This window comes from Semicossyphus pulcher, unplaced genomic scaffold, assembly GCF_022749685.1.
Source record: "Semicossyphus pulcher isolate SPU_LCO1_2020_fin unplaced genomic scaffold, fSemPul1.0.p SCAF_14, whole genome shotgun sequence".
NCBI classification, from domain to species: domain Eukaryota; kingdom Metazoa; phylum Chordata; class Actinopteri; order Labriformes; family Labridae; genus Semicossyphus; species Semicossyphus pulcher.
Genome location: NW_027211648.1, coordinates 7,322,430 through 7,444,325, shown reverse-complemented (window position 1 = coordinate 7,444,325; position 121,896 = coordinate 7,322,430). Strand labels below are relative to the sequence as shown.

Here is a 121,896-nt window from a genome sequence, read left to right as displayed (position 1 = left end):
ACATTTTTCCTAGAATGTTGCCTGACCCAAGGTTTGCTGTTGTACGCATACGTTTTGGAATACACAACATATAGCCTAGCTTAACACAACATTAGCTAAAACAATTAAAGTATTAAGAGGAACATACTATAGGAACATAGTTTGATGTTCTGGGAAGTACACTTATCTGCCTTAATCTCGAGATTTAGAGGAGAAGATTGATACCACTTTCGTGTCTGTCAGATAAACAAAGCTAAAGCAAGCAGCCAGTTAGCTTAGCTAGCATAAAAAACTGGAAACAAAGGAGAATAGCTAGTCTGGCTCTGTCCAAAGGTTAGTAAAACCTCTACCAACAACTCCATCATCACTAATTAACACATAATATCTTGTTTAACCTCTTCAAAAATCAAAGTGTTCAAATTACACATAGGGGTTTACGTTGCATTTTATCTTGGACTGTTTCTTGGCCAGGAGCAGTGACTTCCTGAAATATACAATGTTTAGCTAGCAACTGCTTCCAGCCATAAGATAGTGCAGCTTTTACCCCTGGACAGAGACTAGCTTAGTGTTTCCCGTTGCTTCCTGCCTTCATGCTAAACTAAGCTAACTGGCTGTGGCTTCATAGATGTGGGGCTGGTATCAATCTATTAGTATTTCACTTATGTCAAAATATCCTTTTTTGTCCTTTATCTCTTACTGTACTCTGGAAACTCAAAGGGATCTCTTACCTATCCTTTAGCCTATAAGCCTTTAAATATAATTATATTTAAAGGCTGATTTCTTATGCCTAATATATTAAATATATAAAAGGCAATTTAATTTTATCTCCTGACAGTGTGAAGGATGTGTTGACACAATATTTTCGAATAATTGTACTGTATAAATAAAGAATGGATCAAAAATTCATTAGATTTGAAAACTGGACTTTCAGGTATTTGGCCTGAATCTTCTGAGGGGTGGGGTTGGGTAACCTGCCAAAAACCTGGCTGTGGCCCTGCACACAGTGAACATAGATTTTGGGGCCCTTGGTTTAAATAAAAGACCATTATTCATCCTTAAAAGCCACGCTTAATGACCATAGGACTAAAATATATCTCCCATAGATGTAATGAATCCCATTCCTGATCAGATCCAATTAATTATTTAATCTGGATCATTAATTAATAGATGCAGCTTATAAATCTTGCTCACTTAAAACACAGACGACTAACCAAAATGTTTCTTTCTTGCTGATGAAATTTCATTCTGATCATCATCCTCATCATCACGATGAAGGATCCTGTTATAACGTGACAGGATCCAGCTGAAGCCAAAGCGAGCAGCAGAGCATCAGTGAACTTATGATCAGGCTGTGATGCACACGGGTGACGCCGCGCTCCTGTAGTCGCATAACCAAAGACTGGCGTGGGATCGGTCCCTGCTGCGCCTCATCTGGAGCAACGTCGGGAAAATCCACAAATTTCATTAGCGGGTGTTTTTTTAAGGGAGGCGAGCAGTGTTGAAAATAATCCCTTTTGGGCAAAAACGTTTCCATCGGAAGGCGGTTTTCTGTACTTTGCAGAAGCCACAGCAGATTTATTCCGATAGAGAATCACCAAATATAGGCTGTAATAAGGTAAGAAGTGATTGCCTGCACATGTACATGTCATGTGTTGTGTGTCATTTTCAGATTTTAGATGCGGTGAATGCTTTATATGAACGTGTCACGCATTATTTTTCACATTTTCCTTCTGTTTAAATGAATGGGCTCGAGCAGAGGGGCTGGCACACGAGCACCTGCGCATCCCTTAAAATAAAGCCACTGCGTTTTGCCTGGAAACAACCAGAAAACAGAAAAGAGGACAGTAAGGGATCATTTGACGATTAAACAAAATGTCACGAAGAATGGCGCAATTAATTGGCTTTATGCGCCTCTAACGTGTCTCTGCGGTGGCACGGATGGGAGCTGCCTTGCGTTTTAAAAATAGGTCTGGTTTGGTTATGAAATTTTGACATGTTTCTCGCCCCAGTGCGCATGCAAAGATGTCATTAGCAGCAGGATGGTGGGATCTAATCTGAAAATGCTCTCACTGCGTCGTTTCCATCGGAATGCAGCAGCGTCTCCCTCACTGCTCTGCACAGGAGGCGGTTAGCTTTAATAGCATTAACTCAGATGTCATTGCCCAAAGCGTGAAATAAAACAGCATCTGGTGGCCTCTGTTTGGACAGAAAGAGTCATTCATACTCGTGGCCTGTGTGGTATGAGGCGCATTTTTCTCTTTAAAAATCAAACGGCGCAATTGCACGACATCGAGCCGTTTTTTTTTAGCTCAACGCTCCGTCAAACAATTTCGTTTTGTCATCTTCCTGCAAAATATTTGTCCTCAAGGTCATTCACTGCAGCCTAGTTTAAAGATTAAACCCAACACCAGTTCCTGTAATTAACAATCAAGCTCGTGAGGACTGGTTATGTGACAAGCAGCGGGTGCATATTAAACGCTGTGGTTTGCACCGATTTTGGCTGCAGCGCATATTTCTGCTGTTTGTTGTGTGAAGGCCCGAGCCAATGCAGTGCTGTCTGTGGTGGAGCTGCTCAGCCTGCTGTCATGCTGCTGCTGCAGAGATGTGGACCATATGTTGGTCTCAAGTGGTGGAGGATCCCACAATGTGCCTTAAGACTATGCAAATATTATTCTGCTGTCTCATTTGTTTAATTATGTACCCAGAATTGACGCATTTTTTGGCCACTTTTAGTCATTTGCCACATCATGAGTCAATAATTAATGAATGTGGGACTTCTGAGAGGCTGCACAAGCTGCCATGATGGCTACTGAGGCCCTTCAGTGTGGGAAACAAAGTAATCCGGACTGATTAGTCTGCGGATCGCCCTCAACTGGCTTAAAAACTATCATATATAAAGACCAGAGAGTTATAAGCTATATTCATCTCTGATCCAGATTACAGCAGACTGTGTGCTCCTGCATGATGTCCTCACTCAGGTCTCCGGATTTACTGCAGCAGGGGCCTCTCTTACAACCAAGCACAGGCTTTGTTGTCATTGTCAGGTTATAGAACAGTGTTTGCAGTGGAAACTTGATAGCAACGATCGAACATTTGATGAACTGGATCTGCTCTGACAGTGACGATCCAGGTCAGTGCTACCCGGGCCAGAGACTGGCACAAGCAGGATGCGGGGACAGAAATAGAACAGGAGCACCAGGGAAATATTTGCAGCCTAACACTCCCTAAAAATCACACATTTGCTCTGCACTCGTGCTTGATGTGGACGTGAAAAAAAGGCAGTTTTCCATGCTGTGCTAGAGATTTTTACACTGCCATCGCTCAAGCATACATAAATGCATTATTCACGTGTTCTTGCACCACAGGAACCATGGGAAAGCAGAACAGCAAGCTGACTCCCGAGGTGATGGAGGATCTGGTGAAGAACACAGAGTTTAATGAACACGAGCTGAAGCAGTGGTACAAAGGCTTCCTGAAAGACTGCCCCACCGGAAGGCTGAATCTGGATGAATTCCAGCAGCTTTATGTCAAGGTTTGTGTCAAACCACTGCCTCTTTAGCTTCCGCGTCTTTTACATCTCTCAGATCAGTCGTCTTAATGATGCCATGGCTATTTTGAATCATAAAGCTGGTGCTTTTAACTGCTAAATATTGAATTATTTAACACATCTCTCCCACATTTGCAGTTCTTCCCTTATGGCGATGCATCCAAGTTTGCACAACACGCCTTCAGAACCTTTGACAAAAACGGAGACGGGACCATCGATTTCCGAGAGTTCATTTGCGCTCTGTCCATCACATCCCGTGGAAGCTTTGAGCAGAAACTCAACTGGGCCTTCAACATGTATGACCTGGACGGTGACGGCAAAATCACCAGAGTGGAGATGCTGGAGATAATCGAGGTGAGGGATTATCGAGTCATTAAGCCCTCGCTCATCAGGGGACTGGCTGTGGTGTTCTGTTGTTATCAGTCTCCTGCACACCTGCAGTGACCTGAGCACAGTTTTACAAGACAAAACTGCAGTGCTATTGAATTACATTGTGCCATTTCTGGAAACGTAATCAGTATAGTAAATCTGATATGTCACAGTGATATTGAAGCATATTGACAATTTCTGTAGTGATACATTTGGTGTGTGCATAATTGAAAGGTTTGTTTAAAAGGTGCTACCATTAGCATTTTAAGTACAATGATTAGTTTGCTTTGGTTAAGTTTTCATCCATCATAGTTGAACGAATGTTTGAAACAGATTAGCCTAATTTCAGCTCAATTTCAGCTATTCATTCTTTCTTTTAGCTAACAACTTCAACAGTATATTAGTTGCTTAAGCTAACAATTTCAAAAGTTTATGTATGACATAATGCTAACAGTTGTCATTGACAATTGTCTATTGTTTACTCTTAACGTTAACTTAACTGCAACTGCTGTTCATAAGGCTAATATTAGCAAACATTGTAAGCTATCTATTCCTTACTTTGAGCTAACAATTTCAACTGTTTATGTATGACACCGAGCTAACAGTTGTTATTGACAATATTGTTTAATTATTACTTTTAGCTAACAATTTCAACTCTTATTCATAAGGCTAATCTTAAACATTGTAAGCTATCTATTCATTGCTTTGAGCTAACAATTTCAACTGTTTATGTATGACACTAAGCTAACAGTTGTTATTGACAATATTGTTTAATTATTACTTTTAGCTAACAATTTCAACTCTTATTCATAAGGCTAATCTTAACAAACATTGTAAGCTATCTATTCATTGCTTTGAGCTTACAGATTCAACTGTTTATGTATTATTTAAACTAATTAGCTAACAAGTTTATCTGTATCCATTAGCATACATTTAGCAAACAATTTAGCTATCCCTGCATTTCTTTTAGCTAACAATTTAATGTTTATTCATTGCTTTAACTAACAATTTCAACCACTGTATGACTTTTAGCTAAGAAATTCAACTGTATTCTTCGCGTTTAGCTATCAATTACAGTAGTGTTTTCATTAGCCCACTTTTATCAAACGAGTTAAGCTATTCAGTCATAGCTTTTAGCTTAAATTTTAGCTCTTTATTTGTGACTTTTAGCCAGAAAGTCTAACAGGTCATTTTTTAATTACAACTTTTAATTTTAGGTTAGTATTTAAACTGTTAGTTTGAGCTAACAATTTCTGCCATTTATCCATTTTAAACCAGTCATCCACCTCTATTTTGACTTATTGCTCGCTTACTAACAAGTATTCATGAATTCTTAATTGCATCAGGTAGTATTCTTATGTGTTAAAACCAACTCAGGTTAATATTATTGCTATTAGTATCAATTTGTAGGCTATTTTCCCTTTACATAAATATATGTATTTTCTTTATAAAATAAAACAATCTGTATTTCTTGGTCAGGTGTAATGTAGTGGAATGAATTGGTTCAGCTTTCCTCATACTCTTTGGTATCAGCAGAAAGTACCCCTGAGGTTACAGATGCCCCTTGCTGTGAATCCCTGATCTACATCTTTATGAACAAATGAACAATTGTAGCCACACTTCACTGGATTACATAAGAAGCAGTCATGTGCTAATTTCTCACTGCAACTCACCCACAGGCAATCTACAAAATGGTGGGCACTGTGATCATGATGAAGATGAACGAGGATGGTTTGACACCAGAGCAGCGGGTGGACAAGATCTTCAGCAAAATGGATAAGAACAACGACGACCAGATCTCGTTGGAGGAGTTCAAAGAGGCGGCGAAGAGCGACCCGTCCATCGTGCTCCTGTTGCAGTGTGACATGCAGAAGTGAGCCCTCCCCGCTCGCTCCTCTTCCCCGTCTGTAATCCACACACTCTGGACAGCAGCACATGTTTTAATGTCTCATTAGGTTCTCTGCCATTTCCACAGGAAAAAAACAATGCTTGGACTATTTTTCAATGGACTCGCTTCTTGTGGTTGTATGCATGAGAATGTCAAATGCTGAATAATTTTGAATATAGCTATAAGATATCATACATTTCTATTTCAAAACATGCCAACGTGATTTGTGCACAGTAACCCTATACATTCTCATTCAACCCTAGCTTGTATATCAGTGGAGCACTGCATTCAATTATGTTCCTGCAGTATTTAGGATCCCCAGTGTTCACTGCTGCAACTACTGTACGCTTTACATAATAGTAACAAAACAATAATTCCTATGATAATTGTAACTGTCTCTACTATCCAGACTTGTTGAGCTCTTGGAGAATAGAGAGGCTCCTGTCTGTTCCAGGTGTTTTCACATGATGGAACCAAGAAGAGTAGGTTCTTTGCATGCATATATTATGTGTCAAAAAATATAATCTCTTACCTTTTTGCATCTTTAGGTGGTTATAAAAGAGAAACCCTCGGGAATTCATTTAGTATTGTTGCATGGGATGTACAGTATGTGACTCATCGGACTCTCATTGTTCACCTCCAGTAACGTGGGAGCATGCTTCCCTCCATTTGCAACACGTGTATGTGTGACACTTGAGTTTTTTTTGGAATATATTTGGGTTGCAGTTGTGGGCTAATCTCCGAGGAAGAGCTTTCACGTTAACGTTGTGTTATGTTTTGCTTCAGTGACTTCTGGGATGAGCAGAAATGCATAAAAAGGAGCAGCTTTTCTTTATGAATTTACCGTACTGCTGCCGCTTTAACTAGAGGAAATTACACTGTCATTAGGCACAGTACTCATTCATTACTCCCCACAAATGACACAAATTGGCTTCTTACACTGGCTGCTTCTTTGATTTAGACTTAAACGACTTAACTCAGTACATATCAACATGTTTACAGAAAGAAAGAGCACTGCAAAATGAGTACAGTCTCGGCTTTTGACCTTGTTGCTGGGTGCTCGCTCTCTTGGCCGGGGACCTCATGAGAGGAGCGCCACTTCCAATGCAGCAAAAAAGGGGTAAAAAGGCCTCATATATGTTTACTGGACACACTGCATTCCTACTTATAAAACTTTTTTGTAAAAGGAGAAACTTTTTATTGAAAGTCTCATCTTCTAATCTATTCCGTTTGCAACAATCATTAAAGACTCGGACCCTCAAGAGAGGTGGTTTGACGAAGCTTTTGAAAGAGGTTTTCAGTGTGAGAGAGCCGGATGATGATGTGGGTTTAAACTGGGTGCAGAAATTCTCTTTCAACAGTTTTGCTTCCCGATTTCTAGGCTATGCAAGCATGGACTGAGTGTCAGCTTGTAGTCCACTGACAGTAGTGGAGGTTGCAGAAGCTTTTCACCGTTCTGTCTATGACCAAACCAACCCGCACATTATTAACGTCTAGATTAATTTACACATTTCAGTCCAGTCACTAAGTCAGATTCTTTGTCTAGTAAATGTTTATATCAAATATGAAAAATCATAATACAAGTGACTGTATTCTTTTATACATGTGGCATGTGTTGCACCCAAAAATAATTCTGTAGTGATTAAAATGAATAAACCATCACCAGGCTTTTTCAAAAGACACAGTGGAGCAGGTGTAATTAATGGAAAAGACTGTTGATGTGGATGAATGGATGGAAGCGCATGAACTGATAGTCTTCTATGTGTGTGTGTGGGTGTGTAAATTATGATGGCTACAAACACTTAAGGTAATCTAATACCCCTTTCCCACCAAAATTAGCGCATTTACGCAGGTTTTTCAGGCCCGGGAGGACCCGCAATTAAATGCCAATTGTCTCCTTTGCCAGTGGAGTATCCTCCTATCGGTGTCTTTTTTGCTGCATCACAGTCCGACATCACAAACGCACCAGAAAAAGCGACGAACAAACTTCCCCTCGGATCAGAAGAAGCGCTCTCACCTCGCTGTCTTGCCGGTGTTGCTGCATCTTGCACGAATAAAAAGAACAAATTTGCCGTTGTATGTTCTTCTGTATTGACGTGACGGCGGCCGGAGCTTCAATGCGCGTCATAGCATCGCGCTGGAAAGGGGGCGGAGATAAGCACGTCGACCCGGTTTTGTGTTCCAATCGAAGGCGAGGCAATAATTACCCAGGTCTACTGCAGAGTCATTTGATCCGGGTCTGAATGCCGATTGTAACCTTTCCCATTAAGCAAAAAGACAGGTGTTTTTGACCAGTGGGAAAAGGGGCTTAAAATGTTTATTGTAACAGTGTTTATGAGTATTTACAGTGACGCCAGTTAAATATTGCTAAGGACGTTTTTAAAAAGGGAAGGAAAAAATCATAGAGCCTCAGCAGATCAGGTACTTTTAGGTCACTTTATTTGACAGAGAGGGACCTTTAGATAGAAGAAGGAAGAATCAGATAACAGCAGCTAAAGTTTTAGATTTTTCAAGTTGTTTTTCAAAGTTAGAAGGGCGCCATTTACCTACACATTGCTTTGTATCCATTCTGCCTGTGTGACACGTTGTTATCGAAGCGATCGATGAACCTCAGCGGGTCTCTCTTGGTTGGTTTCCTGTCTGTAGAGAGCGAGGGCCTCGGCGTACTCCCTAATGAGGACACAGGACAGAAAATGGCCTAGCCTAAATTATTCTTATTGCAGAATAAGGGCAGAAGATGATTTAGTGATGGCCAACGGGCAGATCGGATTGAAGGATCCAGTTGAAAAGGCTGTCAGTGGCAGGAGGAATCTCAGTGGAAAGAATCGTATTTTTGTCTGACTTTTAACAGCAAAAATTTTGTGACATGATGAGACAGAAACTAGACGGCTCTTACTCTGATTCTAACTACAAAAAATGTCGTTCAGTGAATCATTAATGAGTTAACTGATTAGCAAACTGAGAGTTCATGTTCAAGTCGATTCCACACTGTAAAAATTCTGCATTAGAGGTGAAAATCATGCACTCAAAATGTGACTTACAGGAACTTTTCCCCTCGATTTTGGCGCCCCCTGTGGACAAGCGGTAGGTCGTATTTCTTTACTGATCTCCTGCTGTGAATGTGTGTAGTAACAAAAACTCTCATCCTACACTCTTTTAACAACTAATGTACAACTCAGAATGTAAACAAAGGCTCTTTAGGCTACATGCTGACGGCCCCGGATGCTTTCACAGGTCCTAAAGAGACATAAGTACGGAATTTAAAATTCCTCAAACTGCCCCAAAGTTCATGTAAGTATTTATGTAGATTATTTGTTGACAGCAAAGTAACATCAAGTCCTAGATGTTTTAGCAAGATGTATTTCGGGGCGCTGGTTTAGCTTAGCGGTTAAAGAGTGTGCCCAGTGTCAAGTGGCACAGTCTGCGATGCAGCAGCGCCAGGTTCAACTCCCACCCTCTCTCGGTCTCGTCCTACATCTCCGTCTCTATCCACTGTCCTCTAAATAAAGGCAAAAAATTGCTCCTGCTTTCACACTTTGATTTCTTCTTCACCCGAGAGATTTCAGTGTCGATGCTCTTTGTGCTGCCGGTCACCTGCTGCCGCTCAGGACTGATCTCTGAGGCTTCGGCCACATATTCCTGTCATCACATGTGAGCTATGATGACACTGACAAATTTGAGTTCAGCTTGAGACGGCTACAGCTCTACTGAGGCTAAATCATCTCTTCTTTAGTTGCTTATCTGTATATAGCTTACGTGCCACCACTTGGCTTAATCTAATCTACTTCTAATATATAGACAAGTTAAATGAAATAAGCAGAGGGACACTGCTGAGCAAATTAAATACAGCTTTTGTTACCTGTAACTCTTCTTCTCTTTGTGCAAGCTCATGTTTATAGCTCAGGTGTCTTTGTGATCCTTCATCTTTTAAATCGCGTTGATGTTTTGCTCACTCAGCCTCGAGCTTCAGCTGCTCAGCCTTTGGGCCAAAAAACAACAATAATAATACATTTTACTATATATCCTCCAAAAGAATGATGATGTCTGTAGGAGCCATGTATTATCTGTTTTTATTGTTCCTCCGGGCACCAGGGGGCGTTAATTTGAGGCATGTCCTGCCAGCACAGCGGTGGCTAATGGGCAGAGGCGTATTGTTTTTTACTGTGTCTTGGTTTTGTTCGGGTTTTTCTACGTTGGCAAGATTATTTTGTTTGGTTTTGGAACATACGTTAACGTGCAATGTAATGGACAATAAACGTTACGTAAAGGAAAAGTTTTTGTTGAAATAAGAATCTCCTTCATACTGAGCCACACGTAAACTAAGTCGGAACCATTAGCAACCAGTAGCGGCTAAAGTGAGGGGCTTAGTCACTACAGTGTTGTAAAAATTAAAGAGCAATTACGATCAAATATTCCACAGTTCAAATTTTTTTTAAATCAATAATACACATACAATAATGCCATTCTGTACCTCTGATGGCTCAACTTTCCTCCATTCACTCTCTGACAGACTCCATGTCCTCTTATAGCCTCTTGCCCTACTCCACCTCTGCTTCATGAACAGTCTGCTCTCCTGCCTCGGTTCTCCGGGGAAACTTCTACCTGCAAGGAGCGTTTGAAGACATTAGTCTTACATAATCCTGTGTAAGATTTATGTCTGTTTTAAATGGTTACAGATGAAGAAGGACTGATCACCTAGGAGCTGATGTCATCAATTTGCTCCCCTCTGGCGCACTCCAGCTCAGTTATTGTTGCCTTGATTTGATTCAAGGAGGCCAGCATGGAAAACATATCAAATAAAACTGAGGGAATTTGCATTTTAACCTTCAAAAATCCAGATTGATCACACACTTTGCAGCAGTGACCTTCCTGAAGAAACAGCACAAAGAAGGGACACAAAAATGCAAAGAGTAAGACGAGAAGCATTGTTGTTAAAACAGATTCCGATGCACGTCCTGCAAGAGCGCGGTTCACTGACCAGAGTCCTCTTCAGGGTCACGATGCTGCAGTTCAGCTGGTTCCCCGAGCTCGAGATGTCGTCAGACGCGGAGGTCGAGTGGAGCTGAAACCTGGACAGCTGAGCCTGGTGATTCTCCAGCTCTGACTCCAACACACTGTGACAGGCAGGAGACATTTTTATCTCAAATCAAAACTCCACACGGTCGACAAAAAACAGTCGCATTGCAGCTTCTTTTGAAAACGTATAAACACTCGAATGTTTTGTATTTGACACTTTAGGTTTGAGCATTTCGCTCCAAATGGCCTTAAAGCAGCATTGAGGAGGGGAAATGGAATAAAGTGTGCATACTGAGGTAATGTCTGTTATGTAACAGCTAGTTTTAACCAAGTAATCTGATTGGACAAGAGGCATTTAATGAGTGCTGATATCACTGGGATTTTTCACTCTAAATACTCTTAATTATCATTACAGCAGACCGTGTAAGTCTACACTGAATCATACTGCAGACTCTTATTTCACTGGTGGATGACAAATTAAAACAAACAGTATGTACATGATAAATAACAGCTGATCTGTGGTAACCTGTAGAAACAGAGTGCAGGAGAATGTTTGTGTTGCCTGGCAACAACAGTCCAGTTTCAGTTCACTTGTGGAACTAGTTACATTGGTGGAGAAAAAAATAATCTGTTGTAGATTTTTTACGACAACAGTAACAGTTGTATAAAAGCGATATCTGGCTGTTATTATCTGTGACCGAATCACAGCCGTGATGATATTCAGTACAACATCACAACCTCGAGTGTGATATTGCTTATTTATACAGTATGACTCAGTGTTAAATTTAAGGGGAATGTTTTGTAAAATATGCTTCTTGGTGTTGAAACCTTTCTCGTGTCTGTTTGCTAAACTACAAGCTAGATCTAGCATCTGGTTAGCTTAGCATAGAATAAAGACTGTAAAATGTTGGAAACAGCTAGCATGGCTCAGGTTAGAGTTATAATCTCAAAAGACATCAGTTTCGTTCTCTTTGGCGGCACCTTTGCCGATAAACGGTAATTGCGGGAGCACACTTCCCAGATATCCAGACAGTGTCGCATGTGTGACGTCCACGGTTGGCTCCGGTTGTAACTCTTGATTTTCCTCTCTGACGGTCGCTTTCCTTTATAGACTGTTTGCTTCATCTGAGCGTCGAGTTTGTTTCTTTTTCTTTGGATTTTCTCTTATTTTTGAAGTTGTATCTGTAGTCATCCATCTTTTCTTTGCTTGTTCAGCCATAGTAGATTACTGTTTACTCGCAACATCTTCGACATTATCACTTTAATGATACATGTTAATCCGCGATCTTCAGAGGTGCATGTGACTCTATAAGTCTGAATCTGTATTACCTCCATTTGTAGCAACAATGAAACTTAAATTAATTAAATTAATTAGTGACATGAGACATTTAAAGGAGCAAAAAATTACAGAAACACATTTTGTAGATTAAGGGATCTTTAAGGACAACATCAGGAAGCTTAAAGATCAAATTACAAGTTCTGTTTATCAGTCGAGGACGTCTATTGTAAACATCGCAATGCACCATCGTTATGTGGCGTAAAGACGGTCAGTTTACATGTTGGTGAGGGCTTGAAGGACTCCAAGATGTATAAATAGACTTTTGTATATTTAACAGAACAGGGACACTTATGACTCACCTGACAGAGCTGAAGGTTGTTCTGATGTTCGTCTTTAGTCTCTTCCTTTTCAATGTCCTCCTTCAACTGCTGCACAGACTGTTCCTTCTCTCTGACCTGAACAGCCATGAAAAAAAAAGTGACCTTGATCATCTCCAAGAGGAAATAATGAGCCTGAAGCCAAATGTTATTCTTTGTATTATCTCACTTTTCTTTGGCTTAGTTTCTATAGATATACTGTGTGTTCAAATAGCACTAAAACTAAATACCACTCCCACTGTGTTTAACTAAAAATGAACACCATGCATCAAGTTAATATTTCCATTTTGAAGTCTGATAAATATTTCTTTGTTGACAACAGAAAGACTGTCAATAAAATACATCTGTAAATTACTGAACAGAACCACCTGATGTAATAACTCGTAATGGTAAGAGGTATAATGTATGTTGAGTGAGTCACTCCTCTTGCCTTTCAACCTGGGGTCCGTTTCAGAAAGGAGGTTCAATAAACCCTCAGTCTAACCCCGGACTGTGGTTAAAATTCGCTGGCTTTTTGGTTTCAGAACAGCTGATCAGAGTTAGTTAAATCGACTCTGAGTAGGTTCAGCCAGAGTTAAGTGCGTGCACGCTGACTATAAAAAGCCAGCATTAATGGAACCCCGATACCACGATTCACCATGGCAACGGTACACAAAAAGAGGTCCTCCTTCGTCACACCAGTGGAGCTCGAAATCCTCACACGGACGTTCAGCGAATACAGCGTCTTATTTGAGTGCTCTCGGCAGCGGTGGTGGAAAATCTAAAAATGATGACTTTGACACAGATTTGTCATTTGATTTGTTTATCATAATTATAAAAGACTTTTGCAAAGGGGTCAGAGCAGCACAGAGACGCAACGTTTTTTTTAAAATTTGTAACCGCTCAAACACACGCGTGAGACGGGCTGAATGAAAGGAAGTCGAATGAGGGTTTTATATGCTAGAGGGAGGAGACAGAGCGCAACTCTGAGTTTCCTGAAGAAAACCTGGTCCCGACCAGGTTAGGTTCACAGACACAGTTACCATAGTAACCAACTCAGAGTTTAAGTCACCTCTCTTTCTGAAACGGCAAACCCGAGGTTTCCCTCATTTCAGGGTTAACAAACCTGGGGTTTTCACTAAACCGGCTTTCTGAAACGGACCCCTGCTGTCATGTTTTAGTTTGCTTTATGTGGATGTAATCCCTCCTCATCTGTTCCAGCAGTTGTTTTTATGAAGAACAAGAGCAGAAAAATAGACCAAAAAAATTAATTTTAAAATATAATAACAGAAATATTTGATCAGCTTCTCTGCATACAGATGTAAATTTAAATGTTTGAAGCCATAAAAACATTGTACCTTATAGTTCAGACCATGTACTTCGATTGGACAAGAGGCATTCCATGAGTGCTGATACAGAGAACAACATCACTGGGACTTTTCACTCTGTGTATCACTCCGCCTCAGCCACATCTTCTGAATACTGTTAATTAACATCACAGCAGACCGTGTATGTCTGTCTACATTAATCAAGCCGGTGTCTCTGAATCACACAGCAGACTCTTATTTCACTGTTGATGATAAATTAAAAACGTACAAATAAATATACATCGTGCAAAGTAGCTGATCTGTGATAACTTTTAGACACAGAGTGCAGGAGAATGTTTGGGTTGCTTGGCAACAAAAGTCCAGTTGCAGTTAAGATGGGGAACTAGTTGAGTTGGTGGAGCAAAAACTAATCTTTATTATTATTACTTTTTACAACTATTTGCAGCTTGTTTAACTGCCATTCTAAGTTGAGAATGGACACTGAGTTATCCAGCTGGAACACACAAAACAAATCAGCCTCTAATGCTGCGTTCACATGGATTCAGACAGACGGTACACCTTTTGGAGAGCACAAGAAAAGCAAACAAACACTCCGACGGAATGGCAGGACGGCAAAACGAAACACGCATGACGAGATGTTGTTATGGTGATGTTGAATAAACAAACTGTAATAAAGTTATAATAGTTATAAATATAACATTTATAATGCATATATTGTTGTGTGAGGGAGGTACGCAACATCTGGGTGAAAAGTCAGTTGCGGAGGACGGCAAAAGTTAATTTCTCTTTACTTTGGACAACACATTTTGATATGATGATATCCGGTTTGCCGTCTACCGTCTGCCTGAATCCGTGTGAACGCAGCATAAGGCTTTCAGGTAGAGTTAAACTGCAGTAAAGAGGGTAAACTGGCAAAAATAAGAGCTATGTTTAGAAAATAAAGCATGTTAAAGCTGTCCAAGATGGCCGTCAGTTCCTCCTTTTTTTTTTTGAGATAAGTTTTCCTAAAACATGAGATATAAGACAACCTAATCATCTTTGGACAACCTATGTACGTTGTTTATCAAGGTTTTGTTATGCTGATGGAGATGAAAATATAAGTTGCCCACTCTCTTTACTTTACCTGAAAATAGAAGACAACTTACGTGTGAAGTATGATCACACGTTACACAACCATCACCGACCTATCACAGATCATGCTGCAAGTTAAACTCCTCCTCTTCCTCTTGTCCAGAGGCAAACTTTTTAAAGTGGGAAGAGCAGCTCAAGTTCCTTTTATTCACAGGATAACTCGGTGACATTAACACCTCATGAAAAAGCCCAAGTGTGAATGTAAATGTGTCTTATATTTACTTTTGCAGAGATAGTACAAAGCTGCACCAGCAAGTTTATAGAGGAACATTCCTGTCTAAGAGGAAAGTATGTACACAGCTCGGAGGGATAAGAGTCTGATAAAGAGCTTTGTCTTCACTACCAAGTGTGTCTGATATTTAGAGATGGTTTAATAAAACATGGACACATTTATAACTTCGCAGAGTCACCTGATTTGCTCTTCAGTCTGCAGGTCCGACATCCATCAGAGGAGATCTGATGCTCAGTGGAGATGCAGTCGCCTTTCCCCCTGAGGCCCGACGATCAGAGCAGCCAGGATTGCTTTTTTTCCACCTGAGGATAAAATTAGAAACAACAAAGACAAACAGATTAAATCACTGCATGGGCATTACACCACAGACACTACAGGCTCATATGTAGAACTAAAGATTGTATGCAAATTACTTCAAATCCCCCATTCACAGAAATAGAGCCGACAGGTCGGCTTTTAATGAATCATGAATCACCTCAGAGTTAAATGGCTTATTTCCCTAAATGTTAGGCTGCTTTAATGGCAGCTTTTATGGTGATTATAGCTACCTTCCCAAACCTACCTACAGTGACTATCTGCCTACCTTTCTATCTACAAATCTGTCTTTGTCTTTTTACCTACCTACCTAACTTCCTGTCTGTCTTGTTACATCTCTGTCTGATACCTATCTTACAGGTTATGTATCTACCTGTGTGTTTGTCTTTGTACCTGTCTATCCATCTGTGTGTATAAAAAAAAAAAGTGACGGCAGAACACCTGCAGGGTCATATTTGAAGATTCTGAGTAGCTTTAAACAAATAAAGTACAAAAACTACATAGCATTTTGTCTTCAAACCTGGAGGCCACAGCATGAAACCAACACAGCAGCAAAATACATCGTCTAACACGGCTCTGCACACAGTATACTCCCGTTTTTGTGTTTAAAATTTGTTCCCAAGTGGTTCATACTGATATTTAGATTTTTTTTTAGATTATAATAACCCAATTTAAAGACATTTTGTACAGTGTTATGGGCTTCATACAGCTCTATATCACTATTCTCAATCACATTTTGGGATATCTAGAAGGTTTTCAGATTCTCCGTGCAAGCTGTGTTTTTCATTTTGACTCACAGCCACCAGGCAACAACAGGTGAATTTGAAATACTTCCAACTTCCGGTACATTTCTCAAACAAATACGACAAGCCTTTTATAAATGTACCTTTGTGCGGTTGCCTGTGTGTGCAGCCTGCAAAAATTACATCGTCGTAGGGGGTGAAGAGGCACCGTCTTTAGATTTCCTTGGTCGGAGTGAACTTAGCTGAGCTGAGGTTGAGGGTGCCACTTTAACCGAACCGGAACCTTTAACGTGCCGCGTCATCAACCACCTGTGTGTTACGTCAACAATTAAAATCTAATGGGTTTTGAGTGAAAGGGGTCACGACGTGCTAAATCGTGCTGCATTTGGAGTTTTTCCACAAGTAAACAAATTTTAACTCTTAAAAAGTCTGCTGTATATGTTATTTTTGAGGTTTTTGTAGATCGCGAGGGGAATCTGCGTGAAACCAAAGCCTTTAAAAACCCACGTGAGTACGCCTCCACCTCTTGCCACTGAATCCTAATCATGATGAGTCGTCTGCACCCAGCACGGTGAGAAAACAACTCATAATGTAACAGCTTGCAATTTGCTTGAATAAGCTGCAAGTTAATCAGAGAAGTGGGCTTAAGATAAAGATGTAGGCCTTACACTCATTGAAAAGCAACGTGAAGCATATGTGTGGTGTTGAGGTTAAATAGTCGGATATTGTGTTTCGTTCATTAGAAGTGATGAAGAGCTGAACGTGTTATTTTATATAATGATTCACAGGAACAGACTTATCTGTTCTTATCGGGATAAGTAATTTCTGCCGTAAAATATGATTTGTAGAGACTGAATCACGTTGTCTTATTGAGTTAAGAGTGTTTAATGAGGCCTTAATTGGGTCAGTTTTCACAATAGAGTTTGGTTAGGCAACACTCTTAATGCAAAGTGCCAAAATCTCACTTTTTTAAAGGGTTCTATTGATTTAACCTGTATTTAAAGTGCACACACAAGAATACAGCCACCTCATATTAGCATTTTGTTTACTCCATATAATTATATGAATAATATTACTAAATCTGCAATCATTCTCCGTAGTTTAATATCATGATTTTAGTGAACAGAATTGCTTTTCACTTCACCAAAGAAATATGAGGCTGTATTTTCACTTATTGATTTCTGTCAAAATGTTGAAATGTAGTGTCTCTTATAGCAGTGCTGTGGTGTTATATGCTTTCCAGCATTTTTATTGTATTTTGGAGGATTACATATGGTAAACTTAGATAAGATAAGATAAGATAAACCTTTATTAATCCCGAAGGAAATTACAGTGCCAGGTAGCTCTTTCAGTTTGTGTTAATTTTGGCGCCCCCTGTTGACAAAGCCGTATCTCTTATCTCTTCGTTGATTTTGTCCTGTACATGCTTAAGTGGTGGTTTTAAACAAGAAATCTGCTTTCTTTTAACTGGCATATGTGTCACTCACTTTAAATTTTGCCCTGGAAAATGTAAACAAAGGCAGCATGCAGTTAATCCCCTCATCTGACACCTACCCTCCCACCAGCAGTTTCAGGCATTAGAAATAACTATATAGAAATAATCAATCTTCTTCTTTTTTAGATCATATAGAGTAATCAGTAATAATTTCAGTCCATTTTATAAATAGTGAACTCCTCACAGGAGCTTTAAGTATCAAGGTTTACTACCTTGTATCGCAAATTTAAACAATATCACACGAGAGGGAGTGATGTTGTGCTGAATATCATCACTGCTGTGATAAAGTTGTAGGCACGAGGTAGTAAAAAAGTATCAACAGATTATTTTTTGCTTCACCAATTTAATTAGTTCCCAACTTTAGTTGCCAAGCAACACAAACATTCTCCTGGACCCTGTGTCTACAGATTAGCAGCTACTTTGTATGATGTACATCTATACATTTTAATTCATCATCAACCAGTGAAATAAGAGTTTATGTGATTCTGAGGTACCAGCTTGGTCAATGTAGACACACAGTCTGCTGTAATGTTATTTAACAGTATTCTGACACCTGACTGAGGCGGAGTGATACACAAAGTGAGAAGTCCCAGTGATGTTGTACTCTTGTACTCTTTATCAGCACTCATGGAATGCCTCTTATCCAATCAGATTACTTGGTCGGAAGTAACTGTTGTATAAACTGTAATTTCTTGCTAAAAAATGCGGCTTACATTCCTAATTATTCATCAACCAAGTTAGGAAGAAAGTAAACAAGATTTCTTTTTACCTGTGTCTTTAGTTTCAATCTTTTTTGCATTAAATCATTGAAACACAATGTCCTCTGTATAGTTTGCATACACCATGCCAACTTGCATGTTTTGGTCAAACTGGCTTTCAACAAGTGCCCTTTAAAAGCTGCTTCCTCTGATATATACTGGCACTCAGGCGTCTGCACAATAGAGAGCCTCTTATAGTACAGACGCTAACCACTATTTGCATCACAGGTACCCACACAGGGACTCTCTCAAAGGGCAGTGAAAGTTTTTCTAGTCGGTGTTATTTTGTTGCTGTGGTAACAGTTTTACGACATTCATGACGTGGATAGAAAGCATTCTAAGGCCATACAGGATACAGGATACATATAAGTTCATCTGTAGGGACATTTTAAACACGATGTGGCAGCCATTTTGTAGCAGATAGCAGTAAGAGCACAACTGTGTGGAACATTCTTCAGATCGGACAGTAGCTTGATTATTTTCTGTTTTGCAGGCGTATTTGACCTCTGAGCTTCACCATGTGTTCAATTCCCGGGCTTCCAACACCGGGATCAGAAGTGCCTGTTCTCATCACGAGGGTAAACCTAACTCCGAATTGTGGTCTGGTGGAATTATGGGTCAACATGGGAGATGAGAGGAAGCATATTTATGAGCAGATGAGAGAAGAAATTCAGATTCCTCAAAGGAAATTTGATGGATCAGAGGGAAAACCAGCGGATCTCTGTCTTGTTTGCATCGGTGATACCTGGCACAGAGCTCGGATTGTATCGTGTCAAAATGAGACTTACAATGTCTTTCTGATCGACCGGGGACAGCCTCATATCACCACAAGCGAGGCTTTAGCATGGGGCCAGATTGACAGTTTTCTTCTTCCACCTGAAATTGAATCCTGCATCCTCGCAAATGTCCTCTCCCTTGAGAACGACTGGCCTGAAACGGCTGTAAAGTTTTTGAAATCTTTGCATGGGAAGAATTTTCAGGGACTGGTTCAACATGTGCTGCCAGACAGGATCATTCTCCTTGACATACCAACTGTTTCCAAACGCATGTATAAGATAGGGGTTGCAAAGAAGGTGCAAGTAGATGAGTTCAAATGCCTTGTGCTGGAGCGCCTTCATTTACCGAAAGGAGTGACCTCTGAGGTTCACCTCAAAACTCAGGAACAGAATCTGAATATTGGTGGCAAACTTGAGAAACATCACCAATACTTTTACCCAGAACTGTCAACTGAAACTTTTGAAAATGTTAACGTGACAGAGGTAAATAATCCAAACGTAATTTTTTGTAAAATCCACATTTTTTCTAAAGCAATGAAGATATTATCAGAACAGATTCACCAGCACTATGAAGAGAGCTCAGATTTTGGAGAGGCACAACCAAAGACCTGCGGTGATCCATGCGCTGCCAGATGCAAAAATGGCAGATGGCATCGCTCGTCACTTAAGCAAAACATGACAAGCGATGGCACTGTCGAAGTCTTGCACGTGGATGAAGGAAAAACTGAGTTCATCCCTGTTGGAGACATCAAACCGCTGCACGGAAAATTCCTCAGAATGCCTGTTTTCACATATCGCTGTTCTCTGGAAGGTGCAAAAGATAACGGGACTGGGTGGACGACGGAGCAGACGGAATTCTTGAAATCTCTGGTACTTAACCAGACATTTGTGGCAAGGATTAACCACCACAATAAACCTCTTGATGTCTATAATGTCACTCTCTTTGCAGCTAATTCTACATGCATAAACAATTGTTTTATGGAAAAAGCAGGACTCTTTACACCCTTTCAGACTGAAGAAGATTTAAATGTCCAGAATGAACCCGTTCCCTCATCATTTCTCAGTTTCCTTGGAGGGGAACAATGCGAGGATTTCAGCAAAGTCATCATAAATGTTGATGGTTTACAAGAAGAAGCTTTGCAAAGAACCCGGGACCTAGCACTCAACGGCAGGGAAGATGGTGTAGATACTTCTGGTGCTGATGATGTTGACATCAAAATGCATCTTCCAACAGCCTTCAACTTTGTGGTTCAAAATGGTCATGACGATGACGTGTTTACTGTCGGACGTAGCATCAATGTAAAAGTATCTTGCATTGAAAGTCTACAGAAGTTCTGGTGTCGAGCAACAGAAAATAGTGACTCTCTTCGATTCCTTATGCAAGACCTGCAAAACCACTACGCATCCATCCACCCTCAGCCCCTTGTTGAGTCTATCTGTGTCGCCCGTAATCCAGATAACAACATGTGGTACAGAGCAAGGATCATGGCAAGTCACCACTCCCCTGTAGTAGATGTGAGGTTTATAGACTATGGTCAAACTCGAAAGGTTCCACTCCGAGATGTGCGCCCAATTGATCCAGCTTTCTTGCGGCTGAATGCGCAAGCCTTTCAGTGTTGCCTATTCAATCTGAAGAATACCTCGAATCCCATGACCGTCACTGGAAGTGATGCTGCATTAGCAGAGTTTGAGAAGTTTGTGGACTTAGGCGCCTCATCAAACACTGGGTTGAAATGCATTGTTAAGACGGTTACATCTGATGAAGAAGGTCTGCCGCTTAATGTTGTGGATATTGAAACGGCATCAAACAGTGCATGCGAGCTGCTGACTCAGAAATGTGCAAATGCTGAATCTCAAGTGCCAATTCCTCCAGAAGTCCAATCAGATGCGTACAATTACTCCACGCACAATATTGAGGTTGGTAGAAAAGAGAAAATGTTTGTAACCTCTTCAGAGAATGTCAATCACTTCTACTGTCACCTGGAAAGGAATTGTCATTTGTATGACAAAGTGATGAAAAATGTTAAGCAATTAATTGGCAAACCACAGTGCAAAAATCTCCCACTTGTACTTAACAGCATTTGCTTTGCTAGGTACACTGATGATCAGTGGTACAGAGGTCAAGTGGTCGAGATGTCTCCCAGACTTAAAGTGCACTTTGTGGACCATGGTGATACGCTTGCAGTGAAAGAATCAGACGTTTGCCCCTTTCCCACTGAAGCAAGTACTGCAAGGTCTGCTCCTGTGCAGGCTGTTCCACTTGGACTGTACGGTGTCCCTGCAGAAGTGCCGCAGGAAGTGAACCAGTGGTTTGCAGATCACGCTGTTGGCTCTGGTTTCACCATTTCAATAGTGGCAAAAGAAGCAAAAGGGAAGCTAATTGTTGAGATGTTTCAAGGATCTCTGAATGTAAATGAGGAAGTTAGAAAGGAGATATCAAACATGAGTCAACAAAAGATGACTGGTCTCGTTCAGCAGACTGACCAGCAGCTCTCAAAACGCACTAGTGTGCCGATTGAGGACTTTTTAACGGAAGAGCTCAAGAATTTATCAGGATTACAAAAGGTGACAGATGAAAACAGCAGCAATGTAAAGTGTGATAGAGAGGAGCTAATGAGTTCACAATCCATAACTAATGTGTCTGCAACACAAGTTGAACATGAATCGATTTCGGATGAAGGAGGAAAACCAAATTTGGGGATCATTCTTGAGACCAAAGAATCAATATTCGCAGAAACATTCGTACAAGGTGGCGCAGAAACTACAAAACATTTCCTGCCTTCTTGCCCCGAGGGAAATGTGGATATCTACATGTACAAGAGGCCAAACATTTCTCTAAACAAGACAGAGGAGGTATATGCTACCTGCATTGTTGGACCAAATTACTTCTGGTGTCAGTACACCAACGCTGAAGACCTGGACATCGTGTCAAGCCTTGGGCAGGAGGTAGGAAAGGCACAACAGAACACAACATTCCCAAGGACTTTAAATCCTGGTAGTCCATGCCTTGCTCTGTATTCCAGTGACAACCAGTGGTATCGAGCTCAAGTAATCCAGAAAACTGACAGTTCACTCCATGTTCTGTTTATTGACTACGGAAATGAGTCTGACGTTCACATAGAGAATGTGAGACCACTGCCTCAGAGTCTGCTAGAGAAGGCTCCTCAGGCCTTTTTGTGCTCTTTGAATGGATTTGATGAGTCCAAGGGCTCCTGGGATGACGGTGTTTACGAGGACTTCAACAATATCTTGGTTGATAAACCTCTCAGAGTAACAGTGCTCAACATGGAAGACCATTCAGAGTTTACGGTTCCTCAATATGCAGTGCAAATAGAGTCTGAGAACGTGTTTTTAAATGAAGCACTGCAGAAATACTGGAAGACAGCTGTCACAGAACTTGTTGCTACAGAAAACCCTGAAATAGAAAACTCAATCCAGGACAGTCAGACCGATTCCAACACAACACATGTCTGTGTTTGCAAAGGAAATGTGAATATGTGCATGTATAAGAAGCCAAACATTTCCCAAGACAAAAAAGAGGATGTATATGCTTCTTGTATTGTGGAACCTCATTACTTCTGGTGTCAGTACGCCAACACGGAGGAGCTCGACAAAATATCGAGGCTTGTTCAGGAAGCAGGACGGGAACCACAGGACGTGATGTTTCCGGAGACTCTTGGTCCTGGCAGTCCATGCCTTGCTCTGTTTTCCAGTGATGAACAGTGGTATCGAGCTCAAGTCATTCACAGAGAAGACGATGCTTTTCATGTCATGTTTATTGACTATGGAAACGAGTCTGACATTGACATCAAGAATGTAAGACCACTGCCTCAGAGTCTGCTGGATGAGGCTCCTCAGGCCTTTTTATGTTCGTTGAATGGATTCAATTCATCCAAGGGTTCCTGGAATGAAGAAGTTTGGGAAGATTTCCACAATCTTCTGGTTGATAAACCACTTAAACTAACTGTGTTCAACATGGACAAACATTCAGAGAATGCAGTTCCCCAATACAAAGTGGAAATTGAGTGTGAAGGAGTTTTGGTTAATACAGCCATGCAGAAATACTGGACAACAGTTCCCAAAGAAGGTCTTTCAATAAAAAGCCCTCAAACAGAAACTTTCCTCCAGGACAGTCAAACTGAGTCCAACATGACACACCTCAGTGTTTCCAAAGGACATTTGAATACTTGCATGTACAAAGAGCCAAACGTTTCCAAAAACAAGACTGAGATGGTATACGCTTCTTGTATTGTGGAGCCTCATTACTTCTGGTGTCAGTACACCAACACAGAAGACCTCAACAAAGTATCACAGCTTGCCCAGGAAGCAGGACAGGAACAACAGGACACGATGTTCTCCGAGACTCTTGGTCCTGGCAGTCCATGCCTCGCTCTGTTTTCCAGCGATGAACGGTGGTATCGAGCTCAAGTAATTTGCAGAAATGACGATGCTTTTCATGTCATGTTTATTGACTATGGAAACGAGTCTGACATTGACATCAAGAATGTAAGGCCACTGCCTCAGAGTCTGCTGGATGAGGCTCCTCAGGCTTTTTTGTGCTCTTTGACTGGATTTGATGAGTCCAATGGCTCTTGGGATGATGAAGTTTATAATGAATTTAACAATCTTCTGGTTGATAAACCACTCAAACTAACAGTGTTCAGCATGGACACACATTCAGAGAATGCAGTTCCCCAATACAAAGTGGAAATTGAACTCGATGGAGTGGTTGTAAATACACTGATGGAGAAATTCTGGAAAGGACTGGAAACAAACCATACCTTGGGAGAAGCTTTGCAATCAGGTAAGTGGACTATACTTGGTGTCACTTTTCTTTCTTATGCAATTTGGTGTTATTGGGTTTAAATGAATGTAAATATTCACTTGTTTTTTTAATGCTGTGTTATCTTTCATCTTTAGTAAACCAGGATGAAGAGGATTGTTGAAGTTTAAAGTCATCAAAAAGACGAATCGAATGACTGGTAGGACTGAAATCGTTTTCCTTATCCATATTGTCCTCTTCAAGGACAGTGGGAAATTTAACACACGTTATAAGGGCTTTCCTGTGATAGAAAGCTAGTTCACTAACACCTTTTTAATTACTGACTGACAACTTATTGGCATATGTTTACTTTTAAATTGAATATTTAAAGACGTTCTTTACTTTTTGTGTGTTTGTTTCAGCTCTGGACCCAAATAAATGCCCATGAGGGGGAACCCACTCGCAACAACGTTTGGGAAGCCTGTTTGCCTTGTCAAGACTTCAACCACCCGTGATTTTACTAACTAAATGAATTCAAGCTTGTAATGTGGTAAATAAAATCAATTAAACTTGCATGGATGAATAAGAGTGTTTTTTTTTTTTTATGACTGACTATGTTTGAACAGTCAATTTTGCAGGCTGTGTTAGCTATGCTAATTTTATTCAGACTAAGACCAGGATTTTTTGTAATATTTCTTGATAATAAAAAAAACGACATGGTTAATTTCTCAAAAGAATAGCTTTCCTATCTTTTAACAAGCTAAAATGAATGTTCACAGTCCCCTTTTAGCAACTTACATCAAACCACTGATCAAAAGTATAGGCCTGCTACTGTAATTTGTAGTTCAGAATCTTGCACATAAAGTTTTCTCATATTTCCTCTTGAGCTGTTCATTGTCTTCTGGATATTTTGATTCAGTGCAAAGTCAGCTAAATTTTATTTTACCTCGTCTTGGTTATGATTTGAGTTTGTTCCAATCGTTGTCATAAAGGAGTTTTGGCTAAGATTTTACATTGTATTATTATTAGTTCTTTAAGCATTTAGACATACATAATATTTGTTCATGTAGTTGTATTAACAAATGAAAGCTGGAAGTATTGGTGTGGACATTTCATATTAATTTAGGGGTTATGAGTCAACAGTTTTTCCTCCGCCATGTTGTCTGGATGACGTCAGGCTAGTGTTGGCCGAACGTTCACTTGAGGATGAGGATTTTAAGTAATTTCTTTCTCCGCCATGTTAAATTATGTTCTAAAAGCATACTTACTCTGGAAGCCCAGTCTCTTAAATGTGCCGTGTACTCAAAAGACCCTAGTTTAATCCCTTTTCGACAGCAGGTGGCAGCATTACCGTTCACAGGTTCAGGATAACGCTTGGCTCCATCTTGTGTTGATCGACTGTTGCTAGGAAACCACTGAAGCGAAATGACAGAGCTGCACCAGGCAGCGGCAGCAGGCGATTTCGATCAAGTCGAGGAAATTTTGAGGCAAAAATTATGCGATCCCAATCAGAGAGACATCGACTGGAACTTGAAGACACCTCTTCACTGGGCTGCAGCCAAAGGTACTTTAAGATATGGGGAAATTAACCTTTTTCCTATGAAAGCTGATACACCTGCAGGTCTTGTATCTTTAGTTTTACAGTCTCACGCCACAGAAATCGACTACTGCTTTGTTGAATCTAACAAATGGGTGTCCAAAATGCTTATAAAGAAGACTGTCTCGAATATTTTCTGATATTCCACCTTTGGGAACATTCCTTTTAAAAATAGTTTTTACTTTTTATTACATTTAAAACCCCAATTTGGCCTTTTTATCAGTGAGGGGAAATTATACATCATCATGAGAAGCTTAATGGTTTAGAAATGATACTTTTTGTGCTTATTTTACTTTGTTTTTTTAGAACTGTATTTTAAAGTCTGAATAAAACGTTTTGCTACAGTACATCATCACAAAAGATCAATAACTTAGAGTTAGTAGCCATTTAGGTCTACTAGTCTGTTAAAAGTAAAATTTTAAATGTAGTTCCACTTGGAAATTATAAATTACAATGAATTATGAAAAGGGTTATTATACAATCAATTATACAAGTATTATTTCTATTAATTAATCCATTAATGTCTGAAAGTCCTGTAAAAAAAAATCAACATAAGTTGAGGCAAACATGTCATCTTCAAATGTTTTGATTTTCCTTTCTAACAGGTAAAAACCCTACATATTTCAATTGCATCTGACATTAAAAACAATTATTTATGTCCAATACAAAAATAGATAAACATAACATAAATAGATTTCCTGATGAGACTCTATTACCCTTCTACTGAAATTTAGGTTACGGCCTTAAGCACCCCTTTTTGTTGCATTACTGCATTTATTGTGTCTTCTGTTACCTTGGAGTAGCCTTAATATGTCTTTTATCTACTATGTTTTTAAATGTGTTTAAGATCACTCTGTGATGCTCTTTCTATAGGACATACAGAAACAGTGAGGATCCTCATTGAGCATGGAGCCAGGCCATGTCTGAGGACGGAGCATGGGTGGACGGCTGCACACTGCGCAGCAGAGTCCGGCCGGCTGGCTGTGCTGCGGCTGCTGCACTCGCTCCATGCTCCTATAGACAAAGAGGACTGCTGTGGGGACAAACCGGTGCGAATAGCTGAAATATATGGACACCAGGACTGCATACAATTCCTTAAAAAGTATGAAATGAGGCCTAGTTTTTCAGTTGAATGCTTATTTTAATCATTGATTATCTTTAAAATACAAAGCTTTCACTTCAATACACACGCAAATAACCTTACACAATGACTTTATATATAATGATTACAAGTAAATATGTGTTTTTGTGCATTACAGAGCAGAAACTGAGTGTCAGGCCTACCGCAAGATGGCTGCCCAAAAAGGGATTTCAATGGATGACACAGATGAGGAGTGGGCAGAACAGGGCAAAGAAAATGATAACAACAGGATCTCTAAAAGCAACTTTCAGACGTAGGCTTACCTTCCCCTTACACAGCAAAGTGTGCAACATCGTTATAGCCTTTCCATTTACAGTGTTTCTGTGGCATTTCAGTGCTTTGGTACTAGTTAAAAAACACGACAGTATTGCTTTAGCCATATTTGACATTATTGTTGAGTTGAATTTAAAGTTACTATAAGATTACAGCTTGGAAATATTTCCTCGAAGAAATACAAATATCTACTAATAACATAATAGCATTGTTCAATGAACTATAATCACAACAATATACATGTTAATCAACTAAAAATGCAATAAATTTGTGCTTTAATGTGTGAAATGTAGATTTGTTTTCATTTGTGCACACGTCAAGGAGAAGGTTTTTAATCCTTCAGAGTTGATTCAGTGGTGCTGTTGTTAATCGATGCTGGAGCCTGGAGTGCAGAGGAGAGGGATTTGTAACATTATACAATAGTCATTGAGGTATTTTACATTTGAGTTAAACACAGTTTAATGCACTTACTCTGGGTTTCAGGCGGCGCAGCAGTTCTTCACGAGTCTGTCAAAATTGGATTAAAACATTCAATGATGTTACATTTCCTGTTTGTAGTCCATAACGTTTCTAATGACAGTTACCCTATCACAAACAGTTTGTCTTATGAAAAGGCTAGTGTTTAACAGTGTGTTAGATACTGTACACTGTTGTGGAGGGACCCAGATGTCCGAAAAATGTCTTTCCATTTTTTTTGTCGACATTTAAATACTAATACAATAAATAACAAATACAATTTAAAAAAGTCTTTGTTCAAATGCAAGAATCGTTTACATTTTTTGCATCCTGCCACAAAATCATGGAGTAAATGTGTCTTCAAATTAATAGTTTATCGTCTTGGAAACTGCATTTTTGTTTGTTTTTTGTTTGTGTTTTTTCGATATGAAGCTGAAGCTAGCAGACAAATTAGCTTAGCTTAGCATTAAGATTGGAAAAAGAGGGAAACATAATGTATAAAATGTGGTGCAGGAAAAAAGACAAAATTAAGACTATTGAGAGGCCGGCTACTGGCTAGGCTGGTCATCAGCTTCCGAGGCTGGCGACTAGCCGCGGAAAGCTAGCAACCCACTGGATCGGCTACTGGCTAGGCTGGTCATTAGCTTCCGAGGCTGGCGACTAGCCGCGGAAAGCTAGCAACCCACTGGATCGGCTACTGGTTAGGCTGGTCATTAGCTTCCGAGGCTGGCGACAAGCACGCCAAAGCTAGCAACCCACTGGATCGGCTACTGGCTAGGCTGGTCATTAGCTTCCGAGGCTGGCGACTAGCACGCCGAAGCTAGCAACCCACTGGATCGGCTACTGGCTAGGCTGGTCATTAGCTTCCGAGGCTTCCGAGCTTCTGGTGACGAAGAAGAATAAATCCTACTTATTATATCTTTACGGGATGGTTTTTCCTATGTGAAGGCTTATAAATCTAGCTCCGCCCAACCATCAAGGTCTTCAAGAAGTTCAACTAGGTCCAGTTGCCTTTTGGATTCAGCTTCAAATGTATTAAGTGTTGTTGATATCATTTTAGAAAGAGGATTGAAAGTAAAAAGTTTCATTACTTCTTGATTCCTGACGCGTTAAATATTCTAAATATTTACAAGCAAATAACAAAAGTTTAAAAATTAATCTTTCAAGAAATAAAACTCTCTTACCATTTTGTCCCCCAGGCATGCGGTCAACAAAATGTAGAAACCCTGCAGGTGAAATGACAGAGGTTAATAAGCCATTCTTGTTCTGGTCCAGATGTTTATGTGAAGATTAGATTAACACATACCTGGAATCCGTTGAGCAGGGTGAAGGCGTAATTGGCAATGTAAGCTGTCACTCCATCTGCGAGGTCAAGAATAATCACAGCAAACCCCAAAAACCACGTCACACCGAAAATTGGTGTCAGAAGAACAACTGACCTCAAGACAATTATGGCAGCTTTTCTGTCTTTTTCATTCGTGGTTTCTTTGTTCTTGGGGAAATCCAAAAGCTTTAAAATGACCACCACCATGGAGAACACGTTGAAGAATACAATTATTCCAACTGGTAAGATAAATGTATGGATGGACCCTTTGAAAGGTGCCGTATAAACCAGCCAGCAAGTCTCTTTGGAGTAGTACCAGCCCTCATTAAACCCTTTGCTGTTGATAATTGTGATGGTTATGATCAGCAAAGGACATATGTAGCCAAGGAAAAACGCGAACCTCAGGTAGTTTTTCTTGCTCACATTATGGAACAGGAAGACAGTTTGGTGAAGAAGCATGCTGCTCAGACACAACATCCAAAAGAACATGGACAGGTAGCAGAAATGCTTCACGACCACAAACGTCTTGCACCAGATTGGCAAAAGATCATGCGGCTTAGAAGATGCTAAGAAACAGCAATCTGCCACTAACAAACACAGGCAGATGTTGATATGAGCAGTGTGGCGTAAATATAGAGTATTTGTCTTCACCACAGCCGTCCAGACGATTATTTCAATCACAAGGGTGATAATGAGCGATATGATCGATACAGACAATGCAACGTAGGTTATCTCATTTATAAAAGGCACTTTCAAGGGAGATTTCCCCATTAGAATTGCAAATGAGGACAAATGCTCGCAAACGCAGGTACCTTCAGAACCTGTCCGCCTCAGCCACTCGCATTTAAAGTTCGACCAGCCTCTGGTTTTGTTGTCCCACGAGACACAAATCATCTCAACGTTTGGAGGCCTCTGCGTGAGCAATTGGAAGCTGATTTTAACCTTAACTGAATCTGAGTGGTTTCTTTCAGTTGTTGTTGACACAACGATGCTGTTAGGATTGTAAGTTTTATTAAAGTTATTGGGCAAATACTTCTCCAATTCTTTAAACCCGGCTGTCTTTACACTGCCAGGGTCCTCATCCTCCAGATCGACAGTGTTATTGAACACCTTGTTGATACATTCTGACTTCTCTGAACAATTGCGTGCAGCCACCTCAACATTTTTCTTCCCATAGCCGCGTGTTATGTTTGTCGAGTGAATTAAATGCTCAACAGAACTCAGATATCTCTCAGCTAATGATATTTTGCTTTCATCTGCATTCGTTTCCCATGATTTGTTCAGAGACCTGTCCAACAAATTACTGGATGATCCCAGAAAGTCCTGAAAAGAAAAGAGCTTGTTTTAAATGTGGTTGATTCGAGTACAACATTCATGTTATTAAAGTTTCTTCTGGTTATGTTCTGATACCATTTATTCCTTCCTGATACCAATACCTTGACATGAGAATTGGCTGATGCTGAGTAACCCTACGATATTAGTGTTATTTTTTGAAAATGAATACATTTGCGGAAAAACTCAATTTTTAGTTAGGGTTGGATTGTTTTTTGCGTTGCATACTCACTGAACTCAACACCGCATTTTATGTCATGTCAGGGGCAAATACAGATACTGGGCATTGAAACAACTCTACCTGGTTGGTATTAATTATTAAAATGAATAACAGGGTTACATGAAAAATATGTCTATATGACAGTTTTAACACTATTTATTGGCATAAAATAATCATTATTGACATCTTAAAGTTATAATCCTTAAAGGTGGGGTATTATGCTAATTTCAAGTTTCATATTTTCACTCTGTGATACCTGTGGAGTAGCTTAGCATAATGCACAATTAAAAAAACTCATCATTTTTCTCACACTGGTGCTCTGTGCAGGCCCTCATACAGCCTGAAACAACTCAGTCAGCTCTGTCTCTTTAAGAAACCCCACCCCTACAAGCCCACTTTCTTCTGATTGGCCAATTCTCTGAAGCCTGCCGAGGGGCAGAACTCAGCGTTTGAGGCACGCCTTCTACCCTGTGGCTGTGTTACAGAGTTGTTGGCAAAAAGTAAACTTCACTTTTCTGATTTGAAATGAGCGTCTGCTGCTCTTGTCCTTTGGAAAAGTAAACACTGATGTCTTTCCTTCACAGCCAAACAAACTCTTTCTCCAAGACACCACCAGTCGAGCAGAGCCATCGAGCAGAGTGGTGGACTGAAAACATTTCCGAGGCAGACTGAGCTGCCGGGTGGGCGTGTCCTCGAACTGTGCGAGGGGCAGGAAGTTCTGCTGTGTCTCGGGCAGATGCCCAAACATAGAGTTCCTCCACTTTGTGACATCACAAAGTGAAGCGTCTGGAGAAGTCTGTCTGAAAGCAAGTGTTCACAGCAGCCTGCAGACTGACACTTTTTAGGGGATTACTCCAACATACTTTTACCTACAGATTTGAAACTTCACCCACGTTTAGTCCAGACATCCAACATTGTAACTATATATATGTCTTACAATGTGAAAGAGCATAATACCCCCTCTTTAAGATTTCAGTCCTGGTTGATTTAACACTCACGCATTAGGAATAACTTAATGCAGATTGACATGGTTTAAAGCTGTGTTTCTCAACTGGTGGGTCGTGGAGCTGTTTTCAGTGGATGGATGTGCTTGAAAAAAAATCTATGCTGTGCTTTTATTTTGAAGTACGTGGGTTTCCTATGATGTGTGTGCAGCAGTAGTGTAGTTTAACCACACTCCATGTATCCACTGATTGGGTAATTCAAGCTACAGTTACATTTACATTGATGAAACTCTAGTTGCATTTATGTTGCACTTCTTCAGAGGGAATATTTTCCTGTTATGCACTGCCACCTGCTGGTCGTTTTGGCTGGCTATAATTGCACTGTTTGGTGATGTTTCGTTCCGTCTCAGGTCCAAACTGCACCATTTTTCATTAAATATATTTGAGTATTTGAAAATTTTCAGAAATTTGGGTCGCGATTTGTCATTACGGTGGTGGTGGTGATGAGGCGAGACCAGCTGAGAAGCACTTGTCTGAAGCTAGTGAAAAGTTAACAGGACGCGGTTTTCATTATAATATAAAGGACAGGTCAGTCGTGCATTTTAAATCAGCACAGGGCAGGCGGAGTTGACGACTTAATTTGGGTTACATCAATAATGACTATAAATAGTATAAAAACCTGGTCTGATATATTGAAAATTTGAAGGGTTAAAAATGTAAGTAATTCCTTTTTATATTGAGTCCCATCAACAACATTCAACAAAGGCGATCACTACTTACATCCACGGCTTGATCGTGCTGCGGGGGGGGCTTCTGACTCAAAGTGAAGAGTACGTTAACGGATGTATTCAAATTAGCGAAAGTGTTGATCGTCTCTGTTTTGTTAGTGACATTCTGAAGGCGAGAGAAAACGCTGGCAACGTTTTCTGTTACTGAGCCGAGTCCGATGTCCACAATCTGTAACATAAGAGGTGAGAACTTTGGTTATGATAACGTGTGATAGAATAAAAATCTTTCGCTGTCGCTCAGGATACCCAAAAAGCTTTGGTTAACTAATAAATGCATTCAAACTAGATAATCCTTTCTGTAATAACACAACTTTAAAATTAAAGCTTCTATTTGTTGCTCTATATTCTGCTACTGTAAGATGGCTTGAGTTATGTTTTTTTAAATGATCAAGATGCATCACTTATAACCTTTATGGATGAAATCAGACTTACTTCTGCTTTATGCATGATATCAAACACGTCCTTGTTCACACACTCTGAGACCTCCGGTTCCCACTCTCCCGCCAACTTTCTTCTTAGACCGAAAAGATAAATCGTTATTTATTCAACTGAAAAACATGGACATTTTTCACAACTCTCTGACAATATACACAAAACAACTACTGGATGAATCTAAAAAAAGAATGATTATTTGCAAGTTAAGATATATATATTAGTTGAAGCTGTACCCATGTTTGCATTTCCTTTGTCGTTTACCGGCTTTGTTCTGGCATTTTAACTCCGCAGTGAATCCAACTTTGGTAACTTCCCAGTCACCTTCAGCTTCACAGAATGGATCGTTTCCTGTTTTGAAGAAGACAGTTAAAACTTGATTCATCATTTTATGCTCACTAAAACAATACACGAATGCACAGAGTTAATTTGAGGAGTGCAAGGGGTAAATCTGAAATTCTGTTGGATCATTGCTGCATAAAATATTTCATTTTCTATTCGCTTTGTGCAAAATCACTCCCTCATGCAGTCATTCAGTATTCGCTCCATCAGCGGCCGCCAGCATGAGGGTCCGGTCAATGCCCTGGCAGCATGTATGATAAATTGGGTTTGGAACCGCCCTGCGCAAGGATGACACGCTTTCAAGAGGTCACAGGGTCAGTGAATTCTTTAACTTAAAAATATTCGAAACTCAAGCTCTTACTGGGCTTTTTCTAAGTGGTTATAAATAACAACATATCAGTCAATAACAGTATTTTACATATAGATAGATATAGATATAGATATAGATATATACACACACACACACTAACCGGCCACTTTGTTAGGTACACCTGTTTAACTGCTCTTTAACACAAATATCTAATCGGCCAATCACATGGCAGCAACTCAGTGCATTTAGGCATTTAGACATGGTCAAGACGATCTGCTGGCGTTCAAACCGAGCATCAGAATGGGGAAGAAAGATGATTTAAGTGACTTTGAACGTGGCATGAAAAAGACCACACCGGGTGCCACTCCTGTCGGCTAAGAACAGGAAACTGAGGCTACAATTCACACGGGCTCGCCAAAATTGGACAATAGAAGATTGGAAAAACGTTGCTTGGTCTGATGAGTCTCGATTTCTGCTGCTGCTTTAACGGTGTAGGGGATATTTTCTTGGCACAATTTGAGCATTGTTTAAACGCCACAGCCTACCCGAGTACTGTTGCGGACCATGTCCATCCCTTTATGACCACAGTGTACTCATCTCTGATGGCAGCAGGATAACGCGCCATGTCACAAAGCTCAAATCATGTCAAACTGGTTTCTTGATCATGATCTTTGTGTATTTTCTGACAGGTTTTCCTGATGTGGGATTTTCAGCCTAAAATAGTGGTTATATGGACAATATATTGTAGAGATAGACCGATATGGTTTTTTCAGGGCCGATACCGATTATTAGTAGTCAAGGAGGCCGATAACCGATATTTGGAGCCGATATTCATTTGCAGTAAAAGTGAAAATATTGGCGTCAAAACTTTGAATAATACAAACTCCAACACTTAACTTTGTTTAGATGCCTTTAAGCATATGTTTATTAAACAAACAAAAAGCGCAGGGAGTTCCCAGGGTCAGCAGCATCTCTTATAAAGTTAACTGAAAATCTAAATAAATAAATAAATAACTTCCTGAAGTTTTATATAGTAAATAAAACAAAGTTAAATAAAATTTGCAAAGAAATGAACTCTTATTGGCCGTCGGATTAAAAAAAATAACAATAAATAAAGGCCGATGCCGATAAGCGTCAAAATGCCGAATATCAGCCCGGCCGATAATCGGTCTATCCCTTATATATTGTGCAAAAAATCACACTCGAATAAAACAGCAAATATATTGCCATTAAATATGGAGTGATGTTGCCAATCTTTTGTGACAGTATTTAAAAAAAACTTTTTTAAACGTACCACGTATGAAGTTGATATTAACTGAAGCACTTGTAGTTTGATTGCACCTGTTCGTAAAAGAGCAATTGAGCGGGTGGATTATGCTTCGGTTGCAGAAAACAAATGTCTCAACTGTAAAAACACCTTTTTCCTGGGAATAACCTGCAAGGATAACAAATGCATGTCATGTATTTTGATATAAAGTTTGCACGATGATTAATTTAAATGAAGGGGCCAGGACTGAAAACAAGGAAATGTACTTACTGGTGTCGTGGTCGTCGTTGAATATCACAGAATAATGTTTACTGCTTCTTTCTATCTCACATCTGACTTTCACTCTCAGTGAATCTGAATCTTCTGTGCAACGTGGAAAACTTGGATCTGCCCTTATGTCAATCATTGGCTTGAGGCACACATCCATCACAGAGCTGGCCTTGTGAAGGATGGTGTATGAGCTTTTTTCAGATTCTTCAGACTGCTTGTAGACACATGAGTACTCTCCTGTAGGAAGTCAGAGTAAGGAGGAACTTTTGATCATAGCATCTTAAAAACTATTACAAAAAGTCACTCAAAGGTTCAGATCATCTGATCTGACGGAGCTGCTTTTACAGACTTCATTATCTTTTTTTGTTTTGTAGCTGTGTAAAATAAAACAACACCACTTTGGTGCTGCAGAAATAAAGATATTGTCAATAAAAATATTGTAAAAACTCAACAAGTGACAGTTTGGTTTGAGATAAAGGTGTGTTATGCTAGTAGCGGCTAACGCAGCCTTGAATAACTACTGCGGTGAAGTTAGTTTTAAGTTGGATATTCGACAGACATGCCGTGGGGAACCACTTCCACTTCCCCCAGAGTTAGTAGAGAGAACGGTTAGCTGAGCCCTCGCACTTTACAGGCAGAGCTTGACTTAGGGATCATCAATAAATTACTATTAAATTGACACATAACTGATGTTTTTAAAAAACTTCCATGACTTGTCCATATAAAGATTAGGATTAAAAATACAATTGGGTACATGTTGGCCACTCATTTTAAATGCTATATAAGGGCTTTCTTTTGCCAATAGCTTCAAAGTCATGTGACCTAACTCTTTATGTTGGATTTTAGTGCTTTTTCTATAAATGTTTTTATGGGAAAATGTTTTTTTTCAACAGCTTTCATGTCATGTGACCTAGTGCCCTCAAATCAATGTGTCGCGTGGACAAATAAGACACCTCATTTTATTGGTTTTTATTGGTTTTTCTATTTTCTATAAATATTTTTATGGGGAAATTAATGTTGGTGTGGAGGCTTGTCGAATATCCAACTTGAAACTAACTTCACCTTGGTTGAAGGAGCAGCTTCGTGCTGAGCTTAACAGCACAATAAGCAGTATTGTTTGTCTGATATTTGCATGAAAAACCCCCAAAAAGCATCAATTACACAAACTCAGCCAGGAGGTTGAGTTGAGTGTTACGTTGCATAAAACGGAAATAGTTATGTAATGTACGTACAGTACTTGGGTAAATGTACTTGCTACTCGGCACACTCTATATGTAAAATTAACATACAGTAGTGGAGATAAACATACCTGCCCAGAGTGCTGATATGTTACTGAGTCTGATGTTGCTCAGTTTATTTGTCGTTGTCACAATTGCCTCTGTGCCAGAATTTATGTCATGTGTTTCATTATCTCTTTTCAGCTGCCATACTGGTTTGGTGCCCAGGTCCTGTTCTGCTGAGCAGTTGAGGTCGCGCTGGCTGTTGTAATGCACAGGATTAGGAGGCATGGTTAAACGGACAAAACCTGTAAAAATAAGAGTGAAAAATAAGCTTAGAAACCACAGATAAGCTACATCCAGAATGTATGATGTGTTTCTGTCTCTCTTCACTTTCTGAGGTAAAGAATGTAAAAATGGACTTCAACAAGATATATTTGCACCGTTCTTCTTTTTGGCGCTAAATGAAATGATCCCGATTTCATTTTTTTGTGGCTGAAGCTTCCAACCGATCATTATCAATCATTTTCTTCATCGAAAAATTATTTCACCAATAGCCCTTTAGTGTTATAATCTCAAAGAATTCAAGCCAAAGTAATAATCTCAAAGATTTTCATTTAAATAAATGTCTGTTAAGTCTCTATCTATCACCGAATGAGGTAACACAATGGTGATTGAGCCTATGGCCCACTGATGAAAGCCTTTGCATTTGCAGTATTACAGACTGGGTGTCAGTGGCGACTTTTGTGTAAAAAATCACAAGCGGCGCCCAGTTAGTGACGCGTTTTCCATCAGCCAGCAGTGGTTGGATTTTGTCAGAGAAGGTAGGCGGAGCTAAGCAGCTGCTTTTCCGGTCACTGCAAGCAGTGGCGGCTGGCCAATAGAGGGCGCTAGGGCGCCGCCCTCCCTAGTGGAGAGTGTGTTTTTATTTTTATTTTAAAAAACTAATATTGACAAAATTACTTATTTAAATCCATCCATCCATCCATTATCTATACCGCTTATCCTGTTCAGGGTCGCGGGGGGGCTGGAGCCTATCCCAGCTGCCATTGGGCGAAGGGCGGGGTACACCCTGGACTGGTCGCCAGTCACTTATTTAAATATGTAATATATATATGTATATATACCAAAAAATATATACATAAATTAATGTTCATTGGAAATGTGGGAGACAAGTGCTTTGTCTCTGCTTTAGGGGCGCTGGAAAAAGCGCCCATAAAGCAGAGACGAGTAGCCAATCAGGGACTGTTGCTGGGGCCAGATACGCGCATATCAACATGAATTTGGCCAATCAGCGTCGTAGAAAATAATCCCAGAAGGGCGCTTCTGAAATGTACGTGGCGGGTATTTTGATTTTATAGTTTGACACATGTCCCATCTGTTAACATGAAGGGGGCGGGCTTTATGACCTATACTGCAGCCAGTCAGGGGGCGGTCGTAATTTTCTGGCTTTACTTTTAGGGAGCTGTCATGTCGTCCATCTTTTTATACAGTCTATGCTTCAGATACAACTTCAAAATAAGTGAAAATCCAAAGCAAAAGAAACAAATTCGACGCTCAGATGAAGGCCAACAGTCTGAAAAGGAAAGCGACCGTCAGCGAGGAAAATCAAGAGTTACAACCGGAGCCAACCCTGGACGTCACACATGCAGCACTGTCTGGATATCTGGGAAGTGTGCTCCCGCAATCACCGTTTATCGCCATAGGTGCCGCCAGAGAGAGAAACTGAGATCTTCGAGATTACCACTTTAAATAAAAGTATTTTCTGACTCTTTGAGGAACACTCTTTCTATACTGAAGGTGAGTGTCCAGTAATAAGTCAGTTCAGTAAAGTTAGAGGTCACAAAACTAAAAGACTCAAAAGATGCTAAAAAGCTGCGAAAAAACTGAAGAGTTGTGTTAAAAATGTAAATATAAAGAGTTTTTACACTTTTCACCACATATTTCACATTCAAAACTGTCATATAAAAATATCAGCCTACAAACATGCTAGCATGCCTGTTAGCCCTACACTGAGGCACAGCTGTGCCTTGAGCTACTTGCTAACATTAGCATGCTAACCTGCTCACAACAAGACTTCTAAATAACATGCTGATGTTGGGCGTGTAATGTGCACTGTGTTCATTGTCTTAGTTGTTAGACAATTAAAAATGTGGCCTGAAGGTGGCACTTGAGGAAAAGTCAAGAACCAAGATAAGTTCTTAGAACCTGTGCAGAGCATGAATGTTTGTACCACATTTAGCATTAGTCCATCAAGTATATATAGAGATATGTTAGTTACTATACTGTGACTATACATTCTCAACTACTCAATATTGCACGGATCACTAAGGAGGACTAAAAAGAGATTTTATGGTTTACAGTGATTCATTTAAGTTATTGTGAAAGGGCCAGTTGGCCACTTTTCAACCTCAGTCCTATCATGCTATTATGGGGTCGCTAAATGCCATTATGGTAGAAAAGAATTTCACTTTGTGCCTCTGGAGGACGCTATCCGCTTCTCCAACGGGCCCATGCACCGCTCTGAGCCGTTGCCTGCAGCGAAAACGGTAGTATTTCACTCCAGCGTCTCTCACTGGGCCGTTCCTTTCAGAGGGAGGGGCGCAATGCACTCTGGGTGTTGTAGGAATGTAGAACGGGCGAAACCAAAAGCTGTTTGTACAACTTTCTCCACAGCTATGGCGCCAGTTTCAAATATTATTGCTACTATCGATTACAGAGAACACCAGCTTTGACTGACAGTGACTTTTTCCAGGTGTCCTAACAGGTGCATCGCTCCTCTTTTAGAAACAATTACCTTTGGTGTTCAAAATGAATGATGAACGAATTCCTTTACTCAAATTCTTTGTTTTTTGAATCAGATCTTCTGACCGAAATTTGTACGCGAAGAACATTTCAAAATCTGCGATGATGCTTCCAAACCTTCAGTGAAAAGAAATACAGATTTCAGTCACATTTTGGGAACAGAAAGAATATTTTTTTGTGTTACACAAAGCCAGTACCTGTATTTGCTTATAGTTAAGCTGTCAAATCCCCTCAAAGTGCTGTACACTTCTTGCATCTGAAAGGCAACAACTCTTGACATTTAATCATTGTTCATATAAGTGTGTAAGTGTCAAATCACAGATGCTAAATTAGATACTGTTTTCCTGCTTTTTATTGGCGGTTTGATCAGAATGATTATTTTTACCTCTCTTATCAGTTTGTTGTTACAATCCCGAAATAAACTTGATGTATTTATTTTCAGACAATCTCCATATTCTCCTTCCAAAGTGACGGATCCGCTGACAGTAACTGAGACAAAAAGAGCTGTTATTTTATTCATGCACTGAAATAAAAACATTCTGTATACGTGTGGGAAAAATGGTTTGAATGAATTACCTGCGTTGTCTGAAACACACTTTTGACTGGAACGTTTGAGGAAGGTGCAGTTTCTGTCACAGCAGTTTGACTGAGATTTACAGACCTGATCGCTCCATCTGTAGCCCGGCTGACAAGTACAGAAATACGATCCGTCCGAGACATTCTTACAGGCTGACGAGAGAAAAGTATACAGTTTTACTCTGGGATACTTTTTCCCCTCAGTTAAAATGAATTAGAATAAGGTATATTTGAAATATTGAAAAGAAAGTTTACTGGTTGTCATAGTAAGGTTTTCAACTTTCAGGCTGGAGAGGTTTACAATATCTTTCAGTAGGTCCGTTATGTTTGGGATTACACTTAAATCTATTGTCAGTTTGACGTAATGCATCTGTGTCGAGTTGTCTGAAACATGCAAAAACAGACGGAGAGCAGCTGAAATTCAATGCATTAGAAATGTCACGCACACTAAAAATTAAACGCTCATTTCAACGGCAAAATACAAATGATTTTACCTCGTCCAGTAGTCTGTGAAAATCAGAGGAAAACTAGTTTAATTTTATGCAATTCGATTTTTGATTATAAGATCTACTGTTAAATTTCAGACGTACCTGACCGATGTTTAGTCCCAGGATGTAAATCAATATAAAGGTCCACATCCTGACCCTGCAAGCAACCAATAACAAAAGACGTCTTTTACAGTTGACAATATACAGTAGTTTAAAGAGCAGGTATTTGCCGTTTCACATTTTAAGATATATTTACAATGTCACAATGTTGGATGTCCGGACTAAACGTGGGTGAAGTTTCAAATCTGAAGGTAAAAGTATGTTGGAGTAATCCCCTGCTAAAAAAGTCTCAGTCTGCAGGCTGCGGTGAACGCTTCATATTTCACCCTGTGATACCTGTGGAGTACCTTCACATAATTTACAGTTTCTCACACTGCTGCTCTGTGCAGGCCCTCTTACAGCCTCTGCCTGAAACGACTCAGTCAGCTCTGTCCCTTTTTAGAAACCCCACCCCTAAAAGTCCTCTTTCTTCTGATTGGTCAGCTCTCCAAAGCCTGCCGAGTGGCAGAACTCAGCGTTTGAGGCACGCCTCCTACCCTGTGGCCGTGTTACAGAGTTGTCGGCAAAGAGTAAACTTCACTTTTCTGATTTGAAATGAACGTCTGCTGCTCTTGTCCTTTGGAAAAGTAAACACTGATGTCTTTCCTTCACAGCCAAACAAACACTTTCTCCAAGACACTCTTAACCAACAGTCAAGCAGAGCCGAGTGGTGGAGTGAAAACATTTCCGAGGCAGATTAAGCTGCTGGATGGGTGTATCCTCGAACTGTGCCAGGGGCAGAAGCTCTGCTGTGTCTCCTCCACAAAGTGAGTTCCTCCACTTTGTGACATCACAAAGTGAAGCGTCTGGAGAAGTCTGTCTGAAAGCAAGTGTTCACAGCAGCCTGAACTGAGACTTTTTTAGCAGGGGATTACCCCAACATACTTTTACCTACAGATTTGAAACTTCACCCACGTTTAGTCCGGACATCCAACATTGTAATATCATATATATGCCGTAATGTGGAACAGCATGAGTCCCCCTCTTTAAGTAACATTTTGTGCATTAGTTCTTTATAACCAGTGGAACAGCACGTTTTGCACCACAAACAATTTGGTGCACAAAAACCTCAGTAACTGAATTTTTATGTTTCATAATGAACAACACACGTTCAGTTGAACAACTAAAGGATTCTGTAATACATTTTTCTAAACTGGATTTCCTAGTTTTTGAGCCGGATGATAGTTTTGTCCTGCTGACACTTGAACAGACTAAATAGTCTGTTAGATAATAATAATAATTTGAAAGCACTGAATTTTCACTGAAACAATGTCCTTCAGAAGAGTTCACTGTTTTGACAGAGAAACACAAATTAAAGGATGTGCTATTCTTTCAAACAGCCGAGACGTGAGAAATTTGTGCTATCAACCTTTTTTTCAGTGTTGTTTTTGTTTCCTTTTTACAGCTTGTATGTGAAAATGTGATATATTAATGAAAGATAGTCAATATAGAAAGATGAGCTCACCTGTTTTCGGCTGCAGCTCGCTGATGGAGCTGATGCTGCAGCTGCTTCCAAGGAAATGAAGAACAGGACACCAAATTTCCAGGAGAGCTCAGTTTGTCATATGAGCTGCAAAAGGTTATATGGCGGGAATATGCAAAGTAACACAGGCAGAGAGGTGGATCTAATTTGACTTTCAAAATAGACATGGCAGTTATTCTGGCTATGTCGGGTTAATTATTAAAGAACGACAGAGAGCGATGACTTGTCACCTCTTGGATGCCCTTATGGTAGGTAAAATATCATGTCATGTGCTTTTTGGTGGTCCGATGGAGAAAATGAACGCCTTTCCAAGTGGAGGAAACAAGATAATATGGTTTTCAAGGTCCACTTCAAATTAAGACAATGTTATAATAATATTGATGGGAACTTAGGCTAGTAATTGGGAGCCCTTTTAAATGGAGAAAACACAATAAAGGGCTGTAGTGTGGCTGCCCTGCATACTAGAAAACATTTGTCTGCTAATGTATGCCAAGCATGTTTACATTTTTCTCACCTTTGCTCCTCAGAAAGCCTGATTCCTGAAAAACGGAGGTCCTCATCGACGCCTCTGACAGAAGATGAAGAGTCTCGGTTCCCTTTCATCTTCCGTGAAATCAAATATCAGAAGTGTTGGAGTCAGTTTTGAACAGAAAATTATTTTTGAGGAACAAATTAAAACACTAACCTGTTCATGTTTCTTTCACTTAAAGATACAACCTCAAGAACTTCAGTTGTGAGCTTAAGCACCACCAACTGGCAATAATCAGTAATTAAAACAGCACACGTGTCAATTTAACCAGACGTCTATGGCTGGGTCCCTTTGTCACGGTTTTAACTCTTGACTTTTCCTCGCTGACAGACGCTTTCCTTTCTTTGTTTGCCTTCATCTGAGCGTCGAATTTGTTTCTTTTTCTTTGGATTTTCACTTATTTTTGAAGTTGTATCTGTAGTCATCCATCTTTTCTTTGTTTGTTCAGCCATAGTAGTTTCCTCACAACACTTGCAGAGACCGGAGAAGCAGCCGCTTAGCTCCGCCTACCCTCTCTGGCAGACCAACCACTGCTGGCTGATGGAAAACGTGTCACCAACGGGGTCGGCGCTTGTTATTTTTTCCGCGAACGTCGCCACAGACACCCACTCTGTAATAATACAATATACTGCAAATGCAAAGGCTTTCATCAGTGGGCCATAGGCTCGGTCACAATTGTGTTAATTCATTTGGCGATAGATGGTGACTTAGCAAGAAATTTATTTAAATGGAAAAGTTCAAGATTGTTACTTTAAGAAACACAGCTATATTGAAATCTGTTGTCTCTCATGGTCAGCTAGAGATGCTCAGTCATGCTTTTATTTCCTCCCGGCTTCATTACTACAATTCCCTTTTCACCTGCATCAGTAAGTCCTCCCTTGACCGTCTACAACTGACCCAAAACGCCCCCGCTGACTCGGACCAGCCAGACAACTCACATCACACCCATCCTTTTCTCTCTACACTGGCTCCCAATAAAATTCTGAATTCATTTTAAAACCTTTGTTTTTGTCCAGAAAGCCCTGCACAACCAAGCACCCAAATACACTGATCTGCTCCATCCGTATATCCCCAAAAGATCCCTCAGGTCCTCTGACCAGGGTCTACTTGTTGTTCCTCGTGTACGACTGAGCGCAAAAGGTGATTGTACCTTTGAGTCTCTTGAAACACTCTTCCAACTCATATACAGTTTTGTGGTTTTAACTGACGCTTTTAAAAGCAGTTAAATACATATGTTTTCAATTTGGCTTTTGATCATGTAACATAATTTTGTACAATTGCACTTTTCTATTCTGGGTTTTGTTCATTTTTTGATCGTTATTTTGTGAAGCACTTTGTGATCTTGCTCTGTAAACTTTACTTACTCACTCCTTACTTAATCCTTGTTTAAAAATTGTAGGTCATATTTAATGTCTAAGACTTTAGCAAGACCTGCAGAGCTTCATGAACAACTTTCATATCAGCCTCAGCTCCATTTGGTTTGGTTCTAAACTGCAAATATTAGCATGCTAACATGTTAACATACATGAACATCTTCAACATTATACCCAACAAACATCCGCATGTGTGCTTGTTTCATGTGCAAGCTGATGTTAACAGTTATAACAGTGACAAAAGCATCACTGTGCCCTTTCGGATTGTATTTCATGAAAGCGTCCAGTGGCGCCAATGAATGTCTAGGCACCGTGTATAGAAGCTTTGTGAAGCAGGACTTCCCCTTTTCTGACCCCATTTGGATAATCATGACACACACACACACACACACACACGCACACACGCACGCACGCACGCCCTCACGCACACACACACACACACAGAAACACACACACACACACACACACGCAGAAACACATAACGAAAAATATACTGTATATAATACATCATCTTGAGAATAAAATAGTAAATGCACACATACCAAACACACAGCTCCGGGAAAGAATTAAGAGACCACTCCGAATGTTGCTAACAGTGCCCTTTTCTCTATTCTGGCCGGCCCGATCCAGATCTGAACCCCATTGAAAACCTCCTGAATGTGATCAAGAAGAAGATGGAGGGTCACAAGCCATCAAACAAAGTTGAGCTGCACAAACAGTGGCCTAACGTCACCCAACAGCACTGTGACAGACTGGTGGAGAGCATGCCAAGGCGCATAAACACTGTAATTAAAAACCAGGTTATTCCACCAAATATTGATTTCTGAACTGAACATAAGTCTTCTTATTTTTAGACATGAACTTGTTTTCTTTGCATTATTCGAGGTCTGAACACATCTTTTTTTGCATCTTTTAGTTATCTTAACTGGTTGTTATTTCCTGCAAATAAAAGACTAAATGAGAATATTTTATTTTGAAGTAGTGAGAAATGTTGTTTATATGAAACTGAAGTTAATTTAACACAAAACAGAGAAGAACTTTTGAGAACTGCAGTGGTCTCTTCATTTTTTCCGGAGTTGTACGTTTCGAAAGAAAGTGAAAAAGTTTTACTTTTAATCAAGCATCCAAAATACATAGTTTAATCCTGCATTCAAAAGTGTAAAGGCAGTAACTATTGAGGCCAGATAGGCTTTATCAGTGTTACATTATTATTTATTATAGAACAATTTAATTTGTGTGGTTCTGTTTTTTGTTCTCAGGTTTTTAGCATCTGAAATGTCACCGAGAAGAAATACCTCAGAGTTGTACTGAATCAGTAAAGTACCCTTTCTATTGGATGGTAATTTTACTGAATAAAAATAAACATTACGGAAATTATCTTGTCAGCCCTGTGATTGACTGGCGACCAGTCCAGGGTGTACCCTGCCCTTCGCCCAATGACAGCTGGGATAGGCTCCAGCCCCCCGCGACCCTGAACAGGATAAGCGGTATAAATAATGGATGGATGAAATGATCTTTCAGTTAAAGCTGCTGTGACGAATTTTCAGTTTGTGTTGATTTTGGCGCCCCCTGTGGACAAAGCCGTACCTCTTATCTCTTTGCTGATTTTGTCCTCTACATGCTTAAGTGGTTTTAACAAAAAATCTCCTCCTGCTTTCTTTAAGTCACATGTATCACTCACTTTAAATTTTGCAATGGAAAATGTAAACAAAGGCAGCGTGCAGTTAATCGCTTCTTCTGACACCGACCTCTCGCCAGCAGTTTCAGGCATTAAAAATAACTATACAGAAATAATCAGTCTTGTCGCTGATGGTCTGGTTTGCTTTGGTAGCTCATATCGAGTAATCAGAATTAATTTCAGTCTGTTTCACAACCTGTGAAAAACTCCTCACAGGAGCTTTAAGGGAGATGAAATTAGAGGACAAAACAATGCAAAAAGTTTAAGTAAAAAATCTTTAATCCTCTTAGAAAAAGTGTTTTTCTTTTCAGCTGTTACACAGACAAATTCTGTTTCATATTCTTAAAAGTGAGGCACTTTAATCCCCTCATATCACAACCATTGGTACAGCTGCAGTAGTGACAAACAATAGTCAAGTATCGTTTTTATATGCCTAAGTATAAAGGCATATAAATGCACAAGTATATACAGGCGTTTTAATAACAGTGTAGTGCAGTTTGAATATGAGTCAGTCGTCATACACCGGTTGAGTGAAGCTATAACAGGCTCAGCTGCACTCAGGTCTGTTCTTGAGGACATCAATTTCAGTAGATTAAAAACAACATTCAGTTTTGATTGACCGTTTCAACTTTGACCTCGCTGCAGCATTTTACAGTGCAAACTTATGTTACATTATGTCTTCATCACAAAGCAAAGGCAACAACATAAGAAATAGAAATGCTTCTATAATCTGTGCTTTGTGTGAAGACCTTCAAACCGTTTTCCAGTCAGATAGGAAACTGTGATGTCACACACCTGTTTCAAACTCCACAAAAGGTGCGGGAGGAAGAAAAGTGTCTGCCTCTCCTTGTGATTGTTCGTCCTCCTGCTGGGAGACTAATCCGTTGCTTTCTTTGTGGTGTGGAGGCTGAATTTGTTGTGTTGAGACCTATGAGAAAAATAAAAAGATCACTCAAGGTTAAATAGGTAAGATAAAGTTACTTTTATATTTAACTACTCATAACCACATGTTTCTTCAAACTTAAACTTATGTTTTACAAATGGAACTTGATTTTACACATTGTGAGTGCTCTAACTTTTTAGGTTCGTCCGATGGTTATTCATTGCATGTATTTTATTTTAATCTTTTAATTTTAATGGTATTTTTAGTTTTAGTTTTCTACCTTATACCTGATTCTGATTGGCTAATTACGGCATTTCGAGGTCTGCTATTTCTCAGCAACAGACCGTTGCTATGAAGAACAGACCGTTGCTAGGGATGCGGCTCTAATCACACAATCCGGAGGACTAACTAATCATTTCAATCCGCTGAAAGAAGTCCCGTAAATTTGACATCAGTCTATTTACACAGGGAAAAAACAAAACAGACGAAAACAGTGGATAGAAAGCAATAACGGTTAAACGAAACAAAAACTGAAGCTACAACAGAGACGTCTACAAAACTGAAGACGGCACATGAAGTAAACATTAAACAGAACACAGTGCGGGATACGACGGTGGAAAATGTCAACAGACTCTGACAACCTCTATCAGGTGCTGTGCTGATTCCTGCGGTCCTGTTCACCGTATCTTACTTCACCATCAGAGGAAATGTTTTCATTTAACGTTAGTAAAAACAGGTTAGCTCATTTTAACCTGAGTAAAAACAGCTAGCTTAGCTCATTTTAACGTGAGTAAAAACAGCTAGCTTAGCTCATTTTAATGCGAGTAAAAACAGGTTAGCTCATTTTAATGTGAGCAAAAACAGCTAGCTTAGCTCATTTTAACGTGAGTAAAACAGCTAGCTTAGCTCATTTTAATGTGAGCAAAAACAGCTAGCTTAGCTCATTTTAACGTGAGTAAAACAGCTAGCTTAGCTCATTTTAAGGCGAGTAAAAACAGGTTAGCTAATTTTAATGTGAGTAAAAACAGCTAGCATAGCTCATTTTAAAGTGAGTAAAAACAGCTAGCTTAGTTCATTTTAACGCGAGTAAAAACAGCTAGCTTAGCTCATTTTAACACGAGTAAAAACAGTTAGCTTAGCTCATTTTAACGCGAGTAAAAACAGCTAGCTTAGCCCATTTTAACGTGAGTAAAACAGCTAGCTTAGCTCATTTTAATGTGAGCAAAAACAGCTAGCTTAGCTCATTTTAACGTGAGTAAAACAGCTAGCTTAGCTCATTTTAAGGCGAGTAAAAACAGCTAGCTTAGTTCATTTTAACGTGAGTAAAAAGCTTAGCTCATTTTAATATGAGTAATATTAGCTAGGTAACCGTATTTTAATATGAGTAAAAACAGCTAGGCTCGCTTATTTTCAGAATGCTTGAATTAACCGTTGCTATGGACGCAGCTCTCACTGTGAGTGTAACAAAGTATTTTTAAACGGAAATGTAATACATTTGAAGTTAGTAAAATAATTTCCAAATCAATATTTTGTGTCAAATAATTGATTTCGTAAGTAGATAGCCTTGTAATAAGCGGGATTATGTATAGTGAGCAGGTTGTTATTGCGGAGGAACTCCTTCAAGGTGAGACAAAACCTGATAAGGATGATAAGGAACTGATCTCAACTTCACTAATGTCTCTACCTTATTATCAGTCAATATTGTGTTTTCAAATATGTAGCTCATTCTGTAACAAGAGCTCATTTTACTTACCGTCTGTCCCAGAGGAGTCACACAGCAGAGCTTCTTTTTTAGGTGTTCAGGTAGAAAACAAAGCAGTTTCCCAAACAAGGGATAGATGGTACCTGGTGTCGCATCTTCTTCTCTCATAGGGCCTACATAGAAAAAGTATATAATCATTTTAGAGTTGATTGTTAAGAAAAGATGTGGATTATAGACAGCCTGTTTACATGTAAGAACTCTCCTACCTGTGATAAAGCTGATGATCAGGCCTGTCAGAATGACCGAGCAGCAGCTGAATGCACTGTACCACATGTAGGACAACGAATAAAACCTCTTCAGCCCTGACGGTCGGCTAAAGAGCAAACAGAGACGATTAAATTGTGAAATGATGGCAGTCAGAACCAAACACACAGTGCTGTCTGTGCCTGATACCTCAGAGTGACGTTGCTGAGTGCGCTCTGAATAGCAGCGGTCGTGTTGTCCGACAGCAGGACGGCTCTGCATGTTGGTGGCAGCGGTCTCGTGCCGGAGCTACGGGTCACGGTGCTCCCGATGCCGACCCAGAAAGACAAAGACAGACCCGCTCCAAGACCTGCCAACGCTCCCTGGTGACAACAGGAAAACAGACAAGATCTTAACTATCTAAGGGCATGATGACTACTTTTCTTGACCTGCAGGCTTTTTGTTTATAACTTTTATCTGTGAACAAACAGTAACACCAGTTTGTAACGATGGGAATAGGCTGCTGTGAACGCCAGGTTTCACACAGTTTTTCTACACGCTACACTTTGTGACATCGCAAAGTGCAGCCTCAGCAGGCTTTGGAGAGAGCTGGCCAATCAGAAGAAGGCTGGCTTGTCGGGGCGGGGTTTCTTAAAGAGACAGAGCTGACTGAGTCGTTTCAGGCAGAGGCTGTATGAGGGAGTTTTTTTAACTGTACATTAAGCTAAGCTACTCTACAGGTAGAACAGAGTGAAATATGAAGCTTGAAATTAGCATAAGACCCCTCCTTTAAAAACCTCTCATCTCGGTTGTTTTTTTTTTAAAGTTAAAGTACATGTATTATTTCATTTGTGGAGACAAATCATACGTAACAATATTCTGGGCACCATCCCATGTAGTTTGCTTGCTCGCTGCATGTTAGGAAGAGGTGTAAGATAAGATAAGATTTTATTACCTTTATTGCTGACTTAATTTGCTTGTTACAGCAGGTCAATAGTCAGAATAACAGGAAGGAGTAATCAAGTAAGGAGTTGTTTCTTATGTGGGATTCAAGATCCAAAACAAGGCTGAAAATAACTATAACAATTGTAAAACTGTTACAGTTACGATTACTTCAGCCTTTATCATTACTCTGCTTCTCTCGTTAATTTATTTATTTATTTATTTTGCTAATCTTCACCCTAGTCTACCAGTATTATTGGCATTGTAACCATAAGTATGTGTCTGTTTTTGTTCATGTAACAAGGACATATGTTGTTGTAACAAGAACATATGTTGTTGTTTCTCTCTTTGCCTGTCTCTATCCTGCATCTCCTTCTATCCCATGTTCGGCCCATCCAGTCGAGGCAGACGGCTGTTCGACATGAGTCTGGTTCTGCTCGAGGTGTTGTGTTAAAAGGAAGTTTTTCTGCCAATGTGCCGAATATTGCTAAGTGCAAAGTACTTTAAATAACAAAGAGTCGGTCTAGACCTGCTCTTTTTGTAAAGTGTCTCGAGATAACTCTGGGTATGATTTGGCGCTATACAAATACAATTTGATTGATTGATTGATTTGATAATTTCAGGGTTCACAAAATAATTCATCCCTCCTTTACAAAAACAAATATAAAGACTGGAGAAGACAGGATTTAGGTTAAATTTTAGCTGAATTTCCAAGAAAAATGAAATAAAAAAATGCAAATTCATGTTTTTCTGCATCAAGATTAATAATTAATCTGTTCTCTGGGGCCACAAGTAGACACTTCTCCCTCTTTCTCACTGCATTTTAAGACGTTAGCCAAAATGTTAGTAACAACTGCTGTAAAGACTTCAAGCTAAAACATTTAAAAAATGTTTACAGTGAGAAATGAAAGTTGACAAGTTGGTTTTATGTTCCTGAAATATTTGTGTTTTAATTCTAGTTTATGCTACAATTTTATTTCAAAAAGAGTTTAACAAATAAATATATCAAATGTTAAACTTACGGTGGAGTTGGCCCAGGGGAAGAACATGCCGAGACAAAACAGACCGAGAATGGGACCACCAACCATCCCGAAGATTTTCAAAGCCATCTGCAGCTCAAACAGTATAAACAGTCAGCGCAAACGTTGAGAGAAACGTTGGTTATTATTTAATCACACAATCTGCTGCTTACCTGCAGGACTGAGTCCCCCATCAGGTGAGTGAGATAGGCCATGGCCAGACACAGCAGCCCATAGGACATGGCTGATTAAGGAGACATGAGTTAAAGCTTTAGAACAAACAAACATTATTATTGTTTTAACATGTAGATGCTGGATTTTAAACTTCAGAGAGCTAACCTAGGACTTTGGACAGCAGGGTTGCTCTTGCTTCTGTCATGGCGGGAAAATGTGGTTTGATGAGGTCTTCCATCGTCACAGTGGCCAAAGAGTTAAAAGCAGAGGAGATGGTGCTGAAAGACATAAAATAAAATATCATTACTTCCATCTTTAAAATACAAGAAGTAACATTCAAATGTAAATAAATTGTTCGCCTTTGGAACTCGCAGCGTACAGGAAGGAAATAAAAGGGTTCTGAAAAGCTTCAAAATAAAAGCACGGCTCAGTTGGTTTAACAAGATAACCAGGACTGTTTAATTTTATGTATTGCAGTCAAGATTTATGGCAGGTTAAATCCTTAGATACCAGTTTATTAAGTTCACCTAGCTAACACTAATGTAGCCTAATACAACAGTGTTCACTTCAAAAGTGTATGATGCTCATTTCTTTGCCGAAACTGTTTAAAAGGTGGATTTTTAACGACTATTATTTTGGTGTATATAGTCTATGACGCTTGTATAAGACTGCGTTTGTGCCTAATCAATCTCTGAACCCATCAGCTATAGTCAAACAACGATATATACTCTGGGAGCAATGCCCCTCCAGATATTTCTGGATTTCTGTTATGTCTTGGTTCGGAGGAGCGCCCGTTCATCCGTTTCTGGTGAGTCTCAGTTTCACTGTAAATAGTAAGTTACATAGAGGCATCACTCTGGCTGACTATAGTGGTGCGAGGCTGAAAAAGAAACCGTTTTTCTTGTGATCTACTTTAATTAACGGGTCTGAAATTTCAACATCATGATGCAGATTAGTAAAAAGTCAAAATGCAAGCTTTGTCAGGTCTGTCCTCAAGAGGAGAAGAAAACTACTTTTAAAATGCTCGTTTGTCGAACGGAGGTCTGCTCAATCGTTTCTGATGCATTCGAGGAAGTCGGGAAATCTAAACACTGATCTGGTTTCGTGACACAGCATCAAGCAAATTTGTCTCACGGTGGATTTTTGATCTATAACGGATTGTTAGCTGAACTTGCTGCAGAAGCTAAATCGTTGTCAGATGGGAGCCGGGATGTCATTACGGCGCATTACGTTCCGTCTGCTTTTGCTCTCCACACGGACTGTTTTCCCTGCAAACTCCGCAGCCTGCTGATACGTGATTGGTCAATACTACTCGGACTACAAACGTGCTACAAACAAAAACACTTCCCGTACTAAACTCTGGTCGCATGCCCGTCTGAAAGTTGAACTGAATTGAATTAGAATTGTAAGTTCAGGGCTAAAAAATTATCATCACAGAACAAAAAAAGTGGTGAAAAGTACTTACTTGTACTATGCTTAGTGTAACTACCAGAAACAGCCTCATAACTAATAACATAACACTTAAGTCCTACAACAAATATTTACTCTGTGGTTTTAACCAGGTTTAGCCCTGTCACTGACATCTGTGACCACTAACAACATGCAAAGGGGATTAACTAAGCATGATGGTTTGGGTATTAATGTGTTGACTGATAAACGTGCTGAAACCAACTCCTCCGTACCTGAGAGCTGCACTGAACAAACACGCAACAAACAGTCCAGGAAGTCCAGGCAGACCCTGCAGCATGTCCATCACAAAGTATATCACCATCTGTGGAACAGGACACATTGTAAAATACATTTCCTGAAACCTTCAAATTAGTTTGCATACATCTATTTACCAACAGATGCAAAATACAAATCTGATGACGTGCAGCGTGGCAGAGGGACCTAAAATATGCAAATACTCCTGCAGCTCACTGTGCCCTGCAGGTTTATTTATATAACTCAGAATGAACTCAGCTTTTACCTTTATACTTCTCACTTGACATCAAAATGCATAAAAAATAGACAGAAAAAAATGATGCCCCCGTTTATAACATAGAGCAGGTGATTCAGCTGATAACAACATTAAAGGGGAGACTGAAACTCACAGCATCCTGTGAAGAGGCGGCCAGCTTGTCAGAGTGATCCTCTCCGCAGTAACGTGCAAACATGACCAGTCCCATCACACAGCTCAGAGCCAGAGCCAGCTGCAGGGAGGGAAACACCATGTAGCAGGACCTGCAGAGAGGGAGGAACACCGTAAACATTTCTGACGTCTTCTTTTTGGATAGTTTCCGGACTTTTTAGGCAACATCTCCTGTAAGGAGAATTTAAACTTTCAGTTTGTGTCGTTTTTAGCGCCCCCTGTGGACAAAGAAATATCTAATATCTCTTTGCCGTCTTGTCATCTACAGGTGTAGAAGTGTTTTCTGGTGAATAATGTCATCCTGCTTTCTTTTAACATTTAAACATATCACTCATAGAGGATCTTTGCTGTGGAAGAAGTCAACGAAGGCAGTTTCTCCCATGTGATGTTAATCTCCTGGTTGTCACTGTTGGTCTTGCTTGCTTTTGTAGGTCAGATAGATGCATCAGTATTAATTTCATAACTCACAGAAGCGTGAACAATCATTACTGGGGTGGTTTGCATTGAACTTCCTAGAGATCAAATTAATATTTGAAAGTAAAATAAGTTGAATGTTTTTTCCTAAATATCTATACATGTATGCTTATGCTAAAAATGTGACTTCACAGTGAAACAAGACCAGAACCCGATCAGACTGTCAGGTTGTAAAGTATGGAGCCAAATAAAGGTCAAAAAGATTTTGAGCTCGCAAAATAATGTTCACAAAAACACAGTCTGCAGATGTATTTCATGTGTCGTGTGCATTTGAAAAAAAAAAATTTCCACTTTGAGATTTCACAAAGTCTGAGCTACAGACGCACAAATTTCCTATGTGCATGTGTGAACCTGAAGTCACAACCTACGAGTTACGAGCACTAATTTTGACCCTTTCTTTACATTATCTTTGAACCACATAAACGATATGCTAGCAGCTCTTTGTGAGGTACGTAGACACAGCTGTACTTTGAACTAGGTGCTAACATTGCATGTTGTCACAAGGAAACCGCTAAAGTGCTAATGTTTAGCAAGGGGTCAGCCCTACAAATGGGTCTGTATGTGACTGAATGAGTGACGGTACTTTCACAGCCGTAGAGAGAGAGAGTCGCAACATCACAATGGCGGATCATGGAGCATATTTGACCTCCATTGACGCGACTCTCTGTCTATACGGCTCTGGATAATTTGTTTGGGGAGTAGGCGGGGCTGCCCGTCCACTATCCTCACCTACATCCGCAGCCGAACCTGCTTTCAAACACGTTATCATCAGCCTCACAAGGACAGTCCTTGTTACACATTGCCCACAAAAGCGCACATTGACATGATGCGGTCAGCCACATACAAGTGTTAGCATGCTAACTTTGCATATTAGTACAAAGTATCAACACAACGTTCTGATGAGGTTGTTGGGAATATGAGTCATAAGAAAAGTATTGAAGAAGTGAATATTTTGACCCTAATGGTGGCCAGATGAAAAACCAGGGGAGTTCAGTATGTGATCAGTCTGTGTACCTGACAGCCTCCTTCTCTGTGCGTGAGCTGAGATATCTTTGGACCTGAGCCTGGTTCACTCCGTACAGGGACAGCATGAGGAAGACCCCTCCAACCCCAAGAGTCCAGAAGGTGTGTCTCACTGTAGGATCTGGATTTAGGCTGACCACACGCAGGAAACAAACAGTAATGAGACAATACTTAAAAACGTACACTTACTTTAATCTAAGGAATATCTCCATGGCGTAAACTTTGAAGCATTTCTCTCCACATTCATCACTGATGCTGGTCGTTCTCCCACAAACTACAGTACGGACTCACTCGAGAGCAGCGATGCGGTTTCCTTCCGAGACTTTCCTCCAGACTTCAGACACTCCTCCGGTCTGCTGCACCCCCACCACGATGACAGCCAGCTGCCCTGCAAACATCACCACAGTCTGAAAGACGTCCGTCCAGATGACAGCCTTCAAACCTCCCTGTCAGGAACAGACGACACACGTGGGAAGAAGTCAGATGTAGATGTGTACATGCAGATATATTCTTAATTAAGATATGGTCCCATCTTTTATATTATCCCTTTATATTAATGCATGCTCTCCTTAAAATATGGACTTCTCAACAAATTGTAACTATATAGAACTTTGAAGTAACGTTAATTTAGGCTGTATGAAAATCATCTCTAAAACTCACTATTGTTGTGTATAATGTGCACACTAGTCCAGTGGCCAGCACTGCTCCCCATAGTTCAAATCCAGTAACTGAAAGAAAACACAAACACATTGAACCACAGACATCATCGATTCAAAATCACTGGATCAGAGAAAAAACACATGAACTTTTCGTACCTGCATTTAGTGCAAAGGCAGGAGTATAAACACAAACTCCCATATAGATAACCTGCAGAAAAGTAGAAGACAAATTAGAGACTTTCCACCTGATTCAATGTGAATACAATAAAGATCATGAGAGCAATAAATAGGCGCAGCTTTGGTATTTTTTAGGGGTTCTTATAAGGTATCCAATTCATAAGTAACATGGCTATAATTAGCTTATTAAAGATTATTTGCTTTCCTACTGAGAGTTAAATGTGGTTGACACCAATCTCATGTCTGTAGGCTGAATATGAAGCTATAGCCAGCAGCTGTTTAGCTTAGCTTAGCTTAGCATGACACAGGAAACAGCTATCCTGGCTCTATCTAAAGCTAATTGCCTGTCCTGCATAAATGCTGCAGTGAACAGTAAAAGATTTGTCATTTTACACTTTAGTTTTTGTGCAGAATAAACTAATAAGATATAATATAATTCTGCAAGTGTTTTTTAGGCGTGCTGGCATGTGGATCCAATGACTGTATATATAGATGGACGACGTGTCTCCATCTGCTCTCATTGTATGAAATTGAAGCCAAAATACCCCCCATGACAAACGCTGCCATCTTGCGATGGTGACGTCATATGGAGCCAGAGCTTCACAATAGAGATCGGCGGGTGGTCGCCCTTTCTCCTCCACTCTGCTAATCCAGAACAGAGCAGGAGCCGTATTTGTCAGCAGAGCTGTCAATCATCCTTTTTACAGCATCAAATAACTAATTAAAAATAAACTTGTCAGAAAAATGAACACTTGGACTTAAATCAGCATGATAAGAACTAACTATAATGGCAGAAACCATGTTGACATTTATTTGACGTGTATTTTGATTTTACAGTTTGACTCATGTCCCATCTGTTAACATTGAGGAGGCGGGCTTTATGAGCTATACTGCAGCCAGTCAGCAGGGGGCGATAGAGAGGGTTTGGCTTCACTTTTAGGGAGCTGTCATGTCGTCCATCTTTTTATACAGTCTGTGGGTGGATCTAGTCCGTTTTGACCCGTTTGAAGTCTCAGTTCTAAGCTAAGGTAACTGCTGGCTGGCTTTGGCTTAAATCGCGTAAAAGCATGAGTGGTATCATTATTTTCATCCAACTGTCATAAATAAAAATATTATGTCAGGCAAAGAGTCCCAACAATCCTTTTTGTTCTGATTTTATATCTGGGAATAAGACAGCACTCGTATCAGATCAGTATTCTGTATCAGCAGATACTCGGAGCTTAGATAGTGGAATTAGTTATTGAGAGAGAACAGACAGATAGGTGCGTTAGTATGTGAAGTCTAAGTGTTGCACCCACCGTCTGAAAGATGAAGGTCAAAGTTCCACAGATACGCACTGCTTTGCTGAAGCGCAGTTCAAGATACTGTGAAACAAAACAACATGAAAACTGTCATGAAGGAAACTCACCATAGATTTGAAACTTATCCAATTCAAATGTAAAAGATAGTAAAAACATCCATCATACCTGGTAGGCGCTAGAGAGCCGCAGTCTGTACAACACTGGAATGAAAACATGAGCAGGAATGAGGAGGCCCAGAATGTAGGCACAGCCGATGAACCAGTACTGAGTACCGTGAGTGTAGATTTCCGCTGGTACGCCTATAATCGCCACAGCGGACTGGAATGAGGCGATGAGCGACAGGGAGACAGGAAGACAGCTCATGCTCCTGTCGGCCATCAAGAACTCCTGTGTGGTGCGCTGACGTCCACCTGAGAGGGCGTGGTACAGCCCGATGCATATTGAGGCAGCGAGCAACACCGCGAATATCACATAGTCTATAACCGTGAAGTGCTTCTGGTCGGACGGGTCCATGATGATTGTCTTTGAGTCTCGGCTGCAGGTGCAGAGGGTTTAGTTCTCCTGCAGACACACATTCAGACGGATGGGAAGCGTCTTTGTCCACACCCATCAGTCAGGAGAGTCCAGCAGCCTTGAAGGAAGTACAAGAAATTGAAAACATTGATTAAAGTATTTCTCTGTGTGTAAGAGAGTGCACCTCTCTGAAAAGCTGTTGCCTCCTGCAAAATGCTTTGTCCAATCCATTTAAATCATAAAGAAATTGGTTTGCCTGAGGAGCGCATAAATAAAAGATACACCCCCATACCCTTCCCTCATGCCCTGGTGTCCCGGAGCTGTTTTTAATATTTCTGTATGTTTCTCAGTGTGTGTGGAAACTAATCAAGGCCTCACAACTGCTGTGTCAACTTTCCCCTGCTTGTGTCTGCTGATCCAAAAATACCTACTACTAGTTTGGAAATGGGAGGTGCTCTGCTACTCTGCCATCTGCTACCATTGTGTATACTGCATCATAAAGACAAACAGCAGCATCCAATCTCAATGTTGTTTTTGAAGGTCAAAAGCAACAAATGGGACTAGATTTTAAAAGTACTGCCAATCATCTGAGTGATTATTTTGAAGTCCTTTAATCCAAAGTTATGGTTCTTTGTCATAGCCCCTGTGGGAATCTAAGAGAATAGTTAGGTTTACATAATTTCTTAGCAGAATGCAAAACATTTGCAGATTCCAGCTTTCAAATTGTGATGATTTGCTGCTTTTCTGTGTCTCAGGTCAAAATAATCTCATGACAAATAAAATCCTTGGGTTTTGGATGGTTATTTGGAAAGAACAAACTATTTGAAAATTTCACATTTGACTATTTTATACAGTAAAAGATTAGTCAACAATATTATCGACAGATTAATCCATAATGAAAATAATCAATATTATTATGACTTAAACTTATCGTATTTCCTGCAAGAAGGCCTGTAACTAAAGATAATTTCCCTTGTTGATAAATCAAGTGATTATTTCTTCGATCGTGGCCTTATAATCAGTATTTTAAACATCACAAAATAGTGAAAAAAGCGCCTCGTAACTTTTCAACATCCTAATTTGATATCACCATATGTCTTGTTTAGTCTGATAAAATCTCTAAGATACTTAGATTACAGTAATATTAAACTTACAAAACCAGCAAATCTTCATATTTGACAAACTGGAATGAAAGAATGATTGCCATTTCTACTTTGAAAAACTAAATCATTAATAACAGCACAAAGTCCAATAAGGCCTCTATAAACAAACTGATAAGACCGTGACATAGGAAGGAATACTAAAGCAATATTAAAGTGACTTTAACTTAAGTTGAAGAAACTGCTGTTGTAACTTTAGCTATATTAGTTACTAATAACTAACAGTGCTACTCCTCTGCTGATTCAAATGTGGACTGCGTTGGCAAAATCAATCAAATTCACCCAGTGACCCACAAATCTCTGTCAACAGCTGCTTAACCAGACTGAATATGTGCAGACACGAAGAGAAGTATAAGTCAAAGAAAAAAGTATCACATGTCTACACATTTAGTATGGCGAGAAAGATATGAACAAACAAAATAACCTTACACAGACTCACCTTTACATGCCTGAATTCTTGACATCCGGGTGAGACTAACTGTCAATGGCACCATACTGCTTACTAAGACATTCAAGAGCGTGAGATTAGTAAAAAACCACAACTTGTTTTAATATCGTTATGACTAAAAAAGAAGTTAATTCATAGGGGGGATTGTCTAGATGAATTCCTCTGCTGTGTCAATAAAGTGTAAGAATAACCTACCTTCTGGCTTATCTCTCGGTACATTGCGCCATGTGATCACAAATTGTTTTGAATTCACTTCCGGGGTGTTACGCGACGGGCGGAGCTATGAGTGGTGACGTACCAGCCGCCAAAATCAAATAATCCGCAAGTTGACGTGACTATCTTCATCTGAGAAGCAGCTTTATTTACAACAAAAATATAGAAATATACTTGCAAAACATGGAGGGGATATCTACTAAAGGTAACTCGAAGCGGGGAAAGCTCGTTTACTGCTACCTTTTAGCTAGCTTACTGCTGCTTACAGCTAGCTTCAGTTTGTTTTTAGCTTCGTTAGCTAATGCTAGCTGAAGCTAACGGCTAAGGCATTCTTTCCACGACTTTAGTTCGTGTCATCTGACGTGAGTATTCTTTCTTCCGCAGGTGTTTTGAGTCACCTGAGTCTGTTGGAGGTTCAGGCGAGAAGCCGTAAAACTCGACCTGAGCAGCCGAGTCGCGTGAAGGAACTGAAGGCTAAAGTTGAAGCACTGAGGATCCAGAGAGAGCAGCTGAAGGCAGAGATAGAGACACACAAGGTGGAGGAGTTTGATTATATGTGCTGAGTTATGACTCTTTACAGTGTATAATACCCGCCATGGTATATTGCGGTAACAGGACGTGACAAACAATAATTGTGTGGATGGATAGATAGATACAAAGATAGATAGGTAGGTGGATAGGTAGATCGACCGACTTTCTTTATAACACCATTTTAAACTTATGGAGTCAATAAAACCCTCTACTTCTTCTTGAAATGCTGATTCTACTTAATGGTTATTGCAGGGGCTGTACTGTAGGTTTTGAAGCTGGGACTTTTATTGCATTAAATCAACCGGTATCTTCCTAAATGATCATTAAGTTCAGTAAACACCTCTCTTTTAATGTAAAACCAAAATTGAACATTTTCACCCTTGTAATGGAGGATTTCTTGCCGGAATATTAAGATTGCATATGTTTTAGATTGAAGAAAATGCAGATAAAGATGATGGATATGAAATTAACAAAGCAATTCCCATACCTCTAGTTTGCAAATTGCAATGTGACACCAATCATTATGGTTTTGGCGTGAGATTTGTCCAAAGATTGCCTTGACATTTCACAGCTGATTTAAATGAAGGAAAGGCACCTTAACTTTATTTATAATGCTTTATAACTTCTTGTGTTTTCTTGCTGGTGCCCGTCCTGCTACAGAATCTCCAGAAATTGAGGGCGTCTATGGATAAACAGTCTACACATGAAGAAGAAGAGGAGGAGGAGGAGGAGGAAATGGATGAAGACTCTGAAAACTCAGAACTACTGCGGCTGATGGCCAGACATACACAACTTGAAGACCTTCTGCACGCTCATCACATCATTGGTACTCTCTTTAACTTGTTTAATTTACTAATTTATTCTATTTTTAACAATGACATGCTTTTTAAAATGCCTATATGTCCCAAGTTCTTGATCAATATGTCTCAATCCTCCCTTTTCACCCTCCTTGTTCCGTTTTCTATGTTACCAGGTGGGTACGATGTCATCAAAACAAGTCAAGGTAAAGGAGTATGCGTGTCTCTGGCGACGGCCTACGAAGGCGTCTACTTGGAAACCTACAACGTGGAGATCGACCTGAAGCCGAGGCTGAGGATCAGTCGACATAATATTCCCCCGTTCATTCCCTTAGACAGCCTGGCTGAGCAGAGCAACCTGCAGGCGGAAGTCAGGACGTTTCTGGACGCCCTCAGTAAACATCTCAACGGCTTTGCTGGTCGCAGGCAGCAGCTGAAGCTTGTAAAGGTACCAATCTTTACTCTTTTGGTTGTGGTATTAAATCTTATAAAACGTCTCGGAGTTGTTGTGGACGTGGCTAATTAAGACTTTGTATCAATATATTCGCTGAATCTTTTTTCCTTACATAAGAAAATACTGGAACATTTTTTGGCAATGATCTCTCAGATCTAAAAAAATTTACGAAGATAATGTACAGAGATGGAACGTAAAAATCTACTGTCAAACAGTAAACTTTATTATCACATAAAGGAAGAGTTAGAGGAATATATAACATAAGCGGTAGAACAAATAATTGATCATTCAATGAACATCATCATCAGCAATTGCTTTTTACTGCTTGTTCACAGGAACTCCACAAGCCTGTGGAGGTGATGGAGAGTAACGTTTTGTGTTCAATACTGGTGATGCTGTTGACTGTGCCGACAGTGAACACGGCTGTTCTCTGCACGCTTGACTACACGGACCCCACCAGATGTCTCCCAACACGGGTCCACTTTGAATGTAAAGGTAGGAGCAGACTGTATGCATCTTTACCTGTGTGATCCATAATAAAAAGAGCTCTTCCAACCTACAAAGCTACGATGCCGATTCACTTTTTCACACATAATATACACGCTTCACATGACCACCACACTAGAGCTGACAAGACAACAATATTCTAGTCATCAAAAATACCTCCTGCTTCTTAAACGTGAGGATTTTATGTTTTTTCCCACCTTTTTCACATCATTGTAAATTCAATATCTTGGAATTTTGACCCTAAGGGACCTGAAGATCTTACATTTTATAGAAACGAAAGAATGTAGACATTTAAATTTAAATATTTCAAGCTACATAGCCACAGTTTTTAACTGAACAACAAATACAATAATGTAACCTTATATATCATATTTGTGATACAATAACAACAAGTCCAAATAATTATCCTGAAGAACAAAATCGCTAAGTTTAGTTCAGTCTATCACATCCTCTGTTGATGACTTTGCTTACAGTAAAATAATTAGAAGGAAGATGAATTAAATAGCTGATAGTTGTTCAAAAAGTTCATAATTAGTCTGATAGAGAAGATATACTTTCAAGTACAACATCTGCTGATATAGATGTCTCTACAGGAAAAATAAAACTTTCCACATTCAAATGTACTTTCAATATTTCCTTCCAACTAATGTGGTAATGCAGGTGTCGGAAACTAACATTTCCTTTCCTATTTTCCAGCAAACAAGGCGCTTCCTGAATCTCCAGAGTGGAAGAAGAACAGCAGCCTGCTCATGGAGACTCCTGTGCACAAAGCTTTAATGACAATGAGGAAGATGGGCAATATTCTGTAGTTTTATCCAGAAAAAAAAGATAAATGTATATGTATTTTTTTGTATTAAAACACTTCTATTTGTCTGATGTTGTGGTATTAAACTTTAGATAAGAAGTTCCTCTATGGAGGTTCCACATGTATTTGCATGTTGCTTTTGTCTTTGAGCTTCTCTATAAAAGCCGCCACCCTGTTGTGCAAAGTTTCCCTCTGGAACTGTCTCAGCCGCTCTATTTCCTCTCTCGCTTTCTGCTGTCGCCTGGCCAGCTCTTTTTCTGATATTGAGTCAATAGTTGCGAGGTTTCTCATCTGCCTGAAGGACAGGCTGCTCTGGATGTCGCCTCTGTGTCTCACTGAACTCGTAGGTTTGACAGACGGTAGCGGTGCTGATGTGGACCGACTCTGCTCGCCCAGATGCTTCACTTCACTGGAATAAAGTCTTCTGCCATCAGACGTTTGAAGACCTTTGACTTGTGTCTCTGTATTTTTGAATTCCAAAATGTCTGTCATTGCGATGTTGACTGTAGCTTTAGGCTCGCAGACTTTCACCATCACCACTCTTCTCTGCTCATTCTTCAGTGAGTCTCTTCTTTGCTGGAGCATTTTGCGAGTGTACCGGAACTGTTTGTCCAACATGTTTAATTTATGCTGTAAGTCTCTGTCCTCCTTTTGGTTCAACACTCTCAGGTCCCTCTTTAGCAGCATAGCTCCTCCGAAACTTTGATCCATTATATACAAGCGCTAAAAGGGAGAAAACGTGATTCTGACTCATTTTGTTTCACCAATTCAGTCATTATTTTCTTTAAATTAAAGCACAGGATGTCAGTCTTACCTGACTTGCGTGCAGTGTTCCCCCAGAGTGCTGTGTTATACAGGTGTGTTTGCTGCTATGGCTGTCTCGTGTATGTAACACAATATCCTATTATATTTGAAGTAAAGTGGATGTGATTGTTGGTCATTGTTTACTGTCACATTCCTTAGAGATTACATTTCAACATGGCGAGTCAGTCACGGGTCTTCTTGCAGGTTACACAATCAATGTATAACAATGACTCACCTTGTGAAACATACTTAGAGAACATGTCTGTAATTTTATGCAGCTCCAGTACTTCAGGGAGTAATATTAATACTTACTACATTATCTTACCCTTTTTGGGATTCATACATTATAAATTGTGCTGAAATATTTTTAAAATATATTCTTGTCAGCGCGTGTACATTGTTGGTAACGAGGGATATTATCTATTCTAGGGCCACCCCTGCGGACATGTTAGTATAGACAAAAATTCTGCAAATTTACAATAAAATGTGAATATCCCCCTCCCTCCCTTTTTTTTGGTCATCTATAGTAAACTAAATGTCTTGGTTTAGGACAGTTGCACTGACAAAACAAGGTATTTGAAGAAAACATGTCTTTAACTCATTAGCGTGTTGTTGTCTACCTTTTTTGACATTTAATCGATCAGGAAGACGAAGTATTTAAAGTATGTGAGTTTTAAGTTACTGTGTAACCTCCTGGTCACAAGCAGCATCTTCAACAATCAAGCCTCTGATGATGATATATAATAGAGCCACAAAAGTTTTAGAGAGGAAGCCGATAAGATATATATATATATATATTTTCTAATCTTAAACTCATCTTTAAGTGCTTAAATCATCAGGCTCCTCAGGTGCTCAGTGACCTTGTGATTCCACTGAGAGCATCAGGCTCTATAACACATGGAGCATATAACAGAGACTGTAATGTGCCCTTATCACTTGGAGGAAGTGCTTTTTCTGTTCAGGGAATCAATATGTGGAATGCCTTACCTGTTTTTGAAGAGGCCTCAGTCATGTAGTTCTGTTTGATTTGTTGCTTCCTATTTTACAGTAGGTTTTATTGTAGGATATTTTGTATCCTGTATTGTTTTATCTGTTTTATTGCTGTTGAGTATGTTTTGTACTGTCTCTTGTGCATTTGTTGTTGATTTCATGTATTTTTAAAAGCACATCTAGGGACCGGCATTGCAAATTAGCCAAGGCTATAAAAGCTGTAGTGTGCGGCATTGGTTTACTTGCTTCATACTTGTTCCTATACAAATAAACATTAAATAAATAAACATTAAATTAAATTATATATCACTATCTGCAGAATAAACCTCCTCTCATCTTTAAATGAACTTGTTTTGTCCTGAAAACAGTCACATTTAAGGATACAAGTGGCCCTACATAATTGCATAATAAGCTCCAGTGTGGCCCTGCTGCTAATGACAAAAATGCTGTTAAGATTTTTGGGGAGTATCCCTTTAACACGTCTTGTGATTTGCCAGTAAGCCTGCCCATCTGGTTGTTTGATCCCTCCCGCGCCAAGCAGACCAGCCAGGAAGATGCTAAAACCAAAACCACTCTTCCCAAAATCTTTTACAGTCATCTTGAATCTGATGTTGACAGTTGACGTCGCTGGCTGGTAAGCTCATTCCTTTAAATGCTTGAACATAATATACTGGGGAAAGAGTGATTCACTGTCAAATGAGCTATTCTGTTGGATAAAGTGGTTCAAGGTCTTATTATCGTACCCCTAATGCAAGTTATTCAATCTGTTTTATCAATTTGGACGCTTTCTTCAGATGTTTATGTTGTAACGTCTGAACTCTGATAGACATTCCGGCGCAGGCGCGTTGCGTAACGTATATAACGTAACCATGGAACTTTATAACCCTCTGTCAATCGGAACCAAACTTCTCAGATATTGCAACCGCGTCCCCTCTTTCCTCTTTTTACTTAATTTTTACCGCCCTGCTTCCCTTTTTACTTCTGCTTCTTCTCCTGGATAGTTTTGCTATTCCTGTTACCCATGTTCCCCTTTCAGTTCAAGCTCACTGAACCAACTAGCTTCATGTTTGTTTTTGCTGCTGCTTTACTTGTACGCAAAAGCAAAAGGTCCATAATTGATGTCCATCTCTATACAGATGTTTTCATTTTGGTTGATTAACCCACATGTTTGAATTGTAACAACAACGTTACGCCATTTTTGTGACATAACTTGTTGATAGTGTGTTGTAAATGCAGCTGATTTAACTACAAAACTCATAGTGTGTGTGTGCTCAAAAATTAGCTTGCATCTCGTTTTTAAAGTTTATTTCAGCCCAATTCACTATTTACTCACTAACCATGATGACATAGGCAAGTGTGAGGTCTAATATGTATAATGACTACTTATGATACATATATAGTCATTTTTTAATTACTCTGGCAAGCCAAATACAGACCACACTGACAGATTGTTAAACTTCCTGGTGTTACATTTCATTGTCAATTAGCCTAGTAGTTCAGAGGCGTATCAGTGTGATCAAATGAAATCAAAAGTGAAAAGAAAATCATCCTGAGGTTAGCCTCAGATAAAATATAGGACATTTCCCAGGGATCACTTCATATATTATTTTTCCATAACTTATAATTGAAGTTTCTTTTTTGTCTTCTGTAATACAAAACTTAAATCACAGTTGCCTCTGCTCGGACCATCAAATGCATCACATCCTGCGCACTGGAAGACATTCACTGGCAAATACTTACCAGACAGTGAGTGTTACAATAAGAAGAAGTAAAAGCTTGCATACAGCGGCTACAGGTTAGATTGTTGCTGTGTTTCTCGTTTCAGTTTCAGGATTTTAAACATATTTTTCTTCCTTTCACGGGGCTGGCACAAGTGTTGCTCCAGCTTTTCCAAGATGATGCGAGCAGTGTGTGTTGACGTACCGGGAGGACCGGAGAATCTGCTGCTCAGAAGTGTCCCGAGACCTCAGCTTAAAGATGGAGAAGTCCTGGTTAAAGTTCATGCAACGGCCCTCAACAGGGCCGACTTACTGCAGGTATTTTAAACATTATTACACAGCTTTAAATATGTGTTGCCCTGCTTAATGTGGTTATTTTACTTCATGTAACTACCCAACATTTATTGTAAATTTCTCAATAGAGGCGAGGACTGTACCCCCCTCCCCCAGGTGAGAGTGACATCATAGGCCTGGAGGTGGCTGGCACTGTGGATACTCTGGGTCCAGGGGTTAAAAGAGGCTGGAGGCCGGACGACAGGGTCATGGCCCTGCTCTGTGGAGGGGGATATGCAGAATATGTTGCTGTGCCTGAAGAGCTTCTCATGGCTGTTCCTACTAATCTCACACTCAGCCAGGCTGCTGCGATCCCAGAGGCCTGGCTCACTGCTTTTCAGCTGCTGGCTTTCGTAGGTACAGCGGCCATGTTTGTTTTTTATAATGCAATATTCAGCTAACTGCTGGGGAAGGTCATTGAGAGAAAAACTGAACTTTTTTTTTAAAGAGCCATTTTTTGTTTTTTTGTTTTGATCATCTTTTTGCATATAGTGGCTACAGGTTAGATTGTTGTTCCATTATCTTTTTGTAATAACAATAGATTTTTTTTCACCTGTCTCACTGCCTCAGCTCAGGTGAAGGAGGGCGAGGTGGTGCTGGCTCATGCCGGAGCCAGCGGTGTGGGAACAGCTGCCGTTCAGCTGGTTCGTCTGTTTGGCGCCGTGCCCGTCGTCACTGCGGGGAGCTCAGAGAAACTGAAGATGGCTGAGAGTCTGGGAGCAGCCGCTGGATTCAACTACAAAGAGGAGAGATTTGAGAAGAGAGTTCAAGACTTTACAGGAGGTGAATCGTGCAGTTGTGTAGATAATTTATGTGCTGCAGGGGAACAAGGCTAATCTTAGATGATAATAAGTTACGTCTCACAATTCTTTCTGACTTTCCCCTCCATATCTGTGGCCTGTAAGCGAATGTTTATAAAACCAAACACAAATATGTACAAACATTTTATAAAGTTACTTCCTAAAACAGCTGGCTAATTTAGTTTTTCAGAAGGTACTAATACGGAACAAATACTGCATTTGTTGGGAACTACTTTCAACAGCGGATTAATAAACTTTTGATGCTCCTGCAAGTATTTCAGCAGGACGGTGTATCTTGGATTGTGTCAAAATAAACTACAGTGTGTGTGTGTGTGTCACCCAAGGCAACAGTTCTTTTTGGGACACAAACAAATCTTCGTGTAACAGAGGAAGACATATCAGGCTTCGGCTACACAAACTTCTTCAGGATAAATTCATGCATCTAACTATAAGAATATGATAGAATACAAAAACACATTTCCTTTTATGTGTAGTAAATACATAAATGTATAGAGTCATCTTGGGTATGTTTTAAATAGTTCATGTAATATGTGACTGTAACACTGTTCAACTGATAACTGTTTCACAGGCAAGGGAGCAAACGTCATCCTGGACTGCATTGGTGGGGCAAACTGGGAGCAAAATGTAAACTCCTTAGCCATGGACGGCCGGTGGGTGCTGTACGGCACCATGGGAGGCCGGGGAGTACAGGGAGACCTGCTGGGCAAACTGCTCTCCAAGAGAGGGCACTTACTCAGCAGCCTCCTCCGCTCACGCAGCCTTCAGGTGAGTATCCAAACCAAACTGAAATGACACACTAGCTGTGTTTCTATTAACTCATGCTGACCCCGGACGAGTGAACATTTTGTATTTGCATGTCTCAAACTGAGCCACATATTTTGCATGTTTTTTCCCCTCACAGTACAAAGCAGAGCTGGTACAGGCTTTCACACGCAGAGTGTTGCCATATTTCTCAGACCAGCCAGCCTCCCTGACGCCGGTGATTGACAGCATGTTCAACATGGATGATATCGCAGAGGCTCACAGGCACATGGAGGCCAACAAAAACATGGGGAAGATTGTTATTAATGTGGTTCCACAGAATCAGGAAACTCAATGATGAACAGTTGCAGCTGCATTAATAAAATGTGTTTTATAATTGTCAGTGTTGCTTCTTCTGTACTTTGATTACTGTGATAATTGTCACAAGTGTACTCACTGCTAAATGTGTATTATCAGTTGTGCTCTTCACCACAAATATCATCCAAATGCCATACGATGTTACCGGAAGCTGATAAAAGAAACCTGTGGTTAAAAGCAGAACCTTTCTCCTGCCAAATGTATTCAAATTGAACATAAATTATGCATTGCTTTGTGAAAATCATCTTATTAAGACTTTTTAGAACAGAATCCAGTCCTAAGAGACTGATTTCAAGGTTCAAGATTGAAGACCTTTATTGTCACTGTGTGAAATTCCTATGCCAGGAGGCTCTAATTAAAAGAGTTCATATTAAATATAAGGGACGTATAAAATGAAATATATTAACAAAAAAAGGATGGAGTAATAAGCAAAAGAAAAAAGAAAAATAAGGATATTTGAGAAATATATGTTAATTTTTCAAAATATATACAACGTAGGCAAAATATACATATTTAAGGCAGAGGCAGAAATATTGCCTACATTCACTGGGAGGTATATTGCACATTCACGAGTGAGTTTTGCACATGTGTGTGTTGAGGTTTTATTTATTTAAAAGTTTTATTGACTGGTGGAAAAAGCTGTTCCTCAGTCTGCTGGTGTCCGACCTGAGGGCAGCAGGGAGAACAGGCTGTATTTCATAATTAAAAAAATAATTAGCACAAATTAATAACGTCTGTCCACAGTACTTGTACACAAAAAGTAGTCCGGAAAAAATACTTAATTGCGTAATGGTTATATTTTATTACACATATTCAGTCTGTTATTTGACATCCTATTATCCTAATACATAGACTGTATAAAAAGATATATCTATATAAGATCTATATATACAGTCATTGTCCTAATATTAAAAGCGTATTTGAGACGATAGACTGTATAAAGAATTTGAGACGCAGGCAAGCGCGCGCAAAACTAACCAGTGACGTCAGAGGATTCCTTCCTGTCTCGAACTTCCTTCTTCACTGCTGCGGCTGCTCTGAATATTTCTCCGGGTCATCATGGGGAGAGACCGGAGAGACGTTTAAACAGCAGAAAAACCGTGTGACAGCTTCGCTTCATGGAACAAACTATAAGACGAACCACGGACACAGTTCGGTCTCTATGATTCGACCAAAAACAACGATATTAATTTGTCCAGTACGTAAAGTTTAACTTCTTCCTCCTCCTCATGTAGCTGCTGCTAAAGTTAGCTAAGTCAGTTAGCAGTTTGTCGTGACTTTACCCCGCAGGGTTTACCACGAAGTAAAGTTAACCAAGTTAAATATTTGAGTTATACAAAAGTCTGTATGTGTATTTTCTTCTGAAGTAACTTAAACTATACTTGAACGATTACTTTTATGGCCTGTTTAGACTTTGAGCATGCATTTATTGCGGATTATTTACGTCTTTGCTGAACTCATGAGCCATGAAGTAACTTAACTTGAATTCTTCATTCTCTGTTGGTATTTGTGGTTTTATTGTCACAGCCGCCAAACTCTGAAACATGGAGGACCCAAACAGACCTCAGCGTAAAATGTCAACAGCAGGAGACAGCTTGTACAAAGTCCTGGGACTGGAGAAAGGAGCAACTCCAGACGACATTAAAAAGGCATACAGGTGTGTTCATATTCAGAAACATCGGTAAATCTATCCCATAAGCATTTTATCAGGAAGGAAAGTTTTAGTTTTAATCAACTTAGTACTAAGCGTGATAGGTATTCTGTACCTTTTTTAAATCAACTTTGTTTACAAATTTAATTAACTACCTTCTGACAACAGCAGAAAATTGTTTAAAATGTTTGAATGCTTCAGGCATTACTTAAAACAAAAATAAATAAATGCTTATTTAAAGCTCCTGTGAGGAGTTTTTATCTGGTTATAAAACAGACTCAGATTAACATTGATGCCTCTTTATGACCTACAAAAGCAGACAAGACCATCAGTGACAAGACTGGTTGTATCTTTATAGTTATTTTTAAGGCATGTAACCACTGCCGGGGGGGTAGGTGTCAGATGCCGCCAAATCAGCCTTTTTTCTAGATTTTCCACAGCAAAGATTCACAACAAGTAATATGTTTGAATGTTAAAAGAAACCAGGATGAGATTTTTTTTGTTAAAAAACACTACTTACACATATACAGGACAAGATCAGCAAAGAGATAAGAGGGACCACTTTGTCCACATGGCTCGCCAAAATCCACACAAACCAAAAGTTCTTCACAGGAGCATCTACGACGGAGCATTAGGGCCAGATTAAGAAAAAAATCATAAGAGGAGGAAGTTTGTTTTTGTTTATTGGCTTTATCAACATTTTAAATGTGGAGAATAACGTCGACTCTTTTACTCAATCAATGTCAGATTAAATGACTCCACAGAATATAAATGTAGCTCCACTTTAACCTGGTACACTTCAAATAGTTTTGTCACATTAATGTATCAGGCATGATGATACCATGAAATAAAATGTAGATATCTGATGGACCTGAGGAGTTCGGAGGACATTGTTTTTGACACGTTATTCTTGAAATGCTAAATGAATTTTAAAAAATCCTCCTCGTATTTTTTTTTTCTTAGTGTGGCCCTAATACTCCGTAGTTTTTAGAGATTTAAAGCTCAGGTTTTCATGTGTACATATAAAAGTTTATATAAGATTTGAACACATTTTTTTTAATTCAATTTGAGTTAAGGATCCAATTTTTTGTGTTTATTGTTTTAAGTTAAGTCAAAGTCATACCAAAAGGTTTGGAAAGTTTTTTTTGGCTGACCACCGGGGTCAGCCCTACACATAAGTCTGTATGTAACTGAGTGAGTGAGTGATGGTACTTTCACAGCCATAGAGAGAGAGAGTTGCGACATCACAATGGCGGATCATGGAGCATGTTGGACTTCCACTGACGCGACTCTCTGGATACTTTGTTTGGGGAGTAGGCGGGGCTGCTAGTCCGCTGTCCTCACCTCCATCCGCAGCACGCACCTGCTTTCAAACACGTTGTCATCAGCCTCATGAGGACAGTCCCTGTAACACATTGCCCAGAAAGCGGTCAGCGGTCAGCCACATACTAGGTTTTGGCCTAGTCTTGTTTTGTTTCGTTTTCAGAACACCTCCCCTACTTTTATTTGTAACAGTGTTTCTCTATTATATTCACACAAATTATGTTACAATTTAGGAGCATGTTCGCTGATAGTGGCGGTTAACATTGATCGATTCTTCTTTCTGAATTCCTGATGTTAATATCCTGTGGTGTGGTAAATGTATTCTATACCCTATATAAGCTCGGGACTACAGATGTAAATTAGCATTCTTGCTAACTCCAGCATGTTTACATCTGGTGTTCATCAACAAGCTCTGTCCCAAATCAAACAAACAAATAATCTCTCGGTTGTTTGCAGAAAACTGGCGTTGAGGCATCACCCCGACAAGAACCCCGACAACCCAGATGCTGCTGAGAAGTTCAAGGAGATTAACAACGCCAACTCCATCCTCAGTGATGAAAACAAACGTAAGATCTACGACGAGTATGGATCCATGGGCCTCTATGTCTCAGAACAGTTTGGGGACGAGAGCGTCAAATACTACTTCCTCATGTCCAAGTGCTGGTTCAAGGTGAGGACTCAATAGTTTACATGTGCATTAGAATATATTTCAGCTGTATATTTTTTATATTATATTTGCTTTTATGTACATATGTAACATACATGTATTAATTCCTCTCCTTTGTTTTCAGGCCCTTGTTGTGTGCTGCAGTATTTTCACCTGCTGCTGCTGTTTGTGCTGCTGCTGTTTCTGCTGTGGGAAGTGCAAATCTCCAGAAGATGAAAACTTTGCCTACATGGACCCAGAGGACCTCGAGGCCGAGATCAGAGAACAGGATGCAGGTGAGGGACTTTCTTTTGGATTCAGCTTTTATAGGGATGAAGGGGAAACCTTCCTGCTGTTGACAGACGAAGACAATCGCATGGCGCAGTGCTTTGTTGATGTCTGTTGAAAGAGTGAGTTTTTCAGTTGGTGTTGCATTTCAAAATCGAGGGTTGGCTAAATCTTGTCATGCACAACACAACCATCTAAATGCTTTGTTTTAAAGTACATTTATATGTTACAAAGGCCAGTATTCTATATCGACTTTGCCCCAATTAATTGGATTTAAAACACGCCTTTGATCTCAGTTAACTGCTCACAGCACGTTCACGTCTACTAGTCAGTTGTGCTTATTTTACAGCAGAGCTTGTCAAAGGGTTAAAACTAGAGATAGACCGATATGGTTTTTTCAGGGCCGATACCGATACCGATTATTAGTAGTCAAGGAGGCCGATAACCGATATTTGGAGCCGATATTCATTTGCAGTAAAAGTGAAAATATTGGCGTCAAAATTTTGAATAATACAAACTCCAACACTTCACTTTGTTTAAATGCCTTTAAGCATATGTTTATTAAACAAACAAACAAAAAGCGCAGAGAGTTCCCAGGGTCAGCAGCATCTCTTATAAAGTTAACTGAAAATGTAAATAAATAAATAAATAACTTCCTGAAGTTTTATTAAGTAAATATACCGATAATCTGCCCGGCCGATAATCGGTCGATCCCTAGTTAAAACCTTAATCAATATGCATTTTCATAATGTATTTGGCTCTGCAAGTGTCCTCACATGAATGAAAAAAAATGCCATTGTAAATTGCATCCTGTATCTAAATTAGGAAGTGGTTTTTGGGTTTCAGTTAAAACTGAGACTGAACTGTCTGCTGTGATCACAAAAGGAAATAACCTTTCACTAGAAACGCAGTAGAGATTAAGTTACTAGATATCGAAATGCCAACTAGTGAAGTGGTTGCCAGAGAGACTTACAGAGAACAATGAAGCCCAAAATTAACGGAATAGTTCAACATTTTGGGAAACAGGCTTATTTGCTTTCTGGCTTTGACTGAGATTAGGAGATTGATACCACTCTAAGGCCTCTTTTCCCCGGCGTGGTACAGCTCGGTTCAGCTTGACTCGCTTGAATTATTCGTCTTTGGAAGAGGTTGTGGATTGTACCTGGTGTCACCAAGCCAGCTATTATGACCGCATTATCTCCATTCACTCAGATTCACGCAGGTTTTCTGTTTGATTGCTGATTTTCAGTGTTGCTCTTACAATCTGATAAGAGTCGGGCTTATGTGGAAGATAAAAAACTGCAGTGCTCAAAGAAAAACGAAAGTAAAAGCCAGTGGAGTGGAGCCGTACCATGCAGTTGAAATTTGGCAACATTTCTGTGCACTAAATATAGAAATTAAATCCAGCTGCTTGTTATCATGACTTAACATATTGACGGTAAACGGTCATATAAGCGAGTGTGGGTCCGTGCAAAGGTGGACTAAGACTTCAGAAAGTCACTGCTCACTGCCAATAAAGAGTCTGACACATTACTTTTATAGAAGTACAGATTGTTTTAAATACCAAATACCTACCTTAGACAGAGCCAGGCTAGCAGTTTCTTTGTTTCTGGACTTTATGCAAAGCTAACCTAGTAGCTCCATCTTAATAACGATCATACAGATATGAGAATGCCGTCCTTTTTCTTGTCCTTAATTCAGAAAGTGCATTAAAGCTTAATTACCAAAATGTTGAACTATTCCTTTAAATCTTTAGTCTCTATGTTCTTGATCATTTGTCCTCTCCGTGAGCCGAGTCTCTTTGTGGGTTTGCTCAGTGTTACATTTTGTTTCACAGCTGGAGACCGTGTTATAATAATTCAGCCCAGCCCTAGCGACGCCACTGACACCTCAGGTGAAGCTGTCACCTCTGCAGGTAAAGTTGTGACCTGTCCTCCTCAGCTGGCTGCTGCTCCGTGCTGCTTCACTAATCTGGCACAAGTTAAAGCAGTGTTTTCACTGTGCAGGAGTTTCTGTTGTAACAGTGCTGGTCCCGGGGCGTGGACTGTGTTCTTGTTGAATCATGTGCTAACATTTTACTAAACTGTATTTATACCTTCTTACAAGTGCTGCAGCAAAATCAACCAAGCTATTGTTTCCTTTGTTTAAAAACTCATTAATAACCCTTTCTTGCTTCTACTTATTGCCTTTGATGACGTTTAAAAAGTTACAGTGGAAAAAGTCATTGACTGAAATGCTAAGAGCTAAATATCGAGAGCAGTGGTTCTTAATCTGGGAGTGAATTGGGGAGATAATTGACCCTTGGCGAAGCCCCTCCCTTGAACGGCCACAGTCACCTGTCAAGCTTTCAGAACAAGGAGAAATGCCAAAACGGATGGACATGGGTGGACAGTGGGTGAAGACAGTCAACTGGTCTCCGCTTGCGATCCTGTCTGGTCTTCGCTACCACCAGCTACTTTACCAGCCCTTGGTTTGTGCCATTGTTGTGGTAAACTTGTACAGGACTGTCGGGCTTTCCTGTTGAGCCTTTAAAGTCGAGCTGAAACGGCATTTCGAGAGTATCTAGCTTCCGTATCGCGACGTATTTCCGAGTGAAACAGGACGTGCAGGCGGGACATATCATTAGAGGGATTTGATTTGATCGTTGAGAAGTGGGCGTAGACAGACGTTCTCCACAGCTCAGTAGCTAGCTAACTGACCGAGCGTTCTTGGTGCTCTGCGACTAAATGTTGCAGATTGATTGGTTTAAATTGTTTGGTGCTAAGTTACATAAGCACGCGTGAAATTTAGTTTTAAGGGAAGAAAAAATGATCGGATTTTGATATAAGAATACGAAGAAATGGATTTTCTGTATTATTTTGGCCTATATTGTCAAATAGATGCACAATATTACCGGGGATGTGATGTAAAAGGATTAAAATGACATTTTTCATTTCATCTCGACTTTAAGAGATCCAGTGTTTGGATCAAGCCCACGCGCTTTAAGCAAAATTAAAACGTGGTAATAATGTAGTTTTGCTAGCAATGGGCTAAAACATAGATAATGAAAGTTATAGGGAGTCATAACGAAACATTAGCTTAAAATAAAACAATATATTGACTTACCCTGCTGTGCAAGAACATTGTTGTTCCTGTATATGATTGTCCTTCCTCAATTGTCAACACGTGGGCTGCCTGACGCTCGCATTGAGACCGGTGAGCTTTTTCCTCGATTTTCATGTCGTCTTCACTCTCAACGCTCCGCTGACAAATTAATCATGAGTATTTCCAATGTGTATTGTCGTCCTTTCTGTCGACTTCTCTCTGATATTTGGGAACTATTTTTCCAAAAATGTGCTATTATTTCCTGTTGGAACATCTCTCACTGTTATGGTTGAAAACACCGTAATATTTACGTGCCGGTGCCAAAGCTTGACAGGCATAGCAACAGTAACCGAGGGAGGCGGGGCTTAACGAAGGGTCAATAGAGGAGCAAAACAATGATTTATGTGTCATCAAAACAAACCATGATCATGCACTTCCACATTTGCTTCACTTTCAGGCCTTGAGGCTTTGTCTGCTGCTTACATCCCCTCCATGAGCTACCAGCCCTGTTTCAAGGATTAAATAAAAGCATAGAAACTTTTCCCTTTTGTTAAGAAGCTGTTTTTTCTTTTCACATTTCCAGGCGAGAACGCACCCATTGTGATTCAGCCTCACGCGACCAACGGCACCTCGGGGCCCTGATCCTCCACCCAGCTGTCCCAGTCAGCTGATAAATGAGTGAGTGAGTGGAGTCTGGACTGTCTGATAAACCACATCTGCATCAGCAGCTGTATGGGTCAGTGGTGATGATGAGGATTTGAATGTCGCCAACATGCATATTTATCTCCGAGGCGTTTAGCTGAATCATTTGATTGTGCCATAGTGTCTATTTTTAAAGTGCCAATGGGTTCGCCTTTGATCCACTCTTATATTTATTTTTTTAACTCTTCGGGTCGTATCTGGACTGCAGTGATAAATGAGGAAGCCATGCAGATCAAAGCTCTGGTGTAATTGTTTCTCACGTGCACTTTAATATCATGTTCAAAATCCTGAATCTGCCACGATGGTCTGAGAACGTGTCGGCTCTTCGCTCAGAAATGTTGTAATATTTTTAACGTAGTAGTTTTTAGAGGTCATGCACTTGAAGACAAACGAGGTGTTCAGTCAGGCTGCACATAGATACATATTGTAGAGAGGGGCTTATTTAAATGATCGCAAATATCATTATATTCCTTAAGTGTACATGTAATTGGGACTAAACTAAACAGTGTATTTGAAATGTTTGGATGTCAACTGCCTGTTAATAGCCTGATGAGAGTTATTAACAACATTATACAGGCTTTGTAGAAATAGTTCAACATATTGGGAGAAGCTTATTCGCTTTCTTTCCAACGGTCTGATGATATTTGACTTGTCGTATGTGCCTTAAATAATCAGTAAATTGACAAGGAATGTGGCGCCAAGAGGCGTCCATTTTTGTTTTATCTTCACACACTATATAAGTGCCAAATTGGATATAAATCCAGAGTTTGTTTGACTGTAGCACAAGGCAGAAACTGAGAGTAATAACATAACATGGAGCTTTAGACGGGAGGTATTTAGCCTAGCTCGTGCATCAAGCATGACACTGTCGAAAGCTGAAAAATACACGAACAATCATCTCTAAAACTAACTTCCGTAAGTCGTTACAGTGGCTCTCTCTCTCTTGGGTGTTGACTTTTACAATATTTCCAGTATTTAGTATAAGCAGGGGCCAGGATGTGTGCAACCTAGCTTAGCATAAAGACTAGAAGCAGAGGGAAAAAGCTAATCCTGTTCTACAGTCACCGTAACATTTTCAATCTATTCCGTATATATATTTAAAGTTTTCGAGCTCTGTGTGTAAATATTTGGCAGATGCATATTCTGTTTGTTTAAAAATAGTACCAGCACTTCACTTCCCTTTAAAGCCACACCCTGATGTTTGGCTGCATATTAAACGTACCTGCCACACACAGTGTGTTTATAAGGGAGCATTACAGGTGTTAAAACAGCGATGTTTGAACTTTGGATACAAACGGGCTACCTGTTTCCCCAGTTTCCAGTCTTTATGCAAAGCAATGCTACTGTTAATTACCTCCTCACTCCAGCTCCAGACTAACGTAACACACAGACGTGAGAAGTGCCAATTTTCTCACCCAAGCCGCACAAAGAAAGCAAATTTATTTCCCAATATATTGAGCTTTTTCTTCAAGAGATACTTATTGTTCTTTTTGCTATAGCTGCACATAAAGTGACCTCAAGAAAGTAGACAAAAAAAGGATTCATAATTTTTTAGGTACTGATAAAAGTCTGATATTTTTAACTCTTACTACACTTGACACAGGAGTTTATAACAACGACAAGACGACTTGCTGATTTGATTTGTTGCCAAATGTTCTTGTTTCTGGTTCGACCCGGTGGTATGATCCAGACGATCCAGATGTGTCAAAGCCTCTCTTGAGGAGGACAATCTCTCTCATGTGCGTGTGAGGTGATACAGTGTGCCTGTGAGTGTCTTTGATTTTATGCTCGATTCAGGAATTATGTAAATTCAGATATATATATTTTTGATTGGACATTTTATGATAAATTGAGTGTATATTAAGATAACACGTTAAATTATGTCATCTTTCCTCTTGTTTACATTATATATTGTATTTTTGCTCGGTGTGGGAATGTGCAGGAATGTTTTAACTTCACGGGGGTTCATTTTGCACAAATATTATTAAAAATGTGTACAATTTTAAGCATTTTATCTGTTTCTTTTTGGACAGTCCAACAACGTATTTATATAAAGAATACTTCACTAAAGTGCCTGAACACATTCTAGTGGGATTGTATGTTTTTTTTTTTTTTTTTACCGTTTTATCACAGATTAAAAAAAAAAAAAGAAATTTTATATATTTTGTTTTCTCATCTCAACATTCCCAGATTTTTTCCTTTCATTCAACTTTTTCCAAAAATGTTTGTTTCTGTAACATTAAAGTGTGCCGGATCAAATAAACTTAAAAAAAGAGGAAATGTCACAAAGTTGTCTTTTGTGATCTGAGCTGTTCAAAGATCAGCGACCTGCCATTGGTTCCTGTTGTGCTCCACCCCCGTCAGATAACACGTGTTACAGCAGGTGGCAAAATTCACTTAAACACCACTTTAACTAAAAGGGAGTCCTCGACGTGCAGTCTTAGGATGGAGTTTTCAGCAGATTCGGAGAAACATCCGATTGAAGCTCAGTTGGAGCCTCTTAGACGGTTTGTTTTTATTTTTCATACTCTAATTTCACATAGATATATTACTCTCTTTCTGACTTTACTCACTCAGATTTGTTTGGAGTCACAGTTCTGTCTCCTCTCAGGACGAGTTTCCCAGAAGAAAACTACTCCGACTCTGCATCATTAGAGTTCAGCGATGATGCGACCAGCGTGGACGGCCTGTGGCAGCCTGAGCTGCTCTGCCAGGAGACGGACAGGATGTCGGGGGCTGAAATTGACGCCAGACGTTCGGCCAGAAGGAAGCTTCTCATCGCCTGCAGTCTCACCTTCGTCTTCATGACCGGAGAGGTGATTGGTGAGATGACAGAACCTCGACATTACCGTTTTCTCCTCAAACATACGTCTCAGACACTTTATAAATGATGGTTATAACTTGAATTAATTTTTGCTGCTAAAGCGGTCGATTATTTGGGAAGCTGGTCAGTGGAAATTGGTCCTGGTTGATGTTTATGTGCTTCACAGTGCTGTTACATATTACTGCACTTAAATGCAATTATAAATGTATTTTTACTTAAAGTAATAATCTGGAAGATTTTAATTTAAATTAATGTCTGTTAAGTCACTATCTATCGCCGAATGAGGAAACACAATGGTGATTGAGCCGGTTGCCCGCTGACTTTGCATTTGCAGTATTACAGACTGGATGTCTGGTGCGACTCGCTGAACAAATCGCAAGCGGCGCCCAGTTAGTGACGCGTTTTCCATCAGCCAGCAGTAGTTGGTCTGCCAGAGAGGGTAGGCGGAGCTAAGCGGCTGCTTTTCTGGTCTCTGCAAGTGTTGCGAGTAAACAGTAATCTACTATGGCTGAACAAACAAAGAAAAGATCGATGACTACAGATACAACTTCAAAAATAAGTGAAAATCCAAAGAAAAAGAAACAAACTCGACGCTCAGATGAAGCAAACAGTCTGAAAAGGAAAGCGACCGTCAGCCAGGAAAATCAAGAGTTACAACCGGAGCCAACCGTGGACGTCACACATGCAACACTGTCTGGATATCTGGGAAGTGTGCTCCCGCAATTATCGTTTATCACCATAGGTGGCGCCAAAGAGAACGAAACTGAGATCTTCAGGATTACCACTTTAAGGCTTTATAAGTAAATAAGACAGAGGCGTGCCTGCAGACAATGTAACCATAATCCATAACAGATAAAAAGACGACCTCAATGCTCATTTTCTGCTGAGCATTGGGAAGTTGTTTCTGTGGAGGAATGCAGTTGTTTGTCTTAAGTTGCTAGCAGGTGTTTTATTGAGAAATTTGAATGTGAGTTTCTGGTCCAACCAGATGCCAACATATTTGTACTCAGAGACTCTTTCAATGCTGTCATGTCAAAGTGGTGCTAGGTAAACCAATGTCTGCAGTGTCTCCGGCTCTAGAGATTGACATATTTGGTCTTGTTGCGTTGAGAACCAGTTTCCCATTGTACAGAGAATGTTGTAACTGCTCGAAAGCTTGCTGTAAGATTTCACTGGCTGAATGTGCAGTATTAGCAAAGCAGTACAGAACTGTATTGTCAGCCTAAAGATTGGTGTTACAATTTGTTACAGTGAAGTGGATGTAATATTGTATATTTAAATTGTAAATAAGACAGGACCCAGTATTGAACCTTGCGGAACGCCGGAACAGAACGACCGTTTCCTAAAATCGCACATTTCTGTCTCGGTTTCACGTAGTCCTGGAACTATTTACAGGATTCAAAATCAAAACTGCTCCACGTCGTCTCAGGAGGAGCAGAGTGTGATCAAAAGTGTCTCACAGTTTGTTAAATCAACAAAGAGAGCAGCACAGCATTTACCTTTGTCAACAGCAGAGATAATATCATTTGTAACAGAGGTAATAGCAGTGACAGTACTGTGTTTAGCACTGAACCCAGATTGATGTGGACTCAAGACAGATTTTCCAATATAAAGAAAAACTAGATTGATAGATGCAACAAAACACATTAACATTATTTATGTGTATCAATTTATTTGTTGGCTGATGAGTAAAAAGAAGTTTCAGTGCAGAAATGCTGAAGTAGGTTTTTAGATAATAAGAACAAGTGTCCACCAGAGAGCACCAACAAGTTTATTTAATTCTGTTAAAATGTTTTAAAAAAGCTTTGGAAGGTGTGCTGATCAAGATGGTTTATGATGGGCGGCGGTTTGGCTCAGTGGTTAAGGTGTGCGTCCAATGTACAGAGGCCTCGGGTTAGACCCTCTGCCCTGGGCTGCATGTCATCCCCTCTCTCTTTGGCCTCTATCCACTGTCCTATCGAAGAAAAGCAAAGGCCAAAAAAAAGATATTAGAAAAATAAAAAAGGTGATTTATGTTTGAAGAAATATAGATTGTTGGCCAATAAACCATCTCTCATATACAAGTATAAGACTTAAAATACTGCAGTGACTTTGTGAGTTTTCATGACACAGTCTCGTGTATCCTCTTCCCCTCTGCAGGCGGATACGCGGCTCACAGTCTGGCTATCATGACAGACGCCGCACATCTCCTGACCGACTTTGGCAGCATCCTGATCAGCCTGTTCTCTCTGTGGATCTCATCCAGGCCGCAAACGCACACCATGACATTTGGCTGGCATCGAGCAGGTGAGATCAAAATGTGTTGAGGAGACGGATACATTACTTGTGTTGTTTGATTTCCGCTGACTAAGTGTCGGAATCGTGCCTTCAAAGGAAGAGCTCAGCGCTTTGTTACAAACACTTAGTGGCTTTTCTCAAAGTGAGATGAGAAGGTATCACTCTCAAGTCTGTGCAGCAAGTATAAACTGGGCTATGGTCACCATTGGGGTCATTTTCTGGGAATATTGGGTTCCAGCAACCTGGGGTAGTTTATATTCTACTGATAAAGTGTTAAGGGCTGAGTAAAGTATTTTTATTCAACATGTTTAAATCTGACTGTTTTAAGGTTTACAGTTGGTGTTGAAACACTTTCTACACATTCATGTTGAGAAATAAAGTTCACTGTTTAGATAAATCAACATTTAGTTGTTGTTGTGACTTGTACCTAAAGGTATATACAACATGGATCAGAGGTTCATATTACGGATACTTTTGTTGATTGCCAAGAAAATGGTAACTGTCAACTGGAAGGACACAAAACCACCAACAATAGCTCAGTGGTTGCAGAGACGTAAAACAAGTCTATAAATGAAGATGAACGTCTTTACCCAAAGGTGGAACTGTGTTAAAGTATGTTTGTGTGTCTTTACAGAAATAATATAGAAAATACTTCCATATGATTGACCCCGCTCTGCTGGAAATGTCTGTCCCTTGGTAAAAGGCCACTGTATTTTTATTTATATTATATATATTTTGTCTTTTTTTATTTTTATTAATCACGTACTTTCTAAAAAATTTATGATAAAAAGCATTATGTCACAAAATTTCCTGTTTTGTGAAAAAAAATGCAAAAAAATAAAAAAATGACAAATTTTTACGTCAAAATTTGGGGGCTCTCTTTGGACTCAAATATTGCCAATAAAGAGTTTCTGTCCCTGTACAGATTAAATAACCACGATTCGTCATGTTAATGAGGAATTTGTGGGTACATTTAGTCCTATAGACACAGCTGTTTTTATGCTAAGCTAATAGTGTAAGAAAAGCTTCATATTTACAAACATTAGAGGTAGGCATCTCTTTATATACGTTGAGAAAGAGAATTAACTTAAATGTTAAGAGCATAAATAAAGTTTGACTGCAGGCCTCATTGTTCCCTAGATTAAGTGCAGAAAAAAGTACAACGTTCCCTTCTAAAATTTAGCGTAGTGCAACTGCTTTTACACAGTTGTATTTAAACTTTTTAAATGACTTATTTTAAATGATTTAATAATAATTTGTGTTTGTGTTTTTTTTGGCTCTCAGAGATTCTGGGCATGTTGCTGTCAATTGTTTCCATCTGGGCGGTGACAGCAGTGTTGCTCATATCGGCCGTACAGCGGATCACTGAGGGAAACTACGACATCGACAGTCAGATCATGCTCATGACGTCGGGCTGTGCCGTGGGGGTCAACGTGCTGTGAGTGTGATGTGGGTCGACATTGGGACTGTATTTTAAAGAACTGATCAGACACAAATAACTTTGACTGTTCTTTTAGGATGGTCCTGATCCTCCATCAGTCTGGTGCCTCACACAGCCACAGCCACGGCCTTCCCTCCGCCCGCCTGCAGAGTCAGGAGCATGGCCACCATCACGGACACGGCAATGCAAGCGTGAAGGCGGCCTTCATCCACGTGGTGGGAGATCTGGTGCAAAGTGTGGGAGTCCTGCTGGCTGCCACGATCATCCACTTCTGGGTCAGTGTCACCTGAAAGCTGTCAACATCACTGCGACTGAATTTGAACTGAATTTCTGCAGAATCCAGAAGTGTTTTAATACTTCTGTTTTTCTTGCAGCCTGAATATAAAGTCGCAGATCCAATCTGTACCTTCCTCTTCTCGGCTCTTGTTCTCGGAACAACACTTCCAGTCACAAAGGACGTTCTCAGGATATTGATGGAGGGTAAACGCACTTCCACTGTTCCTTATTATTTTACTGACTGCAGGTTATATGTGTGTGATGACGCTGAGCATCGTCTGTGTTGTCTGCAGGCACTCCTCAGGACGTTAACTTCAGCACCGTGAGGGAGCTGCTGCTGTCTGTGAGAGGAGTTGTCTCGGTTCACAGCTTGCACACGTGGAGCCTCAACATGAATCAATATTTACTTTCTGTCCACGTGGCCACAGGTAGAGGCAAAATCAATACTGCTTATCTTCATCACACTCTGGGTACACGGCGGGACACACGTCAAGTGGATGCTACTCAAGTTTACCACCTTTGTAGACAGGACATATCTTGTAATGTAAAGGAAGAGAAGGGGGGACAGACTTCTGCAAAAATAATTTAAAACGATTAAAATGAAACATTTCTGTAAATTCTAGGATACTTAGCTGACCTTGACCTTTATTTTCAAGAGGAAAAATGTTTGCCCTCATCATTGTACAGTGCGTCAGAAAAATCCAATTCCAGCCACTTAAGTTAAAAATCCCTGCAGAATGCCCGCAATACTGCTGACACTGCAACAACCTGTCTGTCAGTCTCACAATCCTTTTTACTCTCACTCGGGAACAAGGCCACGAGATACTCGAACTCCTTCGCTTCACTATATCTAGTTGATAACACTCCACCTCCCGCACCAGCTCTGCCAGAGAGGTGACATTCCACGCCTAGGTCTCCGCCTTTGCCTTCCACCTGGCTTGCATTGCACCCGACTCCCATGCCTTGCATCCTTGCAGGTGGTGAGCCCACAGTTTTTTTTCATGGGTGAAAGCCCGGCCACCAGACGCTGGCCAGCAAACTCCCCTCCCCTAAGACGGTAGCCCCAGTTTCCCTGTTCTGGACGAGGTTGCTCTCTTCCACTTTGGCAGTGTCTTAAGGACCCGTTGAACCGCTCTTAGTCTGGACCAATTTGCCTTTTTATATTCGTTGTTAACTTTCTCTATATCTAAAACTTTTGAGGGTTCAGTTTTAGGCAGGTTTCCCGTTTCCCAGGTTTCTTAGTTTCCACCTCAACAGGACTCGCCTGGTTAAATATAATATAATGCACTTATTTTATCAGGGGTACATGGAACACGGCCTTGTCTTAATTGAAAGCAGGTCCAATTAAGCACAAACTCAGATCGATCCTGAGTAAAAAAACAAACAAAATGAAGCTCCTCTCCTGCTGAAGCCTTATATACACAATAATAATAATATAATAATCAAGTGCAAGTGAGAAAAAACATGTTAAGTCTCACTATTGCTGAGGATAACATGAAAAAAACCCTCAAATATAATCACCATCCAGCCATGGGTGATAACAGGTGTGTATTAATTAAAAACAAAACAGGTGGTGAGGTTGCAGCTCTGATGATCCTTGTACATCTTTGTAAATCATAACTGTATCTGTGTCCTCAGAAGAAGATGCTGACGCACAGATCGTCCTCATGAAGGCGACAAAGCTGCTGCGCTCGGAGTTTGGTTTCTCCGGCATCACGATCCAAGTGGAGCGTTAAGACGAGGACTGCTGACAGAACCAGGACTGTAAGAGAGCGACGGCAGGAATGCTGGTTACTCCTGCAGATAACTTTCAGGGGTTTGTGTTTACAACAATTTCTGCAACTGTCAAATGCACGGCTGTCAGCTTTCTGGTAGGTTAAATATTTATTGAAGCTGTTACAGTGGTCATGATTGAGCTTTTGTTGATTAAATTGTCACTCAGACAAACTCTTCCTCATATTTATTTGACTACTGAACAGATCTTTGTATTTGTGACACTTGGGTTGTATGACAGAATATTTTTTATCTTATGATAGAAAAAAACTAAGAGAGAAACTTTCCCAAGATATTACAGAAGGGAATACTTCCAATCTCAGCTTGGGAATACTCAATCAAACATTAAACTTACATGTCTGTTACCTAGCAACCAAAACTACTGTTTTCATCTTGCTGAGCTCAAAAACTTTGAAACTCTTATTGAAACACACAAACACTACAGGCTTAAAGACTGTTAGAGCCGTTAAAGAAATAAAAAAAAAAGGCTACAGGAAAATTTACAAAAAAGGCTCATGAAATAAAGATAAGAGAGTGGGCTGTTGATATTTAGCTGGTCGTTAAAAGAGGCAATAAATAAGTTAGCCAACACTTACTGGTGGACGACATGACAGCACCCGAAAAGTGAACCCAAACTCTCTCTATCGCCCCCTGCTGACTGGCTGCAGTATAGCTCATAAAGCCCGCCTCCTCCATGTTAACAGATGGGACATGAGTCAAACTATAAAATCAAAATGCATGTTGTTCTCAAACATGGTTTCTGTCATTATAGTTAGTTCTTATCATGCTGATTTACGTCCAAGTGTTCATTTTTCTGACAAGTTTATTTTTAATTAGTTATTTGATGCTGTAAAAAGGATGATTGACAGCTCTGGTGACCAATCTGGCTCCTTCAGCCGATCTGTTCTGGATTAGCAGAGTAGAGGAGGAACGGCGAGAGGAGACGTAACTAAAACAATCACTACAGTCATTGAAGTTTACATATCTGTGAACGTCTGCTTCAGACCAACACAGAGAAGCTGTTAAACACGCCGGTGTGTGGGATCCCTCCTGTTTAAGTTAAATGTGTGTTTTGGTTAGAGGAAGTGGCTACGGCGTCTCCACCCGCCGAACTCTACTGCGCAACTCTGGCTCCAAATGACATCACCATCGTAAGATGGCAGCAGCCGTCCCGGGGCTATTTTGGCTTCAATTTTTGTACAATGAGAGCAGATGGAGACGCGTCGTCTTTATGTACAGTCATTGGTGGAAAGTTAGGAGAAATTTTGTGTTGCCTAAAGTTAAGAAATTAAGAACTGTTCATCTTAAATAGCTTAATTTCCTAAATCAGGTCCAAATGTTTGTTACCGTGGTTACCAAGCAGTTTAGATCTGCAAATTTGAAAGTTTCTTTAAAAAGCCCCCATGTTGATAATATTCCTGTATTATACTGTTGCCTGTTTCAAGTTTTCTGATAATAAATAACATATTTTAAGCTTTCACAGGAGTTGTTTTTCAGCCATTTGTCTTTAAAATCTGCATTCTCAGAAATGTAAAAGTCTTTTTGCAACATCAGAGTTAATTTATTTCAACTGACAGTCCTGGTCAGATGAAATACAGCTCCTCAAACATACAGGTACATGATTATCAGACTGCACAAGAAGCATCAACAGATTAATTCAAACAATACTTACAAGTTATTTTCACACATTGTTTTGTTCGTTTTAGTCTAAGTGGGAGTCCAGTTCACAAAGAGCTATGGAATCAGAAGCACACAGAAAATGTTCAACAACATCTGGATATTGTTGCACTAAAGGATATTCCCAGATAAGAATGTGTGAGTTTAATTGTTCAACATACCACAAACAAGGCTGGAAAATCCGGGATTACAACACTCCTTGTGGAAAATCTTCAGCTTCACTTCGTCGTCTCTGGGCGTCCATCTTTCCAGTAGTGGTTGTAGGCCGCCTGGAACATGTTCTTACAGGATATTTGAGCTTTGAGTTTGGAGCAGATGAGGAAGGAGCCGCCCATCTTGCGGTGGAGGGAGTACGTCTCCTCGGGGGGAGGCGTGAGTCGCTCCCTCAGCATGACGGGGATGAGGCTGTGGATCCGCTCGGTGGTGCTCTGAGCGCCGAAGTCAAAGGGCCGCTCGGAGGAGAAGGCCTCGCCGAGGATCATCACGGCATCCACGTGGGCGTTCTCCATCGCCTTCATTCAGGACATCAGTTAGTCAACAAAGTTCTACATGTTGGGTAATAAACTTATTCGCTTTCTGGCAGAGAATTAGATCAGACGATTGATTCCCCTCTCATATCTGTTAGTTAAATATGACAAGATGGTTAGCTTAGCATAAACAGCTAGCCTGGCTCTGTCCAAAGGTAACACAACCTGCCTCAGACCTTGAAAAAGTCACAAAGTGAAGTGTTGCATGTTTTTCGTTTAATCCACACAAAAACTGAAGTTCATATTCAGACAAATTTCCTTAAAAGAAAATCTTTTTCCAGGAAACTTCCGTCGCAATTGAACCTGAATGCATCACCAAAGATCCTCATTTACAACCAAAACTACAAGCAGCATTACCACAGCAGTATTCAGCGTGATGCATTATCCTATCAACATTTCTGTTGTTTTTCTTAATGCACTCTTTATGGTGTGTAATGGAAATAAAAGTTCCCTGTTGCAGTTCCTCCTTTTTGCCACTAGAGGTCAATACAGATCATAGAGTTGATGCCACTTGCTGATCGATATATCAAATATTTTAAACACTTTTGTTTCTTAAGTCTGTAAATACAGAACATGTTTGTGTCTTACTTCCTTGTTGGCTTGTGAAGTGACATGAGCAGCATTACTCAACAGTTAAGATGTGTGTGCTCGTTACCTTTGACTCGTATCCTGTGAGGAACTTCATGTCTCTGGATTTCACCAGGACGCCTTCTCTGTCCCGGTTTGCGGCAGCATTAATTATCTGTTCGGAGAGACAACAAAGTGTCCAAAAATAATAAAGTCGTTCAAAACAATAATTCTGCTCCCATAAAAAATATGTGTTCAGTTAAATTTGAAAGAATCCCCTGTCATGTTACAGCCTGATATTTTGCATTTAATTATGCCATTTTCCTTTTTATATCTTATATCATTTTTAATAATAGCATTATACGTTGGATGGATGATACTTTCAGGGTTACTCGTCCCGAACATGATCACTTGATCAAACTATATCAACCAGTAAATGTAAATGTCAATCTTTTCTAGCCAATGTCGGCGGCAACTCTCTCTTTGGGCACTGACTGGATTTATATCACGTTATATCAGGAAAAGTTCCTTGTTGTGATGGAAGTTTTGTGTTGGAAGGAGATGATATGTTCAGGGTTCCCACGCATCCTGGAAAACCTGGAAAATCTGGAAATTTAGAGACTAGTTTTTCTGTCCTGGAAACACCTGGAAATTGATTAAAATGACCAAATATCCAGGAAATAATTTATGTTGTCCTGGAAAATTTAAATTTTATGTAGCCCCACGCTCAGCACAAGTTTGCCGCCTCAACTCCGGTCGGGGCTCCCAGAGCTTTCACATTCACAATCGAGTCCTGCGAGCGATGTGAGATCACCGCCTTTAGACGCTTTCTAACCAACTGAAAGACGATAGAAAAGTATGACACTTGAAATTTATAATCTTTTTTTTTTTCAATACATTGCTATGTCCTCTCAGGTGTAACTTGGATAGATGTAGGCTTAATGAACGACTTCGCTCCATCATTACGCCTCTGTGCGTTTTACACAGAAGACAGACCATAACAGGTGTCATAATCCCGCCTTGAACTGGCAGTGTAAAAGGGGCTTGAGACACTTCATCGTGAACCCTGCATCATTAAAAAGAGGAGGAATAAAACTGGGGTTAAATGTGTCAGTACTAGGCCTACCGGTAAATGATATATTTGAGAGCAAAAGCTGTCCCGAAAACTCCTGGAAAGGTCCTGGAAAATTATTTCTTAAAAAGAGTGGGAACCCTGATGTTGTTATGACAAGAAAAGTTTCTAGTTTAACCAGAATAATTTGGTTTTAGTAATTAGGAGAAAATGTGTGATAATTATAAAACTAACAAATACAGCTTCTCACCTCAATGTAGGTGTCAGTGAAACTCTTATCAAATCCCCTCGTGGCTCCAAAATCCAACAGTGCAACCTGGAGACACAAAAACAGACACCAGTGCAGTACAGCAAAAATAAAAACCATACATACACCAAACCTTACAGTACACGTGTAGTGATTAAGAGAAACTGACCTTGTGAGCTTGTGGATCAAAGAAGAAGTTGGACCAGTTTGGATCCGTCTGCATGTATCTGAACTCGAACAGCTCTCTCAAGCATAACATCAGGATTTGCTCACAAATCTAGCAGAAGTAAAAAGAAAGAAGTTATTTTTTTATGAGCTGATATCTCGTGTTCAATGACACTGAAATATTGACGAGTGAAACCTGATGAGCAAAAGTCTTCTCTGATACGCTGGCATGACTCTGGAAACACGATGTGCCAAATGCAGAGGCCTTTCAAAACCTCCAAGCGGGCGACATGCGGGCAGTGCACAGGTGTAAACTGTCCTGCAGAGTTCACGGCCGTCATACCTCATTCCTGAGCTCCTGGGACAGGTCGGTGGCCTGGTCCAGAGGGAAACCGGGCACCAGCGTTGTGGTGAGAACATGCGGGCTGCTCAGCTCATCAATCACGTCAGGCACGTAGAAGTACGGGTGATCCTTCAGCAGCTCCCTGACGCACAAACAAAAACAAAGTTAAACAACACCTGAACCTGACCCCGCAACTGTGATAAAAACGTCAACAACAAAGGAGCATTCTGGTACGCAGGAGAGCAAAGCCACTGTTAGCTCGACACCTGAAGTACAGACTATGTTTGACATTGGCAAAATGAAATGAACCCATTTTTTTTTTTTGGGAGTTACAGACTCAAGACTTTCGGATAAATATCAAGGTTTATATCAAAAGCTAGTTAGCTTAGACTGGATATGGGGGAAGCAGCTAGCCTGCCTCTGTCTAAAGCTCACAGCAAACAGAACCCTTAAAAGCTTAACATGTTGACTGTGTCTCAATTCAGGGGCTGCAGCCTTCGAAGGACACGGCCGATGGAGGATGAGTCATTCATAGCCTGTGTAGACCGCTAAGGCCGAACTGAAAAGAGACGGTCTGGTCTACAGAGGATTTCCTGTCTGCGTCTCCAGCCGTTCCCGCTTTTACCCCTGTCCCCTAGCAACAGGTAGCTGGCTAACTTGCTATCATAACTAATGTCATCATAATTTGTTTCAAGGGCCCTTTCATTATTTTTAACACGTGTATCGCTCGCTATTTGATTGAGTTGTAACCAAAAACTTTCACATTTAAAGTGTATTCCTCGCCGGTTTAAGAGGCCGCCATCTTGTTTGATTTGGCGCGCAATGAATCTCGGGATACATTGGGCGAAGGACGCACCCGATGGATCCTTTGAAAGGAGCCTTTGAAATGGGAAAGCCTACAAATGGTAAATGATAAATGGACTGTACTTATATAGCGCTTTTCTAGTGTTTGCAACCACTCAAAGCTGCTTTTACACAACATGTCAAATTCACCCATTCACACACACACACTGATGGCAGAGGCTGCTACGTAAAGTGCCCAACTGTCAATCAGTTATCACATTCATACCCATTGGCTATGCCACCGGGAGCAATTTGGGGTTCAGTGTCTTGCCTAAGGACACTTCGACATGTAGCCTGAGGGAGCTGGGGATCGAACCTCAGACCTTCCGATTGAAAGACGACCGACTCTACCACTGAGCCACAGCCGCCCCAACAACAACTCCGCTGTGACGCAATCGGCCTTGAAATACGTCATTCAAAGGCTGTGCCCCTGAATTGAGACACGGCTGTTATCTCTGACTAACATGCTATATGTTTGTTTTACCTGTTTAATAATTCACTGAACACAAATGAACATTTTCACACTCGGTTTTTATACGGTTTAAACAAGGTTATTCAAGGTGCTGCTGGGGACTTTTTGTTGGACAGAGCCAGGCTAGCAGATTCCACTGTTCCATTCTTCACACTAAGCTGAGCTAAGCTAACGTGCTGGGCTAAGCTAACGCGCTGGCATAAACTCAATATTTATCCAAAAGATGTGAGAGTTGTATCAATCTTCTCATCTAACTCTCAAAAGGGAAATAAAGAAAGTAGACAGGCCTAGTTAGCAAAATGTCACTCAAATGTTTTCATTCTTCATGCTAAGCTATGCTAACTGGCAGCTAGCTTTAGCTTCACATTTTCCTCACAGACAAGAAATGATTGCTGAGGTAGAAAGTAAGAAAAAAAAAATTCTCAAACAAATTATGATAATTAGTAACATTTTTCTCTCTCTCTCGAAAAATTGCCTTTTTTTTGCTTTAAACTAAGAAGGTTTAAAGCACACAAACAGGCTGACATCCACTGACATACAGTAAACATAATGCTGTGCAGATTCGTACTCAACACACTCAGAGTTAGTCTGTGTTGTAAGAATAAGACAGAAAACTCACTGGAACTTTTTGGCACACTTGGCCTCTCTTATGTAATCACACTCCAGCGCCAGCTCACGGCTCATGACCTCAATAAGGTGTTCAGGAAACAGACCTGTGAAAGAGGGCAAATATCAAACACCTCAAAGTCATGATGCCTGTGTGGTAACTCTTTAGACAAAGCAGCTGTTATCTTAGGAACGATAAAAGACTCAAACAATGAGTGATACCTTCAGGCAGCACGTTGCTCAAACTCAGAGCAGTCATGATATTGTTCACGTCGCTGTCGATGCTCTTTGCAACTCCAGGGTACTGAAAGAACACATTTTATTGTGTGATTCTTTTATGTGTCAATTTCACTTCTGCCTTTAACCTCTGTGTGTGTTATCACCTGGATCTTCATGGCCACCTCTCTGCCGTCCTTCAGTCTGGCTAAATGCACCTGACCGATGGACGCGGCTGCAAACGGCTTCTCCTCAAAGTACTCCAGCTTGTCCCTCCAGTTCGGGCCGAAGTCGCTGCTGATGGCTTTCTGCAGGGAGAAGAGAAACTGACTCATCTATGAACTCTGCTGGTTTGTGTTTGGGTTAACTACAAGCTCTCCATACTGTACCATCATCTGTTTAGGAGGCATGAAGTCCGCACTCTGTCGAACACGCTCAAAGATTTTGGCCAACTGAGGGTTAATGAAGGCATCATCTGAGAGGAGAGATGAAAAAAATTAAAATACTCGCACACAAACAAACTACTATGTCTGCACTGTAAAACAAGGGGAAAACAAAGGAAGATCTTTGTGCCTCGTGTGTGTACGAGTCTTGAGTTCAGCATCTGTTTTTCTAAAAGATTAATCCATTAAAATCTTGAACAAACTGCTGGAGGTGCTTGTTCAATGTGTACAGTGGAAATAAAGATATTACATGAGCATTACTGTGAATAAGTGTGAGAATAAAATACATAATAAAGGAAAATCTTAGCTCAGTTTGGTCGCTGTTCTGAAGTTTTTAATTTCATCCCAATTGTCAGCAAACGTAGTTTTTGAGCACTTTAGCTTCACATTTCACTCTGTGATCCCTGTGGCGTAGCTTAGCATAATTTACAGTTAAAAAAAAACTAATTTTTCTCACACTGCTGCTCTGTGCGGCCCTCATACAGCCACTGCCTATAATGACTCAGTCAGCTCTGTCCCTTTAAGAAGCCCCGCCCCTACAAGCCCGCTTTCTTCTGATAGGCCAGCTCTCCGAAGCCTGCACTTTGTGACGTCACAAAGTGCAGAAAAAACTGTGTGAAACCTGGCGTTCACAGCAGCCTGCAGACTGAGCCGAGAAGCTTGGGAATTACTCCAACATACTTTTACCTACAGATTTTAAACTTCATCCACGTTTAGTCTGAACATCCAACTTTGTGACATTATATATGTCTTAAAATGTGAATCAGCATAATACCTCCTCTTTTTTAACTAAGAGAGAGGTAGAGCAGGCGCCCCATGTACAGAGGCAAAGTCCTCCATGCACTGGCCGCAGGATCGAGTCCGACTCTTGGCCCTTTGGTGCATGTCAACCCCACTCTCTCTCTTCCCCATACTTCCTGTCACTCTTTCGGTAACTGTCCTGTCTAATAAAGGCAAAAAGGCAAAAATAATAATCCTTAAAAATATAAAAATTAGTTAACATTGTCAATTTACTTTCATTTCGAAAGCCAAAATATAAAACTTTAATAGATTCAAGTCATACTTTCTGAATTCTAAAAAGTGATGATGCTGTCAAATTTAAAACGACATAACATAAAACCTTTCTGTGTTGTGTAAAAACCTCAGTCAAACTAAAACTGAATATGACTATAGATCGATTTTCTGTCCAGTGACTTATTAATTACTTATCGCTATACACCGCCTGCTGATGAAGATCATGTGATATAATTAAAACCTCCAGAACAGCCACTAAATGGAGACTAAGGTAAGGCTGTTAACAAGACTAAACTCTTTGACAACCATCTGTGTTTGAACCAGGAAACAAGTTGAAAAGATGGCGTTAAAAATAACCGAGGTTTCTGGAACACCTTCAAAACAGCAGCGAGCGTTGTTGGACGACCTTGTAGGCGTCATCTCTCAGAAAAACAAACGCTTCACTCTGTGATATTAAAACAGGAGGCTCCGACTGTGGCTGTGGACATTTAACAGCATAGCCTCCCTGTGCAGTGAGAGTGCTGTTTAAAGTCAACAGACCACGCTGTCATTTAGCCTCGGCTGCCTACAATAGCTCAGCAGGAATGGCACTTATTGTGTCCAGCTGGCTGGAGGTTTATTTTAAGTGATGACATTTCCCGGTTGGTGAAAGGGTCTTGTTTGTTTGCCAGCGAGACCAAATCAGAAACATGAGGCAGGCTTGTTGGGAAGAAGCAGCATCAGTTTACTGTCTGGTCTCTGATGAAAGCTGAATCTTTATTTACACGCTGATACATGTGGATTTACTGTCTGTAACAGGTCCGCATGTCCTTGTATTGTGTCATAGAAGAGGTTTAGATCCATCTGAGTGCACTTTCGATGACGCCTCACCTTGAATACTGAGCATCTGTCCCAGTTTCAGAGCAGCACCTCGGACTTTGCAAAGCGTCCGGACGATTCTCTCGGCGTTGGCTTCAGACAGGAAGGCACTCGAGTTCAGTATGGACTTTTTATCACCTGAAAAACACACACGTCATTAGGTAGAAGTGACACTGTACTTCAGCTGCAGATAAGATTGTGTCCAGTTATATTTTGGACATTCCTCTTGATCAATCTTTGGAGCTGAGGTCCTACTGGTCTTCTAACAGGACGTAGGGCTAATGACCACAAGGTTTTCTTTGACTCCACTTTTTGTAAACTACTAATTTAGCACACTACTGTTTGCATGCATGAACATCATTTAAGGGTATTTCCTGTGTTTATAAACCGTTGTCCTAATTACATAGTTTGGCTGCAACATTATGTTTATGGGCGACTGACTGTGCCTGATCAAATTATGTCCGCTGAAGTTTCTTGTTTTTGTGACCGCGACATTCAAATAGTTATTCTAAGCTTTTACCAACAATATGGAAAAAAATAACTCTTAACTTTTTAGCTGACTGTTGGAGTCAGCCCTACACATGGGTCTGTATGTGACTGACTGACTGACTGACTGACTGAGTGACGGTACTTTCACAGCCATAGAGAGAGAGAGAGTCACGACAACGCACTGGCAGATCATGGAGCATACTGGACCTCCACTGATGCGACTCTCTGTCTATACGGCTCAGGATACTTTGTTCGGGGAGTAGGCGGGGCTGCTCCTCCGCTGCTCCTCCGCTGTCCTCACCTACGTCCGCAGCGCGCACCTGCTTTCAAACACGTTGTCATCGGCCTCATAAGGACAGCCCTTGTAACACATCGCCCACAAAGCGCACACTGACCTGATGCGGCCAGCCACATACGAGGTTTTGACCTAGTCTTGTTAAACGGTGAATGGACTGCACTTATATAGCGCTTCTCTAGTCTTGTGACCACTCAGAGTGCTTTTATACTACAGTCACCCTTTCACACACACATTCATACACCCATTACACACTGATGGCTTTGCCACCGGGAGCAATTTGGGGTTCAGTGTCTTGCCCAAGGACACTTCGACATGTAGACTGAGGGAGCTGGGATCGAACCACCACTGAGCCACAGTAAAAGCGCTTATTTGATTTATATAATCTTTGAATTTTTTGATTTGTTTTAGCACTACTGTTTGTTCCACATTCTATCTATCTATCAATAAATGTCGGAGATTTTGCCAACTGATCTCACGGTCCTTTACCCTTTTATATCTCAGGGTGGGTGTGTGAGGCTGCACGGCTTTATGGAAATAATTTATTTTTATATAATTGACAATCAGTATAATAAGGAAGTGTTATATATAAACACATTATAAACTACATATCTCATCACCTTGTTGTTGAGGTTTTAAACTCTTCTTGGCCACTTCAGCGATCGCCCCCAAGCCGAGTCCAACAGCCAGACCTGCGGAGTGAAAGAGAATGTAAACACTGGAGGAACTTCACTAAAGGGGGACTTCATTGAAATATTTACATTTTTTCATACTTTATATTTCTACATTTCAGTGGCAAATATTGTACTTTAACTCCTAGCCGCTGTTACTTTACAGATTTGAAATATCAATACAAAAATAATAAACTAATGAATCATGATATATTATTGTAGGTTAAGCTACCATCTAGTTTACTAAGTTCAGCTTGAGTCATTTTAAATGCAGGAGTTGTATTATTGTAGTTTTACATTGTAGTTTAACCGTTTGTATTTAAGTAAAAGATCTGAAAACTTAAACCATAAATATAAAAATCATTAACACATTTCTCTCTGAGTAAACTGGCACAGAAGTTAGCTCATTAATCATCATTAATCTGTTCTTCTGAACATTATCACTGCCTCGCTCTGCCTCTGATAACGGCACCACTACAAGACGTGATAACAGTAATCAGTTAGAGGAGGCGGATCTGATTCCTCACGACGGCGGAAGTTCGGGGGTAATTAAAGGTCAAGAAACAACTGATACTGAGCGTAAGTGCCCTGTGATGAGAAGAAGGCAGTTGACAACATGTTTTATATTCATTTGATTCTCAGGCAGGACCCCCAAACATTTTCTCGGCTATCGATACTGTGTAATCTCAGTCCCGTGAAGGAGCGCGTCAGCACTCCTCTCAGGATGACCCCGGCTCTGAAACACTGGTGACTGAGGTCATCAATGCGAAACCTCTCCGCTGATCCTAAAATTAAACCCTGATGCTCGAACACGACACTGAATACAGAGGAAATATAATAAACACTCTAAACCAGCAGACAAATAAATACAAATAAAGAGGAAATGCGCTGACCTCATGTCTCTAGTAGTGTGGACCTTATACAACATAAGATAAGCTGACATCCTTCAGAGTGACTTGTGGAATTCCCATGAGCCCTTGCTGCTATGAGGACAGAACCTGTGCGGCTAATGTCTTTTACACAACTTGTGTCCAAAATAGTTGGAAGGTAGGTGAGAAAATCCTGAGGCATTGCAGCAGCAAAGGCAGGGGAGAGGAAGTGCACATGGATGTAAACAATGTTGGCTTTCAAAGAGTTCAAATCATCTAATTTGCAAATGTTTTAATAAGGAAATTATTTTGAAACATTTTCCTGGACCTTAAAGAAACACGCCTATTCAAAAACTCCACAGGGAACTAACTGGCAGTACTTTTAAATACAACGCTCAAAAAAGTAAAGGAACAGATACATTTAAAATGAAAAAGCAGATGTGTCGTGTGCAGTAAACACACCTACCTCCAAAATTCACCAGCCTTCCTATCCGCGTGACGGGCACCTTCCTCTCTCGGGCTCTTTCACTCAGCTGAAACACAAGAAAAGATCTCAACTTGAAGGACAAAACACAGATGATTCTTTGATTGAATGTTAAAACTATAATAACGGGGCTGGGGTTTAGCTCAGCGGTTAAATTGTGCGTCCCATATACGGAGGCTACAGTCCTCTGTAACGGGTCACCGGGTTCGACTCCCACACTCAGCCCTTTGCAGCGTGTCCTCCCCGCTCTCTCTTCTTCTGTTTCCAACACTATCCACTCTGTGCTCTTTCTTAATTTTTTCTTTCTCTCTCTCTCTCTCTCTCTCTGACTCTCTGACTCTCTCTCTCTCTCTCTCTTCCTCTCTCTCTGACTCTCTCTCTCTCTCTCTGTCATATTAATGCAGCTCATTAACTCTGTATCTTCTGGTCCCATTAACATTACTAACCACATATCTTCCCGGGAGTTCTTGTGCTCCCTTGTCTTGAAGGTTCCTGAGGATCGTTGCTGCAGACCACCTGCTGCTGTGGACCTGCTCGACTGCAACAACTACTAACATCAGCCTTCCCCATAGTATCATTATTGTTGCTGCTAATGCTAATAGTAGACCTGTTGACTTCAACTGTTACAATTACGATTACCTCAGCCTTTATCATTACTCTGCTTCTCTCGCTAATTTATTTATTTATTTAGCCAATCTTCACCCTAGTCTACCAGTATTATTGGCATTGCAACCATAAGTATGTGTCTGTTGTTGTTCATGTAACAAGGACATATGTTGTTGTGGTAACAAGAACATATGTTGTTGTTGCTCTCTTTGCCTGTCTCTATCCTGCATCTCCTTCTATCCCATTTTCGGCCCATCCAGTCGAGGCAGATGGCTGTTCAACATGAGTCTGGTTCTGCTCGAGGTTTCTGCCTGTTAAAAGGAAGTTTTTCTGCCAATGTGCCGAATTGCTAAGTGCTACTCATGGTGGATTGATGTTGGGCCTCTCTTTAAATAACTTAACAAAGAGTCGGTCTAGACCTGCTCTTTCTGTAAAGTGTCTCGAGATAACTCTGGTTATGATTTGGCGCTATACAAATAAAATTTGATTGATTGATTGATTGATTGATTGATTAATAAAGCCATAAAAGGCCAAAAAAAACAAACAATAAAAAAACAGCACAGAATAATAAGAGTTGATAAATATCATTTAACAGTAAATACCACTTGTTTATGTTGCTTGACGTCTGTCTTCTTGTTGTTTCCTGCTTTATCGACGTCCTCTGATGTCAGCCGTCCCACTGTGGAGTTGTCCTGGTTAAATAGCCTCGTATGTCCAGAGAGCAGCGGGCTCCACCAGCTCCTGTGGTCCCTCAGACGCTTAGTGTTGGTTCTTCCACTGCAGGTCCCCTGACCACCACCGACACCTCCAATGAAACAGGTACTGAAACAAGCTCCCATTGTCGAGTATCTGTGAATCTGTGCCTGCGTGGCTCTGACGTTTTGCTGTTTGTTGAACGTCTCCTGAAAGAATAAAAGATAATTAATATAAGTGTGGGAGTTAAAGGAAGAGTAATTCTGGTAACAAGGGTAGATACAGTTATTGGTTAGCTTAGCTTAGTTTAGCACAAATACATAAACAGGGGGAAACACTAGCACATAATATATAATTTGTTTCCTGCACAACAACTGAAAGAGGATAAAACAATGTTGGTATGTTGAATTTGTTTCCACTGGCCAGAGCCAGTCTGGTTGTTTCCCGCTTTCAGTCTTTATGCTAAGCTAAGCTAACCCGCTGCTGGCTGTAGCTTCATATTTACAGTACAGAAGTGAATGTGGTGTCAAGCTACGTTTCAGACTATTTCTTATAAGGTGACCAAAACACTCAATGGATTATCAGAAGTGTAGATTAACCTTTTGACTGACTTATCTTTCAGCTTGTCCTTTTTTTATTCCTGGGGAACTAACGTGTGCAGCATGAGCAGCGCTGGAGAACAACGGGTCCCAATTTTTGATGCCTGTGGATGGCAGCACTACTTAGAGCAAAGAAAGCTGTGATTTAGCAATAGGATGCTAGGCTAAGTAGCTAGTTCCAACATCCAAATCAAATGGCTTCGAGTTCAACATAATACAAAGATGTTTGGCATGACTTGATTTAGTAGTCAACACTGACAATTTAAAACTGAAACTACCTTTCAATTTGTTAAATACTTTGTGGATTATGAACTTTCACACCAGCGGCAGCCATCTCGGTTGTTTAGGAGATGTTAAACCCACCCCTTATTAAATAAAGGGTTCTGATTGGCCCGACATGAAACAGGTCGGTTAGAAAACTGTCTAAAAGGGGAAGGGAAAATGACGCATCTGCTTGACATTCCTGATTTTACTAGTTCCCAGGTTAACAACACACTGTATGATGAAGGTGAGAAACATGGTCTAAATGTAATTTTGGAAGCATGACCTCCCAGCAAAGTATACAATCCTGTTTAAAACTTGATGATCAGATATTTTGGCATTTAAAACTCCAAACGAACACCATCTGCCCGCTCACTATTGTTGTGGCGTTGATGAGGTGATGGTGGCAGAAACAGACACAGAAGGTATCTGGGTTGCATGTCTGTGAAACTCAACCCGCTCTGCAGCTGCTTAAATGCCAAATCACGGCTTGCTCACCCTCTCTGGTCCGGTGGCGTGATGGAAGTTTACCACTCTCTGGTTCCCCGTGCTGTGAAGGCCGCTTGGTGGGACTCTGCTGGCCGCCTGCTTCATCCAGGTCAGACCCCTCCAGACCACCGCGTCACCTGTCATGGTGGTGTGTTAAAGACCTGCAGAGCCAGGAAGGACATGAAGGTTGCTTTGAGATTTGTAACAGGTTGCTTTGAGGCTGATGGAGGAGTTAAGCTGAAGAGTCTGACCATCAGTTCATGTTCCCATGCTTGTGGGATAGAACTAGACTCCATGTCCATACCATGCTTGGGAAATACAACCTAATCAAATACTGATAAAAGTGCAATATTGACATGGCTGTCTGTGTGATAAGAGAGCAAACAGAAGAAGCATGCACGCTTAAACGTTTTAAAACAATTATACGACATTAAACTATGACTTAAATTATTTAAAGGCTGATTTGACTCACACAGAAAAATGAATAAAACTGACAATAGTTTAAAAAAACTACTCACCAACTTCACAACAGAAGTCCTCTCAGCTGTGTGAGCATGCACGGCGCATCGTCTAACTGTAGTAAGCACAACCCGCCCTTCACCTTAATTTGACTTGACACAATTTCGTGTAAACACCTAAACTCTATCGAGGCGGCGACACGCTGAAGGACATGCAAATTTTCCCCCGAGGCGACCCCGGGGGGGGAGTTCATTAAACACCGGCCAATGAGGCAAAGTTCAGCCGCTAGCCCCGGTAACAACAAAGCTCTGCACTGGTTGGACGGACTGTCAGTCGTTCTCCAGCGAGTGTGGGAACACTGACGTGGCCGCGCAGGGCGGTGCATGAAGTGCACACATGCTGCGTTCAAGAGATGGCAAACAAATCCGGATTTTCATTGAATATTTATCTTCTTTCGTTTCATCAAAAGTCGTAATAGTTAAATTTAAGATTTTTTGGGGCAGTAACTGATGTAAAAGTGGCAGTAATTTGTCACAGTACGAGTAAATGTTAGCGGCGGCATTAGGCTTCTAAACAACAAAAGTAAAGAAAGCTATACATAAAAAATAATTTAGTTCTGAAATTGTATCATTTATAATAAAATCTGCTAAAGAAAGAAAATAGATATGAGGACTGCACAGTTTAAATGTAAAAATAAACTAGATTTGGGGATAAATGTAAGAATAAAATCCAAATGAAGAAAAATTCTAACTAAACTTTTTATTGTAATATTACTGGTATTTTACTATTGTCTTTCCTTAATTCTATTTTTCACTTACCAGCATTTTACATTGATTTCAGTCAGGTGTAAAAACATGTGCCATTATTTGTGAAACCCAATAATATAAAAAAAGAAAAAAAAAGTAGCATAATAATAATAATAATTTATCATAATTATGTTAATCTGTTTAAATTGTGGAAATGTATAAATGTATACTTCATATGTGGGTTGTAACTATTATAGCTTTTGAATAGGCCCCTAACTCAGAAGTGAGATCATTCTATGTCAGCTAAATGTCATGTAACATTTAACTGTTTAACTAAAACAAACGTAGTGTTTACAGTGTGTTAGCACTAGTGAAAAACATCTAAAGTATTCAACAGTAAGATCAACATCAGAGCTCAAAAGTAGGATCTTATTATGAGCACTTGAAGGCAGCAATACCTCATACAGCTGTGAACTGTGAGTGATCCAGGGCCACAGTAGTTTGGCTGTAGCAGCTGATGTTTAGTAAATGATGAATCACCTTTTAACAAAATAGTTACAGACACAATCAAATATGTAATTTAATTGATCAGGAAATGTACGTACTGGCTGGATATCACTGCTCTGCTTGGATCTGTTGAAGGGTAATTTAAAAATGAAAACAGTGACGAGTGAGGATTTTTCACTTTAACATGACATAAATGTAAAAATGAGTGACTGATGTCAGCTGTTGTTTTTGTTACATGACAAGTGGTGTATGTCATGCTGGATGTTTTAGATGTATCACCTACATGAAAAATATACAACCTGTGTGTTAAATTGTCGTTTCACCTTCTTTTATTTAAGAAAAAAATGGAGATAAATAAACGTCTTCCAGCACTCAAGTACACATCGACCTCATCCTCTGTGTTCTGTTTATTTACACTTCAGGACATCTTGGTTCAATCAGACGCCCACATTAAGTTAACAGGGCATATATTTCTTGAACTCGTAATGCTTTATCAGGGTCTGATGGCCGACTTTAGCTTTGGGAAGAGTCGGAGAGCGTTCTGTGTCGTCACCTCCATCACCGTCTGCAGCGACACTCCTTTAATCTTACTGATGTACTCAGCAGAGACACAGATGTTTTTGGGCTCGTTTCTCACCTGCGTTCGGGACACACAGCAAGTAGGATAAGACATGAGTGGGTGAAGTAAGTTTTAATGTGTTTTAATTATACATGCATATAAGAAATGTAACAGATTTTAGCTGTATGTCTCACAAATGACTGCTGGTTTGGTTTTAAAAACACATTTTTCATCTGATGTAAAAAGTACTTTACCTGCTTTTCTGGACCGAGAGCAGGTGAATCAGTTTCTAGACAGATGTTCTCTAACGGCAGCTGTTTCACCAGTTTCTGCTTCTTGGTGGAAAACACACAAAGAAACTCGCATTAATCGTAAACATTGAATTTGATCGACCAATAATAAGAAAGTAAAGATTGTCAGAGGTGTCTTAAGACATAATCAGAGTAGTTTATTTGTAGAACTGTAAATGCTCACATAAACAGGACAGTTGTTTTAAATACTATGCCCACTTACACCCATTGATGACATATAGGAATATGTTTGTGTTACTGAGGGGAGGAAATATAAAACAGGCTGAGTTATGACACTCTGTATATTCATTCTGATCATGAACTCTGGTGTACCTGTTCACTCCGTATTATGGATGGTGGGATAGAGAAGAAATATCCAGCCTTCACTCCCTCCATGGCAACCGACGGTTTGCCATCAAAAGCGTGAAGCAGGGCTTTTTCGACACCTAGTGGCGAACAAGAGGCACTGCGGTTTACTTCTCAAACGCTTTATGACCAGTTTGTCGTCATGTAAACCAGAGTCTAAACTTTACCTTGCTCCTTCAGGAGGTGGATGGTGGGTCTTCCTGCAGAGCGTGAATGAACATTTCTAGAAATAAAACACAAACACAAAAGTGTGATGAAGTCTGTGTGGAAATCTGGCAGAGGGACACATTATATGTTTCATTTCACTGCAAATACTGGACACAATAATGCTGTGATACATATGTTTTAAAACTCGTCTCAAATACTTGTGAGTGAATATTGGTGAAATATATATTTTCATTAGCCTTGTAGCTTTGTTGAAATATGTTTTTTTTTTTATAAAGCAAAACCTGTTATACTTTGAGCATAGTGGTGAAGTCTGACATCATATTTAACCAGTTGAGTTAATTTAACCTGTAACAGTACAGTATGACTCACAGTGGGAGATCCAGTTCCTTGGCGATCTGTGCCTGACGAATGAGGACCTGCCTTTGGCTCTCTTTATCAGTGTCACTGCTGACAAATCTTGGAGTAAAATCCAAACCAACCTAAGAAGCAAAAGAGTTATCTGTCAACATGAAAGTTAAATAAACCCAGGGCAGCACAATGCCATTTAATTAAGTCACATTAGAGATAGCGAATAATTACCTCCCCAATGGCCACAAGATGGTCTTTGTATTTCTCTATTATGGGTAGAGCAGCATCTAGATCCTGCATTAAAGACAGAAAAAACACATCTGATATTATTTTGTTATAACGTGGCAACTAAAAAAAATCACATTACAAAATAACACTTGTGTTAAGTTTAGGTTTTTTTGTTTTGTAATTTGGGTGGACCGACCCTTTAAGCTCGACCATACCTGCAGGGCAGCCCCCCTCTGTTGCTCTGGAGAAACTTCTTGAACAGGATGGACACCTAAGCAGGGGAAAATAAATCCTGGAAACCTAGGGAAACACAGACTATCATTACAAAGACACGACTAACACGTTATTGTAAACGAATGTTCAGCACTTCAGCAGTTATAGTTACCTCTGTGACAATTCGATAATCTTTTCAAATTCTCCAGCATGCTCGGCCACGGCTAAAAGCGCCAGTAATCCAGCCTTGGGAATAATAAAGCAAAGAGGTTAACGACTATTCTATCACACTGCTATGGACAAATTCTTAACCCAAACTCACCTTTTTTGAATTCTCAATCACCTCCTCTATATCCTGAAAACAAACAGAGGAAAAGTTAAAACATCCAACAGAAATATAATATTCAATTGCATTCCTTTATAAAGGACCATACCTTGTCAAAATCCCCTGCAGAGATATGACAGTGACAGTCTACGTAGCCATGCATGTGGACAACTTAGCGTTCAGATATCAGAACCAAAACATTACCCTCTTCCGGAAAGGGCAGCTGACCGCGCATGCGTAGACTATTAGGAGCGCGAGATTTAGAACGCAGCGTTGTCCGAGAGAGCGGCGTTCCATGCAGTTGATCGGTTGAGCGTCGTCGATGCGACAAAGGTAAACAAATGAAACATTCCCAGTATTCGAAGAGTCTGCCTCTTGCTGTAAGTGAATGAACAACGTTATATTGAATTTTAGAGTACGATTCCTTATAATGCCTCATCAATATCGCTTTTAATGTCAATTGTACCGTAAACTTATCGTTATCATGTGACAGCCACTAATTTCTTACGCTTATTCTGTCACATTTGGTTCGGTTTGTACTCGAAATGGGAGGATTTACACTTTCTTTCCTTCTATCGATGCTGTTGATCGGCACCGTTAGAGCAAAATACGAACCAAACTGGGAATCCATCGACTCCAGGCCGCTGCCGGAGTGGTACGACCAGGCCAAATTTGGCATCTTCATACACTGGGGGGTCTTCTCTGTTCCCAGCTTTGGCAGCGAGTGGTTCTGGTGAGCTTTGTTCCCCATTTGTAGCAACTGATTAACATATTATAATCACATAACTCCAACTTTACATACAAGTGGGCAGTTCTGGGAAAGTTGTGGCATATGTGCATGTTCTTCCTTCAGCATGTTTTGCTTCCGTTTTGTGTTCCAGGTGGTATTGGCAGAAGCAAAAACTAAAGCCATATGTTGACTTTATGGAGCGCAATTATCCTCCAAACTTCAAGTATCAAGACTTTGCACCACAGTTCACTGCTGAGTTCTTTGATGCTAAAGAATGGACGGAGATCTTCACCTCATCAGGTGCAAAGTACATCGTCCTGACCACAAAACACCATGAAGGTATGGGACGGAATCCACCTCAATAGTTTGATAAAACTAGGGCATAATTCCACATATTTAGAGTTTCAGTGTTGTCCTGTTAATAATGCAGATTTTTTTAAATCTATATATATTTTCAGGTTTCACACTGTGGGGCTCAAAAAACTCCTGGAACTGGAACGCAGTGGATGTTGGACCAAAAAGAGATCTGGTAGATGAAGTGGCGAGTGCCCTCCGTGCTAACAGTGACCTCCGTTTAGGACTGTACCACTCTCTCTTCGAGTGGTTCAATCCGCTCTTTGAACAGGACGCAGCCAACGCCTTCACTACAAACTACTTTCCCAACAGTAAAACTCTCCCCGAGCTTTACGAGCTCATCGTCAAGTACAAACCAGAGGTGCTGTGGTCTGATGGGGATGGAGACGCACCTGACCAGTACTGGAACAGCACAGGTTTCTTAGCCTGGCTCTATAATGACAGGTAATGAAGCTAGATTGATTAACACAGTAAGTGTATATTTATTTAGATGTATCATTGACCTGTATTTCTTCACAGTCCTGTACGAGACACAGTGGTGACAAACGATCGCTGGGGCTCTGGTTCCATCTGTACTCACGGTGGTTACTACACCTGTGCTGATCGCTATCAGCCCGGACACCTGCTCAAACACAAATGGGAAAACTGCATGACCATCGACACAAAGTCGTGGGGCTTCAGACGAAACGCTCCTTTCAGTGACTACCTGACCATCGAGCAGCTCGTAGCAGTGAGACTCAAATATCTGATTCACCTGTTGTACCAAAATGCAAAATGTGCCGTGCAAAAAGGAACCCGTACTGATGTGATTATGTTAAACAGCCACATGCAGCACCTTTAACTCTTTTATATCTGTGTGTGTGTTTCAGAATTTGGTGGAGACTGTGTCCTGCGGGGGAAACCTGCTGATGAACGTGGGTCCGACACACGATGGAAGGATCGCCCCGATCTTTGAGGAGCGTCTGAGGCAGATGGGTCAGTGGCTGAAGGTCAACGGGGAGGCCATCTACAACACGACAGCATGGCGGGCTCAGAAGGACATCGTCACCCCCAATGTCTGGTGGGTCTTTATTTGTGTTTGTAGAAGATTTCATTTTAACAACCAATCGTTTAAATCTTCCCGTAGAATAAATTAAATTTTCCCTATAGAGGTTCTGGAGGGAGTATTCATTTGGTACTCATAAGTGAGTTAAAAGGTACCATTTGATTTTAGTGATGATGAAGACTGATGTTATACATGATGACGTAGCTATTAATTGAGCTGATGCCCAGTCACCTACACACCTGCGTCTTGGCTAACTTTACATTTAACACTACAACAGAAAATAGTCTTGGATTGACTTTGCGTCCGGTTTAATGTTTCTTGTAGCTTTGTCTGATTAAATTACCTCCTAACTTTCGTAAATCATAGTTTTTAAGCTCAGACGAAAGCCTGTATATAAGTTTAAAAAATGGTATATTGATCTTGAAAGTTCTTGAATGGGTTAAATCATCAACAGGTACACCTTCAGACCGCAGGAAGGGAGCATCTTTGCCATTTTACTGGAGTGGCCCAATGATGGATCTGTGATTCTGAATGAACCTGCTGTTACACACGGAAAGACTCAGGTAAGACGACATTAATGGGTCATTTACTATTTACTATATTTACGGTATACGACTACATCCATTATGTACTTGGCAACATGCTAATGTTTTTTACCTATAGTCACTACTAGCCTATTTTTTGCTGTAAGTCAATAAAGCATATTTTCAGAACAGTGAAGAACTATATATATAGTTTACTTAAAAAAAAACATTAGAAAAAGCAGCACAAACTCACATTGGAGAAGCTGGAACCCAAAAACAATTATATATTTAAATGTTAGAACATTGTATGAAATAGTTGCCATTTAATTGTATGACAATTTATTCACTTATCAGACAGTGTACTAATTGTTTCAGCTTTTAAAGTATGAATTGAATACATAAATAAATAAAACTGGAACTTCCTTAAAGTTCAAGAGAAAGAAATGACTGGCCACTGTTTAATTAAAGGCTAAATATATCTTCAAACTGGTCTAACATGTCTAATAATTGTGTTGTACGTTGGGAAAAGAGGTTGACTCTACTTTCAAGGAGGAGCAAACTCTTTTTTTCCTCCCTTTTTCCTGTCAACATGTCAGCCTTGTTCGTGTGCTGCTTTTGTTCTAAAAAAGGTGGAGCTCCTCGGTCACGGGTCTCTGCGGTGGGAGCCTGTAAAGCCCGGAGGACTGCGGGTCCTCCTGCCCCCGCTGTCCTTCAGACAGATGCCATGCATGTGGGCCTGGACACTGAGGCTGACAGGTGCCACTTAACACCAGATCACATGAAGAGGAAGTGACAGAGCTGCAGGCACCAGAGAGAAGTCCAGAGATTTCATATGGAGACTTTACAGTGCACTACTACAACATGAAGGTGGTCGTTTTGAAATGCACATCGAGTCAAGATTAAACATTAAAACATAATATTTGTTTTTGTTGACTTTTATGATTTAAGTTCTTGCTCAGCGTTTCTTTACTTTGGGACACAAAAGTCATGTTTAGGTCCATGAAAGGTTGACTTCTGCATTACTGTAATTCCTTACATTTATGACAAACTGTGAAATATGATACTTTTTGTTCAATGTTTTTCTGCACTTTTGTTATTGTTTTTTAATATTGAGTTTATTTACATTTGTAAACATTAATGTGTATAGCACTAATCAATTTAAATGTGAAGGAATGTGAAATAAATAAATGAACCTTAGAAGAACCAACCTTTTATTATTTAAAAGTTGCATGTGTCAAAATAAATAAAATGTGTAACATACAGACATTGTATCATCTTAACTTCTCCTAAAATCACTCCAGGATCATCTCAGGTATTGCGCCCTCTTAGCGCCCCCTGCTGTTCACGTCTGTAACAGCATCCCGGTCGTGTGGAGCATTTTTTTTAAGGCACGCTGACGGCGCAAAACTGATCTCTACCCCCCTGCTGAGCACAGACGACCTAGGAAACAAGCTCCCCTGTCATACATAAGAAAGATGTCGGTGAATGAAATTATCTGCATGTTGCACAGTGATGGTAAGCCTCTGCTCCCCGCTACGTCACGCAGCGCTAATAATGTGTCTGAAAGATCAAACTATGTGCTTCAGTCCACGATAGCGAGAGGTGTATTTGTCACGTAAGATGGTGAGTCCGGTGCAGGGCAGATCTCTGTGTTGTGTCTGCTCTCTGCTGCACGCCTTTAAGGTGGGAGGTCCCTGTTCTGCAAATGTTCCATGACGTGCAGATGGGGGGTTTGCAAGGGGTTCTCACGTCCCTGCATTTCCCCCCTTTCAGCAGGCTATCCCCAGCCCACCTGACAGCTGATCCCCCAAACAACAACAACAACCACAACAGAGAGATGTGAGGATGCAAATCACGTGCAGGCAAATGTACAGTGGACATACCGGGACATACAGTAGGACTGCCGCATTTAAAGGGAATGTGGCGATTTAAAGGGGCATACCAGTAATGTGTTGGCATTTAGCTGACATGTTGAGTCGGAATTTGTAAAATGAGAGAGCAAAAAACTTAAGAGTACAATGATATGATTACAAAGACGGAAATTAAGCTTTGACACCGAAATGCAAGGTAATAAATTCACCTTAATGTGTAATCTGATCTTATCAATACAGTTTTATACACTTATGTAGCCCAAAATAAAGCTTTTTTGAATCTGTAGTTTATAACCAAATTTATATTAAATTATAAATATTAAAGTAATCATTAGTTGTACAACTAATGATTATTTTTATTAGCTACAATTGTCTTGATTTATCGCTTGCTACATACATTTTCAAAAAATAGCAATAAGTGAACTCCCATATAGGATGCATTTAAATAATTTGTTTTGTAAGATGATGATTCAGAACTATAAATAAGGAGTAATAAAGTAATATACAACATGTCTACTTTTATATCAAAAAAGATAAATTATTAGAAAAGCCAAAAATTGAGTTCACTAGTAAAGAAGGCAAAGAAAACCAGCTAATCGTCACATTGAGAAGCTTGAACGAGTACATTTTTGGCAATTTCACATTTAAAAAAGGACCAAAATTATGACTTGATTATTAAAATATGGGCTGCTTGATTTTCTTTCCATTGGCTTAGTGTTTTTTCAACAATCCTTTCAACTCCAGTTTGATGTAAAACATGCTGTAGTTCAACAGAGAGCATTACATTCATATCAATTCTGATTCTGAATACATTTGTCATATTGTGACATATATGTATGTGAATAAAAGACCTAAATGATGGCAGTATTTTATAGTATAGATCCAGAGAATATTTGCCTTTTCCTCATATTATTTTATGCTAGTTTACACTGCATATATCTCTATTTCTACGTCCACCAGCACAGTAAGTATAACCTGTAACACTGCACGATGAGATATTGATGCACTGCGTGGTTAAAGCCTGTTTTTCTCCACTGATTTCTGCAGTCTTGGTGCTGTAATCTGCGCTGGTAATTATATATGTAGACAGGAAGCGGCGAGCTGCTACAGACGTTGGCATGGTTGCCATGGAAACACACAATCATGTCAGATTATTTTCAGGTACTGCTGTGATAATGGCGTGAGTACAGCCGGTTTGAGAGGCTGATTTAAAGAGGCGGATAAATGAAACGATGGTCGATTGATCCCGAGAGGTGAATCAGGTGAAGTTTTATTTTGAATGAATGGATGATGGATTGAGTGACAGGTGGATTTAGGGTTTTATTTACCGTGTTTATTGGTGTTTGTATCAGCTGTTTGTTCAACCTGCAGTGTTCAACTGTAAGTGATATCTCAGTCGCCCATATGACAGCCACTCCAGCCTGCAGGGAGGAAAACCTCATTCCTTCCATTCATAAACGCCACCCCCCTCCTCTCTCTCTTTGTGTGTGTGTGTGTTGTCCCCTCTGTCTCCCCCCTCTTACCCTCCCATCTGTTTAACCGCTAATATCATTAGAGGCCTTGCTAGTAGACGGGTGCATGTGTGGCATTCAATCACATGCAAATTTGCGGCAGATTTGAGGCGGTCAGCGGAGGCGCGGTGTAGCTTTAGATAGTGGAAATGCCAAGCAGTGTGGAACATCCTGGGGGACAGACCATTATATTTATAGAGATGGGCGACTTGACCTTCACTGCACATTGAGTATCAGCCATTTTAGTGCCGCTCCTCTAGATACCGAATACAGCATAATGGATCTCAGCTGCAGTGCAGTTAGTTAGCTTCAACTTCATCTTCGGCTTGTTAGAGGCGATATCTAATAATAGCTCTCTGCAATTCCATACTGTGGAGGGACTGTGTCGATACACAGTCTCTGCATTCACTGGCTCACACAGAGAGGAAGTTTTCTGAGAGGAAATGCACTCTGAAATTACAGGTTTTGTTTAAGTTATAATATAAGTTTTTACATTAGTTTAAGGGCTTTGTTCTGCTGTGTAAGCTTCATGTTAAGACCTCTGTTAAATATGCCTCAGCTGCAGCCCAAAGCCAAGGACTCCTATTCATAGAGGCACCCAGTTGTTCTCACCCAATGGCACAGAGGGAAACCGAGGAGGATGGTCAGAGTGGGTGAGGTATTTATAGTTGTGTAAATTATATTGTGTTGAAAGGCCAAAGTTTCACACAAATGACCGCAGTGGATGATCATAAATCCATTTAAATCAGGGGGAAATCCCAGTTTGTTGTATCAACTTGCAGAAACACAAGAGCAGCGTCCAAACTAATTATGACAGGGATGGATTCTGGCAGAGGAGCCAGTTTATCAACTGTTTTGGCAGGGCTCCAGCCATCACTAAGAAGTTCAGTCAAATGTCATGTTTCCTACCTGTTGCTGGTCCAGCTGGTGCCAAGCAGACTCTATAGGCTGTTTAATTTACAGCAGTAAAAGTAGTTTCATCTAAGCTTTTATATTCTTTGCTTGTTAAATCAAAGTAAGATGAATGGTGGAGTATCTGATCTCAAAGTTTTTGGTTTGTTGACTCACTATCCATCTCTGAATGAGGTAATACAATGGTGATTCAGGCCATCGCCAACAGATTATAGATTACAATTGCAGTATTGCAAGTTGGATGTTGGAGGCAACGTTCATGTGAGAAATCTGAAGCAGTGCACAGTTAGTGACACGTCTTCCATCACTCAGCAGTAGAGGGTTCACTAAAGAGGGGAACGTAACAGACCCGCTCTTCAAATCCCTCGTCTATGAAGCAACAGGGTGTTTTTTTCCAGTGTCTTTATGAGTTGCGAGTTGTGGTTACTTGGTGCCCAAGGTCCCTCCCAAAAAAAAAGGAGCCAATACCATTTATCACCACAGGTGTCGCCAAAGAGAGTTATATTTTTCAAGTTTTAATATACAGTATACAATATATATAGAAAAAAAACAAATGGATATATCCAAAAATAACAGCATTTAAGAAATTGTAATTATTAGCGCAATGGTGGAAGAAGTATTCCGACTCATTGGTAAAAATAGAAATTAAAATATTCTTGGTGATAGTTATATTATTTTACCTTATTAACTTATTATAATTAGTGATGCTTTAAGTGAAGCCATAAATTCCTAGGTAATAAAACAGGTCTTTGCTAAATGCAATACACTTTGGATTGTGACACAGGCTGACCTCATGTAACCTCCCTTAGTCTGGTTTGATCATAGTGACTATGGTGGCAAATGCTAGCTAGAGTTAATATAGTTGTATAACTAAAGTAATGTTTTCTACTTGAAATGAATGATTTGAAATTCAAATGCTACATTGTAGCATTTACCATTATCTTGTAACTGTTGCTTGTGTCCACAGGGGGTGGTCTTCTGCAGTTAGATAGCCTAGCCACATAGCCTCGCTTCAATATGTAAGTATCAACTACTTAACGCAGTACACTGTTGTGTGGTTTAATCTTTAACCCAAAATCCAAATCAAGTTTACTGCGAAGTAGGTTTACACATACAAGGAATTTGACTTGGTGTGTGGGTGCAGAACAGAACTAGAATAAAAATAAGTTAAAAAAATTACAAAAAGATATGAAGCAGAAGTACTTCTACTGTCAGGGATCTTAACTAGAACAACATTTTCAAAAATAGACAATAAGAATAAGATATAAAAAAACAATATAATACACAATATGTACAACAGGTGTAATTAAAGAGTTGCACAGCTGTGCAACTTGATGTTTAACAATGTTGGCTAATAATACAGTTATTGGTAGGATTTTCACAAACAAAATAAATTGCATTTTTTCTGACATTAATTTTTATGATACATAGGAAAAATAATTAGAGATGAAAAAATCTTACAATACAAAACCCTAACACTACAGTCTGTGGCTGGGAGCTTATAAAAACAGTAAGTTTTAGGTAAATCATGTAGATTCTCAGAAGTTGTTGCTTTAATGTAGAGGCTGAAATAGCACCATGTCATACTGAACTCATACATCTGATTCACAGGATGAGGTTTGCAGCTGCACATAATCTGCAGTATTGTCCTACTTTTTGCTGTGTTAATGACACCCTCATCACGACTCTCTCCATTCACAAAGCAAATCCTGTCGTGATGGGAAGAACTGGCTCTGAACAGGCTGTGGGTGTCTCAGAATTTCAGAGAACATGTCTAATTTTTGCAGCATCCTCGCAGCCAGCCACACGAAGTCTTTTCATTGAGTTCCTCTCACTATACAAACTGAATAGGATCACGCTGTAGGAAATGTATATTCAGAGCTGCTGCACCATGTGATTAGTGCCTTTCAAAGAGCTCGTCACTTTTGCCTGTATCCTCTGCTCTGCTTTTTTCCCCCCACATGCTTTGTCTAAATGATTATATAGATTGTAATTGTTGATGGATACATGTACCTGCATGAGTTTATCCAAGATGTCACAATTTCAGGTTAGAATAGACTGTTGAATATGAGGATGAATGAACATCAGCTGTCTAGAAAGGTGATGTTTGGCTCTTTGCATCATGATATCTGACTCCCCCACTTTGTGTGTAGTGTGAGGCAGCTGCTGCTGCGAGAGAGAGAGAGGAAAGCGTCCTTAAACGTGGGCTGTTGTGTAATCCCTCCCAGGGCCCCTTTGCTATTTTTGTGCCTGGGTCCGCACGTCACGGTTGGGTATTTTCTCTGGTGACTAGCTCGCATCAATAGATCTTCTAATGTACACCCAGTCAGCCAGCAGCTTCATGACTGATGGGACTTTACCTTGCTAATTTATTTCATTATCGTTACCCGGGCATGAGGAGAATGGAGAAATGGACTATGCAGTATGAGGAATGTCACATGTGACTGTCGATATGGGACAAGGGACTATTCAAATGTCAGGTTTGTATGAGGATTATGTTTGATATCTGAATGTCAGCTGCTGTATGAGCCAAGGCTTTCTTCCCATCAGACCGTGTGCTTTATGTCATTCTGATCACAGCGAGGGCTGTGGATTGATACTGCATGCTATGTGCTATTTTGCTGTTAGAGTGCCACAGAGGGTTTTACCATACAGCTTCTCGAAAGCCGGTCATCTCCTTATGATATTTATGGATTTGTTGTCAGCGTGAGGCTACATGCCTGTTCCCTTTAATGGCCAACTTTGCCTCTAATGATGTAATGCAGCGGCATAACGATGCTCTCCATAACCAGCATTTGTTTGCTCATTGTCCCCTCTTGTGTGTGGATAGCAGCATGGGATGTGCCCAGTGAATGTCTGCTGTTCAAATAAATCCATCCATAAAGTCATTTCTCCATCCATGCAATCGTACTGTACCACAGTCAGCCCACTATCATCCTGAAACACACCTACTGCCACCCACCTGCCTCCTGTTGTTGCACGTCATTGCTGCTGTGTCATATATTTTCGTAAAGGTTAGTGCTTGTTGCCATGAGCGAGAAAAAATTTGCTGGAATAGAAAAAAGTCTGAATCTGTTGAGAGAGCTGTCAATGAGACTCTGAATATGTCGGCTCTGTTCCCTCTCTATCGGGCTTAGTTCAAAGGTATGCATTGTTTCTGAGGGTCTTATCTTGCTGTCACTCTGCACCTATATTCCCCCTTCCCTTCTCTTGTAGCTTACAGAGGATGGAAACTAAGCAATGAGGTCAGACCGACCTTGAAAGGGAGCTCCCTATCAGGCCTCTGAATTTTGTTACCCCCAGGCACCCCACTTAGTTTACCTCGGTAAACCTCCCCACTGAAACATGGATCGTTCCAATCTGAGGCAGCCCTCGCCATCCTTCATATGCATTCATATTTTTTCTCTGTCCTGCTCTGGAAGAAGCCATCAAATCTGTTTGAAAGCGGAGCTACTGAACCGTAAACAGCCAAAAGAGGCAATGGGCATTTGCAAAAAAAAAATCAAAATGGGATGTAATCATCTTTACAGCTGCTTTCAAGCATCTCTTAGCATCTCGAGAGTCACCTTGGATTCGTATCCTCTGGTTTATGCCTGAGGAGTGTGCGGTGTGCTAACAAAGAAAGAGAGGGAGTGAGAGAAAGAGAGTGAGAGTCGGAGGATGTCCTAATTAAGGGGAACTCAGAGGGTTTGAACCAGATAATCTTACATAACCTCGTTAGGGAGGACACAGCATTTGATACTGAGAAGATGGAAATGACGTGCCCTCAGAGATCCATCCCCATGGTATGAGACGAAAGTGTAGCGGCAAAAGCGATTCACTCTAACCACGGGGATGATGAGGAGTCCGGAGTGTTTATGTACAGGACAGTGTGGGGTCCCGTGCAAGTCAGTGTGGAGGCGATGACACTTGTAACACAGACACGTTTAAGGCTTTAGATCTCAAGGGAAGCCTGATGATGTTATGATACTATCCTGGCTTTGAGTGAGAGCGTATACTGGAGCATTTTGATATTTTATGTAGACATTGCATCAAAAGGGGTGCAGAAAGACTCCTCACACTTTATTGCCTAGTATTTAACTGTGTCACCTGTAGTGGCATTCTTCAACACCATACTGAGAAAAAAAACTTTTTTTCTTACATTTTGTCGCTCATCTTCAAAGTATTTGATTTTGGTTGATATTTTTTGGACATGTAAATCTCTATTACCATTGATGTACCACTAGATAAGAAATTTAAACACCTTGGAGGTATATTGTGGATATTTCAAAGCTTAGCTCACACTGTCCATAGTTTTTCTAAATCAATAGAAGTTGTTCCTGTCCCTGGTTCTTCTGCAAACAACAACTTGTGTGTCAGACCATTCATTAATATGTATCGAGATATTCACACTTAGAAGAGTAAATATTATAACAAAAGTTCGTTGATTACTTTCCTATTCAGCTCATACATTCACTCATAAAATTAACACACTTACCATAATTGACACACATACTACAATTAAAGCATGTGCCTTAGATACCTACACAAATCTATGCACCCAAACACGGCTTCTGCAGATTTGGCTGATCTACCAGGGTTGACATGCGGTACCTTTATTACATTTTACGGCTGGTGGAGAAAAATGTTTTTGTTTCCATTCCTGCTGTAATGGAGCTCATTATGACTTTTATACTCCAGTTTTACTAGAAAGGCTTTGGGAAACAGTCTTGAATAGCTCTCACTCTCAAAGAGGGAATTAGAACATGGAGTTACTTGTTGAGGGTTAACTTTCTGTTTATTTTATACATCCTTATTTCAACTGTCTAATTGTCAATTCTGTCTGATTTCTTTCAGATGACCCTTCCCAGCAATCGATTCACACGTATGTTAATATCACTACAGTTACATAACAGATACAGTCCTTGAAAACTGATCCCAAAGAAAGTGACATTGGATTCATGGAGTCACTTGAAACTACTGCAGGGGTGAGAAGCTCCGCCGAGGGTCAGGACAGAAATGTTGCACAGAAAAAATGCACCTCAGAGGCAGCACAGACTAAAAGGAGTCCATCAGTGGAATCAGAAGGGAAGGGGTGGCACCAACTGCAGGAAGGCCAGAGCAGAGACACATGTGGTTTCAAAGAAATGTCTGACTCAGGGAAATCACTGCAATTAGAAGATCAGCACTCCCACATCCAGTCCCCATGCCATCAGGACTACGAGGTGTCGTCATATCCACTACAGTCCACAAAACAGTTTCCCAGTGGCAAACAGAAAGCTGTATGTCAATTAGGTTCTGCACAGTCCCCAGCACCTGCATCTCACAGGAAGTCCACCAGTTCACCTGAAGTCCAACAACAGTGCTCCCATTCAGGGATGGATCAGCTGTCAGAGACTTTGTGCAAGGTGGAACAAAAACCGCAAAAGCCCGGGAAGTATGTTTGCGATTATTGTGGAAGGGCATGTGCCAAACCCAGTGTGCTTAAGAAACACATTCGCTCGCACACTGGAGAACGGCCCTATCCCTGTGTCCCCTGCGGGTTCTCCTTCAAAACCAAGAGTAATTTATACAAACACAGAAAGTCCCATGCTCACTCGGTCAAAGCTGGAACAGTGCCACTCTCAGAACTTGGTTCTTATAATGCCAATACAGACCAGGGGTCTTTTGAAGGGGAAGGAGAGTTATTCTCTGATGCTGAGCAAAGCACGGACACGGACGAGGACACTCTTAATGACCCGCTGCTGCTGCTGGACTCTCCAGTGGAGGGATCAGATAACACTGCTGTAAAAGTACTAAATCTCATTGCTCAGAAAAAGGGAGCCACGCCGATGTCGGCTCAGGATGGTTCATCCCATCCCCAAGAAATCAATGCACCTCCTGCCGCTGCCGAGGCTAGCCGTGCAATTCAATCTTGCACGATCAAACAGAGGCTTGCACTTCGGCTGTCTGAAAAAAGAAGCAGCGACTCGGAGCACAATCTGTCCCTCCCAAGTCAGTCCAGCAAGGGCAGCACGGACTCTGGCTACTTCTCGCGCTCTGAGAGTACCGAGCACCAGACTGGTCCTCCGAACACTAATGCAAAGTCCTACCAAGAAATTATGTTCGGGAAGTGTTACAGACCAAGTCCTAAACAGACAGCAGCTTTCGTGGCTTGTAGCACAGACTCAATTGAGTATCCTGCTAAACGTGCTGAGAAAGGTGTTTCCCGCGTTTTCACCCAGGAAAAAGACACCGTTGAGTCAATCAGAATAAACACAAAGTCATTATTGAGGGAAGAGGTTAAAGAGCCCCAATTAGACGCTGGCTCTGATATGGGGCTTCTGATCAGAAGCAACTCAATGCCAACAGCCTCAGCAGTGTGTCTGACCATGCCCCAAGCCCTCAGAGGCAGCCACTCATTTGATGAGAGAACAAGCACTGGGGGCAATAGGAGACTCAGGCGGCAAGCTGCTTTCGAACTCTCTGCACATGAAGGCCATGCAGACACTGACAGCCATGGAAAGATGAGCGAGAGTGGCATTGCACCCTCAGGATTGGAAATGGAAAATTACCCCTCTATGGCATCTAATATGAGCCATCAGAGGCATGCAATGGAACTGGCAACACGGAAGCGTCGGAAAGAGAAGAGGGAAGAGGAAGATTTGCCAGGTCAATATGAGGTCCATCATGAACAGTGCGAGGAAATGTTCGATTCGAGCAAGGACTATGATTTAAAACAAGCTGCAGCTGGGATTATGGCGTTAGGAAAAGGACGCTCTTCAAGTATGCTAACACAGATGGACAGGTGTGACATGGACATATCAGTGAGCCTCGAAATGTCGGGTCGCAAAACTTTAGGGAATGTAATTTCTGTTATCCAGCACACAAACTCAATAAACAGGCCCCACTCTGAACAGACAGAATCATACAAGTACCATGGGCAGAGACAGGAAAGTATTTCTTCATTTCAAGCTATGGAGGCAAGTGAATCATATGAGATGGAAAGGAGTGATAGTAGGCTAAGGCAATCGTTTCAAATGGGCCCGAAACTAGTGCGGCAGCCCAACATACAAGTCCCTGAAATTAGGGTTACAGTAGAGCCTGACAGTCCAGAAAAAGCTCCAGAGGTGCAGGTGAAGGAGCCAGAGAAGCACGTGGAGGAGTTTCAGTGGCCTCAAAGGAGTGAAACTTTAGCACAATTCCCTCCAGAAAAGCTCCCTCCAAAGAAAAAAAGGCTACGCTTAGCTGATATCGAGCACTCCTCTGGTGAATCTAGTTTTGAGTCGGCCTGCACCAGTCTCTCTCGCAGCCCTAGCCAAGACAGCAACTTATCTTATAGCTCCGCCTTCTCTTTTGACAGGGAGGAGAGCTTGAAGTCTGTCTCTCCAGCCAGGCAGGATGAATTTGGCAAACCGCTAGAGCTCTTAGCTGTGCCAGGGAGTGGGCACTCCCTCTCAGTGCTTAACCAGCGTCAACAACATGAAATGAGACGCTCCTCCTCAGAGCAGGCGCCTTGTAACTTGCGCAAGGAGTTCCCAGAGGTACGCAGCATATCATTTGACTATGGCAGTCTTTCTCCAACATCCAAAGTTAGACACGTGGACATCAGTGCTGGCCACTCGGCTGTGAGGGAGAGAAGGAGGGGAAACTTGGTGCGACAGGAGTCATTGAATATGGACACTGAGGTTACACAAGTCCCATCACAAGCGTTTCCACAGTACTTCAGCAGCACGCCCCCCCCATTCACAGCAGTTGCTGTTCTGCCTCAGAGTTTGCCAATATTCTCCACTGGGAATACATTTCCCCAGCTGTCACATCCAAGCCTGTTAGTTCCTGTAAGAATACAGACTCATGTGCCATCCTTTGGCAGTATCACATACACTTCAGTATCACAGATAATTGACAATCAGTATGACAGTGTTGGCTCCATTACATCCACCTCTCAGAATCAAACTTCACGATTGCCTGGAAATTTAGACTCTCATAATTTATTAGCTCATACAAGACCACCCTCAATGCAAAACCTCAACGTTGAAGCCCTTGATTTGTCATCAGCTAAACTCAAGACAGGCATCCCTCTCTCTTTGACCTCCAGAACTATCTCAACTACTAACGCCTCCAGTGGGGGCACTAACAAACGGATGTTGTCCCCTGCTAGCAGCCTGGACCTTTTCATGGAGGTCAAGCAGCAAAAACGTGTGAAAGAGGAAAGAATGTTTGGCCAAATTGTAGAGGAGCTGAGTGCTGTGGAGTTGGGAAAATGTAATATGAGTGAAGAGAAGGGGCAAAGGTCAGAGATGCAGGGCGCATCAACACCTCATGCTCAGGATGACTCACATAGGAGTAAATTTATCACGCTTCAGCAAAAAGTGACAGAGCCAACTGAGCATGGACTTGAGTCAGCTATGGAAAGTAGCTCCCTGGAAACCAGCTCACCATCCTACTCCATGATAACAGTCGGTGAAGCGAAAGAAGTTGGCATGGAGAAACAAGTGCAGATGGATATGGTGGCACAGCTGGTAACCAGTCGAGATATCCTGATCTCAGACACCGAGCATTCAAGACAGTTATCTCAGTTTCCAAGTCTTCGCACGACGACAGGTGTGAGCTGGTGTTATCTCAACTACACCAAGCCGAGCTGCTCTCACACCAACGCCCCTTTCTTTTCTGTGTACGCCACCTGGTGTGCGAGTTCCCACAACCCCAACCCTTTGGAACTGTCTACCAGTGCTGCTATGGCTCTACTAAGGTCCAAACAGAGGGGAGACAAGCTTTTATACACAGTGGCTGCCATGTCTCAGACTGGCACGGGGAAGCTGGTTTCATCCCTCATCCTGTGGAGGCAGACCATGGAACAGGTGAAAAAATGATCATATCTCTGAATTGCTTCTAAAACGTATTACTGTTAAATACAAAAAAAAGAGTCTAGCCTTATTCCTAAACCTTTTAACTCAATTATACACACATTTATGCAGTAAATACTTATAAGTAAGCTGCAGTGGGCAGTTCCCCCCGTCCCAAATTTAAGCTTCAGGTAACTGTTTGAAATATAGAAAGTTTAAAGGACCCGATTCCCTTGAATATGGCACACTGAACACTAAAAAGCCACTATTGGCAATTCTTTTTTTGCTTCTTATTACATCATAAGATTTGATACGGCGGTTGCAGACCTCCATTGTATTGGATTTGGCCTGATAAAAACTGATGGTTGACATAGCTTTCAGTAAATTGTAAATCTTGTTAATCAACATTTAGTTAGTTAAGGGTACTGGGTTTCCTTCAGTAGTAGCAGCAGCGGCATAATTCATGTTTGCAAAACACGCTGTATAACACCACGTGTGACTTACAATATTGGAAGCATCAAGTTACATTGTCAATGCGGTGTCCATGTAAAAGGGATGTTAACAAAATGTTTGTTCATCTGATTCAGCTGCAGAGGAAACCGGAGCCCAAAGAGGTGGACATCACCTACGGGAAGAAGGCAAAAGACACCAGCTGCAGAGTGAAAACTACCAAGGAGGAGTGGAAAGAGAGGGAGGCTTCCACAACCCAAACAGTGCCAACACGCATTAAGATCTTCGAGGGAGGGTCAGTCAAGATATTAGTTATCATAACACTTGTCATTTCTGCTGACAGCAAATACAGCAGCTATATTAGGCTGTTAGTCCTTACACTGTATGAGTCTATGTTCTGTTACCTATTCAGGACTGTGTTAAGTACAGTATTTCTAAAATAAAACTGTATATATTTTTCAGGTTTAAGTCCAATGAAGACTACGTGTATGTCAGAGGTCGAGGCCGGGGCAAGTACATTTGTGAGGAGTGTGGTATTCGCTGTAAAAAGCCGAGCATGCTGAAAAAACACATCAGGACCCACACGGACGTGAGGCCGTACATCTGCCGGGTCTGCAACTTTGCTTTTAAAACTAAAGGTGAGTATTCTCCAGGCAATGATCCTCTAGTTTAAAAGTACAATTTTCAGCAGCAGCAAAGCCCCTAGTTTTGCTATTTAGAGGTACTATTTTGCAAAGTCAGCAACGCAGTTCCACTTTGTCCTCATTTTTCTTCTCATCAGTTTTCCTTTCCAAGTTAAGAAGTTTTTTTGGGCAAAAAGTGGTACTATAATTTGTTTTATCCTTTTACAGGAAACCTGACTAAACATATGAAGTCAAAGGCACATATGAAGAAATGTCTTGAGCTGGGAGTGTCAGTGACATTGGACGAGACAGAGATACAGGAACATGGTAAGAGACATATAATATTCTTGCATGTGTGTGAATCACAGCTAATAAAATCTCATTAAACTTACGCCTTTGTCTTTTACAGTGGATGACAACCAACAAGAATCTAAGACAGAGGTGATGGTCACAACCAAACACCAGTTCTCAGATGCAGAAGACTCTGACGGAATGGATGAAGAAGCTGATGAGATCGATGAAGACGATGATGAGGACGACGAATATGAGGGTGACTCCACTCCAAAGTTGCGCTCAAGAAGCACGAGTCCTCAGCCATGTGGAGTTACTTCTCTCGCGGTCACAGCCACTGCTGCCATCCACGGCTGTTCCCTCATCTCTCTGCCTGACCCAGATATCCGCCAGCAGTCCTCTGGCATGCGGACTGGTTCAGACCACAGACCTGTCCGTACAATGGACCAGAGAGAGAAGTCCGTGGATGAAGACTCTCTGGCTCTGCTGTCTCCAGACCACGCCAGCTTCCTATTTGACCCCTACTCTTCTTGTTTGCTCTCTCCTGGTTGGGAGTCCCCCATCAGGGAGCCCTCCCCTTCACGGCTGCGTTACCCGTCCCCAAGGCGAGAAATCTCCCCACGGGGTCGCTCCTCTCCGAGATGGGATACCTCCCCGCTTAGGCCTGGTTCGCCCAGCTTGACACCCATTCAGCACCTCTCCCCGGTCTCAATCGAAAGACCCATGTCTCCGGGAGCAGAGCTGGCTGGAAAGTCTTCAAGAGGTCGGCAAAGAGTTGTGCTGAGGGCGGTTTCTCCACGCAGAGGCTCGCACCAACACAGAGGCAGCTGTGATAAAACCAGACACCAAGCAAAGATGGAGATGGCTCATCAACAAGCATCCTTTGAAATGGAAATGGTATGTCATTGTGCACCTACTTAAAACAAACACTTGGATAAGGTATAGTCTATGTACAGTCAATTAGCAACTTGTCTCAAAAACTTCATAACAGATTTGGATGGTATTTGGTGGAGTGTTTGGCTGTGGCTTAATTTAAGGACTTTTAGGAGGCTAGTTAAGAACATTTTTAATGCTACACTTGCCTGACTGAAAAACTGTATCGTCCGATTGTCAGTGTATTTTGATGCACAGGTTGATCTAGATCAAGCAATTGAAACTTATTGTGTAGCCATGGCAGCAGTATGTGTTCTCCTTGTGCTGTCAATGATGCTGTATTTTTCACGTTTATGCATTTTTTGCAAACTGTAATACATTTTCACATGATAAATTATCTTGGCAAGGCTGAAACTGCTCCTGACGCTGCCAATATGTCGTTTCAGGATCAAAGGAGCAGCTTGGCTTCCAGTCTGCCTGGTGCTGCCAGTTCTCATCACCAGAACATCCTCAGCCACCTCCCACTTCACTCCCAGCAGCAGGCCCACAGTTTGCTCCCCGTCGTTCCTGTTGGAGGCCTCCAGATGTTGCACTCCCCGCCTTCTTCCAGCACTGATGTCACCCCCTCCTCGGCGCCAAGCCCTCAGAGCAGCGAGGGCCAGCGTTGCAGCAGCAGGGAGGGATCTGTCCACGGTTTTGAGACAGGAGGAGAGGACATCAGAGGCCAGAACCAGCTGTCCTCCCAACAGGCCGCTCAGGAGAAAACCCTCGACCCGAACGTCGGGGACAGCAGGCAGGAGGAGAACGTCCAGACCTGCTTGAAAGCCATCGCCTCATTGAAGATTACCACAGAGGACCCTCACTGAAGCCCCCTCTTTTGTGTCTCCTTGATTTGAAACAGGAACAAAAGCCCCTCTGCCACATCTGCAACCTTGTTGTCCTCTGCCCTTTAGGCATATTACCCCATCTTTATCGCATTAGAGGAACTATAATAACACTTCCTCTGGTCGTGCACATACTCCAGACAGCTCCTTTTAAATCTGAGCGGACATCAAACCTTTACAGTGTAGAAAAAAACCCTACCTGTCTGATGTGCTCTCCTCTTCAGAGACTCTTTGAAATGATTGGACGAGCAGCAGGAAGTCTTGCAAGGTGGAGAATCATTATTGGGTGCAGGTGCAATATGGAAAGATATTATGCTAATATGCCTTTGTTTGACATAATAGTTTGCGTACAATTGCACATAAATTATATTTATGGATTCTGTACAAATGTCCTTATAGTCCTTCTTAGATGCATACAAACTGTATTTTACTGTATGTGTACTTTGAACATAGACTGTTGTTTAATGTAATCATATCAAGGTGTGATGCAGTAGTGCAGTAAATAAAGACTATTTATAAGGGGAAAAGTACGTGTTTTATGAAACAGTCTGACCAAATTTTAAGTAGACGCTTCTTGTGCAGTTTGGTGCTTCTAATCAAGCGGCAAGGGTTTGTGCCTTTATTTTGCTTTTCATCACCTGTTATCGGAAGGTTGTTGTTGAATAAGGACAAATGTTGAGGTACTCTTTATTCATACATGTTGGCGCCGTCAGAAAGTTCTCACAAAGGAAAGCTTTTTTCTTTCTTTCCCCGTCAGTTCTTCTGACAGACGGATGCAGCTTGATTTATGTGAAACAATCTTAAATAATGTTTATGTTGCATTTCTCTTAATGTTGTGGTTTTTATCTTGGTAAAAATGCATGGGATTTGCTATTGCACAAAAATAGAGGAAGTTATTATGTAATTATGAATACTGTAAGATGTATTTATATATTAGAACGTGAGCACTTATTGATACTGGTAAATATTTGACTACTATTTATATGGTATATCTGTACTTATGCAGCAGTGATGCAGTTATGCAGTGAGCCACGCTGGCATTGCTTTTGATCTCATGTATTTGCTTTTATTAAACAGCTTTTATTTCTCTCTTATACAAATGACCATAAGCATTTTTATGAGTTTTGACGATGCACTTTCATCCTTTCATCTTTGGTGTTTAACT

At 40.6% G+C, this 121,896-nt stretch overlaps 13 protein-coding genes across 18 annotated transcripts in view; 9 read left to right on the top strand and 4 right to left on the bottom strand.

The window, feature by feature from the left end:
* Nucleotides 1-1,319: 1,319 nt before the first annotated feature.
* LOC138590968 (visinin-like protein 1) lies at nt 1,320-7,461 on the top strand. Its single transcript, XM_069661423.1, has 4 exons — nt 1,320-1,594; nt 3,345-3,511; nt 3,665-3,880; nt 5,575-7,461. The coding sequence occupies exons 2-4, from the start codon at nt 3,350-3,352 to the stop codon at nt 5,770-5,772; spliced, it is 576 nt and encodes a 191-aa protein (XP_069517524.1). The 5' UTR covers nt 1,320-1,594; nt 3,345-3,349; the 3' UTR covers nt 5,773-7,461.
* Nucleotides 7,462-18,954: 11,493 nt separating this feature from the next.
* LOC138591164 (tudor domain-containing 6-like) lies at nt 18,955-24,158 on the top strand. Its single transcript, XM_069661684.1, has 3 exons — nt 18,955-22,435; nt 23,126-24,016; nt 24,133-24,158. The coding sequence occupies exons 1-3, from the start codon at nt 18,955-18,957 to the stop codon at nt 24,156-24,158; spliced, it is 4,398 nt and encodes a 1,465-aa protein (XP_069517785.1).
* Nucleotides 24,159-25,399: 1,241 nt separating this feature from the next.
* On the top strand, nt 25,400-27,252 carry LOC138590745 (ankyrin repeat domain-containing protein 66). Its single transcript, XM_069661101.1, has 3 exons — nt 25,400-25,538; nt 26,445-26,673; nt 26,831-27,252. Exons 1-3 carry the CDS (start codon nt 25,400-25,402, stop codon nt 26,967-26,969), a joined length of 507 nt encoding a protein of 168 aa, XP_069517202.1. The 3' UTR covers nt 26,970-27,252.
* On the bottom strand, nt 26,730-41,941 carry adgrf3a (adhesion G protein-coupled receptor F3a). The gene is made up of 19 exons (XM_069661683.1): nt 41,853-41,941; nt 41,321-41,425; nt 39,859-39,913; nt 39,763-39,775; nt 39,524-39,652; nt 39,269-39,421; nt 39,078-39,181; nt 38,890-38,948; nt 38,685-38,809; nt 35,980-36,195; nt 34,671-34,907; nt 34,428-34,568; nt 32,718-32,832; nt 32,482-32,563; nt 32,042-32,218; nt 28,748-30,088; nt 28,626-28,667; nt 27,457-27,492; nt 26,730-27,367 (listed from the first exon to the last, which is right to left on the bottom strand). Exons 1-19 carry the CDS (start codon nt 41,939-41,941, stop codon nt 27,317-27,319), a joined length of 3,270 nt encoding a protein of 1,089 aa, XP_069517784.1. The 3' UTR covers nt 26,730-27,316.
* Nucleotides 41,942-45,206: 3,265 nt separating this feature from the next.
* slc5a6b (solute carrier family 5 member 6) lies at nt 45,207-57,999 on the bottom strand. Its single transcript, XM_069661621.1, has 17 exons — nt 57,963-57,999; nt 57,759-57,821; nt 55,812-56,277; nt 55,644-55,709; nt 54,325-54,376; nt 54,170-54,237; nt 53,801-53,955; nt 53,501-53,641; nt 51,975-52,104; nt 51,564-51,652; nt 50,047-50,159; nt 49,881-49,951; nt 49,711-49,797; nt 47,957-48,129; nt 47,770-47,876; nt 47,555-47,676; nt 45,207-45,846 (listed from the first exon to the last, which is right to left on the bottom strand). The coding sequence occupies exons 3-17, from the start codon at nt 56,157-56,159 to the stop codon at nt 45,706-45,708; spliced, it is 1,863 nt and encodes a 620-aa protein (XP_069517722.1). The 5' UTR covers nt 56,160-56,277; nt 57,759-57,821; nt 57,963-57,999; the 3' UTR covers nt 45,207-45,705.
* Nucleotides 58,000-58,103: 104 nt separating this feature from the next.
* cenpo (centromere protein O) lies at nt 58,104-61,543 on the top strand. The gene is made up of 6 exons (XM_069662395.1): nt 58,104-58,185; nt 58,365-58,516; nt 59,172-59,337; nt 59,485-59,756; nt 60,098-60,257; nt 60,966-61,543. The coding sequence occupies exons 1-6, from the start codon at nt 58,164-58,166 to the stop codon at nt 61,076-61,078; spliced, it is 885 nt and encodes a 294-aa protein (XP_069518496.1). The 5' UTR covers nt 58,104-58,163; the 3' UTR covers nt 61,079-61,543.
* A 1,874-nt stretch (nt 61,544-63,417) lies between these two features.
* Nucleotides 63,418-66,885, top strand: tp53i3 (tumor protein p53 inducible protein 3). Of its 3 annotated transcripts, none has more exons than XM_069661890.1 (7): nt 63,418-63,502; nt 64,539-64,614; nt 64,754-64,904; nt 65,009-65,276; nt 65,490-65,702; nt 66,309-66,505; nt 66,642-66,885. In XM_069661890.1, exons 3-7 carry the CDS (start codon nt 64,764-64,766, stop codon nt 66,837-66,839), a joined length of 1,017 nt encoding a protein of 338 aa, XP_069517991.1. In that variant the 5' UTR covers nt 63,418-63,502; nt 64,539-64,614; nt 64,754-64,763; the 3' UTR covers nt 66,840-66,885. The 3 variants fall into 3 exon arrangements, with proteins under 3 accessions (XP_069517991.1, XP_069517989.1, XP_069517992.1); XM_069661888.1 differs by having other exon boundaries at nt 64,743-64,904; XM_069661891.1 differs by lacking the exons at nt 63,418-63,502; nt 64,539-64,614 and having other exon boundaries at nt 64,735-64,904.
* A 1,011-nt stretch (nt 66,886-67,896) lies between these two features.
* On the top strand, nt 67,897-76,680 carry dnajc5gb (DnaJ (Hsp40) homolog, subfamily C, member 5 gamma b). Its single transcript, XM_069661892.1, has 6 exons — nt 67,897-68,057; nt 68,387-68,516; nt 70,290-70,503; nt 70,625-70,775; nt 72,605-72,682; nt 74,435-76,680. Exons 2-6 carry the CDS (start codon nt 68,404-68,406, stop codon nt 74,491-74,493), a joined length of 615 nt encoding a protein of 204 aa, XP_069517993.1. The 5' UTR covers nt 67,897-68,057; nt 68,387-68,403; the 3' UTR covers nt 74,494-76,680.
* Nucleotides 76,681-76,998: 318 nt separating this feature from the next.
* Nucleotides 76,999-84,576, top strand: LOC138591361 (proton-coupled zinc antiporter SLC30A2-like). Its single transcript, XM_069661935.1, has 8 exons — nt 76,999-77,060; nt 77,165-77,376; nt 79,517-79,663; nt 80,939-81,092; nt 81,172-81,370; nt 81,470-81,575; nt 81,665-81,805; nt 83,016-84,576. The coding sequence occupies exons 1-8, from the start codon at nt 76,999-77,001 to the stop codon at nt 83,105-83,107; spliced, it is 1,113 nt and encodes a 370-aa protein (XP_069518036.1). The 3' UTR covers nt 83,108-84,576.
* Nucleotides 79,278-98,252, bottom strand: coq8ab (coenzyme Q8A, genome duplicate b). Of its 3 annotated transcripts, none has more exons than XR_011308080.1 (16): nt 98,169-98,252; nt 97,660-97,811; nt 96,211-96,510; nt 94,985-95,051; nt 93,599-93,670; nt 92,207-92,332; nt 90,269-90,354; nt 90,047-90,187; nt 89,886-89,967; nt 89,677-89,770; nt 87,743-87,884; nt 87,404-87,511; nt 87,238-87,303; nt 86,004-86,090; nt 84,983-85,333; nt 79,278-79,331 (listed from the first exon to the last, which is right to left on the bottom strand). XR_011308080.1 is itself a non-coding variant. In XM_069661933.1 (15 exons), exons 2-15 carry the CDS (start codon nt 97,792-97,794, stop codon nt 85,040-85,042), a joined length of 1,800 nt encoding a protein of 599 aa, XP_069518034.1. In that variant the 5' UTR covers nt 97,795-97,811; nt 98,169-98,252; the 3' UTR covers nt 84,181-85,039. The 3 variants fall into 3 exon arrangements, 1 of the variants encoding a protein (XP_069518034.1); XR_011308079.1 differs by lacking the exon at nt 79,278-79,331 and adding an exon at nt 84,181-84,878; XM_069661933.1 differs by lacking the exon at nt 79,278-79,331 and having other exon boundaries at nt 84,181-85,333.
* A 1,429-nt stretch (nt 98,253-99,681) lies between these two features.
* On the bottom strand, nt 99,682-102,058 carry LOC138591492 (putative deoxyribonuclease TATDN3). 2 transcript variants are annotated; one of them, XM_069662109.1, is made up of 10 exons: nt 101,969-102,058; nt 101,857-101,889; nt 101,707-101,780; nt 101,537-101,621; nt 101,325-101,387; nt 101,115-101,224; nt 100,745-100,800; nt 100,545-100,657; nt 100,176-100,256; nt 99,682-99,999 (listed from the first exon to the last, which is right to left on the bottom strand). In XM_069662109.1, exons 1-10 carry the CDS (start codon nt 102,020-102,022, stop codon nt 99,856-99,858), a joined length of 813 nt encoding a protein of 270 aa, XP_069518210.1. In that variant the 5' UTR covers nt 102,023-102,058; the 3' UTR covers nt 99,682-99,855. The 2 variants fall into 2 exon arrangements, with proteins under 2 accessions (XP_069518210.1, XP_069518211.1); XM_069662110.1 differs by having other exon boundaries at nt 100,176-100,253.
* A 296-nt stretch (nt 102,059-102,354) lies between these two features.
* Nucleotides 102,355-105,456, top strand: fuca2 (alpha-L-fucosidase 2). The gene is made up of 7 exons (XM_069662041.1): nt 102,355-102,592; nt 102,741-102,928; nt 103,048-103,387; nt 103,463-103,673; nt 103,813-104,003; nt 104,443-104,551; nt 105,142-105,456. Exons 1-7 carry the CDS (start codon nt 102,405-102,407, stop codon nt 105,277-105,279), a joined length of 1,365 nt encoding a protein of 454 aa, XP_069518142.1. The 5' UTR covers nt 102,355-102,404; the 3' UTR covers nt 105,280-105,456.
* Nucleotides 105,457-111,099: 5,643 nt separating this feature from the next.
* Nucleotides 111,100-121,896, top strand: part of hivep2b (HIVEP zinc finger 2b) — an 11,852-nt gene continuing 1,055 nt past the window's right edge. The window contains exons 1-7 of the mRNA XM_069661672.1: nt 111,100-111,286; nt 113,643-117,625; nt 118,198-118,355; nt 118,523-118,698; nt 118,912-119,010; nt 119,093-119,871; nt 120,294-121,896. The exon at nt 120,294-121,896 is cut by the window's right edge and continues 1,055 nt beyond it. Coding sequence (XP_069517773.1) covers nt 113,747-117,625; nt 118,198-118,355; nt 118,523-118,698; nt 118,912-119,010; nt 119,093-119,871; nt 120,294-120,713 — 5,511 coding nt within the window. The 5' untranslated portion in view covers nt 111,100-111,286; nt 113,643-113,746 and the 3' untranslated portion in view covers nt 120,714-121,896. The remainder of the gene's footprint in view (nt 111,287-113,642; nt 117,626-118,197; nt 118,356-118,522; nt 118,699-118,911; nt 119,011-119,092; nt 119,872-120,293) is intronic.

What these genes read in the sequence shown, in the direction of transcription:
- fuca2 (XM_069662041.1), top strand. Translation starts at nt 102,405, where the DNA reads ATGGGAGGATTTACACTTTCTTTCCTTCTATCGATGCTGTTGATCGGC. An exon ending in GACCACAAAACACCATGAAG is followed by an intron (nt 102,929 to 103,047) that starts GTATGGGACGGA and finishes ATATATTTTCAG; the next exon opens with GTTTCACACTGTGGGGCTCA. An exon ending in CCATCGAGCAGCTCGTAGCA is followed by an intron (nt 103,674 to 103,812) that starts GTGAGACTCAAA and finishes TGTGTGTTTCAG; the next exon opens with AATTTGGTGGAGACTGTGTC.
- LOC138591492 (XM_069662109.1), bottom strand. Translation starts at nt 102,022, where the DNA reads ATGCATGGCTACGTAGACTGTCACTGTCATATCTCTGCAGGGGATTTT. An exon ending in CTGCAGGGGATTTTGACAAG is followed by an intron (nt 101,890 to 101,968) that starts GTATGGTCCTTT and finishes GTTTGTTTTCAG; the next exon opens with GATATAGAGGAGGTGATTGA. An exon ending in ATTATCGAATTGTCACAGAG is followed by an intron (nt 101,622 to 101,706) that starts GTAACTATAACT and finishes GTGTTTCCCTAG; the next exon opens with GTTTCCAGGATTTATTTTCC.
- dnajc5gb (XM_069661892.1), top strand. Translation starts at nt 68,404, where the DNA reads ATGGAGGACCCAAACAGACCTCAGCGTAAAATGTCAACAGCAGGAGAC. An exon ending in GACATTAAAAAGGCATACAG is followed by an intron (nt 68,517 to 70,289) that starts GTGTGTTCATAT and finishes GGTTGTTTGCAG; the next exon opens with AAAACTGGCGTTGAGGCATC. An exon ending in GATCAGAGAACAGGATGCAG is followed by an intron (nt 70,776 to 72,604) that starts GTGAGGGACTTT and finishes TTTGTTTCACAG; the next exon opens with CTGGAGACCGTGTTATAATA.
- cenpo (XM_069662395.1), top strand. Translation starts at nt 58,164, where the DNA reads ATGGAGGGGATATCTACTAAAG. An exon ending in GGAGGGGATATCTACTAAAG is followed by an intron (nt 58,186 to 58,364) that starts GTAACTCGAAGC and finishes TTTCTTCCGCAG; the next exon opens with GTGTTTTGAGTCACCTGAGT. An exon ending in GGTCCACTTTGAATGTAAAG is followed by an intron (nt 60,258 to 60,965) that starts GTAGGAGCAGAC and finishes CCTATTTTCCAG; the next exon opens with CAAACAAGGCGCTTCCTGAA.
- coq8ab (XM_069661933.1), bottom strand. Translation starts at nt 97,794, where the DNA reads ATGACAGGTGACGCGGTGGTCTGGAGGGGTCTGACCTGGATGAAGCAG. An exon ending in TCAAGCAACATAAACAAGTG is followed by an intron (nt 95,052 to 96,210) that starts GTATTTACTGTT and finishes CTTGTGTTTCAG; the next exon opens with CTGAGTGAAAGAGCCCGAGA. An exon ending in AGGTGGCCATGAAGATCCAG is followed by an intron (nt 89,968 to 90,046) that starts GTGATAACACAC and finishes GTGTTCTTTCAG; the next exon opens with TACCCTGGAGTTGCAAAGAG.
- adgrf3a (XM_069661683.1), bottom strand. Translation starts at nt 41,941, where the DNA reads ATGAAAGGGAACCGAGACTCTTCATCTTCTGTCAGAGGCGTCGATGAG. An exon ending in AGGCTTTCTGAGGAGCAAAG is followed by an intron (nt 41,426 to 41,852) that starts GTGAGAAAAATG and finishes AACCTTTTGCAG; the next exon opens with CTCATATGACAAACTGAGCT. An exon ending in CAACGACGACCACGACACCA is followed by an intron (nt 34,569 to 34,670) that starts GTAAGTACATTT and finishes TTATCCTTGCAG; the next exon opens with GTTATTCCCAGGAAAAAGGT.
- tp53i3 (XM_069661888.1), top strand. Translation starts at nt 63,423, where the DNA reads ATGCTAAAACCAAAACCACTCTTCCCAAAATCTTTTACAGTCATCTTG. An exon ending in TGGCAAATACTTACCAGACA is followed by an intron (nt 64,615 to 64,742) that starts GTGAGTGTTACA and finishes GGCTGGCACAAG; the next exon opens with TGTTGCTCCAGCTTTTCCAA. An exon ending in ACAGGGCCGACTTACTGCAG is followed by an intron (nt 64,905 to 65,008) that starts GTATTTTAAACA and finishes ATTTCTCAATAG; the next exon opens with AGGCGAGGACTGTACCCCCC.
- LOC138590745 (XM_069661101.1), top strand. Translation starts at nt 25,400, where the DNA reads ATGACAGAGCTGCACCAGGCAGCGGCAGCAGGCGATTTCGATCAAGTC. An exon ending in TCACTGGGCTGCAGCCAAAG is followed by an intron (nt 25,539 to 26,444) that starts GTACTTTAAGAT and finishes CTCTTTCTATAG; the next exon opens with GACATACAGAAACAGTGAGG. An exon ending in TGCATACAATTCCTTAAAAA is followed by an intron (nt 26,674 to 26,830) that starts GTATGAAATGAG and finishes TGTGCATTACAG; the next exon opens with AGCAGAAACTGAGTGTCAGG.
- LOC138591164 (XM_069661684.1), top strand. Translation starts at nt 18,955, where the DNA reads ATGTGTTCAATTCCCGGGCTTCCAACACCGGGATCAGAAGTGCCTGTT. An exon ending in CAAGGGCTCCTGGGATGACG is followed by an intron (nt 22,436 to 23,125) that starts GTGTTTACGAGG and finishes CCTGGAATGAAG; the next exon opens with AAGTTTGGGAAGATTTCCAC. An exon ending in GGGAGAAGCTTTGCAATCAG is followed by an intron (nt 24,017 to 24,132) that starts GTAAGTGGACTA and finishes TTTCATCTTTAG; the next exon opens with TAAACCAGGATGAAGAGGAT.
- LOC138590968 (XM_069661423.1), top strand. Translation starts at nt 3,350, where the DNA reads ATGGGAAAGCAGAACAGCAAGCTGACTCCCGAGGTGATGGAGGATCTG. An exon ending in TCCAGCAGCTTTATGTCAAG is followed by an intron (nt 3,512 to 3,664) that starts GTTTGTGTCAAA and finishes CCACATTTGCAG; the next exon opens with TTCTTCCCTTATGGCGATGC. An exon ending in AGATGCTGGAGATAATCGAG is followed by an intron (nt 3,881 to 5,574) that starts GTGAGGGATTAT and finishes ACTCACCCACAG; the next exon opens with GCAATCTACAAAATGGTGGG.
- LOC138591361 (XM_069661935.1), top strand. Translation starts at nt 76,999, where the DNA reads ATGGAGTTTTCAGCAGATTCGGAGAAACATCCGATTGAAGCTCAGTTG. An exon ending in GCCGTGGGGGTCAACGTGCT is followed by an intron (nt 81,093 to 81,171) that starts GTGAGTGTGATG and finishes CTGTTCTTTTAG; the next exon opens with GATGGTCCTGATCCTCCATC. An exon ending in CCACGTGGCCACAGGTAGAG is followed by an intron (nt 81,806 to 83,015) that starts GCAAAATCAATA and finishes CCTCAGAAGAAG; the next exon opens with ATGCTGACGCACAGATCGTC.
- slc5a6b (XM_069661621.1), bottom strand. Translation starts at nt 56,159, where the DNA reads ATGGACCCGTCCGACCAGAAGCACTTCACGGTTATAGACTATGTGATA. An exon ending in GCACATTATACACAACAATA is followed by an intron (nt 53,956 to 54,169) that starts GTGAGTTTTAGA and finishes TGTTCCTGACAG; the next exon opens with GGAGGTTTGAAGGCTGTCAT. An exon ending in CCTGCTGTCCAAAGTCCTAG is followed by an intron (nt 49,952 to 50,046) that starts GTTAGCTCTCTG and finishes CTCCTTAATCAG; the next exon opens with CCATGTCCTATGGGCTGCTG.